Raw genomic sequence first — 133,967 nt, 5'->3', positions numbered from 1 at the left:
AACCAAATAACCACAGGCCTGGGTGGGATCATCCTTCGGTCATTTGGGCCCCAACAGCGCCTGGACGCCTACTGTGCGCCCAGGGGGTCAGCACACCAGGTCCAGTGGGCACGCTGGGAATGCCTGTTGGAGGGAGGGGTGTGTGCCCAGTGCTGGGGGCCGGGGCTCACACCATCCCTGCCCTGGGAGGAGATGGCCGGCAGGTGACAAGGCCCAGTGAGTGCGGTGGGTGCTCAGGCTGGAGAAGGGCCCCCGCCGTCCACCCAGCAGAGACAGGACAAGGGGTGGGCCGCGGTGCTCCCGATAAAGCCCGTTCTGAGTCAGGAGGCCAGGACCGAGACACGGGGAGGGAGGGAGGTGATGCGCCCCCCCCCACCGCATTTTTTCAAATTCTTTTCATTTTTTTCTTAAATTATGAATGCAACGATGCATCTTGTTAAAAACAAATTGAAACAGTACCAGACTGAATCTCCCCACCTCCACCCCCGCCCCGGCAACTATGAGCCAACCATTGTTAACACCATTAGCATCCTTCCAGAACGGTCCTCGGCCTGTTAGAACACCAAGGGAGTCCCTGTTCCTCTGGTCTGCTGCTGGGGGTTTTGGGTCGGTTTATTTTCACTGAGTAAACCGTACGTGCCCCTTTTTGAGTCCATACACACAGATCTGCCCCTTTCTTTCCCAGCGGCTGCGTTCTACTCAGAGCTGAACAACGACTTGTTCCCCAGGGACTGGCTGAGGGGCGGGCGTCTTCCATCTGCTGGGATCACAGTCGGACGCTCTGCAATCGTCCCGGGTGGGTCCACATCCGGCAGTGGCACCTCCGGGACAAGGGGAAGAGCATCCCAACTGGTGACAGGCCTGCCACCTCGTCCTCCGTGGAGGCTGTGCTGGTGCCAATTCACCAAGGCCTGGCCCCTGCCCGGCCCCCGCCGCCCACTCTGCCCAACAGCAGGGACGCAGCCCTTCTAGGGCCTTGTGGGAGGGGTGGGTGGCATCTTCATCTCTGGGTCCCCGTGCCAGGCTCAGAATCTGCCACACAGCAGAGCGGAGCGCGTCACTGAAGACAGGCTGACGTCAATTACAACAACAGCGACTCTACCAACAGCACCAGGCGTTAGGTCAGACCCCTCACATGTGTTTTCTTATTTAACCCCCATTTAAAGATGGGGAAACTGAGGCACAGAGCAGTTCAATCACACCCAAGGCCGCACGTGGCTTCTAGGTGGAAGGGCTGGGATGAACATACAGCTCGGAAACAAAGAGACACCCCACTGCTCAAGCAGGGCAGGGTTGCTGAGGGTCCAAGAGGGGCAGGGAAGCTACAGGGGCCTCAGAGTAGGGCAGGTGCGGAGCAGGCAGGGCTGAGCGCACAGCCACGCCCTGTTTGGCGGTGGGTTGTTCACTGTCTCTGTCTTCCCATCCGGCTAAGGAGGTGAAGATACTGTCCAGGTAGGCAGGAGGAAGTGAGAATTCAAGAAACAGACTCTTAAAAGAGGAGACAGGCAGGTCAAGATCTGCAGCGCCCCCCACCCCCCCGCGCCCAGGCTGGAGTGAAGGCACGGGGTGCAGTGGGGCTGGGGTGCAGGGCTCAGGACTCACAAAATTCAGAAGGTGACAGGCAGCCCAGGGTGGGCCACAGCCAGACACGGGCTGGCCCAGGGTCCTGGGGCTGCTGGGGGCCAGACCCCGGGGTCCCCGAACGGCCCTGGGGGTCCGGCTCCTGTCCTGAGGGGGATGGGGACGAAGGAGAGTGACCACTCTGTCTGCTTTTGGGGGGGCACACGAGGGTGAGTGGGGAAACAGCTGTGCTTGCCTGGGTGTAGGGGACGGGAAATGCCCGGGACTCAGGGCCTCGTGGCCCGAGGAAGGCGTTGGGGATGGTGGGGCCGCCAAAGCCCACGGAAGATCCAGGGAGGGGTCCACTCCAGGGCTGGGGACAGAGTCCAGGGCAGTCGACGCCGAGGCAGCTACAGCGGGTGGGTTGCCCAGGAGGGGGCCGGGGCCCGCTGGGCAGCAGCACCAACGGCCTGGGCAGCAGAGGGCCGTGCGGGAGGTGGGGAGATGGCCACGAAGACGGGCGGTGGGGGGGGAGGGGAGGGCCCAGAAGTTGAGGTGGGAGGGCTGAGGGGGGCTGCAAGGCGGTGGGGGTGCTGGCAGGCAGAGGACCAGCACCGGGGCGGGGGTGCAGCAGGCATCCTCATCCCCACAGAGGGCAGTGCAGCCCCCAGCCACCGGCAGCTGTCCCCAGACTCCTAAGGAGCTTCTGTAGAGCAGGTGGGTAGGCACTCCTGCCCGGACGGGGAGGGGAAGGGAGGGGAGGGGACACGCCAAGCGCAGAGGTCGCCAGCGGCAGGGGCACAGCGATGCTCAGAGCTCCCTGGCTGACGCGTGTGCCGGCCTTCTGGGCAGCCGGGTCCTTCCTTCCATAGGCCCCTCCCCTCGACAGCATTCTCGCAGCGCCTGCTGTATGCAGAGCCCTTAGCAGCTTGACCCGTCTAAGTAGGGGAGAAGACGGGGAGCCCCAGGCTGTGCCAGCACCCCTGGCCTGAGACCCGGGTTTAGGATGAATTAGCCCCAGCCCCGGCACGGGGGTGGGGAGAGTGGGCGCTGCCTTCCAGCCCTTCCCTGGACGCGCTGTGCTCGGGGGCTGAGCAGCCACTAGGTTCCGGGGTGGCGCTGGGCGAGAATGGGGCAGGGCAGGAACCAGGCCAGAACCCTCCTGGGGCCTCGCAGGGCTGCAGAGGCATCCCTCCGCCTGCGCCCACCCTCCTCCCCGTGCCTGCTGAGCCAGACCCAGAGGGGACCCCCGTGGGTCTTCCCAGGAGCGGGGTGGCTGGGGATTTGGGGTCAGCCCTCCACTGGGGGCTGAGGAAGCAGGCACCCCCCAGAAGGGTGGAGATGGCACGAAGATGGTGGCGAAAATGAGCGACGGGGACACGCCTGGCCACGAGGACCAGCTTCCTGGTGTGGCTTGGGACAGTTCCTGTTTTAAAGCCCTCACCCAGTGCAGCTCCTGAGCCTCTGCCCTCAGCCTCCGGCCCCACCCCCAACAAAAAGGATCTTTTTTTTTTTTCTTCTTCACCAAGAGAAACACAGAAAAACCCAAAGGAAAGGGGACCCTTGGTATAGCAGGGCCACTCAGGAGCTTTGCGTGTGCTTAACAGACACAGGTATGGAGGCCCCTCCCCACCCTAAAGCCAGGGGGCAGCAGGGACAGGCCCCTGGGACCAGGAAGGTTTCTCCATCTGAGAGCGGCACCGGCCCTGGAGACCCCCTGGGAAGACAGGGTCTCAGGGTTGTCCCCAGAGGTGACATGTGGGGTGGGGTGTCTGTGGGGGCAGGGCGCTATGGGTTGTTTAGTGGGTTTGGGGACATTTAAAAATATTTTTTGCTTGGTGTCCCTAAGAGAACCAGCATCTTGCAGGAGGAGGAGGGTGGAGCATCTCTCGGGCTTGGAGCGAGGCTGCCAGGACGTGGCTTCCCAAAGGCAGTGAGCACGGGCGGCCTGGCTGGGGCAGGGGCGGGAGCCGCAGGGAAAGGTCCCAGATGCAGTCTGGGGAGCCCGCAGCAGCAGCAACATCCAGCCGTGGATCTGCAGTTCACACACAAATCAGCACAACTCAAACTCACTGATAGGGACTCCCCTGCTGGCACAGTGGTTAAGAACCTGCCCGCCAATGCAGGGGACACGGGCTCGAGCCCTGGTCCAGGAAGATCCCACATGCCGCAGAGCAACTAAGCCCGTGCACCACAACTACTGAGCCTGCGCTCTAGAGCCCACAGGCCACAACTACTGAGCCTGTGCTCTAGAGCCTACGAGCCACAACTACTGAGCCCACGAGCCACAACTACTGAGCCCGTGTGCCACAACTACTGAGCCTGTGCTCTAGAGCCCACGAGCTACAACTACTGAGCCCATGTGCCACAACTACTTAGCCTTGCTCTAGAGCCCACGGGCCACAACTACTGAGCCTGTGCTCTACAGCCCACGAGCCACAACTACTGAGCCCGTGTGCCACAACTACTGAAGCCCGTGCGCCTAGAGCCCGTGCTCTGCAACAAGAGAAGCCACCGTAGTGAGAAGCCCGCGCACTGCAACAAAAAGTAGCCCCCGCTCGCTGCAACTAGAGAAAGCCCGCGCGCAGGAACGAAGATCCAACGCAGCCAAAAATAAAATAAATAACTAAATTTTTAAAACTCACTTATAAAGAACTCTTACAAGCCAACGGGAAGAGGATCTGCACAGAGCCTTCTCCAAGGAAGACGCACAGACGGCCAGTGTGCACGTGACGCCGCTCAGCACCACGCGTGGTCAGGGAGACGAGACACGGCCGCACACACGCTGGGACGGGGGCAGTTCAGCCAGAGACTCGCCAGTGCTGACACTTAAACACACTCACCACGCAACCCAGCAGTGCCACTCCGAGGTACACACGCAAGACAGAAAACACACGTTCACTCAGAAACACGCACGTGCAGCGTTACTCACAGGAGCCAAAGGGGAAAGACCCACGTCCATCAGCAGATGAATAGATACACACAACGTGGTCCCTCCCTGCAGTGGTACAGGACTCGGCCACAGGAAAGGAAGGAGTGCTGACACAGCTAGAACCTGGACAAACCTTGAACACGCGATGCTCGGTGAGAGAACCCAGTCACGAAACGGCAGGGTGCGTTTCTACTCATGTGAGTCCTCGGATCTGAAGAGTATTTCCACGTGACAGTCCCAGCCCCTGTGCTGAGCCCACCGGGTCCACTGAACGGAGGGGTCCTTCATTCCGCCCCTCAGCAGCCCTTAGTGACGGGGAGGCCCTGGGTCACCTGCCTCCTGAGGCTTGTCTCCAGGATCAGACCACAGGCCTGAGGACTGAGCACAAGGGACCCCCCACACCCCCAGAGGGAGGCGGCGGGGAAGCCCGCAGCCCCTTTGGACGCATCTCACAGCTCACCAGGCTCTGCAGACTGCAGACAGAGCCGGGCCGGGCTCTGACCCAACCTGTCAGGACAGGCCTCGGACAGGGGGATGGGGCGGGGCGTGAGGGGTCCTGGATTTCCCAGAGAGGGGTCCTCTGTCTGTGCCCCACCCTGTCCATCCATCTCCCCTCCCCCAGGATCTCGCACCACGTCACTGACATCCCCCCCAGCTCCCACTGAGAGGTGGGACCTACCTGCTCGCCCCCACCTGGGGCGGGAGCCAGGAGTACTCCCACCCGCGGAGTGGGACGGTGCTTCCGGGGCTGCCGGGAAAGGATGCAGCTTCCACCGGGCGCACTCTGTCTCTCCCTCTCTGCGTGTCTCTCCTTCTCTCTGTGTCTCTCCCTCTAGCTCTCTGCCTCGGTCTCTGTCTTGCTCTCCTGCCGAGGCCCCGTGGAGGCCACTCTGCCTGAGTCCCCTCCGCTCAGGTGCTGGCCACGCGGAACGGCCTCAGGGAGCCTCAGCCACCACCTCACCGGGGGTGAGAACCCCCGGCTGACCGCAGCCCATCCCAGGGCCGTGAGGGTGGCAACCATCGAATGCTGGGGTCAGAAGCCAAGTATGGGGCGCTGCCACCCAGCGAGGGCACGGGGGTCTCTGGAAAGCCGGCCCCACAGCCATCACGCCCAAGACTCTCTGGTCAGAGTGAGGCCGGGAACGGAGGCCCGGCACAAGCCCTCCTCCAGTTCCCTGTGCCCCAGGGTGGTCTCCTCTGGACGGGGCTCCACCGCCCTCTGGCACACAGCCCGTGGGTGTGGACGGCGAGGCCCCTGCCGCTGTCACTGAGCCCGTGCTGGGCAGGGCGCTGGCCCAGGCGCTGGGGGGCAGGGGGAGTTGATGAGCCTCAGCTGGGGCCCCCACTGCACTCAGGGCCCCCCAGCTGGGCCGTCGTGTCAGCAGGACCTGGGGCCTCAGGCATGCAAAGCCCTGGTCCAATCTTTAGGTCCTGGAGTGTGGAGGCCACTGCACATAACACTGTCCCCTCGGGGGGGCCCCCGGGGACAGCCCTCCCACAGGTGTCTCTCAGGTGCTGCAGTGCCGCCACCGTCCAGCAGGGGCCGCCACGCCACCACATTCTGTCCCCCAGGCACCAGGGCCACGGTCTCCAGAAGGGGAAGGCCCCCAGGCTTCTGTCCTTCAGTAGCAAGGCCAGCCCACCCCTGGCCTAACCAACCCTAACTGCCCCCACCCCTGCCCTGACGTGGTAACGCGGCTCAGCACCCTCAGAAAGCTCTGTCCCCCCAGCGCCGAGGTGCCGGAGACCCTCCCCGTCCGGGAGGGTCTGCCTGTTCCCCCAACACAGTCTGCAGCCCCCAGCGCCCATCATGGGGCCTCACTCTGTCCCCAGTGCCCAAGAGATCTGCTTCCCTTCACACTCAGAAAGCGGCCATCAGAGACACCGCTGGGCCCCCGGAAGCTGAGTCCTCATCTGCCATCGCACGTAGCTCTGTAAATCCCACGCAAGCGCAGCTGGCAGAATCCTGCAGATGGAGGCTCCCGGAAGGTGCTGGAAGTCGCGGGTTTATCGCTGGGCCCTGCAGGGAACACGGCAGGAAGCCCGCTGCTCTGAGATTCCCCGACGCCCGCTTCCCCCCGGGGCTCTGCAAGAGCACCCTTGGCCCTGTTCCCGGGGTGAGGGACCCCCACTCCACAAGCACAGCTGAGACTTGATTCCATCCCTCCAGGAGAGACTTTATTCACAGTGTTAAGACAAGGTCACTTGCTGCACGGGTTAACAGAACGTTCCTCATGCCTCCTGCAACGATAAAGCCCCATTTTATCTAGTCCATAAATACCTAATTTCACTAAAAGACTGACTTCAAGCACCAGGCAGGTAGAATGACAGACACCAAAGACAGGAGCCCTTTCTTCCCCAGTAAAGGCTGGGGAAGCGGCACCGCAGACGGGAAGACATGCTCGTGGGGGCCAGCCTGTCCCCCGCCCCGGGGTCACTGCCGGAGCTCCCACTTCCCACGGGGAACCAACGCGGCCCCTCCCTTAAGAGCTGACAGGGTCCACGCCCTGGTGGCGGCCAGCCTGCCCTCAACCAGCAAGGCCACACGGCACCCGACACACAAACTAGCACAGTCTCTGCTCACGGGCCGCAGCAAGTTACAACCACGGGCACGCAACTTGTAGAGAATATAAAATACAACTAAACACGATGAGTTTTAAACTAATGATTTTATTGTTTCTATCAAAATGATATGTGCATGTTATAAAATACAGCCATAAAGAAACGTTCCCTGCCGCTCAGCCTGAGGCGGCGGACTGGTCCGAAGGTGTGCAGGTGCCCTCTGTGCCTGTTCAGCGGTTCCCCGCTGCTCAGGCCACTGAGTGGGTAGGAACCGCCACCGAGCGGTCTTAAGCTGTTCTTCCACAAACTCTTAAAATGGAAATAGGTTGACGGAAAATAAAGTTTCTAAAAGAAAAATACCAGGAAACCACCCGGACTGGCAGGCGTCCTGAACATCTGCTGTTCAGGGTTCCAAACCCGCTCACACCTGCAGAGAACCAGGGGACGTCCAGACAGACACCTGACAAGAAGGGGGGCCCCGTCCCACACGCCACGCTGGCAGTGACTTTCCGATCCCGGTTATTAAGTACGTACCCATTCTCCGCCGTCTGCCAGCAACAAGCCCAGCAAAGCCAGTGCCAAAGATTCCGAAAAACACAGGGATTTAAACTCAGCCCTGAGAAAATTCGACCCACACCCGGGCTGCTGCGCATCATGAGGACAGGCGCTCGGCCGTCCTGGAGTCCGAGCAAGCCGCCCGCCGCTCGGCCCCGTGCCGCGCCCCAGCGTCCTCCCAAAGCGCCGGCAGGTGCTGCCGCCGGCAGAGGACCAGCCTCAAGTGCACACGTCCTGGTCCCGGAACCCGAGACTCTGCGGCCCCACGTGGCAAAGCGGACTGTGCAGCTGTGGTTAAGGGGCTTGAGAAGGGAGGCGGGATTATGCCAGGGCGGTGGGGGGGGGGGGCAATGTCATCACGAGGGCCCTAACAGGAGAGAGGTGGGAGGGCCAGGGCCAGAGGGAGGTGTGGGGAGGAGGCCGACGGGGGTGAGAGAAGCCACTGGCTCAGTGGAGGACGGCCTCGGGCCACGAACCGCGGTGCCTCTAGGGGCTGGAAGGAGGAGACGGACCCTCCCCTCTGGGCGTGTGGCCTCCGGGCTGGGGCAGGAATGTGTTTAAGCCACCAAGTCTGTGCTGACCTGTTAGTGGGGAAGAAAGCTGACTTGCCTTTTTTAAAAAATAAAAACACTGCCTTCCTAACAGTAGACGTATTCCAGCCACCCTGTGTGCTGCCTGAGGTTTTCACAGAGTTGCTAAAAGGACCTGGGGCCCAGCCAGCAGAGTGGAGGCCTGCGCGAGGCTGTGGACGGAGGGTGGCCTGGCCCTGCGCCCCGAGCTTCCGCCCCAGGGGCTGGAGTGAGAGCCAGGTCAAGGGGCTCCGTTGGCCTCACTTGCCGGGAAGGCAGCTGTGGGCCCAGGTCTGACCTGATTGCTCCGGCTTACCTCCTGCCTAAGGAGGACACTTGGAAAACATTCTGGAAATTGTCTTCTAATAATGTCGCTGGCTCATCGTGACGAGTATGTATGAGAAATAAAAGGCATTCTTTACATGACAAATGACGGGCAACTAAAAATATCTCACAGGAGCTTTGGCAGGACCAGACAGGACGTCTGGACCCCTGAGCCTGGCATTTTTAGCAACTGAGACCCAGGAGACAGCAGGCAGCGCGGGAAGCTGCTGCCCTTTGTCAAGAGCCCGACCGTCCCCTCCTGACGCAGAAACCACTACGTCTGCATTCTATCCGAGATGCATGAATGTGCTTCAAAGTGAGTATTTGCCCAATCACGTATATAGAAAGTTCAACTACAAAGAGCTTAGCACAAAACATTTTTTTAAATGATTCCAAAATAATTTCAGACTTCCAGAAAGTTGCAGAAACAGGCCAGTTCTGTCTGCCTGCTTCTCCCGACGACACCCGCTGCGAGCACAGGACAAGAAGTGCTGTGACTGACGTGCGGGCCCTCGGGCTCCCCGGTGGCCCTAGCCTCCCTGGACCCTTGGCCCGGGGCAGCCCCTCCATCTGTTGTCCAGGACGCGGCCCTTCTGGGGAGCGCTGTTCCTCACTCTGCAGCCCGTCCCGCATGTCAGGTGTGTCTGCGTGTGCTCATTAGACTGAGGTGAGGCACTCCGGGGAAGACAACGGCAGAAGCAATGCCGCCTTCTCAGGGCATCGGTTGGGGCAGGCGCTGTGGGGAGCGGGCAGTCAGGCAGCCACGCTGAGAAGCCTCAGCTGCTTGCCAAGTGCCTCGCGAGGCGCCCTCCAGACCAGGCAAACCTGTTCCACGTCACGCTGCCCACCAGCCTCAGGACCACCGACGCCCCTTCCTTCCATGTGGGTTGGGACCCGGAGGAGGGGTGTCCCTTCCTGCACTGATACGTTTACCCCATTCATTATTTCCATCAACGGGGGCTCCTGGGTAGGAACTGATTCTGCAGCCAAAGCCCACAACAGTCCTTCCTTCTTCTGCTCCACTGGTCCCCGATCGGGCCACTGGGAGCTCCATCGCATGTCCTCTCGACAAGCCCATCATGGTTCCAGCAATTCCTTACTTTCTGACACAAGAGGGTCCAGGCTCACCTGGACCTTCCTGCCCCTGGGTCCTCCTGCTGGAGAGAGGCTCAGATCCGTGCTGCCAGGGGTCACTGCCCCTGGTCCCTTGGTGCCCAGAGCGAGGGGACGTCCGTACGAACACGCGCGCACGCATACACACTTACACGTCTGCTTCTCTACCCGCTGCCCTGGCAGATGTCCGAGAGCCAGGATCCCACAGCCCCGGCTCTCATCACCCACAGCACAGCTCCAGCTTTTTCCACCTTAAAATTCACAGCCTCAGAACCACTGTCCACATGAAGAACAAACATACTAACCAGGGTACAAATCTCGTCTTTTTGTTTCTAGCTTTAATCAAAACACTATTTTCCAAAGCTACCTGGACAAGTCCCGTCCCACCGGCCCCTCTGCCGTGGGCAGAGTCAGCGTTTGCGACACGGCTGGGCTCGGGGTCACTGCCGCTGTCCCACGTGGCCCCCCCACGTCCCGGTTTATCTTTTGAGCACAGAAAATAAGAACATGGCTCCGAGTCAGAAGCACTCAGAGAGCTGCCCCCCACTCCACACCTGTCGGCAACCATCCTCACTGGTTTCCAGTTTGCCTTCCGTAGTTTCTTGCTGCTCAGGCACGCGGGTGTTGTGCTGGTTCCTTCTCTCTCTCTCACCACGACGTTCTCTGGGCCCTGGTTCCCTCTCAGAGCCCGCTCACGGTGAGCCACCCTGGGGCAGCGCGGGGCGCTCTGTTCTCTCTCCCCCAGTCCTTCCTGTGGCCGCCCAGGGCCCCGTCTCTAAATGCTTTCCAACTGCAGACAATGCTGCGATAAATAACCTTGTGTGTGTGTGACGCTGCACTGTTGGAAAACACAAAATATTTTCGTGCCTCACTTTGCTGATAGAAACCACGGCTTTTCATAAACTAGCTAAAAATATGGAAACCACCTGCAGAACAATTAGAAGCACAGACAGAGAGCCGATGCTGAACAGTGACAAACCACAGATGAAGCCCTTGGTGCTGGGGAGCCCCGTGGAGATGGGACCAGCCTCAGAGGGACCATCAGGGAGGGCCTGACCTAGTATGGCCATCACCGTAGGACCGAGGCAGAGGGACGTCAACACAGAGAACTGGACACGGCCGAGGAGCAGACCACGAGGGTTTCCCGGAGCCTGGCCTGGGTTGCCAGGCAGAAGAAGGGGGGGATCAGGGCCGGCTGTCCCCACCAGCGGGGACACACCTGGATCCTCCCAGCACTGGCCACACTGGGACAAAAGCCAGCTGACTGGGGGGGTCGGGGAAGGCAGTCCACAGGGCAAGTCCGGGGGCTCTGCTGTGGTTCTGAGCCCACACGACAAGGCGCCCTAGAAACGCCATCGCGGGGTCTGCACCCCCAGGAGGTCTGTCCTGACAGCGCCCTGGGCAGCTCTCAGCGGGAACGCGCTGCCCCGACCACGTTTGGCCGGGAAGCAGGGATGGCTGCCGTCTCGGGGGCTTCCTCGGAGTAAAAGCACTGGAGGCTACTGTGCACATCGATCGACGGGGGGACGTTCTGTTTCTCAGTTACAGCAAATGAGTTCTTAAAATTAAACCATCTAGTTTAACAAGTATCGTCTGATCCAAATCAGAAAATGCCCCTGGACTAGAAAGATACGTGGTGTTTGTGCATCAGCAAAAAAAAATCAAGAAGTCAGAAAAATCAAAAGCCAGGCTGCTTCCCACTTCCAAGTTTATCCTCAAAAAGAAAGAAAAAAAGAAAGAAAAGGCACGTATATTTATGAGTACAAAGAGAAACGCATTTGCTAGGAAACGTTTTCCTGATAATCTCTGTCTACATGACAGACCACAATTCGTGAACATTTATCACTTTTGCACCGAAAAGACACGCAGAACCCGTGATGTGAATCCAGCGTCTCACAGGAACCTGCGGTGTCCACTCACTAGGCGGACGTCATCCGGCACCTCACCTTCCCGGGAGCCCCATCGCACACCTGAACTTAAAGATAAAACCTAACACTCCTGGGGGAAAATGGGATCTAAAAGGGACAACGGTTTTCCAGAATCCCTTTGGGAGTTTCAGAAGACGAGCCATCTCCCAGCCACGAGGCGCATCGATCAGGGAGGGGTGTATGTCTTTATTTCGAGTGGCACCTCGCGGGCGTCACCAAAGCCCCTTCCTGAGCCACGGTACCTACAAGCAAGCTGCTGGGGCGGCAGGTCATCGGACAACCCACACAGCCCTGCGGGCTTCTTCCCATCACGGTTCCGATTTTGTCTCTGACTTTCCATCTATCAAATCTCCAAATCCCAGTTTTTCCAGGGGTTCTGGTACCATCAGCTGCCTGAAAGGAAAAGTGAGAGCTGTCAGGGTGGCCGGGAGGACAAGCCCTGTCCACGCGGGGCCGAGGTAGGCCCTGGGCACCCGCCACCATCTCACCCCCAACCACTCCGTCCTGGGAACAGACCCCGAGCGGTACCCTTAGCCCTGCACCCCCGAGGGGCAGGAAGCAGCCGAGGCCGGGACAGAGGAGCCCCGCCGTGCTCCCGGCCACACCTCCCTCGTCATGTGGCCCCGGAACTCGCGGGGCCGGCCGCCTAGACAGCCAGCAGGAGACCAGAGGCAGAGCGCGTTGAGGTGCAGGGGTGAAGGAGAGCCTGGCAGCTCCGGGGTGCAGTCCCTCCATTCCTGCCCCCTTTACCTGCCCCCGATTGCCATGCGCACGAAACCCAGTGGCCCAGCAACAGTCCTTAAGACGATGTCCCCAGAATCGCAAACCCCAGGTGGCACAATCTAACCTGGCAGCAGATTAAACCAACTGTACAGTGATGGGATGCACAAGACACTCCTTAAACCCAAAACAGGCAAATAATGATAAACCTTCCCACACCTTTGCCAAAAGAGTACAACTGGCCGACAGCTCTTACAACTGACTGTCAGCTCCACTGCGGTCGGCAGGACCACGACTCCCAAAGGACACCCTATTCCCTAGAGCTTGTGAGTGCGACCTTACACGGGAGGGGGGTTAAGGCTGAAGATGAAAATAACGTCAATCAGCCAGTCTGGAGATGAGACCACCGTGGATTATCCAGGTGGACCCAACCTAATCCCATGAATCCTTAAAATTAGAGAAACTTTGCTGGCTCTGGTCAGAGAGAAAAAATGTAAAGAGGAGAGAGGAGGGACCGGATGCAGCTCTGTGGAACGTGAGGGTGGAGAAAGGGGCCTCAGGCTGAGGACATGGCGTCGCTGGGAGCTGGAACAGGCCAGGAGACGGCGCCTCCAGAGGGAACCTGCCCGCACCTGGGTCGGGCAGAGGGCTTTCCCAGGACCATGTGCTCTACCCTCTGGCACCCGGTCAGGAGGCCCGGCCTCAGGCGGGAACCGGACCTGAGGTCGGGGATCACACGTGTGTTTGCTGGGTCTCTGCCGACAGTGCAACCTCAATTTTAACAGTTGCTGCTGTGAGAAAACGTGCCCCCACCTAAGTCGCAGACACGTCCACTTCAGGCTGACGCCCTGTCCTCACGAGTCCTCGTGAGGCGACTTGCAAACCCTACCACGGTCTGGTTTTTAAAACGACACACGTGAAGTAGGTAGGGGCAAAATAAGGTTTGGAATGTCGGCAGAAAGGAAAAAAGAGGAGGAGAAAAGAGGCTTTAAAAAGGGTGATGGATGAGGGCAAAATGGGAAAAACCTTGATCCTGAATCTGGGTGATGGTTATGGAGATCTAGACGATCCTCTGCTTCTGTACGTTTGAGGATTTTCATTGAAAACAAACTGAAAGTCTCCAGTCAAAATAAATGACCAAGTCAGAAACACATACATCCCCGTACATTCATCCAAACGTCGCCTGACCAACCAGTGAAGCCACTTGAATCGTGGGACCCACAGAGCGGCCGGCCGCGTCCCTGTCTCCCCACGTCCTCAGCGGCCCAGAGAGGATGGTGCCCAAAAGCTGCGCTGGGTGAGGGGCCACCACATGGAGGCGCGGGCAGCTCCCTCCCAAGGGCAAATGGGGAAAAGAGGGCGCTTCTGCTGGCCCTGCCTGGAAGCCCTGGTCAGGCAGCAGGAGCTGCTCTGGGACCCAACCAGCCAAACCCTCCGAGCAACCTCACGCAGGAGCTGCTGGGCCGCGTGCTGGCCCAGGGATGACTGACCCAGGGACGGTGACCCGAGCTTCGGGGAGGCGGGCGACCTGCTCACACCCTCACACAGGGCGGAGACCAGCTCCAAACTCAGTCTCGGAGGCGTGGCCACACCAAGAAGAAACTCAAGGAGTTCAGGTGTTTTGAAGACGCATCAATTTGAAAGAGAGTGACTGGAACGTGCAGATCCGACTGATGCGCTACTCGCTACTCGGGGCCGGGGCCGGCCCGTCGTCAGATGCCAGCGCCGCGAGCCTGCGCGACTCAGGAAGCCACCTGAGGGTCCGTCCCCCTCAAAGGCCCCAGTGTCCCCGACAGCCCTCAACACACCGGGGCCTGAGAAGCACAGCAGATCTTGCCTGGGGCGGAATGTCTGAGTTTGTTAAGGGAAAATGAAAATGAGGCTCAGCTTTATGTCAACCTGTCTTCAGACAAGGCCTCTGATGACTCGACTCCTTAGTGAACTAACGAAGGGTTCAAAAGACAGAAATAAAAGTTCCCACCCAAGGACGTAATTGTACGTTACACACTTTCCCCGTGAAGGTTTACAATAGTACTTATTATAAGGAAAATCTCAACAGATCAGTTAAGAGCGTTCTTGTTTTCTTCAAAGGTGACATCCAGTAAATTCTGATTAAGGCAGGAAGAATCACTCGTCGCTCATCGTTTCTTACGGGGCCCACTGTCTCGCCTGTCACGCTGCAAACAGCTCTGAGCCGACGTGCAACAAAATAACAGAGCACATACTTTTATGTTCCAAGAAAAATATTTAAAGGAATAAGCTGTGTACCCACAAATCTTCAAATCTTTCGACTCAGTCAGCATTTTTATGATGTGCGATTCTGAAAGCTGAATGACATGTCAGTAGCCCCCAAATTTGGGAAGAAAATACTCGGAGGAGGGCAATCATGTCCAATGCTATCACGGGAGAAAAGGTTCCCGTGATTTTGCTAAACGACTTGGAGTACAACTGAATCTCTGAAAAGCCTCAACTTCGCGGGCAAGCAGCCCTACAGTTCCGAAACACAAGCTGAACTGAGGCCTCTGGGAATCAACATTTTAGCCAGAGACGCGGGAGGGGGGAGAAGCCATAAATAACCGTTGGCATGTACTTGCCTCTCCATCCTGCACTCCAGATACTCTTTTGACTCGTTTCTGCACACAGCATTTTCGAAATTGTTGTCCCGGAGACACTTCATGAATCTCTCTTTAAAGCTTTTACATTCCCCTGTAACAAACAGAAAAGCGTTTCCTTCTTAAAGTGAAAACATCACAGGCCCGCCCCGCAGCCTTACTGGCAGAACCCCTCCTCCCCTTTTGAAAACTGGTTTCCTCCCGAAACACGCTGGAAACAGACTGGAAAAAGCAAATGTACCAAGTGGGAAAGCAAGTACAGGAGAAGGAGGGCATCCAGGCGGCGGCGCCGGGCAGCACCCCTCCTCCCCCTTTGAAAACTGGTTTCCTCCCAAACACGCTGGAAACAGACTGGAAAAAGCAAATGTACCAAGTGGGAAAGCAAGTACAGGAGAAGGAGGGCATCCAGGCGCCGGCGCCGGGCAGCTCACGCGGGATTCTCCCGACGTTGCCGCGTGTGTCTAACATTTCTCAGTAAAATGCTGGCACACGAAAAATCCATCCATAAACCTATCTCCGAAGCCTTGGTTTCCACGTAGTTTGCGACGATCAGGAGCGTCCTTCGCTCTCGCGCGAGACACCTGTTTAACCCCGCGGGCCTCACACCCGCGAAGGACCCTGTCAACGCAACGTCGGCCCCAGACTGGAGGCCGGGACTCCGCGTCCCCTCCCCGGTTCCGAGGGCCCAGCCCTGTCCGGCGCCCACCCTCGGGCCGCGGCGGGAGGCCCTGAGCCGGGACCGGACGCGGCCGGGCCGAACCCAGCCTCAGCGGCCCCGCCCGCACCGCGAGCAGACGCCAGTGCCTCCCCGGCCGCGCGGCTCCAACGAGCCGGCCCACAGCTGCGCCGGTCCGGCCGGGGAGCCCCGACCGGCCCCGCTCACCGAAGTGATCCAGCGGGAAGCTGCCCTTGTCCGGGGGCCGCGGCTGGAAGCTCTTGGACCCGAAGTTCATGGCCGTCGACATGATGGCGGCGGCCGGAGTCTCCAAGAGCGACGCGCGCTGTACGCAGGACGGCCGGCCGAGCGCCGAGCAGGCCCCCGCAGGAGCGCCGATCACGTCGAGCGGCGAGCCACCCCTGGTCGCTTGGCCCCGCCCCTCGCCCTATAGGGCCCGCCCTCACCACCAGGGCCCCACCCCCGGGCTCTAAAAGGCCCGGACCCTCCGCCAATTGCTCTGCGGGACCCTATGACCCTAAGGGCAACCCAGCGGCAGAGGGTCCAGCCGTCACCCCCTCACGATGAGGAAATGGAAGTTCAGAGACGTTCAGCAACTTGCCCAAGGACACACAGCAGACTTGCACGGTCCTGCAGGCTGTGCCTATGGGTCTCTGTATCCCCGAGAGTCTGCAGGGGCTTCTCCCCACTGGGCACCAGGGCCTAATCCTGGTGCTTGCCTGGTGAGAAGGAAGGAGCGTTAGCTTCCTGCGGCTGCCGTAACAAAGTGCACACTCTGGGCGGCTTAGAACAACAGAAATTCTCTCACAGTTCTGGGGGCCAGTCGTCTGAGATTGGAGCGTCCACTCCTGGCCTCTCCCATCCCTGCTGGTGGGTTGCTGGCTTGTGGATGCATCACCCTATCTCTGCCTCATCACGTGGCAGCTCCCTGTGTGTCACTGTCCAAATCTCCTCCTTTTATGAGGACGCACTTGTATTGGGTTAGGGCCCACCCCGATGACCTCACCTTAACTAATTACATCAGCAAGGACCCTGTTCCCGGAAAGTTCACATTCTAAGGTAGGGGGAGCTAGGACTTCAACATATGAATTTGGGGACACAATTCAACAGATAAGAGAGTAAAAATGCATCATAAACAGGAAAGCCCCTGGTGGTCATTTATTATTGTTGTTATGACAACAGTAACAACAGGGAAAGCGCCCAGTGGGGACCCCAGCTCTCCCCAGCCGAGCCCCTCCCAGCCCTGCACCCTGGGCAGAGCCTCTGGCTTTCATCTGGGTGACGGGGAAAGTGGGCGGCTGCCCGCCCAGCACATCCTGTTGTCTGTGATTCTGCCCTGAGCTCCAATCCCCACCTGCATAACAGTCACTGGCACCCACCGTGTGCCAGGCCCCAGACGTAAGCACAGAGGGGCCTTAGCATCACAGAGTCACCACTGGCCCCTCTGGACAAGCTTTCCTCCCCCCAGGCCCTGCCCCTTGTAATGTCAGGAGCTTGCCAGCCAGTCCCAGCAGCCCCTCCCCCACAGGCCTGCCCCCTTCCAGGGCTGACTTGGGTGCCCCCTCCTCCAGAAGGCATCTGCTTGCCTCCACCCACTTGAAGCCCGCCCCCCCCCACCCGTGGTGCCCTCCACCGGATCTCTGTGCCTGAGGCTGGATTCTCTGTCCAGAGCCAGCACAGAGCTCCACCAAACGTTTGTGGGCCGACAACAGGGGTCTGCAGGGAGAGCCCATCCCGTTGTCTGGGCCTTGGTCGACCTGGGGCTCTGGGCCCACTTAAAACTACAAAAGGAAGATTGTACCTGTTCCTGCCGTATTAACAACCAACCGTTCACACCGCTGGGGCCAGGGGCCGCACACTGGGTTATTCATTAATATGTTTCCAGGGCTGGTGAACAATGGAAGCTTTTATTACCCAGCAAGTAGCACTTTTCCACTTGACTAGATCGTACCACTTAGCAGTAAAAGGAACAGCCCATCCCCACCAGGACTGCCCGTACCTCTCTGTCTGGCAGCCCTGAGGGACCACTGAAGCACCAGAGGCCCAGTGACCTGGAGGTGACGGCCAGCTTTTGACTGACATGTCTGTACCTGACAAGCGGTTATTGCTTTGTAGGAGATGTTTAGCAGTGCACAGATTTGAAAATTGGGGAAGGAGCTAATGTTTTTGGAACCCCTCTTACGCGCCGGGCTGTTTCGTGTGGGGTCACGGGGCCGGGAACAGTGCCCAGAACACAGTAGGTGTTCTGTTAATATTTTTTGAAGAGGGAATCCGCTGGCGGTCCAGTGGTTAAGACTCCGCGCTTCCACTGCAGGGGGCGCAGTTTCGATCCCCGGCAGGGAAACTCAGATCCCACACGCTATGTGGTGCGGCCAATCAATCAATCAATCTATAAAAATAAAAAAATATTTTTGTAGAATGAGCATAGTTGGGCTGGTATTATTACCCTCATGTCACACGTAGAGACGCAGAGAAGCCAAGCCCCTTGGCTTGAGGTCAAGAGACGCCACCGAAATGAGAAGCCCGTGCACCGCAACGAAGAGTAGCCCCTGCTCGCCACAACTAGAGAAAGCCTGTGCGCACAGCAAGGAAGACCCAACGCAGCCTAAATAAATAAATAAATAAAATTAATTTATTTAAAAAAAAATGTTACACAGCATTGCCTCCGCCGTGGTCACAAGCTCCCACCCAAATTCAAGGGCAGGGCCCCTGCTCTCCACGGGCGGAGGGCAAGTTATATGAAGAACTTATGGGCTGGGTGCTGTCATTGCAACATGCCGTCTGCCTCAGCTAACAAGTGGATGGAAGCGCTGAGTGTGGAGCCAGGTGTGTGCAACTCCAGACCCCTCTAGGGAACACCCTGAACCTCGGGTGTCAAGGCCAGGTGTGACCTAAGCCCCAGTAGGAGCCTGGCGACCCCTGGCGAGCGGGGGGCCTGGCCAATCAGGTCTGACCAGAACAATCCCCAGGCTTCTGCCTGAGCACCAGGACAGAGCCAGTGGAACTGCACACTGGACTGCGGCTAGGAGGACGCGAGCCTGGGCGGCCGGCTGTCGTCTGGCCACCGTGACTCGCCCCAGAGTGCAGCCAGCAGACCCAAGAGCAAGGAGAATTCATCCAAATCCTAATAACATCATCTGGTCCCTGGATCTACCCTTGCCTGAAACGAAGAGCTGATCTTCCCACTTTAACACATTCTGCTGTCAAAGTGTCATTTTCAAAAGGCTTTCAGCCAAACATATACCGAGCACGTGTCAGAATTTTATCTCACCCGTTAACAAGGTGAACGAGTCTAGATGGCAAGGCTGGTTCAAAGAAGAATGTCAAACCCTGACGGATCCACGTGCAGTCAGAGAAGGAGCTCCGGAACGAGGCTGCTGAGCTGGGCTCAGGAGGTAACGTCTACCATTGATGTCAGGTTAATGTCTTAACAGGACAATAAAGCCACAACCTTGCTTATCTTCTCCGCCAGACAGAAGTCACCTGCATGTTTATGGGGGAAAATAACCTGCACATTTCCTATTTTCCGCAAGGTAACCTCCAGCTTCGTGGCACCTGGGCCTGGTCGATAATAAATGGCAAGTCAGAGAAAGCAACCCTCCCGGGCCGAGCGACACCCGGCAGGCTGGTTAGACAGTGACCCCGTGAAGGGACACACGTCACCCATTTGCCTCGTTTCTGCGAGTGGGGTAATTTTCTGAACTCTGCTTCCACGGTCTCCTGGGGCTGCCCTAACAGGACCACAGCCTAGGGGGCTGCAAACACCATCAACTCACACCCTGTCAGCTCTGGAGGCTGGTGTCGCAGGGTCATCTCCCAACGGCGGCTCCAGCGGAGGGGGGGTCCTTCCTGCCCCTTTCAGCTTCTGGGGCTCCCACGCTCCTTGGCTTGTGGCTGTGGCCCGCACCTCTGCCTCCGTCACTGCGCGAGGGGCAGGATGACCTCTCTAAAGACCCTCCCTCCAAACAAGGTCCTATTCTGAGGCTCTGGGTTGGTGTGAATGTCGGGGGGATGCCCTTCGACCCAGTGCCCTGCTCCAGCCGCTTCGGGGTTTCTTCCCTATGAAGAGTCCCAGCAGGCACAGAACCCTTGGGTTCAGGTGATGCAATGCAGAGGCAGGGGGCCCTTCTGGACTCCAGGGTGTGGGCGCCACCTCAAAGTTCAGGGGTCACGAGCTTGAAAAATCACTCTTGTTGCCGAGAAAAGGGACCGGCTGGCCTGGAGCAGAGCTCAGGAGACCCCCCCAGCATTTGGTGTCAGATATCGGGGGGCAGGAAATGAAGGCGCGGCGGTGACCAGGGACACCCGGAGGAGGCGGCTCCTCCTGAGGCCCTGCAGACGCGGGGGCAGGAGGGGCCTCACCTGGGGTGTGGGGCATCGCGGGTGCAGCTGCTTCCCCGGGTGGGAACGTTGCCAGATCTGACGAGAAGCAGCCCTTGGCTCGGGTAGCGCTGCCAGGAAGTTATCTTACAGCAGCCGGGCAGTTGTGCACAGGGACGGGCACACAGGTCTTTTTACTTTATTTTTTATAAATTTATTTACTTTTGGCTGCGTTGGATCTTCGTTGCTGTGTGTGGGCTTTTCTCTAGTTGCGGCGAGCAGGGCCTGCTCTTCGTTGTGGCGCGCGGGCTTCTCATTGCAGTGGCTTCTCCCGTTGAAGAGCATGGGCTCCAGGCGCGCGGGCTTCAGTAGTTGTAGCACGCGGGCTCAGTAGCTGTGGCACATGGGCTTAGTTGCTCCGCAGCATGTGGGATCTTCCTGGCCCAGGGTTCGAACCCGTGCCCCCTGCATTGGCAGGTGGATTCTTAACCACTGCGCCACCACGGAAGCCCCACACAGGCATTTTTAGCAGGAGGTTCGTAAGGGCCTGAGACGGACTGACGGACAGGCAGGCCCAGCCCGACGAGGCAGCAGTTACACAGTGGGAAGGAGGCCCCCGCTCAGTCCTGGCTACATCGTTACCATAAAAATAAAATGCAGAGACTTTGGCTGATGGAGATGTTCACTGTCCTGAATGTGGCGAAGGGTCCCGGGGTGTCTACGCATCTCAGCTCATTCAATCGTATATTTTTACATGCGCCGTTTACCGTACGTGAATAAACCTGTAAAAAAACAAAGCGTGTACACGACAGGGTGCATCTCTGAAGGATGCACGAGGAAGTGGTACATCGGGGAGGGTGCTCACCTTGCTGAGGGACTTGCTGGACTTCCGGATTCTTTGCTGGTGTGTGTCTATCACCTACTGGAATAGACAAATATCCCAACTAATACCTACATTCATCAGAGTCTGTGTGGGAGGTTGTAGTGGCTTCACTGGTGGCCCCACAAGAGATGTACCCGCCTGGCCTAGGCCGGTGTCACAAAGGGAAGGGTCTCCAGATGAGGCCATCCTGGATCAGGGCCGGCCGAGGGGCGCCAGCAGTCCTCTGGACCTGGGAGACGAGCACCCCGCCTCTCCCCGAGGAACCAGCCCTGCCCACACCCACCGCGCAGCTGAGGACACTTTCCTGCTGTCCAAACGCCCAGTTTGCTGCGGCCCCTGGACCTCATGCAGGCGGAGCCTGTGACACGGGTCGCTGGGAGGCTGGCAGGACCCTTTCCGAGGGCTGGGCGGGGGCGAGGGGGGCGAGGGGGGCGGGTGGGCGCAGCAGCTCTCTCTAGGAGTTTGTCTGCGAAAGGAGTGGAGCGTGAGGGAGGGATTTTATTATTGTCATTGTTGTTATTTCAGGGTGTGGGGCGGGGAGAAGGCGCTAGGTGAGCTGAGGAAAGGCGGCAGGGGGCTGGCGGTGCCGGAGAGGTGCCCGCAGGCCCTGCCGGCGCCACCCCCCGCCTGTGGGGACTGCCAGGCTCGGGGCCCCGGGACGCTGCAGACAGAGCAGCGCGGGCGCCCCAGGGGACGGGCCCCGGAAAGCTCGGACTGGACCCTTTGAGAACCGTCCACCTCCCCTGTCCCAGACTCTTCTAGAACCTTGCTCCTCCCCCATCCATTCCCCCTTACCTTGGCTCCCCTCCTCCAAGAGTGACCCCAAGGCTAGGTCACAGGTCATAGATATCGGCTGTGGTCTCTGTCTGTCGGATACTCACTCTTGAAGCCTAAAAACACAAGTCCTCCCCCAGCCCCCCACCGGGTTCCAGAGGCTCGAGCCAGCTCCCCGCCCCGCCGGCCTCCCTCCTCCCCGGGGCCCCTGTGGTTCCCCCAGGATAATCTCCTGCCCTGTAGTTGGAGGACGACACCAGCAGCCCCAGTCCATCTTCCACCGAATCACTTCCCTGGGACCCGACGCACTCACATCCTGGGGCCTCACTGCCGACCCCCCTGCTCCGCCCCGCCCGTGACCTTCCCCCGCTGCGCACCCCGTGCTGGATGGGATGCCTCCCAGCTGAGCCTGCTTCTGGGTGACCCCGCCAGCCTGTCGGGGGCTGGACACGTCCTCCCCAGCGGCACCGTCCGACTGTGGGGGCCGCCTGCTCCTCGAGGCCCCCCACAGGGACCCTGCGTCCATCTCCAGCGCCTCGGCCACACTGCCCTCCCACCACGAGCGTCCTTCCCGCTCGGTCACCCGGGCGGGGCTCCCGTGGCCATGACCCGGGCCTTCCCAGCGCCCCTTCCAGCTCAGACCTCCAGGCTCTGCACAGGCTGTTCTTCTGCGAGAATGCCCTTCCTCCTGTGACCCACCTCTCCAGCTCCGACACCCAAGGCACTTCCCGTGGCAAAGTCGCTGCCACACGGGGAGGGCCCTTTTAGGATCCCTGCGCCACCCGTTTCTGTAGCCCTAGCTCCCGGCCGAGCCTGGTACGCGCAGGCACTCAGTAAATGCACACAGGACTAATTAAGTGAACTGTCCTGGGCGTACAGGAGCCCCAGCCTATGCACCCAGTAGGGGCCTTGGTACCAGCCGCTCAGCCCAAATGATCCGGAGACCTAGCAGTCAGAGAGGGGTCCTCCCTCACTGCAGCTCCACGGCTGTGTATCTGGACGGTCTGCCTGTGAGGTAGTGAGCACCCGGTCACGGGAGGTGTGCAAATCGGGGCTCAGAGCGGGTAAGGGCCCTCAGGCTGCCTTGGCTCTGGGGTTTGTGTAGGGGTACGCATGGTGCCCCAGGAGACAGGCCCCGGGGTGAGGGGCCCAGGGGCGTGGATGTGGTTCCCGCAGCCTCGTGTTGGGGGAGGCCCAGAGCAGGCCCAGCCATTTCAGGTGCCAACAGCCCTCCCACCCCTCAGAGCTCGTTTCCCAAACAGCACCTCCTCCCCTCCCAGCTGGGCCACCAGGGTTTAGCAGGCCACAGTGCAGCCCAGACGGGCGGGGGCTCGCCCAGCCCTGCCTGAGGGGTGGGCCCCTCTGAGCGACCCACCGCCTCGTCCCGGCGCGGCCAGGGCCTCCTGCCTGGGTGACAGTGCTCGAAAAGCCACCAAGGAGCAGACCGCCACTCGGGCGAGCTCTCCGCCGGGGCCTCTGAAGTCCCAGGATTCGAGGCGTTTGCTGCGCAGACCTCGTGGGCCGCTCCACTCCTGGTGTCCCCCCCGGCTCCAGGCAGAGAGGAGCTGGGCGAACACAGGTGGTGGTGGGTTTGGAAGAGGCCAAGGAGCCCTTCAGGGGGAGGCTCAGAGCCTGGGGAGGACGGGGCCCAAGGCCCCTGAGCCCTGGTTCTGACGGGGAGACCGGGCAGGGGCCGAGACCTGTGGGGAGCAGACTGGCCGCCATGCTGTGCGCTCCCCAGCAAGGCGGAGCCCCCAGACGGCCCCGGCCCCACCAGCCCCCGCCACAGACTCGACCTAACATACCACGCACGCCTGTGGCTTTAAGCCGCCTGGCTGTCCCCTGCAAACTGCTCATTCCACATTCTTGGGGTGGTGGGGTGGTGGGGTGGGTGGGGCTCCCAGGGTGGGTGGGGCTCCCGGGACGCATATAAGGCACAGGGCGGCCGGGAGGGGAGCTGGGGCCTCGCCACCGCCGTCCTCATGGCCCTGCTGCTCCTGGGGCTCTGGGGGCTCCTCCGCACCTGCACCCACACCCCCTCCCCGGCCCCCCGCTGGCCCCCGGGGCCGTGCCCGCTGCCCCTCGTCAGGCCTACATTTGCTGCGTGTGGCACAGCAGGACCAGTCGCTGATGGAGGCGGGTCAGGGCAGGCACGTGCTCGGCTGGGCTCTGCGCCTGGGCCCCTGCCGGCCCTGAAGGCACCCCAGCCCCAATTTCCAGGACCCCCGTGGGGTGGGAGGTCCGTGCCCAGGGGACACAGGAGGCCCAAGTGCCCGCGTCGCCTCGGGGAAGAGAAAGACATTCCACCCCACAGGGAAACGGATGGGCGGACCAAGGAGCAGGGGGCCAGAAGTGGCAGGCCCGGAGGGCTCATTGGAGAAGGCAGCTTCTGATGAGTGCCTGCAGGAGGACCAGGTTTGGGGGGGCCTCGTGGGACGCCTGCTGGGTGTGGCTCCTCCCACTGGGGCTGGAGGCTGAACACCCTCGCCCACCTCGAGCTGGCTGACCCGCTGAAGCAGAGGCACAGGCCTGGCCCCGCCCTCGGGGATCACCCAGCCCACTGCCCCCTCCACTGAGCTCCAGCTCCCATGATCACTTGGCTGGGGTGCCTCCAGGACCCAACCACGAGGCTGCCTCGTGGCCCCCAGGCCCTGCAGGCGGGTGGGGAGCCGCGATGACCCGTGAAGTCAGCCTGCAGGCACCAGGGTTCTCAGGCCCTGTGCCCAGTGCCGGGCCCTGGAGGCCACTGTCTGCACGGCGGTGGCAGAGCGGGCAGTGGCCAGGAGTGGCGGGCCCTGCTGCCTCCGTGTGATCCACGGCAACTCACTTCCCACCCCCAGGCCTGTTTCCCCATCTGTAAAGTGGGGAGACAACAGCCCTCCCGTCCCAGGCAGGGGTGCCGGGAGGACAGAAGGGAGGGGCCCACACAGAGGCCCAGGGGCCTCCCTGAGTCCTCCACATATGGTGGGCGGGGCCTGAGGGGCTCCCAGGGGAGCTGGGGGTGGGGCCGCAGGCTGATCCCTGCCTGTCCCCACAGCTCGCGGAACAGTACGGGCCGGTGTTCGCTGTCCATCTGGGGCGCCAGAAGACGACGGTGCTGACCGGCTACGAGGCGGTGAGGGAGGCCCTGGTGGGCACCGGACAGGAGCTGGCCGGCCGGCCCCCCATCGCCATCTTCCAGCTCATCCAGGGAGGTGGGGGTAGGTGTGTGGCGGGGTGAGGGGGCTTCCGCCAGGCAGAGAGGGGCCAAGGAGAAGGGTCGGTCCCCCTACCTGCGGCAGCTGGCAGAGCGCTCCCAGTGTGGCCCAGGGGGAGCGCCAGGGTGTCCACGCGGCAAGCTGGGCCCCCCGGGGACCAGGGAACACCAGAAAGGGCTGGGCCAGCCGAGGCCAGCTCCAGGGGCCAGACTTGGGGGAGGGAGTGAGGCCCCAGCCAGGCCCCCACCCCGTCGGTCAGCCCCCCGTTGCTCCCTCCTGCATCACCCGGGCCGCTCACGGGGGTGTCCGGCCCGCAGGCGTCTTCTTCTCCTCCGGGGAGTGCTGGAGGGCCACCCGCCAGCTCACCGTGCGCACCCTCCGCGGCCTGGGCGTGGGGAGGGCGCCCATGGCCGACAAGGTCCTGCAGGAGCTGAGGTGCCTCACGGCGCAGCTAGACAGCTACGGAGGTGAGTGGGGGCCAGCATGCCCCCTTCCCGGGGGCCCCTCAGCTCTAAGGCCTCTCTCCGCCCCCAGGCCGGCCCTTCCTGCTGGCCCTGCTCGGCTGGGCTCCCTCCAACATCACCTTCATGCTCCTCTTTGGCCAGCGGTTCGACTACCGGGATCCCGTGTTCGTGTCCCTGCTGGGCCTCATCGACGAGGTCATGGTCCTCTTGGGGACGCCCGGCCTGCAGGTGAGAGGTCGCTGCTCCCCGCTTGCTGGGTGGGGGCAGGGAGAGCCGAGCTGCCGCCTCAGGAAGCAGCACAGCAGGCCCCAGGCGCGCTTCCACCAGCCACGCGACCCCAGGCCAGTCCCCCGTGCTCCTGGGAAACGAGGGGCAGGGGTCCTCGCCGCCTCCTCCACACCTTCCGTCAGCAATAGAGGCATCTGCTCAGAGGTGCAGGTGGGACCCGGGCATTTCTTCCCCGGATATGGGGCTCGATGTCCCCCAGGCCCCCAGCCCTTGAACCGGGGGTCCTCCCTCAGCCTCAGGAATCACAGGGATCCATCCTGGCTCTCAGAACCCCCAAGACTACGCCATTTCACTTTCCAGAAGGTAACTGTTGTCATCTGTAGCCCCCGTTACCAGTTTTAACCATAACGTGCTCAGGCACGCACGTTGAGGCAGGGTACGCACGTATGCTGGCACGTGGCTCACGTGTACTTTTCAGCCCCGTCTCTCCAGGACCCGAGCCCGTGAGCGTGGGGCGGGCACTCATGGCTTGGGTCCTGATTCTAAGTCATCCCTTGCGGCTGGAGGAGGCTCGGACGGGCAGGAAGATGTGGCCTCCGCCCGAGAGTAGCCTGGCCGAGTCCCGCCAGGGAGCCCCAGGAGGATGGAGGCCAGAGGGTCGGGGGCTCCAGGGAGACAGAATGTTCCGTGGCCTCCTGTGCCTGTGCCCCGTGTGATGGCTCGCATTCTGGGGGACACGGCGGTGCGAGTGTAGTCAGAGGGCGGCTGACAACCATGTCAGACAGGCTGTGCCGTGAGCCCCGTTTCACGACGTCGTGAGCTGAAACTCTGAAGTTTGCAAGTCCCCGTTTTTCTAATGACCCAGCACATTCAAAGTTACTTCCACAGCGGCAGCCCTCGCCCTTCTCCGTCTTCCCCGCTTTGGTGGGTGGGGGAACGGGGGGGCCATGATGGCAGGCTCCTGCTGTGACTTGCACGGACCCCCAGTGGTGTTACCTGTCAAGCGGCCCCTCCTTCCTGCACTCAGGTAGACTTCATCAGAGCCCCTGCGGCTGCTGGTCCCACTGGGAGGGTGAGAGAGGGGCCCCGTGAGCAGGGAGCAGGTGCCCCCTTGTGGCACCTCTACCTGGGGTCTGGGGCTGCGCCAGGGGACCCCGGACAGGTGAGCACAGCTGCTGGAGCACGGATCCGCCCCTCACCAGGTGGGGCTGTGGCGCCTGTGCCCTCACCCCCCAACCACGCCGTCTTGCCCCCTGCCCCCAGGTGTTCAACATCTACCCTTGGCTCGGGGCCCTCCTCCAGCTGCACCGGCCCGTCCTGCGGAAGGTGGAGGCGGTGCGGGCCATCCTGAGGAACCTCCTGGAGGCACGGCGGCCCCCCGCGCCTGGGCGAGGGCCCGTGCGGAGCTACCTGGACGCCCTGATCCAGCAGGGCCAGGTGTGGGCAAAACCCACCCCACCACCCAGGAGACCTGGGGGGCCTGCCGGGGCCCCACCCAGGAGGAGAGGGGCTGGGGAGGCAGCCATGCTGGCCCCACGCCATACTGCTCCACCTCCTGGTGGGGGGCCTGCTGGGGCCCCCCCCAGGAGGAGAGGGGCTGGGGAGGGAGCCATGCTGGCCCCACGCCATACTGTTCCACCTCCTGGTGCGGAGCCTCTCTAAGCCTCAGTCTCCCCATCTGTGAAATGGGGCGGTTGTAAGGCCGCGGGGAACCCAGAATGCCGTAGGTGCTCGGTGGATCCTGGCGCTATCCTTCCCGCCAGGCCTCTGTCTTCTATGCCTTTTTTGAGCCTGGGGCTGGGGGGGGGGGTCCATGGAGCCAGCCTCCAGCTGAGCCCAGCCCCACCCACCTCTGCAGGGGAAAGACCCCGAGGGCCTGTTTGCCGAGGCCAACGGGGTGGCCCGTGCCCTGGACATGGTCATGGCTGGCACGGAGACCACGTCCGCCACGCTGCAGTGGGCCGCCCTCCTGATGGGCAAGCACCCGGCGTGCAGGGTGAGCCCGTGAGCCCGTTCCCGCAGGGCCCAGGACCGAGGGGCAGAGGCTCCCCGGGACGCTGGCGCCCACCCTCTTGCCCGCAGGCCGGGTGCAGGAGGATCCGGACCGAGTGCTGGGGCCCGGGCGGCCCCCCCGGCTGGAGGACCAGCGCTCCCTGCCCTACACCAACGCCGTGCTGCATGAGGTCCAGTGCTTCATCACCCTCCTGCCCCACGTGCCGCGGTGCACAGCCTCCGACACCCAGCTGGGCGGCTACCTGCTCCCCAAGGTGGGAGGGCCAGGCCCCCCACCCCGGACCTGTTCCTCTCGTTCACGGCAGATGGGGCTGGGGGTCTCAGGGACTCAGGTGCCTGATGCCAGGGCTCCCCATAGGAGGCAGGAGACGGGTGGTTCATCGGGGGGCAGCCCTCGGCCGCACAGCCCCTCACAGCAGACCCAGGGCCACACCACAGGGGTCCCCTGGGGCTAAGCACGAACCCCCAGCAGATCCCTGCCAGGCCCCGCCCCGCCTTCCCACCCCCCTCAGGGCCCCCTCCCTGTGCTCCCCGCCTGGGGCCGCCTGGGTGGACGGGGCGTCCATCTGCCCACCTGCCGCCCCTCACAGGGAACGCCTGTGGTGCCCCTCCTGAGCTCCGTGCTCCTGGACAAGACGCAGTGGGAGACCCCCCCGCCAGTTCAACCCGGGCCACTTCCTGGACGCCGACGGGCGCTTCGTGAAGCGGGCGGCTTTCCTGCCTTTTTCTGCAGGTACCACAGCCCCGCGGGCGGCGGCCTGGTCCCCGGGGCCTCGAGAGCTCAGGGTCCCAAGCCCGCAGGGCTCCCCCCACCCCGCCACGGCCTCCAGCACCCACCCTGCACCCTGCGTCCCCCGCAGGCTGCCGCATCTGCGTCGGGGAGAGCCTAGCCAGGTCGCAGCTGTTCCTGCTGTTCTCAGGTCTCCTGCAGAGGTACCGCCTGCTGTCCCCACCAGGCCTCAGCACCGCCACCCTGGGCACCATGCCCGCCCTGGCCTTTACCACGCGGCCGCAGGCCCAGGCCCTGTGTGCGGTGCCCAGGCTGCAGGGGCGCTGACCACGAGAGGCCTGGCCTGACTATGGGACAAAGTCCCAGGGCCGGGGAGGGTCTGAGTCACTCCCAGCTTGGGGTGCTCGGCAGGTGATGGAGACAGGACGGAAGGACGGATGGCTCCCCCCACTGGGCTCTCTGCCGTGGCCACCACAGGCTGCGTATCCCAACCCCGGCCTGAGAGCCCCACCCAGGCCTGACCCCGTTCTGCCTCTCCCAGGCCCTACACCACAGGGCAGAGCTGGGTTCCCTCCTCCCTCCATCCCTACACCCTAGGACATCGCTGCTGCCTGTCTGCACCTGGGCCCCCTGCAGACCCTCCAGGGCGCCCCCCCACGGGTGCAGCAGATCCTCACAGGCCTCCCCGCAGCTCCCCGCTGCTCCCTCCTGCATCCCCCTCCACACTGTCCCCATCTGGTTCCCCAGCAGGGCCAGTGTCGCCAGATAACACCTGCCAGGCACAGAGGTGCCACCCACCTGCAGCTGGGGATGCAGGCAGATGGCAGGGGCTGCTGGGCCCCGGGATGACGTCCACCCAGAGGCCAGCCTCAGACCAGCGTTCCCGCTTGCTCTGTGCCGTGCCCGGCCCTGCCCCGGGTCCAGCGGGTTGCCTGCAGACCCCACCCCGTTCTCAGGGGTCCTGGGCACCGTGCTCAGGCAGCACTCTGCCCCTGGAGCCAGGCCCCTGAGCCCTGGGGCCACCACAGAGACGCCCTTAGCAGAAGACAAGCTAGTTGAGGGGCAGCAGCCACCCAGAGGGCGACGGCGGGACTCAGGTGGGAAGGATGAGTAGGAGTTTGCAGGGAGGCCGCCTCCACAAGCCTCTTCTCTGGTCCACCCTGACCCCCCACTCCTCTTCCACATCTGCCCCCAGACCCTCCCCATGAACCGGCTCCTTGTGTCTGCGTGGAGGTCACCTCTCCGAGGAAGAGCACAGAGGGGCCAGCTGGCGGTGGGTGGAGGGCCGGGCCCGGGACGTGGCAGGAGGCTAGCGATGCTGGCGGATTCTGCACAAGGTGCTGAGATCACACCGATGCCTTCCCAACACCTTGTCCGTGAGCTGGACGGGGGCAAACAAGCCGTGGCTTCCACCCTCCTGGAGCTCGGAGCTTGCCGCCTGGACCAGAGGGAGGCACAGGGCTCGGGGCACACAGGAAAAGCCTCTGTTCCCAGCTGGGCACCAGAGGGCCTTCCTGGAGAGCGGACACTGGGGAGTGTCAGATGAGTGCAAATTGAAAAGCCTGGGACCGCGCTAAGTCGCAGTGACCACGTGGGGAGGCTACCCTTGGGATGTGAACTGGTGAGCAGGGTGGGCTGGGAGAGCGAGGCCCAGGGCTTCCAGTGCCAGCCACCCTGTGACCCTCCAGGGGCTTCACATGGAACGACCCAGGACGCACCAGTCAGCACGCAGATCTTGGGGCAGGGGGTGGGGTGTGGGGAGGGGAAGCTTCCTAATAGTGAAGGGCAGGGCTGTGGCCACGATACGTCACAGTGGGCCCGGGAAGGGGAGGGTGGTCCCCACATCCCTGGAGGGGGCTGGGGGCAGGGCAGCGAGGGTTCACTGTCCTTCTCTTCTTGTCGGTTTGGAACACCTGGCGTTGAACGCGGGGCGCAGGGAGCCCGCCTCACCCAGGGCACAGCCGAGGTACCAAGCTTCGTTCCGGAGGCCACAGAACTGGCCCAAAGCTGCTGTGGGAAGAGACTCAGCTTTCTGGCAGCGGGCCCTGGCGGGATGAGGTGGGTACGGCTGTAAGGAGGGAAAATGCTAGCATCGCCATCGCAAGACCCCTGCTCCCTGCCGTGGACCCAGAGCAGGAACCGTGGCCGCGGCACCTCCCGGGACATCCCACTGGGCCCAGGTGCAGGACCCAGAAGCTAAGGCGCTTATTTTCTAACTTACAAGAATAGGTGACAAGACGAACCACTTTCAAAGGTGATGTTAAGTTTTCTCAAAAGAACCTGGTTGGTTGGTTGACGGTTTACGGCAGTTATTTTAATTTGCCAAAAACAAATTTGAAAAGCCGTCCTGCTGGGTTGGAAGGGGTAGATCCTGGCAGAAAAGGATTTAAAGATGTGCTGCTCCGACTTCCCTGCTGGCGCAGTGGTTGAGAATCCGCCTGCCAAGGCAGGGCACACGGGTTCGAGCCCTGGTCTGGGAGGATCCCACACGCCAGAGAGCAACTAGGTCCATGCGCCACAGCTACTGAGCCTGCGCCCTAGAGCCCGTGCTCCCCAACAAGAGAGGCCACCCAATGAGAAGCCCGCGCACCGCAACGAAGAGTAGCCCCCGCTCGCCGCAACTAGAGACAGCCTGTGCGCAGCAACGGAGACCCAACGCAGCCAAAAATAAATAAAATAAACTTTTAAAAAATAAATAAATAAAAATACAAACGCGCTGCTGCTCGGGGCAGCCCGGCCCCACAGGTGGCCTCGGCGGCTCAAACGCAGCTGAGGGGGCGGGGCGCCGGCGGGCAGAGACACAGCTGCGAACAACGGTGACCCCGGGGTGTCCGTGCATGGCGTTGGGAGTTGGGGAACCCTGTTTCTGGGCCGAGGCTCTGGCGAGGATGGGGCTTCACTGGGGGACGCGCCTGGGACGTCAGGCGGGGGCTCGGCGCCCTCAGGCGGTGGGCTGCTCGTCACCTGCCCCAGAGCATCTCCGCCTCCCACCCCAGGGGGCAGTCAATCCAGTCCAGATGCACATCTGTGGGGCACTGGGCAGAGGGCTGGTGTGAGCGAGACCCTCGTCCCCCCCAGTCCAGGGCTTGGGCCCCACCCTCTCTCGGCAGGGGACCCAGGCCTCCATTCTCAGGCTCCCCTTGCCCCCGCCTTGAAATGGCCAGAGCCGGACCAGCTGGCTGGGGCCCAGGAGAGCCGAGAGCACCTGGCCTCTGGGGAAACCGATCCCTTCCCCCTGCTTTATGTCGACACGAACGCAGCACATTTTGCCAAGTTTGACGTCTGTCGTCTGACCCACGAAACCAACCCCTGGACCCGCCTGCCGGACTCAGACAGTCTGAAAGCTTCTTCAGCTCCTCAGCGAGGGAGGTGGGACTAGGAACTGGGGACAGTGGACATCTGCCTGGCCCCTGGGGCTGCCCCCGACCCCTGCCGAAAGGCAGAAGCCCTCCCCCCTACCCAGTGTGCAGATCGACCCCTGGGTGGGAGCTGACAGGTCAGTCATCTCACATTCTAGTTGGTTTTGTTGGTTTTGTTTCTTTCTTTTTTTTTGCGGTACGCGGGCCTCTCACCGTTGCGGCCTCTCCCGCTGCGGAGCACAGGCTCCGGACGCGCAGGCTCAGCGGCCATGGCTCACGGGCCCAGCCGCTCCGCGGAATGTGGGATCTTCCCGGACCGGGGCACGAACCCGCGTCCCCTGCATCGGCAGGCGGACTCTCAACCACGGTGCCACCAGGGAAGCCCTGTTTCATTTTTTAAAGTATTTTTCTTACTGTGGTAAAACAGAGAGAACACACAATGTACCGTCCTACCCGCTCCTCACTGTCCAGCTCAGGAACATCTCGCTCGTTCACGCTGTTGAGCAACCATCACCACCATGCACACACAGAACATTCTCGTCTTTCCAAACTGAGACTCTGTCCCATTAAACACCAGCTCCCCTCCCCCTCCCGCAGCCCTGGGCCCCACCGCCTACTTTCTGTCTCTCCAGGGACCCGCAGAAGTGGAATCACACAGTGTTTGTCCTTCTGTAAGGGTTTGTCTCACTGAGCATCATGTCCTCAAGGCCCATCGCGATGCGTCCGTTCCCTCCCCCTAAGGGCTCAGCCACGGCCCATCCTACGGATGAAGCGCCTTGTGACTGCTCACCCTTCGTCGGACACGCCAAGCTTTAGATCCTGCTTCTCGCTGGCTGTGCGGCTTTTGGGAGAAGCGTCCGCGGGCAGACGTCCATCAAGGGCCCCCGGGCATCGTGGGTCAGGAGGGGGCAGGTGGGCTGGACGTGAGGACTGGGCTCACGTGGGTTGGTCAGTCCCTGGACAGTCTGTTCCCAAGGCTGCAGTGCCCCAGCCTCTTGAGGGGGAACCTCTGGGGGCCGGCGGGTGGCTCTTGGTCCAGATCTGCCTTTGGTTCCAGGGCTGGCCCCTGCCACACCGCATCAGCCCTAAAGTACAAGCGAACCCTCCAGAACAGACATACAGGCTGCGGTCTCAGCTCCCGGGCCTGCGGGGGCTTTGACTGGAGACGTTCTTCTGTGAGTCCAGAACCCAACAGTGTTGCGTGGCCGCCACCCACCTCGCAGGGCAAACCCGTGGTGGGGGAGAGCACACTGGGGGCAGGGGTCCCGGCTCGGGCGTCTAACTTCCCGAGGCCCCTCCGTTCCAGCTTCCTTCCCGCCGTGCAGGGACACTCTGGCTGGTCACTGTATCCTTACAGGACCGACGGGACACACTCAACACCAGTTTACCCAAAGTGGACGCGAACCTCCTGGGGGTGCAGAAGCAGCTGAGTCCCCACATCCCACAGGCGAGGCCAACAGGAAACACCTGCTTCTCAGCCATAACCTTACAACTACTGGCTCCGTGGCGGTGGCTTCCTCGGAAGGCCAGGGTGCGGGGGGCTGAGGCTTTGACAGGCCAGTGAGCCTGGCCGCACCTCAGAAAAAGCCCCGCCAGCTCCATCCTGATCCCTCGGGGTGCCGTGGCCGCTGACCTGACGGACGCCCGGGACGCCCCCCACAACAGGTGGGGGAGCTCCACCTGCCCCCTCAGGGAGATGCTCCTCAGCCCACGGACGGACAAGGCGGCCGGCGAGCCTACTACCCTTGTGCAGCCACCAGGCTCAGTCCCTCCACATCAATTGACCCCTGGGGCCATCAGAGTGCCACCTATGACCACACAGGGACCCCAGGAACCGCCTGCACCCTGAGCTTGGTCCCACACCAAGCGATGCATCACCTCCCCTGTGCCTTCTGCCGGGGGGACGCCGCAGAGGACGGCACTGCACACCCTACGGGAGCCGCCTAAGTCGGTGTCCAAGAGCCTCTGTGCACAAGGGGAGCGCCTGGCTCTCCTGGGCCGTTTCCCATTAACAGCAGATGAGGACCTGGTACCACCACGTTTCCCTTTTCGATTTGGCTGCCAGGAAACCCAGAGCTATGTTCTTGATCAGTCAACCCGGATCCCTTAAGGAGAACCTGCCCTTTCCCTGTGTCCTGTGGACCTTCCTTTACTGTACGTCTATTTCTCAGCCCGGATCTCTTAAAGAGAACCTGCCCCTTCCCTGTGTCCTGTGGACCTTCCTTTACTGTACGTCTATGTCTCAGCCCGGATTCCTTAAAAAGAACCTGCCCCTTCCCTGTGTCCTGTGGACCTTCCTTTATTGTACGTCTATTTCTCGTGTTTTTAAAATGCCTCAAAGCTTAGGGACAGTGAGGCTGGCACCCGGGCGGCGGCATCATCCACAGATTACCTGCAGAACCGCGATGGCTCGTCGTCACAGGGTGCTTTCCCGTCGGGGACCTCACCTCACCTGAGGGCCTCCTCACTCCGTCTCCAAGGTCTGCAAGGCCAAAGGAGGTGCCTGGCCAGTGGCTCCCACCCAGAACTGGACGTGTGTGCGTGTGTGCCCAGCGGGCGGGGGCAGGCCAGAGGCCCCTCAGGGAGCAGCACAGCAGCCCCTCATGGCGGGGAGCAGATGAGACATCGGTGTGGACGAGACTCGCCACGTGGGGTGGCGTGACCCTGAGTCCGGGGTCACAGGTGAGAAGAGGGAAAGGCCCCAAGTGGTCAGCGAGGGACCTGCCCGGGCCCTCGAGACGTGTGGCCCTCCTGGGCTCGGGTCACCCCCCCTCGGGCCACCACCCCCACCTCCGCCATTCAGACACTGAATTGAACTGAACTGAACTGGGGATGCTGCTCTGAGGCGAGATCCCCGAGGGCCACGGTCGGGGCCCAGCCAAGCCAGGAGTGGCCACAGGAAGGCCCGGGACCTCATTCTGGAATAAAGGGCCCCCGTTACTCACGGGCTGTCAGCATGGAATTCACGACAGAGCTGCCCACGTGACGCAATCTCTCGGACTCTGCTTTCCTACTGCCCCCTGGTTACGTGGCTCACAAACCCGCAACCGGAGCAGGACTCCGGGCTCGGGCCCCTCTGCTTCACTCGGGGTCACCTGGGGCGGCTCCCCCCACCCCATCACGGGAGCCTCGAAGCCACGTGGTGCCCATGTGTCTCCCAGGCTGGAAGCTGACCACGCCCGAGGGGCAGAGCATCACAGACTCGGTGGAGAGTTTCAAAACTGCACAGTCACCCGCCACCACGTCTGACTGTCTGTGGAGACGGCCTGGCTGCACGCGCTTCTCCGGGGATGGGGGACAGAGCAGGTGCTTCCCGGCTGGGCAGGTGCGGGAGGGCAGCGCGTGTCCCCTGCCGACACCTGGAAACATGGCCTGAAGAGCAGGGGTCAGCCTGCAGCCAGAAGACTACACGAGGGGCTCGCCGGGACGCCGTCCCGGGAGGCCACGGAGCCCACGCCCCACAGGCAGGGAACGAGTCACGCGACAAGAGCCACAGCCTCCAGAGGCCGGTTTTTATTGAAAATACACCCGGGTTTTCCCTGGAAGTGGCCAGCGGAGCCGTGGCTGCCTGAGGGGGGAGGCGACACGGATGAGCCACAGCGCGGGCCCCTAGGTGAGCGCAGGCAGGTGGCCAGGCGGCCGGCGCCGAGGGGCCGCCAGACCCGTGGGGGCCAAGCCCCCACACGGATGGACCACAGCGGGCGTCTAAGACACCCCTGGGACAAAAACGGGCATTTCCCTGAATAAGCAACTTCCTTGGGGGCCTGAGGGCCACTGGGAGGGCAGCTTATTTCAGAGTGACTGCGTTCTGCTGTGAAGGGGTTAAAACTGTCATCCCCTATAAACAATTTCTGGCCAAGGAATCAGGAGAGAGCAGTGGTCCCTGCAAGGGTCAGGGGCCAGGAGGGCCAGGGACCCCACCCTCGCACCCCCGCGCCGCCCGCTAGGAGAGCAGCTGCAGCACCTGCCGGACGCGCTGGGTTCTCCCCGGCAGTGGGGCGTCGGCGCTTGCACCCGCTTCGTCCAGCTCCCGCATCAGCACCTCTGCCTTCCGCACCGTAAGCTCGCGGGCCTGGCCCCTGAGCCCCTCCAGGTAGGCCAGCAAGGTGGAGAAGTGCTCGTCGGGGACCTGGACGGGGCAGAGAACACTCGTCAGGGCTGGGCGGGTGGCGCGTGGAGATGCAGGATGTCCACACTGCGGGCCCCGGGCCTGCGAGGGGACCGTCCAGCCCTCAGCACCCTCAGGCCGGGCCCCGAGGAGTTGCTCCAGGACGACGGGCTGGGGGAGGTGGAAAGGGCGGCCAGCCCGCTGTCCTCTGCTGGCCCCCGCTCTTCTCCCCACACACTCCGGCTTGCGTTCCAGAGGCTGGCAGACGTCAGTTTTCACGCCCTCCTGAAATGCCACTAAATCAACAGTAAGCAGATACATTTTTAAAGAGATAAATCAGGCTTCCCTGGTGGTGCAGTGGTTAAGAATCCGCCTGCCAATGCAGGGGACATGGGTTCAAGCCCTGGTCCGGGAAGATCCCACATGCCGTGGAGCAACTAAGCCCATGCACCACAACTACTGAGCCTGCGCTCTAGAGCCTGTGGGCCACAACTCCTGAGCCCGTGAGCCACAACTACTGAGCCCGTGTGCCACAACTACTGAAGCCCACGTGCCTAGAGCCTGTGCTCCACAACAAGAGAAGCCACCGCAATGAGAAGCCCTCGCACCGCAACGAACGGTAGCCCCCGCTTGCCACAACTAGAGAAAGCCCGTGTGCAGCAACAAAGACCCAATGCAGCCAAAAATAAAAAAATATAAATAAATTTATTTAAAAAATAATAAAAAATAACAGATAAATCTCTTAGAACAGAGAGAGCAGAGGAAAGATAAGAGTGACAACGTTCTGGGGCTGGAGATGAATGACGGTGACTCAGCAGATCTGACGAAGGTGAAGCTCAAGCTGAGAAACGCCAATCGCGCTGCAGACCATCCCCGCCCCCAAGCCCGGGACTCCACAACTGGCTGTGTGGGTGCTGCTGGAAGCGAGAGTTAAAGGATGGGGCTAAAAACAGGGGCGACTGCAAGTCCACTTCGAAAGCAGCAAGTGACTCACACTGACTTCAAAAGCTGAGGGCCACAGGGAGGAGGGGCAGGTGCCCTGAGCTGGCCCAGTGGGGAGTGGGCGTGGGGCTGTGCAGGAGTGGGGGGTGGTCCTGGGGAAGGAGGCCCAGGCAGCATCCCCCAGCCTGGGGCTCCGATTCCTCCGGCATCGCTGGCTTGGCCCGGCCCAGGCTTTGCACCCCGCTGTCCCCCACCCGCCCAACAGCCACGGCCTGACTTCAGAACTCAGCTCACAGGTGCCTCCTCCACGGAGGGTCCCCCACCCCCCATCAAGTGCACACAGGGCCGAGTCCGCCCTCAACTTCCCCGCCGGGGAGCCACTTAACCATCATAATGAAAGCTACACAATCGTCACAGATGGTGACAGCGGCCCCAGATAAATGGATTACAAGCCACTGAATAAAACAGCACAGTCCACGCTGAAGCGGGAAGCCACAGTCCACTGGAGCGGGGTGGCGAAGCTCCTCCTTATCGGAGACGGGATGAAGGGAACAGAAGAGCCCCAGACAGGGCCACAGCGGGCTAGTGAGAGTGACGAGAGACGGGCAGCCCCCAAAGACACGTGCCTGTTACTGAAAGAATCAGTAACTCTGTGGGAACAAACCCGACAGCCACCACCTGCGTCACGTGATCAACATCGACACCAAGCCACCACGGACCAGCTACGAGGAGGACGAACACATACGTTTATTTCCCCGAGTCCGGGTGGGGACCTAACCAACCACGCCGGCCACGCCCTGCCACACGACTGCCCTTGCAAGCACGTCAGGGTCACGAGGGTAAGATGAGGGACGTGCCAGACACCGGGTGAGCGCGGTTCTCGACAGGCCCCCGCCCAAGGATGCCACCAAGAACGTGTAGTAGTGACGTGACGTGGAGCCCTGACTCAGGCTGGGATGTTGTCCCGTAGGACGCCCTGACGTGTAGCAGGCGCACACTGGAGTGTCTGGGGGTGACGGCAGCTCCCAGCCTCAGCCTGATAGCCACACCCCACGAGGATCCACAGGGGAGGGTGGAACTTCCAAGCACGCGGACGGTGGCCCTCCTGGAACCGCAGCCGCCTCCTGCAGCTGGGAGCCTGGAGCTCCACGATGAGTCCGGCCGCTGGGCAAACCTGGCAGGGGTTCTGGCTCCCTGACACTGAGCGGGTCCCTCCCTGAGCCCGGGTTTCATCTCTGTAAAACGAAGGGCTGGACGGGTGCTCCCACAGGGCACCCCCCCCGCACCGAGTGTGCACCCACCTGGTCACGGTCGTACATATGCAGCAGCAGCCAGGTCTGCCTCGTCTTCTGAAACCTCCAGTTCTCGTGCTGCTGGGCCCAGCTGGGGAGGCAAGGACACGACGTCTCAGGTACTGCACAGGAGGAGCCGGAAGGCCTGCACCCACTGGCCTGGGTGGCCTTTCCTTGGCTGGGGGGGCGGGACATCTGCAGAGGACCCTCCCAGCGCGAGGGCGGGAGGGGGCTCTCAGGGTTCTGCACCAGGAGGACCGTCGCCCCCGCACGCCTGCGGGGGGCCCTCGGCCAGGACGGCAGGACCAGGGGGCACAAGGACACTTTCTTTCAGCCCTGCACGGCCATCGTTCCACGACCCTAACGTGAACACTCTGAATTTCACAAACTCAGTCCTTCTTCCAGAAACGTTTATCGTGCAGGACGGCAGGACCGCCGACTGGAGCAGGCGTGGCCTTCACGCCATGAGCTGGGCATCAGGGAGGAGCCAGGAGCCCTGACCCCAAGGGCCACGCAGGGGTCCCATTGGCCCAGCCTGCGCGTCACCACCCAAGGGCCTCAGACGCACCGGGCCCCCAGATGATGAGGACGCTGCGGCAAAGCGCGGCTGGTCCCGTGAAGCCCAGGCCGAAGGGGCCCGAGGTGGAGGAAGCAGGCCACGTTGGGAGCTAGTGCCCAGGGGAGACCCGAACGCTGGGGCAGAGGCCCCGAGACGGACAGAGGTCTGTGTCTGGGACCCGGGCGCTGGCGGCGTGGAGTGGGCAGAGTGCGGGCTCTGGGGCTGCAGGACGGCAGGAGGGTCGGCCTCCCTAATCGCCCAGCCGGTTCACTCTCTCAGGACAAGCAGCCCCGTGGCTGGCGGGGCTGAGGCAGAAGCACACGCTTCACGCCTGTGGAGTTTCCCACATGCCGTGTCACGTGATGGCACGACCACCCAGGCCCCGCCCCACATCTGCCCGGGGACCATGGGCACTTCGCGTGGCAGCCACCGATGAGCCGGACCTGGCCACAGCTCCTGGGGGACCAACACCCTGCCTGTGCCTGGAGTCCCGCCTCCAGCGCTTAGTGGCAAGGCCGGGGCAATGTGTGTGCCCACGACAGGGCCCAGCTCAGTCTTCTGCACCCGCAGGGGCGCCCCACCAAGAGGAGGGAGAAGGGAGGGAGGTGGGCGACTCGAGGGAGGGGAGGAAGAAAGGGAGAGAGGAAGGGCCACCAGGCTGGGGAGTCAGCGGCCCCTGGCCATCTCCTCAGGCTCCTCTGCTGGCCCGACTGGGAGGGCACGCTCTGTGTGGGCCGCCGCCACCAGTGGGACCGCTCCCTGCTGCCAGTAATGACGTAACTGTCTCTCGGCTCCAAACCCACCGCTCATCCTCTGCCTGCGAAAGTGGAGATGGGCCCTTCAAGATGCTTCCTTCCCAGACGGAACGAAGTTACACAGAAGATGCTGGACACACGCGGTGGGGAGGAGGGAGCTTCCTTCCGAGCGTGGGCAAGCAGCCCTCTCTGGTGTCCACGTCCACGGGGCCCCCCGTGGTTCTGCAGTGCACCGCTTCCCCGCAAGTGTGCTGGCGCAGCTCCTGTGACCTCCCCGCTGCCCGTGAGCCCCTACGCTCCCTGGGCTCGGCCCGGCCCCTCACATCTGCTCCTCTGCAGTCTCCACAGGGCTCTCGCTCTCGCTCCAGTTAAGCAGTCTTTATAATAAAGAATGCCCCCGCACTGGCCCCAGTTCAGCTACTGTGTCGTTCCACCTGCACCGCGCCCTGGCCAACTCATCTGCCCTGGAAGACCTCGCTCTTCCCAGGGTCTCAAGGTCCCTCCTGAGCTGCCAGAGGGTTTGGGAGGGAAGGACCACCTCAGGCCTGGCTCCCTCACTGCTGCATTGGTGACGCAGAGGAGCTGGGCATCGGCCTGAAGCACTCCCTCCTCCCTGACCCCAGGGCTCTGACCAGGGTCACCTCAACCCTGTGGTCCGCCGGGCCCCAGAAGCGGCTCGGGTGTCTGGAGCATCGGACTGGCTTCAGATGGGCTGTCCGGGCCCACGGGGAGCAAAGGGCACCCGGCTGGAGGCCTGGGGGTGGTGCGGCCCCACGGAAATCCACAACGGACAGAGGAGGCTCCCAGACACACCAGGACCATGTGAATGATGACCGAGTGACCACGGGGGCCCCCAGCCCCGCCCAAAAATACCTCCCCAGAAGGCAGGGACCCACAGATGGAGCATCTGCGTGACTTTGGTGAGCAGGGGAAGTGAGAGGTCAGAGGTCAGCAGGGAGGGAGCACGGGCCCCGGGGGTGAGGGCCGAGCCCGACCCTCTCAAGGGGGTGCTGCGCCGCGAGCAGCTCCCATGAGGACGCGGCTCTCAGCACCGTGAGGTCAGGGCCGAAGGATGTTCTTACGACCCAGAGGGGTGAGAGGCAGGTATGTGCGCTGCCTGCGGTGCAGGACCAGATGTGACGGCTGCTCTGAAGCCACAGCACCCCACAGCTTCTGGTCCCCTGGGGAGCGCTGGGCAGGGCCGTCTGAGCTGCTGAGTGGGTCCGCTGTCCCCTCCCCAGGACCACCGTCTTCAGAGCAGTCCCCCGAGTGACAGCGGAGCCTGCAGGTGCCTCTCTTGGCTGCCTTGTACGGCCGTGCTCACCACGGAAAATATCACCTAAGCTGCAGGTGAAAGGTGCCGGGACGGGACCAGGTGTCAACGAGGGGCCTGCTGGCCATCCCCGTACCCCCCACCCCCTGAACACAGCCCAGGGTCAGGCCCAGGGTCAGGGGAGGCTGCCGGGCAGCTCCCTCCGCCGGTGCGCAGGCTGGGCCTCCCCTCCCGCTGGGCTCCACGTGGCCCCTGCAGTGCGAGGAAGGCACCCGGACTTCCCTGGGCGGGGCGGGAGGCACTGAATCGAAGGCGTGTTTCCTACAGGGAGGCGGGCAGACCTTAACGGGAGCAGGCCCCCACGAGGAAGGGACAGCGCGCGCGGAGATTCCAGCAGAGCCGAAGAAGGGCTGCTCCCGGGGGCTCAAGCAGGCCCAGCACAAGGCCCGAGGCTCCCCAGAGCACCCGTCCCGGTTACGGCCTGTGCCCCCTTTGCGCCAGAGCAGGCTCCGGCTGGGGGAATGGCAAGCCCCAGTCCATCCAGCAGGTGGGCGCCCTGCCCGGGCCCAGCGGGGGCCCAGGCTTGGGAGAGACGCGGGGTAGCGTCTACTGCTCTGCCGCAACCTCCCGGGCTTCAGAGACGGCAGGGGGAGCGGGGGGGGGACGGGGGCACGGAGGAGGCGGAGGCCTGGACCCTGGGCTGCCTGTGCAGCTGACTCACCGGTGCTCAGCCCGGTCCAGGAATCGGGAAGATTCCGCTTCATACAGAGCCAGGGCGGCCGGGCAGCTCCTCCTTCTTGGAAGACAGGGCTCTGAAACGCCCCCTCCCAGCCTCGCTGGGTTCACACACGTCCTCAGGCCCCCCTGCCCTCCCAGAATCCTCTGCAGGGCCCCCAGGAACTCTGTTCTTGAACCGGCTCCAAGCCACCAACCCCAACCCTTGGCTGGGTCTCGAGGACTCCACGAAAGAACACAGGTTCCTGGAGGGAGATGTGGGGTGTGTGCGACCTGTGACGAGAGTGATGGTGGAGACAGCAACAATGCTGATGGCGGCAATGACGATGGGGTGGTGACGTGGATGGTGATGGTGGGGGGGTGACGTGACTGGTGGTGGTGGTGACGTGAATGGTGACAGTGGTGACGTGGGTGTGGGTGGTGATGTAGGTGGGGTGACAAGGTTGACAGTGGCGGTGCGATGCCATCCTCAGCACAGGGCCCGTGAGTCTTCCATGGTGGCTCCGAGACCATTATTTTGTCAGGTTGTCACAACACTATGAGGGGCAGGTGAGTGAGACTCTTCACCTGCATTTTGTTGATCTGAGGTGGAGGCTGAGGGGTAGCCTTGCCCAAGCGCCCGCAACTACTGACCTGTCACCGCTGACCCCGACGGCTGAAGCTGCGCTTCCGGGCGCCAGACGCCCAGGCGGGGAGCAGGCGGCTCCCCTGGCCCCAGACACAGCCGCGGAGGCTGCGACCACCCGCCCCCCCCGGGGGCCCTGAGCCCCCAGCCCGTGTCGGTCTGCCTGCATCCCTCCGGGGCCGCGCACCTGCACAGGTAGTCCAAGGCCAGCGCGGCCCCCGAGCGCCTGGCTGCTGGGCTCTGGGCCACGGAGATGCCCGCTTCCTGCAGCCGCCTCCGGGCTTCTTTCTTCCTCTCCTTCTTCAGCTTCCTCTCCAGGACCCTCTGCTCCTCCGGGGACGCGGCTCCCTGGAAGCAAGGGCACCACCATCAGGGCTTCGGGAGCAGGTGCCACCGCGGCTCCCTGGACCCCGTGGCCCACGCTGGGCCGCTCGTCCCGGGATCCCGGGGGCAGTCCTGCAGGGTGGGGCAGGTGCTGCACGCACCCGCCGAGGACCCCCCCCAGGCTCCAAGGGCGGCAGGAGGTGCCTGGGAGAGTCTCTCGGGGGCTGAGCAGGAAGGAGGCGCTGGGACCTGTGATGCGATCCCCTACCCCACAAACCAAACGAGAGCGGAGTCCAAGGTCTCCTGACCACCCCGGAGGCCAGACCCAGCGAGTTCACTGTGATGCAGGCCGGAAGCCCTGGGGACCCGGCCACGGCTCCAGCACTTCCAGGGAGGCCTCTGGCGCTGGCCCCGCACACCCAGCGTCCACAGCCCCCATCCCGGAGAGCAAGGCCCAGCGGGGACCCTCTCATGCCCCGGCAGGCAGGCCGTCACAAATGCCAATCCCTGACCACCTTTGTGTTCCCACTCCACTCCCACTCCTTCCGGAATCTTCTCAAACAAAAGAGCTGCTTTCCCCAGCTCCTCCTCCTCTGTGAACCATCTGGGATTTACCTGCCGTGGAGCTTCAGGGCTGCACCGGGTGACTCCTGGCAGCCCTGACACGGGATGCACAGCCCACCTGCCCAGGAGGCACCTCCGTATGGGGCTCAGGGCTCCTCTCCCGGGGAGGAGTGGCGACCCGCCGCCTCGCATGGATGCTCCACGCAGACCCGACCCACACTGCACTGCAGCCGGGCGGAGGGAGGGGGAGGGGAGGGGAGGGGGAGGGGAGGGGGAGGGGGAGGGGAGGGGGAGGGGGAGGGGGAGGGGAGGGGGAGGGGGAGGGGAGGGGGGAGGGGGGAGGGGGAGGGGAGGGGGGAGGGGAGGGGAGGGGAGGGGGGAGGGGAGGGGAGGGGGGAGGGGAGGGGAGGGGGAGGGGAGGGGAGGGGAGGGGAGGGGAGGGGAGGGGAGGGGAGGTGAGGGGGAGGGGAGGGGGAGGGGGAGGGGAGGGGGAGGGGGAGGGGAGGGGGAGAGGCAGGGGGAGAGGCAGGAGGCTGGAACACCCTGGAGGACAGGGCAGCAGGGGCTCTGACCACACAGCTGCCCGAAGGGTGTGTGTTTGCTTTAAAAATCACAACCATGCCTGAAACACCAACGCCAGTATCAGCCAGACTTCCGCTGACAGGGAATAAAATCAGATTTTTAAAACAAGGTATTCTTCACTGGAGTAACACTGGCTCATAACGTTATATAAATTTCTGCTTCTGCGGAGGCAACAGTGTGCTCACAACCAAACCTTTAGTTTCCATCTGTCACCCTGGGGTTGAGCCTCTAACTTGCCCCGCCCTCCCCCGTCCCTCCCCCGTCCCTCCCCTCTGGTAGCCACCACACTGATCTCTGCATCTTTGGTTTGCCTCCTTGTGTTTTAGATTCCACGTGAGTGAAATCACACTTATTCCAGCACTACTACACCCTCCAGGCCCTTCCACGTTGTCACAAATCCGAAGTGGGGTGCACTGGGGTCTAGGAGACACACCCGCTGGCTCACAGGGAAGCTGGCACTAAAAGCAGCAGGCCAGCCCTGCCCCTCTGAGCCACACAGGGGGGCACTGCACCGGCCAAGAGGCCCTAAGTCCCAGGGAAGGGTCAGGGCTGGGGATTGGCCAACACTGACTCCCGAGGGAGGCCAGCAGGTTGGGCAGGTCTGGGAAGGGAATGGAAGGGTCAGAGGCATCTGCCCCCAGGGTGGATGCAACTCCCCCCATGGCTCCCACTTGTCACTAGGACACGGTGGTGTCCTCCAAATCCAGGTCCAGGCCCCTGCTGCCCAAGCCCCTCTGACCCTATGGGATGCTGGCTGCTTCCCCGAGGCTAAGCCTGGTCACACAAGAGACGGGAGCCAGGTCCCACTCCCTGAGGGCTCTTGGGGTACTCTGCAGGCCTAGTGATGGCCCGAGGTGCCACTGTCCCCACGGAAGGGCACAGGAGGGAGGCTGGAGGGGAACATGGCCAGGGCTCTAGTGTGGGCCTGGGAGGGAGGGGACGTGGACCCCGGCAGTCCCATGGAGGGGGGCACCTGAAGGGTCCAACTGCCTCTCCTGGGGCTGCTGGCACGTCCAGCGTTAAGGATCTAGGTCTTGTGTTAGGCACGGACTCTGGAAACTACGAAAAGAGCTTCTTTCAATCACTCTCGCTTTGGCCGGTGGTGCCCCTGACGTGGCAGTGGGGGGAGCCCACACTCCGTGGCCCCCGAGAGGAGCTGTTCAGAGCCATGAGGCCCAGGGGCCAGGCAAGACACAGGGGCGCAGCAGCCAGGGGAGCTGGGGGCCCGGGGCAAACGTTGAGCTAACTGGACTCTCAAGAAAAGCTAGAAACACATGTTTACAGGTGAATCTCCTAAACTTTAAATGCTGGCTATTCCAAGTAAACAACGTAGGCTACCGGGCCAAACCCTGGTGTGGACCACGTGAGGAAGCCAGCACCTCTGAGCCCCTGGGCTCTGCACACCTGCCCAAGCCCCAGGGACGGTTCCCCTGTGGGACCTGTGTCCTTTTCCTAAACCCACTCAGGCCTGGGGGCCCCCGCCCCTCCCGCTGGTACTGCTGGCGGGGGGACAGCCCACGAAAACACCAAGACCATCTGGAAGGAACGCAGGAGTCCACAACCGCAGCCTGGGAGGGCCCTTCTGGGGACCAAGTTTCAGGGAAAGGAGAAGCCTCACCCCCAGAAAGCCCTGCGGACCACAGCCACCCCGGGACTCCCCACAGGCCAGGCCCACTCCTGGGGAAGGCCTGGGGGCAGCAGGGTCAGTGCTGTTAACACGACTGCTCTCTGGAACACAGACCCCATCTCCCCAACTTAGCACAACCATGGGGGACTGACCGCTGGGGTCTCCTCGGAAGCACCACGCCGCGCTGCTGCTCCAGACGAAACACAGGCCCCCCACGAAGCGCGGTGAGAGCTTAAGCTTCAGCACGTAGTCCCCTCTCCAATTAGAGCTCTTCAGGCTATGTCTCAAAGGGCACAAAAACAAGCCAACCCGCGTGCAAGGCCTCTGGCAGATGTGCACCCAAGCTGGTGAGCCACGGCCACCCTGGAGGGCCCCGAGGGACCCTGGAGGACCGCGGTGGAGCCTGGAGGGCCCTGGAGTCCAGGCACAAATTGCATCCACGCTGAACGTCTGCACGCGCCGTATTAAGTAACGCAGCACACGGGTGATCAGAGGTGCATTTAGCACTTAAATCCTCACCGGCCTCCGGGCAACACAGGCACTGAGTACGTCCAGGAAATGCACTAAATAAACAACAGAACAAAAGGAAACGTGCTGACTTCTTACGGGAATAGCGACACAGAGAAAACACAACTACATGAAGGAAGCATCCAGCCCCGTGACTCTGGGCAAGAGACACAGAGCAGAAACGGCATGACCTCGATCTGGAAGGTTTCCACGGGCTCACTTCAGGCAGAGAGCCCTCTGCTTTGAAGAAGGACAGGCTCGGGTCCTTCAGGCCAGGAGGCCCATCAGCCCTTGTCCACAAGCAGGGCGCCTGGACCCCTGGCGGGCCTCGTGCTCTGGCCACCGGCCCTGCCCTGCCCCCGAGACAGGCAGTGTCGCCGGTCACACCCCAGCCAGAACCAGAAAGTGAAAACCCACAACCCTGCCCCTATAGGAGGACCCCGGGGAGCCCAGGGGGTCCTGCAACTTCAAGGCACTGGAAGCACCAGCAGAATGTGCAGGGTGAACCCCTCTCCCTCCGTGATCCCTTGAAGCGAGGCTGGCACCGACCACTGGCGCCACAGACTGGACTTCAGTCTCCAGTTCCTTCGTTGAGGACTGGCCAGGAATGCAGATGAAAACGGGACACTCTGGAAGGACGGTCACCGTGGGACCGCTGCCACCACGGGAGGACCCCTTGCCTCGCACCTCCCCAGCCACTTCCGTGATGGGGACAGGCCTGCCCTGCCCCTGCCGGTGACACTACGGGGGTGGGGGGCTGGGGCCAAGATTCAGGGAGTAGCACCACAGCCTCGGTCTCTGGCCTGTGGGCGCGGGTCCATCAGGAGACACTGACAGGGCAGGCGTCCTGCAACGCTCCATCGACCGGGCACAAGTGGCCCCCCGTCCCCACTGCCTTGTGAGGGTGTCCCAGGTTACAAACGGGCCTCTCTTCCAGCCACCTTTTTCCTTCCCTCCAGTCTCAGGGAGCAAAGTCTTCCTCTATGAACCAAGGCTGACCCGGGAGGGTGGGGCAGGCCCGGCACAGGCCCGGGAGGGCACAGAGGGGCCCGTCTACTAGATGGGTCGGTTCTCCTTCTCTGGGGTCCTCCTGCACCCCGACCACGTGTCAGGCTTTCTCGAGTTGTGTGTGCATTTGGAGGCGGGCGGTCCTGGGGACCCTTCTGTCCCACTGTGGTTCCCCCCAGGGCCTTTCAGGCCCCACTCTGGGAGGGGCGCCTAGACCACCACGACCTCCCCGACCTCCCGCGTGGGCTCCCACTGGCCTGGCTCGGACCCTCTAATCAGCTCCTGCCCAGGGTTCTGAACTGGATTCTCCCGGAGGCCCCAACACACAGGAAGGGGTGGGGGTCTGGCTCTCCACACTGGGGGTCACGGGTCTGTGGGGGAGCCAAGGAAGGAAAGGTCAGCTGGGGTGGCCTGAGACGGGCCATGTTTGGGGGGCCCCTGCTGCCTCGTGCTCACAGGTTACACTACACAGCTGCGGGGGACAGTGTAGCCCGGGAGAGGGTCTCCTGCCTGCAGACCCTCTGGTCCCCCACCAGCTCAGGAGGAGAAGCGCGGGGAGCCAGGCAGTTCTGAGCCCCGTGCTGCCGGGGCTCCGTGCAGGGGCCGTTCTCTCCGCCTCCGAGCTCAGGCCCAGAGCCAGGTCCTGCTCAGCTGGGAGGCAGGGGGGGGGGAAGGGGACGACTGACAACGGGATCTCTGATCCTGATGCCAGCAGAGCTGGGGGAGCCCCAGGGGCGTGGGCTCAGAGGGGCCAACACGGTGGGGAGAAGGCAGTGCCCGTCACCCACGTGTTCCTCAGAAGCCTCCTACTTCAAAGAGCATCAGACTCAGCGTCGGGGCCCAGCTTCCCTTCTATAACCCGGCAAGTACCACTGGGCAGTGGTGGCCGCGGACGTGCTTGAGGAGGAGGCTGCACTTGGCTGGAGCCAGCAGTGCAGGGACCACCCCCCGGTGGGACTTCCCGGCCGGGGTCGGGGGGGGCTGCTCCTTGCTGACCACTGACACACGGGGACAGGGTCATCGGCCAGCCTGCTGACAGCAGAGGCCGGGGTGGGGCCCCTAACCCACCCACTCCGTCCAGGCGAAACCCATCAACCACAGAATTAGGGGACTAGAAAGGTGTGCGTTAAAAATCCTTGCCAATGAAACATAAGCCTGAACCAGGGATGAGCTGTAAGGCGTGACCTGACCCCAGTGTGAGGGCAGGGTTTAGGTTCAAAGTGACCCTGAGGTGGCAGGGGCAGGGGCCCGGGCAGCACAAGCAGTCCAGCCACTCGGCTCAGCTGTCTGTCCACAGGCCAGACAGCGTCCCCAAGGGCACGGCGACTCTCCAGAGGTGGTCAGAGCGCAGGTCCCCGCCAGGCGCCCCCCCCAGAGTGATCCTTAACCACAGGTCTCCGTCCAAACACCGCTGAGGCCAGAAGCACCGGCTTCTCTCCCGGAAGTCCCATGGAGCCGGCTGAACCTTGAAGCGACGGGAGCTCAGGGGTGGAAGGGAGGGCACCTAAGAGGAAACTGGTCCCAGACTTGGCGCCTCCCCAGTCCACACAGCCCCCTCTTCCTTCCGCTTCTGAAGCCAGGCATCCGCGGGCAGGACGCCCAGTCCCCGCCTGCAGCTCCTTTGAGACACCGCTTCAGCTTGAAAACTGAACCTTAATCAGGAGCATTACTGCAATTATTAAAAGTCAAAAGGGAAACTCATGGTAGCCAATCAATTCCTTTTTCCTTTCCTGAAAACGATGAAGAACAAAAGAGAGAGTGTTTCCTATAATATTTAAGTAAAACTTTGTGTTTTGAAATAATTAGACGCAACTTGAAGGGCAACACAGACGCCATGAGCCTTCCCCCCCACAGCTTCCCTGCAGAACAAGAGCAGAAACACACAGGAGACACTAAGATTTCAGTTACAAATTGTTAGATTCTTTAAACGCTCATTCCCCCAACCTGTAAGCGATGCTGAGTTTCCTCTGCTGATTCAGAAATAGAAACAGTGATATGTACCCTCTTCATTTTATTTGCAGTACTCTGATTAAAACTAGACCAATTCCAGGGAGTTCCCTGGTGGCCTAGCGGTTAGGATTCCGGGCTTTCACTGCTGCGGCCCGGGTTCAATCCCCGGTCAGGGGACTGAGATCCCACAAGCCTCGCAGCTCCGCCAAAAAAACCAACCCAATTCCAAACAACTTCAGAAAGCATGCACACAACGCAGGACGCTGCTCTGATCAACCCAGCGAGCGGCTGGGCCGGGCAAGCAGGGACGCTGCGAGCGCTGTGGGCCGTGGGTGACGGGCCCGGTGCCCTGCAGAGCTGCCGCTGCTGCTGCCGGTGCCGGTGCTGAGGCAGACACGGGCTCTGGCCTCAAGGAGCGCACGGCCGGAGGTAAGTGAGCTCCTGGAGGACAGGGACAGCGGCTGCCCCGGGCTGAGCGGCCGTTCAGAGCAGGGCACAGCTCCTCCATCCAGATGCTGCAGACACCAGATGTTTCCAAATGCCTGAACCAGGATACACAAGCACAGGGGCCCACGCTGAAACAGATACCAGATCACAAAATACAGCCTCCGCGCTTCATTACCGCCCCCAGGGCAGATCCACGTGAGGTGACGCTGTGAGAGGTCCCCGTACAGTACATGAGAGCCAGGCCCCGCCCCCGCCCGCCAGGGCCACCGTGGTCTGCTGTCAACACGCACAGCACAAGGAAACGCTCAACCCCAGTGGGTCCCAGAATCAGTGAGATGGAGCCCCCAAGAATCCTGCCCAGCGCCGCCCCGCCTGCAGCCCTGGGCTCTACCACCACACAGCACCTGGGAGGAAGGGCGTCCTTTCCCTGGCCCACGTCTCTCCCCTTCCCAGCCCATCACCCCCTGGTCCCCTTCCACGTGGGTCTTGGACATTATGACGAAACCGTCAGACGCTCTTGGCCAGAAACACACGCGGACCCCGCTGGAGCCCAGCTCCTGGGTTACAGAGGAAGAGGTGAGGGTTTCGAGGGGTGGGGGGGTCGCCACGGCCACGGCCCAGGCGGGGGGCTGTGCCACCGAGGGATGGTGGCCCTTGCGGACAGGCCAGGGCTCTGGGAAAGGTCTTCCACATCAACCGTTTCAAAGCCTGTGGCCTTGGCTGCCGGCAGGACCTGCTCCCCACCTGGGCTGGAGACACTGGCCCTTGTCAGAGACCAGCTTCAGAACAAAAAACTCTGAGCACGGCTGCACGCTCAGCGGGCCGGGGGCATCGGTGACCAGAAGACTTAACTTCTATTCTGCTCCTCTCGTAACCCAAGGATTCAAATGAACGTGTGTTACGTGCCACCGTGCACTTGAAAAGCCAAAAGACACACGAAACACAGATTGGGGTGCCAAAGCCAGGGAGCAGATGACCACCCAGCGCTTCAGCCTGGATGACGGCAGGACTCCTGGCTCTCCCGAGGCCGTGCTGTGATGACCAGCCTATAAAACCCTCTCAAGGTCCCCCAGAACCTCAGCCTGGATGACGGCAGGACTCCTGGCTCTCCCGAGGCCGTGCTGTGATCAGCTTCTCATCTCCTCTGGACGGGGGTCACGGCCAGCAAGGACAGCCTCTCTGCAAGGCCCACACCTGCAAGAGGAGGGGGGGCGGGCAGGACCCCCTCTGGCCTGTAGACAGCAGGAGGCCTGGTTTAACTGCCCTGCGACAGGAACCGTGTTTACAGAGATCAAATTCGTTTCTGGAAGCAGAAAGTCCTGAGATATTTACTCATTTTACCTTTTCACAGGCTGTCCATCCGTTCCTGCCTTTGGATGGACAATGGAGCAAAGCCAGGCTACAGCTTCAGGGGAGAGCCAGGATGGGGGAGATCCCTCGGCTCCCTTCAGAGGCTGCGGTCTAGGGAGGAGCCGGGGGGAGAGGCCGCAGGGACACGTGGTCAAAGGAGAGCCAAAGCCAGTAGGTGCATGGGCAGGTCAGCACCAGCACGCGAGGCCCAGGGCCTGGACGCGGGAACCTGGTGCACCCAGCACCTCCCCCACCAGGCACCGCATCCGACAAGCCCGGGCCTGGGGCCTCGGGGGACACAGGCTGAGCTGTGGCCGAGCTGCCGCAGGCCTGTGGGGGAAGGGTGAGGAGCACCCTGCTCAGGTGTAACATGGGCACCACAGGCTGGGGTCGGGGTGGTCACGTGCTGCTGAGGTGCAGCACGGGGACCTCAGGGCCACTGAGGTCTTAGCTGAGACCCCAGACCCCACGGCAGAGGGGGCAGGAGAACAGAGAAGATGCAGCACATTCCATCAGGGAGAGCTCCAGCCCAGCAGGAACGAAGCTGGTAGGAGGGCCACACGACCTACCCCTCCCCTGGCAGCACTTCCATTTCCAGAGCAGCTACCCTGCTTCCCCATGAGCCCCGGGGCGGGGGTGGGCTGAGGAGGTCCACCGACTCTTCTTACCAGGCATTTATGGGGGGTGGCTTTCGTTGGCTGACTTTTAGCAGGAATCTGGCTCCTACACACCCAGTCTTTAAGGCCTCCTGAGGACAGGAAGAGACTGTCACCCACCCCCACTGCCCACTGGAGACCTTCATTCACAGCCCCAAGGTCTCCCACCAGCAGGCCCAGGACCCCACACCCCCTCCTAGCTGCAGACGGCACAGGCCTTCGTGGCCCCCAGATCCCAAGGGCCACCTGCTCTCACTGCTTCCCAGAATCTCGGCTAAGCTTTTGGGTTGATCTCGCCCATATGCAGGGAGCAAACAGGCCCTGGCTGGTTGGCCTCTGCAGGAGCTCTGATGTCCACGCGCAGCAGGACCAGCCCATGGGCCCTCCTTGGTTCTAGGCAGGAGGATGATGTACAACCCTCCCCATCGCTTTCGCTGCTGAGAGGCCAACACAGGCTTGGGGCCCAGCTGCGCTCTGCACGGTCAACAGCCTAATGTGGACTGTCCCGTTATCGGAAGGCAAAGATCACACAGGGTCTGCTTCGTGTATTCAGAGAAGCTGCCCCCGGCTCTGCAGGCCCCGGCCACGCCCACCTCCTCCCTGCAAGAAGCTGCTTTCCTTCCATCTTTGGAAACGTGTGACTGACCAGGAGTTCAGGCTGCATTTTGTGTGTAACCTGGAAATGCAGTTCCGGAAGATGGACAGCCAGCGTGGGCAGAGCGGAGCGGAACATCAAGTGAACGAGCTGCAAGTCTAGACATAACATTTAACACACAGAGAGCGTAACTTCTACCAACTTCTGAAAGACTAGCAGACAGTCGTTCCTAATCTGACAGTACTGATCTTGCCATTTTAATGAAAAGCATACCACAAGACCACAAAGACCTCTCTCTCCCCCATACTCGAGGTGGGCCTGGGGCGCCAGGCTTCCCACAGCGTCCGACGCTGCTTCCCTCAAAGCAAAAACAATCCCACTTTTGCTCAAGATTTTCAATTACGTTTTCACCCCGTGTCAACCCAGCAGACTCTGGACTGCCTTCCCCAGCGGCTTCTGCGCCTTGCGTCCTTGGGAGAGAAAACTGCACGGCCGGGCACAGAGTGGATATACCCGTTTGGGGCCGCGTCCTAACCCACCTCCACCGCGGGCCTTACAGGGGCCCAGCTGCCCTCCAGCCCCACAGGCACCAGGCTGCAGGCTCTTCAAGCAACAAAACAAAACGAAACATGTTAGTGGCTCCAAAAGAAGGAAACAGGAAAATCCAAAGGCTTCGTTAAACGTGCATGTAGCACCGCACGATGTCAGCTCCATCCGCTGTTAAGTGTAACTTCCAAAGTCATTTCATCACACTAGGAAAATACCCCCCACACTTTGTAAGAATTCCTGAGCGTAACAATGAATTAAAAAACTAAACACTCACATTGCCAAGCAAAGAGCTACGCATACCCAGGTAACTTCACCAGCAAAATGGTAGATGCCCTGGTGGGTTCCGCCCCCAAGCCCTGACACTCAATGCGCTCTGTGGCGGAGGACCTTGCAGGGCTAAGGCCTCCGGCTATAAAGGCCCCGAAGGCGGGTCGCCAACGGTGATGACAGCCCAGCCTGGGGGAGGGGGCAGCGACGTGGTCCAGACCGCTCCCCGTTCTTACAGAGAGAAGGTGGGGCCGGCAGAGTCCAGGGAACTGGCGTGGGTCCCGGGATGGAAGAAGCAGCCCACGGTCGGCGGGCACCCAAGGCCTCGACCGGGGAGAGGGAGGCGCGTCGAGTCGCGTCTCAGAGCCCCGGCCCCACGCAGCCTGTCCGCGGTTCAGGACCCCGGGCCCGGAAGGCGGGGCGCTCCGGACCCTCTCGTCTGGAAGCGGGACTAGGCGGGCCGGGCCCCTCCTCCTCCCCGCCCCCACCCCGGTTTCGGGTCTCCAGGGCGCCGCCGAGACCCCGCCCCGCCCTGCAGCACGGACCCCCGCGCCCCCCAGCCCCCACGGCCCGCTCCCGGCCCGGCGCACTGACCTCCGCGTCCCAGGCCGCCAGGTGTGCCCAGGAGCGCGGCACCTCCCGGCCGCCGCAGCCCCCGCGCACTGCGCATGTCAGGCCGGCTAGGCTCGGCTGGAACCAGATCCAGCCGGCTGGGCGGTGACGCAAGCACGCGGCTGGGCGTGTGGGCGGGACTCCTGGCGGGGCGGGGTCAGGAGGTGGGCGGGGTCGGCCCTGCACGGGGGTTGGGGGGCGAGGACCACCCCTCCCCTCCAGGCCGAGTGGGCGGCGGCTGCTGCGCGGCCCCGGGCGGGGGAGGGGGAGGGGAGGAGGAGGGCCCTCCGGGCCAGGGGAAGGCCCAGCCCAGGGCTCCGGGCACTTCCCGGCCCACAGCTCGGCCGCCGAGTGGCAGACGCTGAGCCCCCGCCCAGGGGTCTGCCTGTGGCTCTCCTCACGGCGCGGCTCCCTGGCAGGTCCCCACAGGGGAGGCAGGAAAACCACGCGGTGCAGTTAACACGGACGCGTCTGCCGACCACAGGCTCGGTCCCCACCCCCCATCTCCACCCCCTGCAGCCGGGTAACCTGGCCTGCTGTCGCCTCCCAGGGCGTCTGCGCATGCGCTTCCCCTGACTGGAGCGCTCACTTCCAGCGCCTGTCAACCCTCAGCTTCGGGGAAGCCTTCTCTGCCTCACCCGCTGAACCCGCTGTGTAAAGCCCCTAGAGCTCCACGCCCCCAAACTGAGCTCCACAAGCGTAAGGCCGGGTCTGCCCACCGCAGACCCACCCAGCAAAAAGCAGGTGCTCAGTAAAGGCTCACGGAGCAAATGAATGAAGGTGTCCTTCTCCTAAGACAATACTGCAAATCAATTTTTATAGTCCGAGGAAAACCACGCTCCCGCAGCCGGAGCCTGCTGAACCCGCCCAAGGCCTGCAGCAGGCTCTGGAGGCGGGGCTGGTTTCGGGGGGCTGCTCCGGCACCCTGGCGTGAGGACACGCTGTCCCCTGGGTGCTGAGGCCGTGCGCTGGCTGGCGGGTGTGGGTGTCCCAGCTTCCCAGCCCGATGAGGACCTCCCAAGGTCCCAGAGTCATAGAGGATCTGCGTGCTGATTTCCCAGTGCATTTCCTGTGTCAGCCCTGCAACCCAAGAACCCCCAATCTGGTTTCTTCACGGTACTATTCTGGTGACTCTAATGGGCCACCGTGGGAGGCTGGACAAAGGAGAGAGCCGGAGGGGAAGAGCTGGCCTGGGGCAGGGTGAGGGGCGGACACCGCACACAGGGACACGCAGCGCAGAGGGAGCTTCGTGCCCGCTCGTCTCACACTCCCAGCTGCCCTGTTACCTACGCTGTGCAGACGACGTAAAGGGTGTGAAACGGGCCGGGTCTGCCGCTCCCGACCCAGCTCCTTCCCAGGCCCTTCTCTGCCCAGGGACCTGCCTGCAGGACACACTCTGTCCCCGCAAGCCCTCACACAGAGGCAGGTGGGGCTCACCCCCAGAAGGTGCTGCTGGGCTGTGCTACCCCCTGGTTGTCTGTTTCTGGCCTGTGTCAGACAGCAGCAGGCACAGGGCCACTCCGTGCACCCTGGGGCTACCTGTAGGGACCCCAAGAGAAAGGGCGCTCGGTCCAGCCCCGAGGGCCTTCGTGGCCAGAGTCCAGCTGGTGGAGCGGGACAGTGTGGCTGAGAGGCCTGCCTGCCGTGTGGCCCCGGCAGCAGCACACTGGGTCTACCTCTGAGGGGCCACCGAGGCCCTAGAACCCCATGCAACTTGGCCCAGCAGCTCCCGGCCAGGAAGCATGGGTACATAACAGACCTGGCTGCATTCCACATACATTCGTTAAGCAACACCTTCACATGAGATGTTCTTCTAAGTGCTAAGCTTACTGTGGGGAACGCCTGCTACCACAAACCATGTTCCAGTGCCCCCACAACTCCTATATCATAATGCTACCGCCCACCCCGCGATGGCACTAGGAGGTGGGGCCTTTGGGAGGTAAGTAGATCCCGAGGATGGGGGCCTCGTGAAGGGGATCAGTACCTTCATAAGGGAGGGCACTGGCTGTCACTAAGAGAGCTAGCTCCTCACCCCTCCACCACGTGAGGACACAGCAAGGAGATCAGGGAAGAGAACCCACCGGACACCAAAACGGCCAGTGCCTTGGTCTTGGGCTTCCAGCCTCCAGAACCGTGAGAAAGGCATCGGTTTCTTATAAGCCACCCAGCCTACGGCATTTTGTGATAGCAGCCTGAACTAAGACCCCCCGGCCATAGTTAGACTGCCCTGAAAGGCTATAATACTAAGGAGGAAATAGGGACAACAGACAGAGAGTCGGTTGACTTACATTTTGTCATTTTAAATGGCTGGAGGAGGACGGAGGTCAAGGAGACAGTGTCAGGACAGTGACACCTGAGACCCAGAGGTGAGGGCACGGCCGTGGATATTTGGGAGAGAGGTGGTCCAGGCAAAGGGAGCAGGCAGCCACATCCCGGGGAGGGGGCACAGAGGCCCACGTGAAGCAGAGGAGAAGCCAGGATGGCTGGAGGTGTGGGGGGCAGAGTGGAACACCTCTGCTGAGCTGGTGCTCCAGAAGCATGAAGTTGCCACCAAAGCCTCCCCCAAGGCAGGAAGAACAAGCTCTCGAAACCAGCACCCCAAGATCACGGGGATCATTCGGAGTCATTCAGCAAAGAACAAATATGTCCCACGCAGACATTATCAGCCAGAACGTCCGGCCCATCAGCAAGCACAGTGTTCCCGGGCTTGGCACCTCCCGAGAACCAACCACTGGTGAAATCACAGGAGATGCTGCAGGGGGTTTGGAACACCCGCCTGGATGCCCGCATCTGCTCGCAGCCCCCAGAGCTCCCGCACACACCCCTTCCCTCACACGTGGCCCCGCCAGCGGGTCAGGCCCTGCTTGGAAGCATTTGGCGGGTGGAAATCGTGAGTGCGCGTGTGAGTATGGGGGGAGCCCCCGCCCCAGGGGAGCAGGGTCCGCCGTCGGCCACAACAAGAGGAAGCAAAGTGCTGCTCAAGGTCTTGGTGCAGCCGGCCCGCCAGCCCCTCCAGGGACGGCCATCGCAGGGCCTGGCTGTCACTAAAGCTATCGCAGGCCTGACTCCAGAACCTTGTGTCCAAGCCCAGATGGTTTCGCTGGAATTCTATCAAACACTTAAAGAGGAATTAACACCAATTTTATATAAGCTCTTCCAGAAAACGGAAGCAAAGGAACCATTTCCCAGTTTGCTCTGGGAGGCCAGTGTTACCTTGCCACCAAAGCCAGACAAAAATAGTACCAAAGGAAAAAGAATGAAAGAGAAAGTGAAATATAGACCAAAATCTCTCATAGATGTAAATGCAAAAATCCTACTCCGCAACACATTAAAAAAACTACACACCATGACCAAGCAGAGTTTATTCCACAGACGCAGTTTTCAAGAATCAATCTAATAAACCCATCATATCAACGGGCTGAAGAACAAATATCACATGATCATATTAACTGATGCAGAAAAAGCGTGTGGCAAAATTCAAAACTCATTTATGATGTACATTCTCAGAAAACTAATCATAGAGGAGAGCTTCCTCAACTCGGTATGTAACATGTAAAACTGCCCCTCCCCCCACCAGCTTGGGAACAAGGTGAGGAGACCCACCCTCACCACTGCCATTCAACACAGCACTACATGTTCCAGCCAGGGCAAGAAAGCAAGAAAGTGCAAGCGAAGGCACTCGGATTGGAAAGGAAGAAATACAGCTGTCTATATTTACAGATGGCATGACGGTCAACATAGAAGAGCCCAAGGAATCAACACACTTTTCCCCTGTGTATGTCTTATTACTGCAGCACGGTTTGTTGAAAAGACTCGCCACTGAATTACTTTTACACCTCTGCCGAAAATCAAGGTGCGGATGTGGGACAGTTTCTGGGGTCTCTATTCAGATCCGTGTCTCTCCCTCCATTAATACCACACTGTCTGTTTTTGCTTACCATTAATAAACAGAGATTTATTTGGAAATTTCTAAACCTGCCGTAAGTGGCGCTTGCCAAGCCCTAGGCCCACCCTCCTTACCAAGCTCCGAGGAGCAACAGTCCTTCCCCCCTCTCCCCTTCACCTCCCCCTGCCTTCCACCAAGCACGCCCACCCACACCTCAGGCCACGGCAGAGAACTAGAGTGCGGTCTCCCTCTAGGAGGCATTACCCCTGGGCCCAAGAGCCTGGGTGGCAGCCCTCCGGCATCCCAGGAGATGATGGCGGCCAGAGGTGCCTGCATAGGGTTAGGAAAGAGAATAAGGAAAGAGGCACCTGAAAAACCCCAACTTACCCCTGAACAAAAGCTCCTGCGTGGAAAAACCTGCTCCACGAAGAGTGCAAATGCCCAAAGGGTACGGAAAACCAGCAGCAAGGCTGGGCTGGTAGGAATGGTACCACACTGCCATGTTAAATTCAGTTTCAGCATTCATAGCGAACGCACAGAAATACGGTTGGCTTCTGTATGTTGATCTTGCGTCCTGAAATCTACTGCACGTCTCAGTGATGGCCATCCATCCAAGGCAGAGGGAGCAAGGCCATGGGAGGGGAACCAGCCTGCACGAATGTCCAGCGTCTAGCCTCGGCCCTGAGCCCACGCTTTTCTGTATAGGGGAGCCTGCCAGACCCAGCCCCCATCATTTCCACAGGTCACGTGGGGTAAAACCCCCGACCCCCACCCGCCCTCCTCTGAGTCCTCGGGCAGGATCCTGGCACGGGGCAGACTGCCTTCCCCACATGGCTCGGCCAGACCTGGGCCTGGGACCCTTCACTGTAGTGGGGATGGTGCCCTGGCTTCTGGGGCCACGCCTGAATGGCAGGTGGCCAGCAGACTCCGGGATGCCCCCGGCGCGGGCTGCTGAGAGGAAACCCCGGGCCACGCACCCCTCCAGCGACCCTGCTCCTGCTCTCCAGGAAACACTGTGTCACGTGCACTATTTTTTTAAATTAAGTAATTAATTAGTTTAACTAATTTATTTTTGGCTGTGTTGTGTCTTCATTGCTGCACGTGGGCTTTCTCTAGTTGCCGCGAGCAGGGGCTACTCTTCGTTGCGGCGCGCGTGCTTCTCATTGCGGTGGCTTCTCTTGTTGCAGAGCACGGGCTCTAGACGCGTGGGCATCAGTAGTTGTGGCGCCCGGGCTTAGCTGCTCCGCGGCATGTGGGATCTTCCCGGACCAGGGCTCGAACCCGTGTCCCCTGCATCAGCAGGCGGATTCTTAACCACTGTGCCACCAGGGAAGCCCCACGGGCACTATTTTTAATGTCGATTAAAGGTTTGCGAAGAGAAAAAATAAACTCCCAGAATAAAAACTCTGGTTCTTTCCCCTCCTAACCCCAGATTCGAGGTGCGTGCCTGCGAGGTCCTACCCGGCAGCAGCAGCAGCAGTGCTCAGTCTGGCAGCGATCGACGGGCTCCCTCGAGGGACAGGGCATGACAGAGGCTCCCCGCCAACCGTCAGCAAGACAGCGAGTCCTGCTTTGTGAACCCCCTCCTGCAGGAGGAGTGGAGGGGTGAGCGCACATGGGGCAGGACGCAGGTCCCAGCAGGCGGCCCCGGGACGTGCTCAGGCCCACCACCCTCCCTCTTTTCTCCTCTTTCTGTTATTAAGGGAAGTGTGGTGACCCCCTTTGTCCAACGGTGTGGCCCATCTCCCCGTCCGCCCCTCACTCCCAGACATCTCATCATTTCTTCACACGCACCTGGAACACTTCAGTGTACGGCTCTGATGTGATCCGTGTGTTTTATACCACACGCACACACACACACACGCAGTTCACACAAATAAAAGCACACATGACTACAGCGGAGCAGCTTTTTCTAAGTAACGGAATATCGTCATTGATTGCGTTATTTGGAAGCCGGACCGTGAGCTCTTCTTGGCTAAAAGTGTGGCAGAAAAGTTTCGTCAGCAGAGCTGGGTGACGTGCTCCCCGACTCTGGGGAGCGCTGACTTGACTCCTTGGGAAGGAGCCTCTGAGGCTGCACCGCGGAGGCCGGCCTCCCAAAGTCAGACGACGACTGGGCGTCGCACGGGCTCCCACCATCAACTTCCTCCACGTCCTTGGCTCCGAGGGAAGATCCAGCTTCGAGAAAACCACCGAGCGGACGTGGCCCTGTAGCCACGCTGGCTCTTCCCCTCCAGGACCGCTCAGACGGCCCCGGGGAAACCCGCCCTATCCAAGCGGGGGAGCAGCCTGGGGCCCACGGGCGGGGCTGCACAAAGGCTGAGGCGCTGCGCCCACCGCAGACGACGGACACGGAGCACGAGGGGCCACCAAAGCCCACCGACCTGGTACTGACCTGGGCTCCAGCCCACGAGCGTGGCAGGACCCTGTGTAGGTCAGTTCCTCTCGGGGCCTTGGTCTTCCCACCTGCAAAGCGGAGCTGCCGAAGCATCCCCGGGAGCTGGGAGGCGCTCTGACGAGGCTGCCGGGCCGCACGGAGCCCCAGCTGTCTGCTCTGGCCAGGGGTCTGTTATCCCCTGGACCCCGGCCTCTCTAAACCGGGCCTGGTGGCCACCGGGAATCCCACTCAAGTGCAGGAAATCACTCCGTAAAGACTGTGGCACAAGGCCAGCCATCGGGGCCCCTTCCCAGGTCCCGCGGGCACCGCGGGCGACCTCGCCCACGACTACCCGCTCGCCCTGCACCCTCGTGTGGTGCAGATAATAAGCAGGCTCAGCGCCTGTTTCTCTTGGACACAAGAGCCGACGTGGCTGAACAGCCGGGGCCGCGACGAACCTCAGTTAAGCACATCGTGGGTTAACCTACAATCCCCGCAACGGATCCGCGCTGCTGCTGCTGCTGGGGGAGGGGCGCCCAGGTGCGGAGCCCTCACGTGCCCGTGCTCCCCCTGCATGCGCGTGCCCCGTAGCGGGGGGTGGGGACGTGCCCTCGTCTCCCCACCCGCGGCTGGAGCGGCCGTGCGAGAGCCGGGGCAGCTGAGCTGGCGAGGGCTGCAGAGCAGCGGCAGCGCGGGGCAGTGCGGCGCCGGAATCGGAGTGGGCAGCGGGGCCCGTGCGGCGCGTCCGTAGGGCGGCGTCCTCGCCACAGCCGCCGGCTCGGACACGGAAGAGACGTAAGAGAGCCAGGCTCGTGGCCCACCACCGTGGGTCGGTGGTCCCTCGCACATGGAGGCCAGGATGAGAAGACGGCCACGGGGCAGGGGAGGGCAGGCCGCTGTCGGGCGAGCGTCGGGACACCTGAGAGCCGGAGGGGCCGCCCTATTGCCTAGCCAGCTGCCGTCAGGCAGCCGCCCAGGGTCTCTCGGGAGGGGCCACATTTTCCAGACCTAAGAAGCACCACGAAGGCCGTGCCAGGGCTGCTAGGTGTGCGGGGCGCTCGTCGGCCTCAGGCTAGACGGAGCACCGGGACCAGGCCTCAGCCTCGGTGGCCCTCCTCCAGGCTGGCCCAGCCGCACCCCTGCCGACTGCTGGCGTCCCTGGTGCTCGCCGTCGGGGACCAGAGCCCCGGCTCACGGCCTGCCTCGCGCCGGCCTGGGGCTCCTGGAGGGCGGGCCCCGTCAGCGTGCTGACCTCTCAGAGCCACTGGTCTCCCCCAGGCCAGGAAAGGCGCAGCTCGGGCAGGGCTGACACCGGGTGCCGCTCCACTGCCCTCCTGGAGTCTGGGTGGTCCCCGCGCCAGGCCCTGCACGCTGAGGGCAGGGACCCTGTCACACACCCACCCCGGGCACCTCTCACATTAATAATGGGGAGGATCTGCTTCCACGGAGGACAGAAGAGGTCCCGCAGAGGCCGAGTAGGGTGGGATTTAGAAAGGAGGGGGAGGCAGCGAGGCAACTACGCTGACAAGGGTGACGACCCAGGACGACCACACAGAAACCACGGGCCCAGCTGTCAACTGACGTCCACCCCCGGCCCCTCCAGGGTGGGACTCAGGTTCTCACCAGACCCTCACGCTTCCTTACCAAAGTCAACTATCGGGGCCTGAGCAACACGACTTATAGTAACAGAGCCACAGAGACATCAAAACACATAACCTCACTACAAGAACTAATAAGGGAACTTTAAACGTTCCTTGCCCTTGACCCACGTTTCACATAGAATCACATTTCCTCGTAGGTGTGAAACTCCTAAAAAGGTGCATCTCCTAAACGTGCAGAACTCCTGAAAAGAAGGGCCCACCTGCCTTGTCGGTGAGGGCAGCCGTCACCCTCCCCGCCCCTGAGGGAAGGACCAAGTGCGGCCCCCGCAGCAGGTGACCCTCGAGTCCCTGACCAGCAGTCCAGAGTCCCCGGCGTGGGATCGACTGCCGCTCGAGGACAACCGGGGAAGACGAGTCTCAAGACTGGTGAGCAGTCTCCATCCACGGAGAGTCATGTCCGTGACCCCAGCAGAGCACGGGCCGGAGTCTCTGCTGCACAGTGTGGCGCACAGTTAGGGCACCAGCCTTGTGAACACGGCGTGTGCAGCTACAAAGGTAGAGGCCTGGGGCCTGGGAGCACCTGACTGCTCCTTGGGGGCCTCAACCAGAGAGCAGGGGAGGCCGACTCCTCGCGGTTTTCAAGTCAACACCAGACGATGCAGTTGGAAACCCAGGAACCAGGACCAGCTTCCCACACCTCCCACCCCCAGGACGGTACAGCTGTCCCTGCAGACACCTGGGTCTTGCCCAGGAGTTGGCCTGAACTCTGGGAGCAGCTAGCAGCAGGCCACAGAGCTGGGGCCCCACGGAGCGTGTTTACATTCCCCAGCTAGGGAACGCTGATCTGGGCTCAGCTGGAGGGTGGGTCCTCTTTGAAGATCCCCCGACACACACAGACTCTGCCATTCTCCCTGGCCGGGGCCTGCTTGGTGGAGGAAGTCTTTCTCTGCAGATAAGGCAATGGGGTGACCCGAGGGCTGAGGGGCTGGGACGGGGCTGAACGCCTGCTTTTCCCAGTTACGATCAGCAGCTCACCAGGCGTGGGCACCCGTGGGCAGACCTTGTTGAGCCTGGCATTCCAGGGACTCTGACCAGGAATTCTGGGGTCCTAGGGCTTTCAAAAAAGTAGACGACAACACGTCTTACGCAGATCGCTAGGACGACGCAAAGTCCCAAGCCCTGATCAAGAAAGCAGAGACCACCTGAGGGCAAATTCCGGCTCCACTCTGCTGCATGACCCCAGCGCGCTGCTCAAGTTTTCTGAACCTCAGTACAATTTAAAATGAGCAGGGCGCCGCACTCCGTTGATGGTAAGGCGCGTTTCCTCACTTTGACGACCCTAAGAGCAGCACGCTTCTCACAGCAGACAGCGTCCGACTGTTTTCTTGTAGCGGTCCATAACATTTTGGCGTGCGCAGCGCGCACGGAGTCTCCGACTTGATGAAACATGGCGCATATACCTTGAAAGGCTGCTCTGAGGGCCCAGAACAGAAGCTGGCACACAGCCCGTAGTCCCTCGCTGCTGGATGTCAGTGCCGGCTGACGGGACTAGCCTTCCCACGGCTGGATGCCTGCCTGCTGCCACAAAGACCTGGTGTTGGCATGGCGAGCAAGTTACGGTAATGACAACGGGGCCAAGGGGAGGGTGGGGGCCCCAGGGGTCTGTACATGACCCTGACAGAGAGCGAGAGGCAGTCTGGTCCCCCAGCTGACCCCCAACTTCCCTCTCCGATCCCTTGGTCAGGAAGCTGTCCTGTCAAGCAGGATGGCCCAAGGTGGAGCCCTGAGCCCAGCCGGCAGGACCATGACACCCAGGGCCAGCCTTGGTTACTATTCCCATCATTCCTGTTCCGTCCACCCCTGGTCACACAGCACACGTGGATTTTCAGAAATGTTCTTAGCTCTGGAGCCAGATCGCGTTGCCAGGAGCACTATTACAGCACAAGCCTTAGAGCAGAGAAAACGACCTTGTTCTGTAACTTTCCCAACACCCAATTAGAACAGCAGCTACGGAATTAATGAGGCTGCAAACGGTGCACTGTCTCTTTAAATGGTTTTCCTGCGGCCAGTTGTTTATAAAGAAATTCCTCAGGCCAGGAAGTAGGAGGTGAACCTGGAGCCAGCAACCACACTTGGGGAAGAGGAGCAGGTGCGCCTGGCAGGCCCCGATTACAACCTCCGAGGGCGGGGTGTCTGTCCCCTGCGGATTAGAGCGCGTTCTGACTCAGCAATCTGGCCCGCCCAGGACCTCGGCCGGCCACCGGCGCGCCCCCGGGGGCGGGGCGGACTCCCGGGGCGGGGCGGGGCGGGGCGGGAGCGGCGCGGTCACGTGTGTACACAGGCCCGCGCGGCGTGCGCGCCGTCAGCCCCGCCGCCTCTCTCGGAGCCCCGAGCTGCCCCCCTCGCGGCGACTGCGCGGTCCGCGGCCCAGCGAGCCGGTGAGTGGGCGCCGAACGCGGGGCGGGGGCGGATGGGCACACTCGGGGTCTCGGCCCGCGCGGCAGTAGCACGGGACGCAGCGGCCCGGGGCCGGTGCTCCGCTCTGAGCTCTGACTTTCGGGTCCCCTCGGCCCCGCCCGGGCACTGTCCCCCGGCGGGTGGGAGCGCTGTCCCCGCCCGTGGCTGCCCTCCAGCCGTGCAGAGCCCAGCCGGCCGGGGCCGCTGCCCTGCGGTCATTCACCTGTCCGGGGCAGCTGAGAGCTGCTGGCCGCGTAGGAGGCTCAGCAACACCGCCGGCTCCTCACATGTCCTGCCGGGGACCGACCGCCTGCTCCCGGGTCACCGTGGTTGTAACTTTCGTCCCCTTTTATGATTACAAAATCTTAGGAACTTCTGGAGCAACGTCTAAATGGAAATATCAAGTGTCGTTAATGGTCTAGGACACTTGATAAAAAGATAAAAACCCCTGGGCATAAGGCTCCTTCAAAACTTGAGAAGAAGGCAGTGCCCCAAGCCTCTGAGCGCCCATCTACCCAGGACCAGAAACCCAACACCAAGTTAATGACATGAACACGGTAGCCGGGTTCATGGTCTCCGTGGGGCCCTGGTCTCAGTGTCGCAGTCTGTCCGGGCTTTGGGGAGACAGAGGGTGCGTCTGGACCTGACAGACTGTTCCCCCATCGCTGGATGTGCGCTCACTTGGCAGCCCCAGGCCACCTGCCGACAACCAGCTCCGTGCCTCCGCGAGCAGCGGCCCCCTCCTCCCCGCTCTGTTTGCAGCATCTAGCGGGGCTGGCCTCCAGTCACCCGGGGGCGAGCAGCCTGCTTTCCAGGCCTCTGCAGACGCGAGAGTGTGAACACGAAGACTCTGACCATGCTCCAGGCCGCCCACGCGTAAGGGGGACCAGACACTAACACTACCGTTGCAACTGGCTCCCCACCAGGGCGCCACTGAGAGGGAAAAGAGGCCCTATTGAAAATTATGCTGAGGGGACGGCCACACACTCCATGACCCGCTGCAGGGTCCAGCTCCCCACACTGGAACCCCTAGTATCTTCCTAAATGAAGAAGTCCTCTCTAAGATAACAGGCTTTGAAAAACCATAGCTTCATCTGGTGAGTGCGTACTGTGCCGAGTCACGGAGAGGAAGCTGGGGGGGCCCTGCCCTTGACCACTGCTGTCCTGCCTCCCTGGGGGGTAGGGAAACACCCTGAGACGAGCACAGCATTAGTTCTGCACTGACTTGGGGTCCCTGGAACTCAGAAGCCCCTGGCAGGCAGGTGACGGGAGAAAGGCACGCAGAGCCGCCGGATGTGGGCGTGTGGGGTTTTAGGTTAGAACGGAGAGCTGCTTATACCTATTATATAACGAAAAAGTGACATGCTTGCAAAGATCCCTGCCAGGAAGCACGCGTGCATGATTGCCGGTGGGAAGACGGACCGGCCGCTTTCCGGGGCGGGGAGGGGAAGGTGCTCCTTGGGCAAGCTGCATCCATCCTCCAGGCCCTAGCATGTCATCTGGACCCTGGAAATACAACCTGCCGCCGGCAGGTTGCACCCCAGGGCTTGTCTGGGGTGAGGGCTGCTGTGCTCTGCGCAGGACACACCCAGGCTGCTCCCTCCTTCGGCAGAGCGCCCAGCTACCTCCCCCTGCTCGCCGCCGGCTCCTCAGCGCTCTATGGCTCAAGCCTCTTGCACGACTGGGCCACACCAGGCTGCGTCTGTCCACGGGGTCTCACAGGCCCGGGACCCCAGAACACCAGCCAGGCATCAAAGAGCAGAAGGGACTCAGTGTAGGGAGGAAAAGCAAACTTTCTAATTTGAGAAGCTAGAACGTGATGCTGCCAAGGGGCCGAGTTCGGCCCCCAAGACCTGCCAACAGAACACCCCTTGAGTAGCGGAGGAACAGGGGGGCACGGGCCGCCTGTCCCATGCGACCCCGCGGGTCCCCTTCCTCCCACACACGTGGTGGGAGGGCGGAGCGCACCTAGGAGGTTCCCAGTTTTAATGAGAACCGAGGAAGGCTATTACACCAAGTGTAATGGGCGTTCCTCCCTTGGAAAGAACCACGGGCAGCGATAAGATCTGTGGCTCCGAGCACCCCCCAGGTAAGAGCACACCAGGGAGAGGCAGGGCGGGGTGGGGGAGCCCAGCAGGGTGCCGGGCTACGGAGCCTGAGCGGAGGCCCGGTCTGTTCTCCGTGTGGCCATTGAATTTCTGAGCGAGTCTTCCTGGTTCTGTTTTCCCCTGGTTGAGATTACCTGGAAGGAGCACTAGCCTCAAACCAAGGTAGTCAGTGGACAAGAAAAAGGCAAGAAACCAGAGCTCCACAAACAAGAGAACACGTGTCCCATATTCTCCCAGGGTGAAGAGCCTGGGAGCCCGGGCGGGCGTCCCGGGCCGTTGGTCCCCGTTCCTGCAGCCCTTCCCGAGCGGCGGACGTGCCGTTCTCTCCCACGGAGAGCCAGAGGCAGCTCGGTTTATGCCTGAGGCAGGCTGCCTGGTTCACACTCACCACTCTTCGGTTCAGAACCTTAAAAAGCAACAGGCTACAAAACTCAGGACACCCCATCTACATAATGGACCGTTTCTTATCACAGCCAGGAAGGCGCAGCGTCTGTGACAGGAATCAGAGGCGTAAGCTCTCTACATTGAAGACCTATGAAAACATCAGCCTTTCCGGAGCGTCTGGCTCCTACCAGCTGCATGTTAATTGTAGCTGGAGCCTCTATCCACTGTTACAAAAGGAAATAAACATTCAGGAGTCGTTTTCAAAGCATTTTGAGGGCTCCAGAGCATTCAGCTGAAGTCCAGGTATTACCGTGCGCGCGGGTCTCCAGGACTAAAGCCAGGCCGAGCCGCACTGCCCAGGCACTTTGGGGAAAAGCCTGTGACACCATCTCAGGCCTCCTCTTCCCGGACACAGCCAGCCAGGCTGCAGGGCACGGATCAAGGAATGCTCCCCCTTCAGGGAGCTCTCGGCAGGTGGGAACAGACGAGTGCAGTGGGACAAGTTCAGCGACCTCGGACGGGAGTTAGCTGGTTCTGCGGGCTGTGTGCGTGCACACGCTCACACTCGTGCATGCGCACACGCTCACTCAGGACCCCCTGCCCACCACAGCCGCCCGCTCCCCGCCCCCTGCCAGGTTGCTGCTCTGACGTGCTCCTGGCATCCTCCAATTTCCACAGAGATCACAGTGCACTGTAGCCCTGAATTTGAGCAAGGTTTTTAGTTACCTGTGGACATTCACTTTTCAAGGGTTGGTTTATACCGTTCTGGGTTCTTTTTTAAAAAAAAAAAAATCATGGAAGAAAGACGCCGACATCGGGCCTCAAAACACTTCCAGCAGCTAGCCCAACTAACGTGCAGTCCTTGCCAGCAGAGAATGAAAGAAGGGACGGCGGAGCATCTGTAGGCAGGGGTGCCACTGGGGTGGAGACTAGCCCCATGGGGCTGGGACCCCAGCTCAGCGAGCGCAGCCCCAGAGACTCGCCGCCTGTGTTGTTCCCGAGGCCCTAGTGGGGTCCCAGGGACTCTGAGCTGTGATGTGGGGTCTGATGGGGCCCGCAGCCTCCCCCCGTGAGAACTCACGCTCAGCCTGTGCCCGCGCTCAAGCCCTCTGTCCTCTCTCCTCCAGCTTCCTCTCCCCACGTGTCAGTTGGCAGAGAGTCTGAGCGAGAGTTCACGCAGCAGCTTCCTCTGCAGTAACGGACCGTGGGGGAGGATGAGGAACTGCAGCCCGCTGCGCACGCCGGGGGCTGGCCAGGCTCATCCGCTGACCGCACGTACTCCACCCTCGCGACAACCTCCTGACCCAGGGACCAAAGCCAGGCAGCTGTGAGCAGGGAGCCCGGTCCTCAGCCATGTGGAGTCCCGGTCTCGGCCCCTCGGCCCAGTTCACAGGCCACTGCTTGGTTCCCTCGCAGCCGTCGGGCAAGAGCTCTCAGCAGGCAGTGTGGGTCCCTCCGAGGGGAGGACTGAGTCAGGCAGGGGGCGCACCCGAGCTGCCTTCTCTAAGTATAAAAGCAGGGCCCTCGGTGCAGCAGGGCTTGGACGTGCGCCCCGTGGCCCCAGGTCCCCAGGTGGGCACCGCTTCGCAGCTGCCCCGGCTGTTCCGCTCCATTGACCAGGCCTGTGGCCAGTCCCCCGCCAGGGCCCCGCAGTCACCGATCATTGGGAGGGAGCTGCTGCCTCACTGCGCTGCCCCCACGCCCTGGACACCGCGGCCCCTCCTGGGCTTCAGGGCTTCCTGGGCCGCTGAGCAGAGGCTGGCCTGTCAGCTCACTTTCCCTGAGGCCCAGCCACGCCCACCTAGAGCGGGCCTCCACACTAAGCCCGCAAGACCCTCTCGGCCCACATGTGACTCCAGTACCCACCCAGGCCACAGGGCCATCCGACGGCCTCCTGGGTGCCAGAGAGAGCGGCAGACATCCTGGAAGTGCCTGCTCAGGGCCCAGAGCAGAGCAGGGACCATCTTCTCCAGAACTGAAGACAGCAGGAGAGCTGCCCTGGGGTGCTCGGCCAGCGCCGCACACTCTGCGCTCATGCCAGCATGCACCTTGGAGCCCGGCGACCGTGGGTTTTCCTCTCGTGGTGTCTCCGCTCCTCCCCGCCCGAGCCTGGAGCAGACAGCTCTTCAGTGCCATGCCGACGACCCCGCCGAAGAGCCTCCCGCCCAGCACAGCCGGGGGAGCTCCCACCCGAGGGGCACACAGCGTGACCACGGGGTGGCTGAGCCTTCCCGGGGCTGGAAGTTGGAGGGTCTGGGAGAACGTCGTCTTGAAAGATAATTATTGGAACCCAGAGAGGGTCTTGGAAGAAAACTATCAGTACTTCTGTGCACGGGAACATCTGTGATGAATGACACTCACTCCAGTTGAGGGTCAAGGAAGAGAGGGGGCTCTAGAGACAGCTGAGTCCTCAGAAACGGGTGCGGTGGGACAGAACCCCGAAACGGCTCCGTGCCCTGGGCCTCCCGTGGAGACAAAACCACTACTTCCACGTCCGGCAGCCCCGAGCAGGGCTCGCCCTGCCCGCCCCGTTGGAGGTGGCCGCCCTATCGCCATGCCCTTCCGATGGGCTAGCTTGAGGTCAGTGGCAGTGCCGCTGCCCAGGTACCACAGGCGGATGCCAGCTTGTCTGACCGTGAACCTCTGGCCTTGGGGCCTCAGCCTGGTTCCCTCCAGAGGGCAAGGCCACTGGGGCCCGAGAGGGGACCCTCTGTGCTGTGGCAGTGGTGACCTCGGCTGTGTTCCCTTGAAGGCTTCCCTCAGCCCCCGGTGCCGCACACGCAGCAGGTGGGCAGGGAGGCCTGAGAGCGTCCCCATCACACTCAGAAAGCAGCAGCCCCAGCAGGCCACGCGTAGGCCAGCTCGTTGATCGGGCCCAACGCCGCCCGACTTCCTGGTCCTCTCAGATTCTCTGAAAAAAGCATGATTTTTGAGCTCCAGCCTCTCCCGAGGCTACCCTCCTGTGCCATGCGTGCAGCCAAGCCTGCAGAGAAAGACCCTGAGCAGGTGCTTCAGTGTCAGGGGCAACGTTCTGAGCCAGCTGAGCCCCCCGCCCACAGAGATGACCTCCACCCTGGAGTCTCAGGCCGGCGGTGCCCTCCCGCGGGCGAGGTACTCTCTGCTCTGCCAGGCTGGCCACCCTCCTCTCTCCTCTCCACTGCTGGCCCCAAGCCTGGAACCACCCTGGCCCGAAGCTAAGGACCTCTCCATCCCCTCGAACAAGACTGGCCAGACGCCCGCCGCACAGCAGCCACGCCGGGACCAGGCAGGGGAGCGGACGCGGTGAAAGCCGCCGTGCTGGCAGGGCCGAGGCTGCTGCTTCAGGAGCATAATCAGAAACAAGACAGCGGGGATGCAAGTCACCTTTAGATCAGTGATCAATCCCCTTATAGGAGGAACAGGATAAAGCTGTAACGGGACCACCGCGGACAGCCCGAGGCGCATGCCAGGCCCAGCCTGCGGAGCTGCTTCCCGCTTCTCTGCCGGGCCAGGACACTGGTGCCGACCAGCCCGCTCCCCCGGCCCAGGGCCACACGCCGGCCGAGCAGATGATCAGGGCTCGGCGGTCCTCCCACTGGCATCGCTGTGATCCCCGAGGCAACACGCCTGCACGCGTCAGGCGCAGCCCTGCTCTGTGGACCGAGGCTGGTTGCAGCCCTGGCTCGGCACGCCTGCCGCAGAAGAGAGGCGACCGCGCACACACCTGTATGTTCCCTGGGCCCAGCGGAGGGAAGTCAGGCAGGGTCCCTGGGAGGAGGCCAGGATCCCAACCAGGCAGAAGAGAGGTTCGGGCATGGAACCGGGACCCAGCTGGGCTGGCGGGAGTGGGACTCCACGGAGGGCCCCTGGGTGCAGTCCCGTGGGAGGACAGGAGGTCGGGGCCACTCCTTGTGTCTCGTCTGACGAAGGGGCTGTGGACGAGACCTGGTGTGGGCGCTGCAACTGGGTGCTGGTGCCGGAGGAGGCATGGGGGAGATTTGGAGAGTGGAGACACAGCGAAAGCATGAGAGGAAGGTGGCCACCCCGGCCAGCGAGTCTGGAGGCGGGCCCGGAGGAGGCGAGGCGGGAGGGCAGCCGGACAGGACAGAGCCGGGAGGACAGGACAGCCGGGAGGACAGGACAGAGCTGGGAGGACGGGGCAGAGCCGGGAGGACAGGGCAGAGCTGGCGGGGGCGGGGGCGGGGGGGGGAGGGGGGAGGGAGTGAGGGCACAGAAGAGGGCAGGCCCGGGAGCATCGAGGGGCCCAGCGGGCAGCAGCGCGGGCAGCTCTGACCAGGAGGTGTCAGGTAGGCCCCAAGGACAGGGAGACAGGACCAGCCTGTTCCTAAGGCCAGCCTGGACAAGAGGCCACTGGGGTCCTTGCTTGCGCTGACCCCTGGAGCTGAGAGGACTGCAGCAGGTGACGGGGCCGTCAGAAGTTGGATTATTAATCCTGCCACTTGGGGAGAATGTGGCAGCTTTCAGAATGAAAAGCGCCAAACGCTCCACATTCGGCACCACCAGGGACAGCCCACCGAGGCACCGGGGAGAAGGAGCCCAGCCACTCGGGGCCTACCTGGCCTCTTCTCTCCTGCCTCTGGGAGGGGCAGGACCACAGAGAGGGCCCTTCCTGGAATCCTGGTCTCTGCGCTGGCAGCCGTTCCAGTTCCTCTTTCTCGGGAAGGAAGTGAACAGAGCTGGTAACTGGAAAGACAGCCCAGCCCAGCCCAGCCCTGTGGAGGGGGTGAGCCAAGCCATTGTTCTCAGGCCCCCTCCTCACAGGGCCTGGGGGTGCGGGGGTGGGGAGGAGGGTCTTGTTCCCAGATTCCTGCACTTGCAAAACCAGAGCACAAAGGGAAGTGGGGGGACCGCAGGCGGCGAGGGGAGGAGGCAGGGCCAGTCTGCGGCCAGCAGGGCAGGGCACCCTGCAGGAGTAGCACCGGGACCTGGACAGGGCAGGACGGCCGCCCCCACCACCGTCCTCGGGATACCCGGCTGGGCTTCGAGCGGGCCTGACCGGCTGCCCTGCCGCCGGGGCGGGCAGTCACTTCCCGACACGACCGCTGCTCTCCCGCCAGGCTCACTGCCGCTCGGCAGGTCTGGGGGTGTCACAGTGCCACGTGCCAAGCGTCCCCAAATGAGATCCCCCAGCTCCCCTGCAAGCCCACAGGCACCGCCCGCGCAGTCTTGAGCCAGGTGGCCCCCCACCCACGGCCTGCAAGTGTCCCAGTGACACGTCCCCTCGGTGCCAGCGGTGTCACCCATCTGCTTCCTTCCCTTCTTCTCACTCTGCGTGCCCACGCAGGTGAGGATGGGCCTCCCCACTTCAGAAAACGCCAGGCACCTTCCTCTGTGCATGAGGCGGCCCCCCCAGCAGGTGTCCCTGCCCTGGGCCCTCTGAATGACACCTGGAGACCAGGGGCCTCCAGGAAGAACGTAGGAACAAGAAGCAAAAATGGACGGAAAGCAAGTGCAAACTGGTACTTTGAGCTCGCGATCTGCACCTGAAATCAGAAGTGTCCTCACGGTTCATAACTAAGAGGACGCACGCAGAGCTGCTTGTAGCTCATGGGGCAGGGTTTCTAAGTTCTGTGTTTATGAACTGCCGGAACACAAACTCGGGCAGGTTCTTAATCTAAAACCCGGCACTGACTCCTGAGACACTCACAGCCCCTCTCGGGCCGAGAGAGCCGGCCGTACGAGCACATGAGTGTGTGAAGGAAATTCTCAGTAGGCTGACTCCACGTGACCACCTCCCAAGAACGGAGCCATTTTTCAGCCAGGGCAGGGCCCCTGGCAGCAGCTCTGCCCCTCCTCCGACAGCGCTCCCCCTGCCCTCCTTGGCCGTGGCCCACGAGCCCACAGGGCCCCCCTTCTGTCCTTGGTTTCCGAGAACCTCTGCTCAGTTGACTTCCCCTGGCTGAGCCCGCCCTCCACATGGATGGGGACCCCCAGGAGGGGCGGGGGCGCCAGCGGACCCGCCGTGGGGCCATGGGGGGAGCCAGAGGGCAGGGCTGCCCATCCCACACGCTGGTCCTTCCAGACACAACCCTCGCGCCTCAAACTGGCTGGAAACAAGAGAGGGAAGAGCCGTTGCACCCGCCCCGGGAGGAGGGGCGTCACGAGAACCCACAGATGGACGCCCACGCGTGCAGAGATGTGGCCCCGGCACCAGGAGACGTGGGGCCCGGAGTGAGGCAGGGCAGGCATGGCAGGAGAGTGAGAGTGTGTGGACGGCAGGAGGGTAGGGACTGAGGCCCAGGGGCCGCTGGACGCCCTGCGAGCCATGTGAGGCCAGAGTGGAGGGGGACCAGGCCGCAGGCTGGTCACAGCATGCACAGGCCGCTCTGGTGGACAGGCTCCCCGGCCCCCAGCCACTTTCCAGGCCGTGGCTCAGCAGGCAGGAGCCTGCAGGCATTTGGGACAGAGATGGGAGAGAGCGAGCCAGCACTGAGTCGGCAAGAAGAGGACGCAGAGGGCTCCGAGGACCCCACGAGGGCGTGTCACCTGCCTGGAGCGCCCGCCGGCTCCCCTGACCCCAGGACTCTGGAGGGAGGACCCGTGTCCCTGCAGCGGCCGTGCCCCTCCCAGATGTGACGGAGCCGGCAGGAGGGCAGCAGCTCGGGACCCGCGTCACCCCGACCCGGCACGCCTCGGCCCAGACACAGGACGGCGGGGAGGGTGGAGCAGGGTGATCGCAGGATTCCGCGACTGATGTGGGAAACCAGGGATGCGCCGGCAGGGCTGCAGCTCCCACCGAGGGGGCTGACGGGGCCGCGGGAGGCCAGGCCTCGGGTCCACCCCCTCCTCTCCAGGCTTTTGTCACCATGGCCCACCCAGTCACCCCCCATCACCAAAAGGTGACAGCAGGCACGTTATGGCTCCAAGAGCTGTACGTTTCCCTGGCAAACGGGGCCAGGGAGGCTCCCGCGGCCAGTAGGGTCCTCACAGCTTCCAGCCACGCCACCTTGCGACCACAGAAAACACGCATGCGGCAGTTTCTGGCCGTCCCAGCTGGTTCAGGGGGCAGGGAGGGGCCCAGGTCCGGTGGAGGGCAGGACTCACGCGCTGCTCTCCCCACAGCCCGCCATGTGGAGCTGCCCACTCAACGGCACGGGCGGCGAGGACCAGCTCCCCTGCCAGCACGTCCAGCGGGCCCTGTCCGCCCTCTCGCTGCTCTACCTGCTTGTCGGCGTCCCCCTCGGCCTCGGCTACAATGCCCTGCTGCTGCTGGTCAACCTGCACGACCCGGGCGGTATGACCATGCCCGACGTCTACTTCGCCAACATGGCCGCGGCCGGCCTGGTCCTCGGCGCCCTGGCGCCTGCGCACCTGCTGGGCCCCGGCGCCGCCGGCTGGGCCGTGTGGGACGCGGGCAGCGAGGTCCACGTCACGCTGCTGGTGCTGTTCAACGTGGCGGCGCTGGTGACCCTGTACTCCACGGCGCTGCTGGCCCTCGACTGCTACATCGAGCGGGCGCTGCCGCGCACCTACATGTCGAGTGTCTACAACACCAGGCACGTGTGCGGCTTCGTGTGGGGCGGTGCCCTGCTCACCGGCTTCTCCTCCCTGCTCTTCTACATCTGCGGCCACGTGGCTGCCAGGCTGGCCGAGTGCTCCCAGGTGCGGCACACGGAGGCGGCCGACGCCATCATGCTGCTCAGCGGGTACCTGGTGCCCGTCCTGGCCGTGCTGTACGCGCTCGTGCTCCTCACGCGGATCCGGAAGGAGGACACGCCACTCGACCGGGACGCGGGCCAGCCGGACCCCTCGGCGCACAGGCTGCTGGTGGCCACCGTGTGTGTGCAGTTCGGGCTCTGGACGCCCCACTACCTGACGCTCCTGGGGCGCACGGTCCTGGCTGCGCGGGGGAGGCCAGCGGACGGGCACCACCTGGGGGCGCTGCTCCTCGCCAAGGACCTGTCCAGGTTCCTGGCCTTCGCCAGCAGCGCTGTGGTGCCGCTTCTTTACCGCCACATGGACAGAAACTTCCCCGGCAAACTCCGGCGGCTGATGAAGAAGCTGCAACGTGGGCCCCAGAGCTGCTCCTTGGACGAAGCGGGGGCACAGCCGGCGATGGCGTAGACGCTGCTCCACGGGCCTCGGCCAACCGAGGGGCAGACGGCGCGTGGCAGAAGGCACAGCCCGCAGGGACCGGGTCCCCCGCGCCCGCTGCTTGCTCCCCCCCCCCCCCCCGCGTCCAGGAGACTTGCTGGCCCTGCATCACCCGCTCCCTCCCTCCCTCTCCCCAGGAGACCAGGCAGAGCCAGGCGAGTCCCCCACAAGAAGCCACCCTCAGGCCGAGGCCGTGATGTCCGAGCAGCAGGTGCCAGGCGTGAGGATGAGCTGGGCCATCGGGGTACCTGGCCGCCCGCAGGGTGTGTGCTTGTCTCCTACGGGCGCCTTTCTGGTCCACGCCTGCAGCAGCCTGCTTCCCTCAGCCTCACGTCTGGCTTTCAAATGAGTGATGAAAATCTAACGCCACTATTTATACTTTGTATTGTTAAAATACTCCATCCCCCCTCCCTCTTGTTTTGTTGTGTATGAAGAGACGTTTGGTAGGAAAGTCAGAAGGTATTAAAATGAAGGAGACACACACGGAAGCGCACTCGGGGGATGGGTGGGTGGTAGGCTCGCGGGGCCGGAGCTGCTGGCGACTTGCGTGCATGTGGACGTGGTGGGCGAAGAGTCCGGACGGGGCCTCTCCTGACCCTAGGTGTGCCCCCGGGTCACGTCTGCTGTCGCTGGGCCTGCGTGGGTCTGTCCTAAACAAGTCCCCAAAGCGCACAAAAGTAAATAAACTGAAGGAAGAAAAGTGCTGTTAGGATTTCTAACCTAACCCGAAAGCCGATGGGACTGCCGATGGGAAAGAGGGATTTGGACAGGCGGGCGTCACTGGGGCCACAAGGGTGCTGCCTGCTCCCGGGACAGACAGACGAGACGGTACAGACCAGATGACCTGACCAGACGGGGCGGGGCGCAGAGGAGCCTCCCTTCCCCCACCCCAAGTCTTCACGAAGAAATTACTGCCCCATAACCCTCTGACCCTCAGTTCTGAAACCCCCAAACTCCCTAGAAACAAAGATTCATTTTTCAAGTTCGCAGCAAAGGTACGAGGGTACCTTTCTGAGGAAAGATGAATGTGATGGTGGGCGCTGCCCCAGCCCCTGGGCTTCTGCCACATAAATACATGCATGTTCACTTCTGACCACCCAGCTGCCCCGAGGAGGAGGCTGGCTCTTTTCTGTGGCATCTACCGGGGAAATCGCCCCATTTGGTCCCAGTCTCTTGGGAAATTGAGCCCTGAGTGAGCTGCAGTGCTTTTCTACGTGCAGACTGTTTCCCCTCCCGGCTGAAGAGCCTGTGCAGAAAAGCACAGACACACACTGGATGCCGGGGATGGTCCCCGCCCTGCCCGACGTGGCCCTGGGGATGGTTCTGGACAGTAAACCTCGGGGATGGGGAGGGAGGGACTGAAGAGGTGTCTGGGTGGCTCCGGTCCGTGACAAGAGCACAGCCGCCTCCAGGGCCCCGGGCTGTGGTGGGATTTGTCTTCAAATTCCCCATCCCCTCGGCTCCTCCAGCAGCTGCCCCAGCAGTGGGCTGTGCTGAGGGCGCCCCACAGGGTCCCGGCAGGTACGGCAGCCCCATGGGAGCTGAGAATACAAGCCCCACCCCCCACCCCCCGCTTCCCTTTCTGCTCTTTGCTCCCACGGCTCCTGGGAAAAGGTAAACCCCCAGCGCCCAGATCTCTGCCTGCAGTCCTGCACCGCTCAGCCCAGCTGGTCTTCCCCAAACAGGACGGGGGGCCTGAAATCACTTTATTTCTGATCAATTTCTCAGTGGCTTTGGTCGCAAGCTGTCTAGTCTCTGGGGGCCTCCTGGGTGGGGAGGTGTCAGACAGCAGCAGCCACGCGTTTCTGTCCCTCCCCCGTCCCGGCGTCCACCTCTACTGGTGACAGAGGGACATAGTGGGGTCTCAGCTGCAGGCCCCTCTGCTGCATCTCAGATCCCCCCCCAGGGCCCCCGCACCTCAGGGCACAAGCCCACCTTTGCCTCGGCCGCTGGTGCCACAACACAGAACCTACTTTCTGTGGACATTTGCTTGACGATCTCATGCTGAATTCACCTCGGTCACTTCCTGCCGTCCCAGTATGTTTGGTTTGATTCCCAGTACTCCTGCCACGTTGCCAAACACTGCAGTGAACTTTTGAGCCCTTCTGATTTGGGGGCTCGGGGTGGTGTGGCCGTGGACTCGAGCCACTTAGAAGAGAAGGAGGAGCTACTTGGAAAAAGCCAAGGTGAAGGGTACACTCAGTCCTTTTTTTTTAATCTCTCTGTGTGTTTTAATTAATTTATTTATTTTGGCCGCACGGCATGTGGGATCTTAGTGCCCTGACCAGGGATTGAACCCATGCCCCCTGCAGTGGAAGCAGAATCCTAACCACTGGACCACCAGGGAAGTCCCCTCAATCCTGTTTTCTTAACTTACCAGTCCTATATTCTTCAAATGCATTTGCAAGATACCAGAAGTTTTCCAGCTTATGTTCTAAGGTCTGCTGACACTTCCTGACTATGATTTTAAAGTTAACGATCTTATTTTTGTCAGTAGACAAAAGGTCACCTACCTTGCTTGCCATGCTCCATTATTTAAGATCCCAAAGGTGAGTTTAACCTTGAATTTATTTCATGAAGGTTATAAAATTTAGTGTAGGAAACTGGATCTTTTGCTAATTGTAGCAGATACATCAAGACATCAAACGTTTGTTCCATTATAAAAAGCACCTGAGGGGCTTCCCTGGTGGCGCAGTGGTTAAGAATCCGCCTGCCAATGCAGGGGACATGGGTTTGAGACCTGGTCCGGGAAGATCCCACATGCCGTGGAGCAACTAAGCCCGTGAGCCACAGCCAGTGAGCCTGTGAGCCACAACTACTGAGGCTGCATGCCCTCAACTACTGAAGCCCGCGCGCCTAGAGCACGTGCTCTGCAACAAGAGAAGCCGCTGCAATGAGAAGGCCGCGCACAGCAACGAAGACCCAACGCAGCCAAAAATAAATAAATAAATAAATTTTTTTTTAAAAGGCACTTGACAAAGGATAAACCAGGAATAAGAAGTTAAACTACACATCAAGCTATTGAATTTAAAGTCAGTTGGGAAATTTGGGGGCTTTGTCATTTCTAACGTGTTACGTCCGCCCAGATGGCCTGTGCCTGAGAAAGAGGAAACTGCTGAAGACGACTCACAGGCTTGAAGATCAAATTATTTGCTCGTTATCAGCCAACTTCTGAATTCTTCTGTGTGTATTTCCAGGGGTGTGTGACATGTCGGCAAACAGCAGAAAGTATCACAGAAACAGGTTTTTCCTGTCGTGACTTAAACCCCAGCCTCTTCAGTTACCCCGTGGCTCCTCCGTCCTCCTCCCAGCTGACCCTGCACCACGTGGGTCTGGACGCCCGCAGCCGTGGGGCCCGTAAGTCCTACGCGGGTCAGCTGCCGAGCCGTCCAAGGGCCCACGGTGCGTCCACGGGGCCAACGGAGGTCGGATCCCACATGCCTGCGTCACTGCGGGGCCAAAGCCGCGGTACAGACGGTGACAGAGCATCTCACTCCCGCTCTGCACGTCACGCACACAAGCCTCCAAAGGGGACAGACACCCACTGGCTCGCTCAGGGCTCCCGCGAGGCCAGGGCTCCTCGGAGGGCTGCTCACACGGCTGTGCCATCTGTCAGCACTCTTTGCCCTGGACACTGAGAACCCAGCGCTTCCTTCATGCCTGTGGGTTTCTCAGCTGTTCCATGGGGAGAGGGGGCAGGGCCACTGCAAAACCGCCCGCCCTCACCACCACGTGAGCCCACGAGGCAGGTCGCCGATGGACTGATGGACTGCGCTTTTAGGTTCTAAGCAGGACAACAGGCGGCTGGGTGACCGACTGCCAGCCTCCAAGCAGGCGTGTTCGCGGGGCGCCCTCCAGTGGCCGCCGCGGCCCTTCACTCTCTGCGCAGGCGGGCCTGCGGGACTGGCCCCGGGCAGCTCCTAACAGCGTGAAGCGCTGACCCCAGACGAGGAGGCCCCATCCGCGTCCCGGAGTTTCCTTCAGAAGTCGGGCTGTGCAGATGCTCTGGCCCAGGAGCCTTGGGGCTCTCAGGACTCACAGCAAATCCTGCTTTTACAAGACACGCCCTCACAGCAGTGGAGGTGAGCTCAGTCCATGGGGTGCCGCTCCGCGTGCGCACGCACAGGCACACACACAGCCCCCGGCGGCACTGAGCCCATGGGGCCCGGCTTTCACAGGGGCAGCCCGACACTGGACTTCGTGCCGAATCTCTGACCTCCAGCAGTCGGGTCTCTAAGGCAGAGCACTGCACGCAGGGGCTGAGCCACGGCAGGAAGGTAAAGAGCGAGCAAAGCAGTCAGGGGACGTGGACGTGTAAGAAGTGCTGGAGCTTTTGTAGAAAAACTTTTTATCGAGAAAGAGGCAACAGCGACTGGTGCAACGGGAAGGGGCCTGCTTACGCTGGCCAGCTGCCAGCCCCGCGGGGACTGCCCGTCACCTGTGCACACAGGAAGTTTCCAGATCTACAGAGGGTCACACGAAGGGTCAGGGTTCCTTAGAGATTTGGCCTCGGGCATCTCTCTTCACCGGAAAGCAAGAAAGAGCTAGAAGACGAATGGGTCGTGTCAACAGGACCGGGAGCTCTCCCCTCAGCCTCGCTTGGGACTATCTGAGCGTAAAAACAACAGCGAGCGTGGAATTAAAAGTCTATGCAGGGCTTCCCCAGTGGCGCAGTGGTTGAGAGTCCGTCTGCCGATGCAGGGGACATGGGTTCGTGCCCCGGTCCGGGAAGATCCCACGTGCCGCGGAGCGGCTGGGCCCGTGAGCCGTGGCCGCTGAGCCTGCGCGTCCGGAGCCTGTGCTCCGCGACAGGAGAGGCCACAACAGTGAGAGGCCCGCGTACTGCAAAAAAAAAAAAAAAGAAAAAAAAAAAGTCTATGCAGACACTCAGAGGGAAGGAGGGAGGAAGAAGCAGCAGCAGGAAGTCGCCACCTTGTGACCCAGGGCCACCAACCCAGGCGGGACCCGTGAGAGACCCGGGGTCCGCGTGCATCCCATCAACCACGCTGGCGCACCTGGCCTCTCGGCCCCCGGTCTGTGTGGCACAGGGGACTTGAGCGGACATGTACGCAGCCAGGAAGGCCCTAAAAGGCCGAGTCCTGCCGGTGGGCACGGGGCAGGCAGCGACTGGCCGAGTGGAAAGGGCTAGAGAGCCATGTGGCCCGCCCGCCCCCTCCCACCAGCAGGCTGACACGAAGGGTGTGGGGGTGGTCACCACGTCTCATGCACCTTCAGGGTTACAAGTCAGCGTGCTGAGACCCTTCAGAAGACGCAGCCCAAGACAGTTCCCAAGAGGTCAGCATGCGAGTCAGATGGGACCACAGGGCAGCGTGGTGACAAGTGCTCGCAGGAGAGCCTGGCAGAGGCCGTGCCCTGTCCTGGCCAGCTGAGGACGCACAGAACCACTGGGGCGACCCTGACTGCACAGGTTCACACTCAGGACCCAAAAGCACCCATGACGGCAAATATTCAGAAGCACGCGTCCACAGAGGCCGTGGTTAGTAAGTGACGGTCACCGCGCTACCGGAGCTACGTACCCACTGAGATGTCTGCAGAACTGCGTAGGAGCACACAAAGCACCGAGGGGCTTGGCCGCACTCCCGCCGGACGTGGAGCCTGCTCCGTGTAGACACAGGACCACCCAAACCCCACACAGAACCCCCACCACTGGGACGGGCTCGTCTCCCCACCCTCTGACCCAGGCAATCCTGGTGAGCGAGGCCCGCTTTGTAGACCCTCTCAGGACTGTGTCGGGAGCGGCGGCCAAGAGCTGCCACGGAGGGCACAGCATCCTCTGGGCTCGGGCCGCGGGCACTCCCGGGGAACCCGGGGCTGGACCTTGGTGACCCTTTTGCAAGGCTGAGGGAAGGGCCCCAGAAGCCCTGGCCCTTGGTCTGAAATTGGCACCAGAACAAGCCGGGGGTCCGTCTTCCTGGGAAATTCCAAGCCTCACATAAGAGCCTCCAAGGGAGGCTCCCGGCAGGAGGGCGGGTGGCTGGCCACGTGGGAGAATGCTGGCTGCTTCACGTGCCTCAAACGCTTCCCCTGTGAACCCACGAGCACACCCTCAGGCGCTCACCGGGGAAAGGAAACTTACGCTCAGGTGAAAACCCACCCACAAATTCTGATGGTACCTCTGCTCATAGAGCCCAAACCCAGAAACGACCCAACGTCAGGGCGAATCCTGCTCGGGCCGCATCGCGCGGCTGCCGAGAACAGGCCCCACCTGGCCAGGCCAGACGCCGACCGTCGAGGACCGGCGCCAGGATGCCAGGCGCCTGGCGTGGGTTGCGCTCACAGGCCAGATGCCCCCCGATGACAGACCTCACGTGGGCACATGCTGACACACCCTCCGGCTCCTGGGTCCGGCAGTCCAGGCGCAGGGCTGGACGCCACCAGCGACCCCCGCGTCATCGCTCTGACTCACAGCTCAGCTGTAAGGTGGGATCACGCCTGCACCGCCTCGTGTGGACCACCGTCAGCTCGGAGCAAATCCGTGCAGAAAGTGCTACCACCGTGTCTGCCCGTGGTGGGTGCCCCGACTCCTGAGAGCTCATCCACCCCTCTCTGTGCCCTGTCCCCCCGCTTCTCGTTGGGGGTGAAGGGGAGGGGAGACCCTCAAGGCTACAGTGGATCCCAGGCTACAGAGGGGTGGGAACGGGGGGGTGGGACGGGATCGTGGACGATTTCCGGAGAAAACGTCTCCAGCGTTTCACGCTATCTTCCCAAATACACCCAGGAATGGAGCTGAGGACAGCTGGTCAGCCCGGCTGGTGAGGAGGCTGTCACTCGGTCAGGTGTGTGGCCGGGGCCCCGCTGGGAGGAGGGCTCGGAGCCCCTAGACCCACCATGCTGCGCCAGGCGGGCCCTCCAAGACCAGGGACTCAGGGAGCCAGGTCCCAGGTCCCACCCGCCAGGACACCTGGCCCCCGGGCTGGATTCTGAAAGCAAAGGAAGGCGTGGGCATCCATGTGGGTCTGCAAGGTACTTGAAGCCACGAACTCTACCCTCTGCTCGCGTGCCTGGGGAGGAGAGGGAACGGAGCCCTGCCGGGTGGGCTGGCCGGATGGGGAAACCAGCGCCCCAGTGCCCACCCCTGGCAAGGGGCTCTGCAGGGTCTTCCTGTCCGCGAAGCTTACCAAGCCTAGGAAGAGGCTGTTCTGGTGTCCGCCGTGCAGATGGGGAGGCCAGGACCCGAGAGTTCAGGTGGCCCAGGCGCAACAAGCCGTGGCCACGCCAGGACACCAACTCCCATCTGTGGACCCCACGTCCACGGCCCCCCGCCAGAAAGCCCACGGCGTGGGGGAAGAAAGATGATGCTGTAAAGCTGGGGTTCGCTCTTCTTAAGTTAGCGGTGGAACGTGGAAGAGCTGCGTCCTCCAAAGCGGTAAACCAGCACCTCTGTTTGTTTGCTTTGCCTTAGCTCCACCACTCCAAACCCACCCACCAGAACTCTGAATCTGTCCACCCCGGGCGAAGCGAGACCTTCCGGCTGGGTCCCCCGGATTTGGGCCGACTTTGCCCCTCCAAACAACCTTAGCACGATGTCTTATCTTAAGCAACCGCCTTACGCAGTCAGTGGGCTGAGTCTGACCACGTCGGGCATGGACTTGCTGCACCCCTTGATGGGCTACCCGGCCACCCCTTGGGAACAGCGGCGGGAGAGGACGACGTTCACCCGGGCGCAGCTAGATGTGCTGGAAGCGTTGTTGGCTAAGACCCGATACCCAGATGTCTTCATGTGGGAGGAGGTGGCACTGAAAATCAACTTGCCCGAGTCCAGGGTACAGGTGTGGTTGAAGAACTGAAGCGCTAAGTGCCGCCGCCAGCAGCAGCAGCAGCAGCAGCAGCAGAATGGAGGTCAAAACAGTGAGGCCTGCCAGAGAGAGGACGTCTCCTCTCGGGAAGTGAGCTCAGAGGGTGGAACAAGTGGCCAGTTCACTGCCCCCTCTAGCACCTCAGGCCCAGCCGTTTCCAGCAGCAGTGCTCCTGTGTCTATCTGGAGCCCAGCTTCCGTCCCCCCACTGTCAGATCCCTCGTCCACCTCCTCTTCCCGCATGCAGAGGTCCTGTCCCACGACCTATACTCAGGCTTCAGGTTACAGTCGAGGATGTGCGGGCTCAACTTCCTGCTTTGGGGGCGTGGACTGTGGATCTCATGTGACCCCTATGCATCACCAGCTTCCCGTGGAGGGACCACACTCAGTCCCACGGGCACCAGTGCAGTCTACCAGCCATCTCAATCCGTCCCCAGCTTCTCTTTCCACCCAGGGATATGGGGCTTCAAGCTTGGGTTTTAACTGAACCACCGACTGCTTGGATTATAAGGACCAAACTGCCTCCTGGAAGCTTAACTTCAATGCTGACTGCTTGGATTATAAAGATAGACATCTTCGTGGGAATTCCAGGTTTTGTGGGGACCTGCGGAACCTCTTTTTGTGGGTGATTTTTAAATGTGCTGAGCTAGGCATTCCAGTTTCAGCCGGTTTTACCAGGCACTGGTTAGGCACGTTAGATGGTGCGATGCTCAGACTCATCTTCTGATCGATGTCCCGGGAGGCAGAGAAGGAAAAATGAAAGGCCTTAGGGGGCCTGCCAACCAGCTACCTGAAATGGACCAACCATTCGATACTTAAGATCCTACCATAGTTATAGTTCATTGGTTTTGCTGATTCGCAAAGTGATCGAAAGCATTCTAGCCACGTGCAACCAAATACCACCAAAGGTAAACAAACAAAACGAAATTGTGAGGGGAAGGCGGGAAGGACATAGCCTTCTCAAGCAGAGGTTCCAACGTCTCAGCCAATCCTTGGGTGGATCTTAGGAACGGACAGGGTCTCAAGCTCACTCGCGCTCCACGACCAACTGGTAGTTGGCACTGAAAACTTTCCAGGCTGTGCGAGTTGTGCGACCGACTGTCCTAGACGCTCTGCTTTCAATGTTCACGAGGAGTCAGCATGTGCTTACGAGACAGTCAGTGCGCGTCTCACACACACGGTGCGCCTGCGGTTTCTAGTCTGTGCTAGGCTTCAAAACGGGGATCTCCTGTTATCGTGGAGCAACCTTGAGCTCCGCCTCTGCAGGGGTTCTTCTGTGCTTAAACGGGTTATGATTACAAGCAAATTCAGAGCAACTGAGTACTTATCTAGAAAGATTACCTTTGGCCGGAGGTGAGCCGCACTGAAACTTTACAACTAAATGTCTCTGGACAAGGAGAGTGAGAGAAGAGAAACAAAAGGACACTAACTCATCTGTACGTTGCTGCTGGTAAGCCCAGCAGTAAAGAGACGTTGGTCAATTGCTCTGACCCTGATGAATTTACCAGCTGAGATCCTCGCTGTTTATGCTTGCAGGTGTTAACTGGAAAAGTTATACACGAGTGAACCTTTCTTTCTGGATTTCGCAGGTGTGTATAATCATATTAAAGTGGTTCTAGCACGCACACACACGCGCGCGCGCACACACACACACAAACTGGGGTTCTCCTCACCCAAGGAAGGCCCTGGCCTTGGAGGGAAGGCCGGGAGGCACTCTGGGGCCAGGTTCGGACACACACCCTCCCCCTGCCCGGCCACCAGGTGACAGCTGACAGCCACAGCTGCGTGGCCCTGACCCCACACCACCGGCAGGGACCAAGGCGCATGCCCGAAGGGGCCTGAAACGCCGGCCGCCGTGGAGATCAGACACCAGGACAGCCTGATGCCGTCTTCCGACCTGGGGTCGACGTTCACGAGATCTTTTTTCCAATTTGCCTTAATTAAAGAGACAGGCCAACTCATTTCCTCTCAGTCTGGTCACCAATCTTAATTCTGACGTCACCCAGCATCCTGGCAGTCGCTCACGGCCTTAAGCACTGGCACATGGAAAACATCACTATGCACTGTGTCTCTCGGACGGAGAAAGCCAGGCACATACCTGGGAACGAGCGGCTCCAGGGTCCAGACACCCCTGCCCGCGCGTGGGGTGGAGAGCAGGGTGAGGACGTGGGCAGTGCTCTCTGCGGGTCAAAGCAAAGCCAGCACACCAAGCAGCACTCAGGCAGGGCATCGGCGTTGCACACACGTGTACAGGCATGTGTGTACAAGCACACGCGTGTGCCAGAGACAGCAAGGAGGAGGGCCACAGCAAACCCGTGGATGCAGAGACCGCAGTCAGGCAGCCAGTGTGCCCGAGGACACCGTCGCAAACGCAGGGCCTGTGCCGAGTCACGCAGCACCGGCAGCGCGGCCGCGGCCCTTCCGTGGGTGGAGCCGGCCCCCCTTCGGCGTCTGTGGAAATGGTTTCCAGCTTACTGCCTTCAGTTTCCTCTGAGCAACAGCAGCGCCCTCCCTCCTCATCAATTTAGGTGAAGTTTGCGGAGGGGAGACATTTACGTGGAAACAAGATGATTTCCAAGCCGGGAAGGCTGAGCCCGCGGGCACTGTCACTTCAAGGCCTCCCTCTCCAGGACTCAGGCCTGAGCAGAGCCCCCATCCCCAGGGAGAGGCCAGAACTGGTCAGAACTTCTCTGGCTCCAAAGGCGGCGACACCCCGCCTTCAAGCAGCGTGGACTCTGGCTGCTCGTTCCCGTCACGAGGGCAGAGGCCCCACAAGACCCGCAGGACGCGCCGACGGGCTGGAAATGGAGATCCTTGAACCCCATCCTGGAAACCTTGCACTGAACCCTTCTGCGGCGCACACGCTATAGTGATTCTCAGAATGCGCTCCATCAGCACCGAGGGAGGTGGAGGGGGGTCCTTGTATCCCACCCTGCTCCAGTGCGACCCAGCTTGAACCTGCCCGGGATCCACCACTTCCCATGGCCGCCCACCCTCCTCGGGAATCGGGGTGGGACCCAGAAAACTTTTCAATGAGGTCACAGGGCGTCCCTAACTTAGGGCAGCCCAGGTCCCCCTGGTGAGAGCTGGCTCCCATGACGTGTGTCCACAGCCAGCGAGGACGTCGTGGCCGTGCAAGGTGTCGCGTTGGCTACGCGGCTACGTGGCTCTGTCCCTGTGGGCTCTTTAACCCCGACCACCTTCCTCCGGGGCCTCGCCAGGCTGGGGGGCAGAAGCCTGCCTGCTGGACCTCACAGCCCCGGCCTGCTAGTGACGATGCTGTCACTCGCGGCCGTCGGCCGACCAGACTTCCTGGCCACGGCCGACCTGGGCTGTGCCGTCCTCTCCTTTCTGTCCAACATCTGCTACCTCAACACGCAGGACGTGCAGCTGGCGATGCCATTCGCATTCCTGCCGTGGCGCCCTCTGTCCTGTCCGCGGGGGCTGGCCTGGTGGCCGTCGGGGGCAGCGGCCCTGCCTGGGCACGTCTGGGGAGCTTTGCGAAACCAGGCTGTGTCAGGCAGACCAGCTGACAGCCTGGCCTTCGTCCCGCTGCCGGCGTTCGGCGTCCTGCTCGGCGTCCAGCGGGCCAGGCAGGCAGCTCCTACCCAGGGGGCGCGGCCTCCGCTCGGCTGGTGGTTCCTGGTCGCCCTAACCACCATCGCCCTCCACCTCCCCTACCACAAGGCTCTCCTCCAGCAGGCCAGGCTCGAGCTGCAGAGAGACGGAGGCTCCCCCAGGGACGAGCCGCTTGGGAACCTCGCGGAGCTGGCCCTGCCTGGGGAGAGCTGTGCAGGCTCCCGGCCACCCTCCTCCCCACAGCCGTGTGGCTGGGCCCTGCTGAGTGTCGGAGCATCTCTGGCAGAGGTGCAAGCCGGGCAGGCCAGCAACAGCTTCCCCCTGAAGGGGCTCTAGTAGGAGCCCCTGCCCGTGGACATAAGCCACACAGGCCAGCGGGGGACTCTCCCAACCCTGCAGAAACCCAGAGCGGCGCGCTGAGAGCCAACAGGGATGCGGCTGTCCGGAAGGTGCTTACTGAAAACGAGCTTTATGGCTTTCAACTCCGTTTATACAAAAGCATGACACCTTAGCCCAAACCAATACTCACACCTGAGGCTGGTGTGGGGCGTGAGTGCGGGCTGACACCTGACCAGGTGGAAGGTTCTAGCCTGTCTGCTGGCCAGCATCTCTCCCCTACCCCAACCAAAGGGCAAGGAAGGAATCTTGAAGATAAAAACATTACTCAAGTAACTTTATGGGCTTGTCATACCCTGGCCCTGAACGGTCATGGCTGGTTGACCTCCAGCTCTGCCAGGAAGCAGGGGCCGCACAGATCTCAGCAAGAACAAACATTGGTTTTGTCTTTTTAATGCAGCATCACTGGGGGTCTGAGGACATCACCCACAGGCACAGGTGTCCAGCACTAAGACGACGGGTGTGAGCCCGTGGTGACCGTCGCACACCTGTCATGCTGTCCGTGACCCGGCGGACAGCGGGGGCCCGTCACCAGGAGCTCTGGATAGACCGGCAAAAAGCCGTTTCAAAAGCCTCATCTGTTCTATTCGACAGTACGTGCAGAAAGGCTAGTAACACAGGAAACATAAAAATCCAAGGGAGGTAATTAGTCTCATTCCAAGGCTACATCCATCAGTCTCACTGCGTTTACATCATGGTTTTCTTGGTTGAGCAGAGAACAGGGACACGCCAAGGAAAGGCATCTTTCTGGCTTTATGAAACCTCTACCTTTGACAGCTTCGGTTTTTAAATTTTTTATTAAGGCCTTGCTTTTTTAGTTTTTAGATTCACAACAAAACTATGAGGAATTTTAAAATTTTGCATTTATCTCCTGCCCCCAAACAGGCACAGCCGTCCCTCTCCAGGTGTCACGACTGATGAAGCGGCACTGGCACACCTCCACGGCCCCGGTACAGCCTCTACACTGGGGCGCACTGGGTGTGTAATGACATCTACTACCTCTCTGTCACTTACTCACATATTCGTGAAACCTCTACCATGGACCCCATGCAGCACGCCCACAAGGGACAGAGCTGGGGGCCAGGGGTGAGCCGCCCCCCGACCCAGACCATCAGCAGGACACGCAGCGTCGGCGCCGACGTGGAAAGCCTGCTTCTTCGTGTGACACACTTACCACCAGATGCTGGATGTGACGTTTTCCTTGCTGAGCCGTCCTTCCAGAGCACTGGCTCTGTCTGCCTGGGCGGGCAGGGCTCTCTGGAGAGCTGTGCTCGGGCTGTTAGTCGGGGCGCAGAGCAGCCTCATACGCGGGTCCATCCTAGGGTCTCCGCGCACTGTCATGACTGCTCACAGACGGTGCGGGGCTAGAACAGGCCGCCTCTGGGGGCTGGGGCGGCAGGGGAGGCTTCAGCCTGTGGCTCCAAGGACGCTCGTGCCCCGCAGGCAGATTCAGCCAGAGTCCAGGGGCTGCTACCCAGACCCGGCCCCTCCCCGCCAGGACCGTGCTCAGCCTCCCAGAAGCCCAGCCCTGTGCCCCCAGCGCCCGGGAACAGCCCCTCCTGGCCCAGGGGCAGGCACACAGACTCCCCAGCCCACCTCCCTTCAGGTCCACCCGCTGCTCGGCCTGTGGTGCCAACACCTGAGAAGAGCCCTTTCCTAGAGTCCATCCAGTTTTCTACGGTGTGTGGCAGGAGTGCAGGCCAGAAGGGAAAGGACCTCAATCAATCAGTTCCCAGTAACAGACGCCAACGGCTTGCCAGTCTTAGAACCAGACGAGGCGACGGCAAGTCCACGAGTGCGCAGGGCTCCCTGAAGAAGCGGCGGCCAAGCCTGGAGGAGCTGCTCACGCTGCCTTTCTAAGTATGTCGGCTAAAGGAACCATCTTAGGACCCGCCACAAGAATGTAAGCTGGTGGCTCCCAAACTTTCTTTTTAGCAGCAGGAGCCTTTCTTTAAACAAAGCCGGAGACGACAAAGGGCTGCTCTGGCTGGAGGGGGGGCGGGGCTGACCGCTGGAAGGTCGAGGCCCCCAGCCCCCCCACCCTGTCCCCGCCCCCGCGGCTCTGCCCCACTCAGCCCGCATCCTGCACCCCGTGAGGACACACAGAGCCGGAGAGAGAGCTCCAGAGCCAACCGAGAGCTAAGCAAACACACAGGCTCTCTGGCGGCGGGGGGCACCTGACTCCAGGAGAGGGTGTGTGGGATAAAGCGGGGCTGACGGGGTGGGAAGCCACCTCCTGGGGCTCCTCGCCCCTCCCAGGACACTGCTGGGGCCACTAGCATGGGGCTGGGACAAGGACCTGGGCCTGCAGCCTGGCTTTCTAGAGCATTCCACCCAGAGCCCCCAGGGACGGGACAGCCCCTCCCTGGGCAGACCCCTGTTCCCATGCCACCGGCAGGTCCTTCTCAAAGGCCAAAAGGAAACGTCCAGGAGGCTCCTGGCAACGGCACAGAGGAGCCAGCTGCCTGAGAGTCAACACCAGCCGGGCCCCGGGGCCGCTGCCTCGAGTCGTAAATACCGTAAATACCGTGGGGCCATGCACGCAATGGGCGCCTGTGCTGGGGCTGGGGAGCAGCAAACCCTTCCCACGGGGCTGCCCTCCGGGAAACGGCCGGGCCGCAGATACGCCGGCAGCTGTCGGGCACACGCACTTGCGCACGTGCAGGACCGGGACTCGCGACACCAACAGGGGCATGACGGCTGTGTCGAGAGGCGAGGAGCCCGGTGAGGGGAGCGCCAGCCGCGGCTCCGGCCGCCCCGCCCCGCAGCCCCACACAGAGCAGAGAGCTGTGTGAGGCGGGGCAGGGGCGGCGAGGGGCACCACCCAGCTGCTGACCCAGTTCGGGGATGGACAGGAAGATCCCAAGAACTGCAGTTCTGCCCCAAGACGAGCACCCTTCAGGCCAACGGTCAATGTGGGAGGCTCCCGGCGAGGAGAGGAGACCTCGGGCTCGGAGGCCCTCAGATGGGCCGAGCCCCAGCTCCGAGGCCCCGGTACCGTTCCTTCTGAGCTCGGTTTTCCCATCAGTACACAGGGATACCGCCTCACCTGACAGGGAGCTCACGGAGGGTTCCGAGACGGTGGGCGCCACGCTGCCCAGTGCGGAGTAAGCGCTCTTTCAAGGCTGGATGTTAAAACGTACAGACGGGCTTCTCGCCTCACGAAAACGTCTACGAGGCCTCTTGGGCCCTGCCCGTGCGAACATCAACTGGGGTTCAGTGGCCTGACGCCCCCCCCAACACCGTGGGCTGGCCCTCACGCTGACCAGCTGCAGGAGGGTTGACCATTACTTACCCACCCGGGGCCACGAGAAAAGGGGGCCCGCGGCCTAGCGGCCCCAGGTGAGTTCGGGAACACACGGACGAGAGGCGGGGCTGCAGGGCGTGTGTCCCGCCAGGAGGGAGCGGCTGTGCTTCAGTGACGTGACTCGGCTATTTCAGGGTCTGAATTTGTGTTTTAGTCGTTTATTTAACTCAAGGGGAAACTGTACTTTCTCATGACTCACTGCTCTCAAAATGGTGTCTCCAGCATTTCTAGTGTTGAAGCCATCTTGCGTGTGTAGCTGGCCAGAAACAGGTCTAAAATCAAATCAGCCCCATTTATGTGATCGCGCCATTCTTTAAAAAGCGAACCTATTAGAAGCACAGCTGGAAAGAACCCTGAACACTAGTACTTTTCCATAAAAAATTCAACACTGTCTTCTGTGGAAACGTGTACATTTCCCAAAGGATGTTAAGTCAGGATCGCTCAAAAAACACCTTCAAGCTCACACGCACTCAGCTGGGAACAGAGCAGAAGGTTCGCAGCGCGCTGACCCCGGGGCTCAGGGACCCCGCCCTCGCCCCACACTCCGTCCCACCAGGCGGGGGCTCACACTGCAGCGGTGTGCTTCGTTCCTCCACTCGGAGTTCAGTCTCACAGCTTCAAAAACCAACGAGGTGAAAACAGGGACACCCAAGAGGAAGGTAGGAGCTGGATTAAAATGCAGTGCTCATGACAACCACGCAACTCTCCCGGCGGGCCTGCAGCGCTCTCAGCCCCGAGCTGAGCGTGTCCGGGGACGCTTGGGGCGGTTTTGCCAGCCTCTCCAGGCCGATGGTGACATCCATCCGCCGGCAGGTGGGGTGCATGGTCAGTCGGCACTGGAAGTGGGGTCAGGCCGGTCCTGCCGGCACCAGGGCAGGCGCACAGTGGGAGGGCGGGAGGCCTGGCGAAAAGAGGGGTCTTAGGCAACACCTGCAGGACAGGCATCTCCAGGGACTTCGGGAGCAAAGGGAAGGGGAGCGGAGGCTACTCATCTACCCGACTCTGAGCTCACCTGCCGAAAATACCTGCTACTTGCTGGGTTTACATTTCTTTCTCCAAGTGTCTTGTGAAACTCCTAGGTGAAATTCTCTATGTATAATTCACATACTACTCTCCGAACTTAGGAAATCTAGTTTTAGTTTTAAAGGCAGTCCATTGCTAAAACAAGCAACAATATGTAAGCTTCACCAAAGGATGATAGATTTTTACCTAAAAGATAAGACCCATTTACAATCCCTTCAAACTTAAAAAGAGGTTTGTATCAGTGGGTAAAAAAAAGCTGTTCAACTGGAAACTTCCCTGAAGACTCTTTGGTGGGACTGAGCTCAGTGCCAGAGGGGGAGAAAAAGGCCCAGCAAAAAAGGGGTTACATCCGGACCTGTGGGAGGTGCCCGCCCGCCAGCCGCGGGCCTATAAAGCCTGCCTGCGGCCGCCAGGGGCCAACCATCCGACAACCGCCCGGGCTGCCTGCCGAGGACAACGGGCTGGCCTCCGGAGCCTCCACGCTCCTCTCTGGCGTCCCGCGAAGGTCCCGATTCCACTCCCAAGTCCAGAATCGCTGCCGCCCCCAGCCGTGAGCGCATCCCGGAGGCTGGCTGAGCTGCCCTCCCAGGGACGGGGGACGGGTCTGCTCAGAGGACACACGCAGGTGGCCAGCAGCAGCCGCGCAGGTAAGCGTGACTGACCCAGGCTCTGGGTCTGTGTTCGGGTCGGCACCGGGACGGAGACGGGCCGGGCAGACAGGGCTGGATGTCTCGGCTGGGCGCAGCACAAGACGGCGCACAGCCAGAGCAGATGTGCACAGACCGGGCACGTTCAGTGAGGGCGGCTCAGCAGGAAGGGTCTTCATGACGCTGGCTGAAAACAACGCTAGCTGCTTTCCGTCCTGTTTTGTTCAAACGAGCATCTTCTCCAAGAAGATCGCCAGGGCTCTGACGGTGGCGCGTCACTTACTCCCTCAATGAGGATGCCCGCCAACCCGAGATTAATTTAATACACAAAAGATACCTCGTAGATCTGACCAAAATGTGGTTCATTCTTCTAGCTCTGGACAAGCAGTGGCAATCTGAAACAAAATGATACCTGACTGCTTTATACTCAACTTTCTATTTGTAAATTCGTGGCCAACTTTCATGAGGAAAGTGTGTCAGCAGTAAGATTCATGCTTATCTTTTCATCAAACCACCATGAAAACAGCATTGGTCAAGGATCAAAGACCCATTTACCCGGGAAAGAAGTGACGGCCAACACCTAACGAGCACAGGGGAGGGCAGGTGTGTCTCAAGGGCTCTGCTCGCCTTGGAGTTTCCTGAGAATCAGTCCAAAACTTGCCAAAATTCCCACGTTTAAAAAGCAAAACAAATACTCTAAGCGGTTTTTACAGAGAAATTTAAAAACAGGGGCTTTAAACATTACAGATGGAATCTGAGAACAATGGCATTTATGTGGTTCAAATTGGGGATACCTACCAAAGATGAATAAAGAACACAACACAACTAGTAAAATCCAGTGGATCAACCCCAGTGAAGCAGAGGTTATTGAACCCTTTTAAAATAACTGACACCAAGGTCCCGATCCATCTCTTTCCTCCTTTTTTTTTAGAAACTCTATTTTCAAGCAATAGGTCAGTAAGCACCTGCTGCTCTGGCAACTTTGAAAACGCTCCCTGGCCCCCTCCCAGGAGAGGCAGAAACTCTCCAAGGTGGTCACTAAGGCTCCTCCGCCCCGGCCCTGCCGACGGGGCTGCCCCACAAAGCTGGGGCCACCTGGCCGCTCCCCAGCCGTGATGCCCGAGACCGCAGATCCTGCCCAGGGTGGCCCGTCAACGCCGCAGAGCCTCTGGGGAGCGCGCTGAGCAGAGCCTGTGTCAGGCCGAGCGCGTGAGCGGCCACCAGGGCGAGACGGTCAGAAGCAGAGGTCTTGGAGGGTTGCTCTCCCCAGCCTCCAAGTCACAGCGTTTCCAGGTTGCAAACAGCAGTGGAGAAATACATTCGGTTTTACAATAATTTGTCAAAACAGTTAAAAAAATTCAAATCTTATTTCCTAAAACAATGACCACCTTTATTTCTCATGTTCTCTCATTCCATGTTCTGAAAACAGTTCCGTGTTCGGCACCCAAACTTAGGGTTAGCCGAAAACGCTAGACTTCTTTGATCTGTATTATTGCAAGAAAAAAACCTCTGCTCCACCTCTCACCAAGCGTGCTGGGCCCGCTCCCTTCCAGAAAAGGCCGCTTTTCCCCTTCCCGTCTTGGTTCTCTTCCAGCAGCCGCCGAAATAAAACCATTTCGTCTCCTGACCACAACCCTCCTAAGGCTTCCACGTGAACATCCAGCCGTGCGCCCTCCTGAGCTGCGTGCGGGGGCCTGAGCACGAGTCACCGCCAGCTGCACTCAGACCCACTGGCCCTGGGAGCCCTGGGGAGAGGACACGGGCCGTGTTCTGCGCTTGACTCCCCTGCTCCAGCACAGGGCCGGCCGGCCCTCCAAGCGGAGGGGACACGTCCAGGCCTGCCCCGCGCGCTCGTGTGCTGCACCCGTCCCGCATCATCAGCAAGCCCTGGAGCCGCCGGGCTTGAATCCTCTGCTCTTGCTTCCCCAGGTGCCCGGGAGTGAGGGGCTCAGGTGTGGCGTGGACACAGCCGCAGACCCAGAGGCCAGGCAGAAGCACAGGCCAGAGCGCAGGCGCCGACCTCCACCTCCGGTTGCACAAGTGCCCCTGGGGCCTGCTCCGCTTTTCCAGATGCCTGGCTCGCTTCCAAGAGCATCCCCTTTCCTTCTCAAGAGGGATTTCCTGTTAAAAAACGGTTTCTGGGAGGCTTGCGGCAAATCCTGAGAGGCCGGCTGTCCCTCCGGGCGCCCGGCCCAGCATGGAGACGCCGCCGGGCGCCTCCAACGGCTCCTCCAGCGGCCTCGGCCTGCCCCGCGCGCTGGCCAACAGCTCGGCCGTGCTCTCGGAGCAGCAGCAGCGCGCCGTCGGGCTCTTCCTGTCCTGCCTCTACACCATCTTCCTCTTCCCCATCGGCTTCGCGGGCAACCTCCTGATCCTGGTGGTGAACATCCGCTTCCGGGAGAAGATGACCATCCCCGACCTGTACTTCACCAACCTGGCGGCCGCGGACCTCGTCCTGGTGGCAGACTCGCTGATCGAGGTGTTCAACCTGGACGAGCAGTACTACGACATCACCGCGCTCTGCACCTTCATGTCGCTCTTCCTGCAGGTCAACATGTACAGCAGCGTCTTCTTCCTCACCTGGATGAGCTTCGACCGCTACCTGGCTCTGGCCAAGGCCACGCGCTGCGGCCCGTTCCGCACCAAGCCCCGCGCACGGCTGAGCTGCGGCCTCATCTGGATGGCCTCCGTGTCTGCCACCCTGGTGCCCTTCACCGCCGTGCACCTGCAGCACAGCGAGGACGTCTGCTTCTGCTTCGCGGACGTCAGGGAGGTGCAGTGGCTGGAGGTCACGCTGGGCTTCGTGGTCCCCTTCGCCATCATCGGCCTCTGCTACTCGCTCATCGTCAGGGTCCTGGTGACGGCGCACCGGCACCATGGGCTTCGCCCGCGGAGGCAGAAGGCTCTGCGCATGATCCTGGCCGTGGTCCTGGTCTTCTTTGTGTGCTGGCTGCCCGAGAACGTCTTCATCAGCGTGCACCTGCTGCAGCGTGCGCCGCCCGGGGCCGGACCCTGCCAGAGGTCCCCCCGCCACGCGCACCCGCTGGCCGGCCACGTGGTCAACCTGGCCGCCTTCTCCAACAGCTGCCTCAACCCCCTGGTCTACAGCTTCCTCGGGGAGACCTTCCGAGACAAGCTGCGGCTCTACCTGGAGCAGAAGACCAGCCTGTCCGCCCTGAACCGCTTCTGCCACGCGGCCCTCAAGGCGGCAGTCCCGGACAGCACCGAGCAGGCCGAGGTGAAGTCCAGCAGTGCCGTGTAGGGGGGTGGGGTGGGGTGGGGTGGGGTGGGCGGGAAGGGCCGGACACTGTGCCCCGCGCGGCCCTAAGGCACCCTCCCGCTGGCCACTCACACACAGAGCTGTCCATCCATCTGGGTCATGAGCACGGGGCACGGACCCCCGCACACACTGGATCATGTGGCAGACGTTTCTGACACCGCCAACGAGAGCGAAAAGGAGGGGGACACTGGGACGTGCCATAAATTTGCCATTTTAGAGGAACAGAACTCACGCAGCTAGCGTGAACTGGAGGTGGCGGAACACTTTCCGCGCCTGCGTGTGTGTGTGTGCGTGTGTGCTAAGTGGGAGGACGCCGGGTGCCCTGCACCTCCTGCCAGCCTGGGGAGGGACGCTGCTGTGCGCCTCCTGAAGGGCAGAGTGAACGCAGCGGTAACAACAACGACAACGCAGACCCCTCTCGTCAAAACGTAAAAAAGAAAACCAACTGAGTCTGGGAATGTCCAGTCTTTGTCAATAAAGTACAGCCATGCTGCTTCTTCCGAATTCTCCACCTGAGCAGCTCCCTAAGGGGCCGGGGGGGGGGCACTCAGAGCCCCAGCAGCAGGACCACCCCTTCCTCACCAAGAAAAAGCTCCCCAGCGTCTGGAGGCGCCCTCACTGCCCGGAGGACTCCGGGGACTCCAGCCCACGCCCCGGATGCTCCTGGCACCTGGACGGTGCCTGACACGGGTGCCGCACGCTCTCTGGGCGCCAGGATAATCTCTACTGCGAACGCATCACACAGCCTCGCTCTTCTAGCAGTTCTGCAGGGCTGGGCCCCCTCCTCCCCAGAAGCACCACCAAGACGGGGCGCGGCTGGCCTCGCCGGGAGGACGGTGAGCAATGTTTAAGTGACAGGAAGCGAGCCATTTTTAGTTTTAACAGTTCTCGATGAGTGCAAACCTCCGACAGAGTATCTGTCCCAAGGAAATATCTGCGTTCGCCAAGCGCCGTCTCCAGCGGCTCAAGCCCCACCGAAGCCTCGCTTTCCACACAGACTCGCATCTTCCGAGGTGAGAGCTGTTATTAAGTTCCCTGACCCCTGCAAGTCCCCATCGCAGGAGCCCCAGCACTGAGGGCTCCATCAAGTGCACACTTGCTCTCATCTCCGCTGGGAGGGTGGTGATGGCCAGGACAGGGACAGACAATGTGTTAGTGAATGGGGCCTGTCCCCGACCCTCCAGCAAACCCAGGAGGTGCACACGCGGCCCCAAGAGTCTGACTTGACCGCCGGAAACCTTAAGCAGTAACGACACAGCCGGGAACCAGGCCCCCTCCCTGTGTGCTCAGCTTCCCCTGGTCTCCAACAGGTAGGAGCAAACCACGCGGAAGCCATGCAAAGCCACCCGAGGTCATAGTCCCCGTCCTTCCCCAGAGGTGCCCGACATCAGGATATCTGGGTGGGAACTGCGTCCGATCGAGGGCCCAAAGTGTTGATCAGGGATGGGGCAGCCCTCACTCCGTGGCTGGCTGGGTGTTCACAGAACCACCCCCCACCCCCGCTGGCTAATCAGAGGCAGCTTCCATCCCGCAGTCCCTGGTTCACCTGAGATCACAGAGCAAACCTGTCCTCCTCACACCTGACACACACCCAAGCAAGCACCGAGGCCTCGAGAGCTCTGTGGGCAGAGACGTGAGTCACACAGGCCCCCGCACAGCACCTGCCACTCAGCTCTGGAAGCCCATTTCCTGACCTGCAGAACCAGCGGCACAACGGCTCCGAGGGCCCAGCGGGGGGAAGGCAGGTACAAGGCAGAGGCCCCGACTTAACCAAAAGGGGTTCTTACTGAACCAGAGGCTGGACCCGGTGCTCCCGGAGTCCCTTCTCACCCGAGACCCTAGAGCCCTGGCTCCGGGGGCAGAGCCACGATCAGCGCCCCCAGCGGGCTCCGAGCACGCACAGCCGCCCGCCGGCGCGCACACATCCTTCCCGGGCGTTTATCTGAGAGCGGAGGCTGGTTTCACGATTTTCGCTGGAGCAGCACAAGGTAAAGTCAAGGCGTCCGACAGCTTTGCTGTTTCCTGGTAACCCCGCTCTCCTGGGCAGCAACGCTCTCCGAACCCCACCAAGAGCACAGAAGTGGAGAGCAGCCAGCACGGAAGGCACGGTGTCAGCGCCGAACGCGACTTCCTAACGTCCTCTGTGCTTAGTAACTCACTCCCCCGAGCCTGGGAGGGCCCTGGCGGGAGGGCTGTGTACCCACCCCGTCGGAAGGAAGGCTGGGCCCTAACCTCCCTCTTGGCCGGGGTGTTGGGGCACCTCTGAGACGACCCTAAACCACCATGACCGAGCACATTAGCGAGGGCGCTGCCCTGACGGACGCGGAGACGGGAGGGGGAAGGGCAGGCGGCGAGCACCCGTGGGCGCGGGTGGGAACTGGAGTTTGGGCTTCAGCCCCAGTGTCTGTGGCGGGAACGTGCACGGGGGCGTGTGGTGTGCGTGTGCCTGCTGGGCGTGAGCACCTCAGACGCGGACGGGGTGTGTGCGGACACACTGCCACGGGCACCTGTACCTTCTCCAGCCCACCCTGCCCAGGCCTGGGCCTCCAGCACCCATACCCTCACAGGAGGCAGGCGCCTCGGGGTCCTGGACAGGGTGTCCTGCCAGGAGGCGAGAGGCATCAGGACAATGACAGGGTCACATCACCAGGACACAGGGACCCAGCTCAAGGGTTCCCACTGGACGACCTGGGCAGTTTGAGCATCGAGATCATTAGACGGGTAAGTAACCCTCAACTATTGAAAAATGAGAATCCCCGAGTCCATCCGGTAACAAACATAAATATCACCTACATAAACTAAGCAATGAAGTAAATACAAGAACCCACAGGAACGAAGGAAGGACTGAAGGGAGGAGCGAGTGACTAGACGGGAAGGACCCTGCTCAGAGCAGAGGCCGGCTGACTGGTCCGGCAGAGGGTCCTGGAGGGCTCGTCACACACGACTGTCGCGCAGCCTGGGACAGGCGAGACCCCTGACGTGGCTAAAGCAGGGGCACTCGCTGGACCAGGAGCAGGAGGCCCGACCGCTTTACCGCGGGGAACAGTGACCAACAGCACAGAGATGGGACGGCCCGCAACTCGCGGCTTCCGAGGAGCCCACCCGACGGGAGTCCAGACGCAGACCCCAGAGCAGGGAGTGCATCCCCACGTCCGAATCTGGGATCACAGCCAGAATCTAATGGGGGGGAAGCACCACCCGGTCCGAAACAGGGACAGGAGGCAGCCTCCACCCACAACACCACGTCACGAGAGACAAAGGAGGCGGAGGGCTGCTCCAAATTAAGGGACGGTCGGGAGACGAGCATCAACCAGAACGTGGTCCTGGGGAGGACGGTCCCAGGAAGAAAAAGTGCTACAAGCAGGGGGTCAGCTGGTGGAAGTGGACCCCCCAGTAGACTAAAGTATCACCTCGACGCTTGACTCCCCGAGACCGAGGGCCACGCTGCCACTGGGGGAAGTGAGGTGATGCCCTCACGCTAAGGGGACACACACAGAGCGAGAACGCATGAGCACTTTAGGCGGCAAAGCAACTGGGACAAGTGTGTGCAGTGTCAATTCCATGCTGGGGTGCACACTCAAAGGGGTCGGAACAGACGCTCCAACAAGTACTGTGCACGAGTGTCCACGGCAGCTCCCATCACAGTAGCTGGCGGTAGAAACAACCCAGCTGTTCATCCACAGGTGAACACAACTTGGTCCGTCCACACGGCTCCTTGGCCCCAGGAGGGCATGAAGCACTGACACCTGCTGCAACACGGGGGAGCCCTGAACACACAGTGCTCCGTGAGAACCAGTCAGGAAAAGGACCGCACCGGGTGAGTCCGCTGACGTGAAACGCCAGAGCTGGCAAATCCGCAGACAGGAAGCAGGAAGTGGGTGCCCGGCGCTGGGGGACGGGTGGGCAGGGGCTGCAAACGGGCACAGGGTGAAGCAGGCGTCTCTCGTTAGTGACCCTGACGGCCACACCGCTGGGAGCCCCTGAGAATCACCGTCGCACCCAAGTGCAAAGGGTGCGGGGACCGCAGGCAAGCTGCACCTCAGGGAAGCTGCTCCTGGAAAGAACCGGGCGCAGTACTGGGTCCCCTCCCACGCTGCCTGACCCGCTGGACGTTCAGCCCTGCAACACGCCTCGATGCCACCGTCCGCTTCTGCCCACAGAGGGGAGACAGCCTGAAAACGTTAAGGTTTAAGCCGTCTGGAATCTGAGAAGCTTCCGCTAACGTGTACTGCAAGTGTTCTCAATAAAGTTCTCTCTTCTTCCTTACTGCCTAGTAATTCAAGTTTTCTTTTCTTTTCCACAGTGGGAAACTAAGCATCTGGGGTGTCTTTTGATATGTTTTTAAATCAAAAATAAAGGGAAAAAAGTCTTCAGTAAAAACTACAGCTGAATTTACTAGGTCACGCTCCGGCGCTTCATCAAGCCACGAAGGCCGGTTTTGTCCCTGTGACGACTCTCTATGGGGCACCCAGGGACCTGCGGGCTGGCAGTGCGGCCAGCACCCGGGCAGGGCCAGGGGGGCATCCCTCACCCACCGCCTCCCCAGGCACCCCCAGCTCTCTGCGGCACGAAGGAAGGGCGCGAGGGCAGAAGGGTGCGGATCGACCGCCGTCTCGCCGGGGCGCTGGCACCGGGGCAGCCTGCTCAGAGCCCCGGGAAATAGGCACGTCCCAGCTACTCCTGTGCCACTTCCTCGCCAGCGACTTCCTATCTGTGATAGAGCGCGTCCTGAGCCGGGGCGCGGCGGCCGCACAGAGCGCCTCCTCTCCGGCCAGGTGCGGTGTCTGTCTGAACACCTCCTGCATCAGTCGTTATCACGGAGGCCTGCCTGCCACGCACCCTTCTGGGGCATCACCGAGGCCTGTCTGAAGATGATGTTGGCACCTAGCCTCGCAGCTGGGGGGACTCCAGGGACAGTGGAAAGGGGGAGGAGGAGGGCAGAGTCACCTGCGCCAACCCCGCTCCCCACTGAGTGCCCACCAGCCTCCTGGTCAAAGGTGTCTGAGCCTCTGAGCCCACCTTGCCTGCTGGCACAGCCTGCATCAACCAGCAGGCCCTCAGGGAACGGCTGTGGGTCCCCAGGAAGTGGGGACAGTGGCCATCAGAGCAGGACCCGCCCAGGCTCCTCAACAGCAGGCGCTGGGGCCGACACAGCACCACGAGGCCTGGAGAGCCTGGGAAAGGCTCTTCCGTCCAAGGACGCTCCACGCGCCCCACGGGCACCTGCTGGAGCCTTTGCCTTCAACGCCCAGTTCAGTGTCATCAGAAAAGGTCAGTTGCTCTGAGTTCATCTGATTTTTGCCAATGTCCAGTGGGTGGGGATCTCATCCGGGAACAAGGGTTTTAAAGGCCAAAGGAACAGAGAACAAAAGTGGATGAAAACCTGACTGTAATTCTAAGCCTTTATAAGTGGGTGGAATCGATCTAAAACTTATCACAAGAAATCAGCTGTAGGGAGTCCTGGAGAGTCCAGTTATTAGAAAGAGCGCCGTCCCCGTCTGTCCAGGGGGCTGGCCCCGAGTACAGTGGACATCAGATACGAGGTCTCTGAAGAGGGAACAGACCCTTCACGCAGAGTCCCTGTTCCCGCACTGCTCCCTCTGCCTGGACCCCACTACTGCACTCTCCCACCTCCTGCCGCCTGGGCTCCGGGAGAGGGTGGGCCATACCCTGGTCTGGACAGGGCTCTGCACGACTCGGGCCTCCTGTACGGGCTGGGCCCCTACATGGAGGGAGCCTCGGTCCCATGCTGGGCCGCCCCCCCCCCCGGACACATGTGGGTCCCCCGCCCCCAGGAGACTCGGGCTCTTCCAGGGAGGTCACAACAAACTCCCACAGCCAACCAGACAGGAGGTGGGCCCCACGCCCTGCTCAGAACATTCAGTCTTCAGCAGATAGGACAGTTTTCTTTGCCGACTCAACAATGTAAACCACCCAGAAATGAGGAAAATCACAGCAGCCACGGTTTCAGGTCGCTAGTCTCACCCTTCACAGAGTCAACAGCACGGTTTTGTCCCTGAAGCCACAGCGCAGAACTCTCCCCAGGGCGGCTGCCGTACCTTCCCTGGGCGTGAAGAGTGGCTTGCAGGGCACGTCCCGCTGAGCAAGTCCAGTGAGGTCCCCCGGAAGTCCCATCATCCCACCCTGACAACCGTGGTAACCTCTGCACTGGGCAACATGTGTAAAAGTCAGCCCCTTAAAGACATGGAAAATCGGAAAGGCCAGGGTCTCCCAGACCAATTTCTGGAAGAAAGCTTTAAACAGGGGATGTGAGTGATGGAGTGTGAAGCCACCACAGGCCTAGCTGGGAAACACCATTAACAGTTTTTCGAAAGCAGCGGCTGCGGGTGGGCGTGGGGGAGGGGGAACTGGATGAATGCGTCCAGCGGGTCCAAGGAGAGGCCGCTGCGGCGAGTGGGGCGGGGCTTGGACCAGGAGGGGGGCACTTGGCGTGGTGAGGGCGGCTGGACTCTGGGTACATTCTGAAGTCAGCAGGGCTCGGCAGGACGCCCGGATGGAAGAGACGTGGAACATGAGAGACAGAAGGACAGACTGTGTGGTTCTACTCACGAGGCTCCGGGGGAGTCAGGGTCACAGAGGCACAAAGCAGAGGGTGGGGGCCAGGGCTGGGGGAGGGGAGGGGGTGTCCGTGTTTCATGGGGGCAGAGTCTCAGTTCGGGAAGATGAGAAAGTTCTGGAGACGGACAGTGGTGACAGCTGCACAGCAGTGAGAGTGTACTTAATGCCCCCGAACTGGACTCTGAGAAATGGCTAAAGTGGTTGATTTGATTACGTTATGCATATTTTACCAGAATAAAATCAAAAAGAATAGAGACAAGGGTGTTTGCCTGAGCAGTGATGTTGCCGTTATTTCTCTGGGGAAGGTGGTGGATGGAACGCTCGGGGAGATGGAGACCTGGATTTTGGGCAGCTAAGTCTGAGGTCACGGTTAGGCACCCAGGCGTCCGCCGAGGGGCGAGGCTACAGGTGTGGCGCACGCGGAAAGTCTGCGGGAGCCATACACGCCGGGCATGTGGCAGCAGCCCCGGGAGCCAAGATGCCAAGGCGAGCGCGGGGCGGCGTGGGGGGAGAAGAGGGCTCCTCATGTGGAGGGAGCAGGCGCCATGGAGCGCGCACCCCTCGGGGAGGAGCGGAGGGCAGCCTGTGGCTGACAGTGGGCGAGGCCCTTGGTCCACGGCAGGCGAGGAGCTGATGGGGAGCGAGGGTGGGGTGTGGAAGCAGATGGTCCCCGCCCATCCCTCAGGCGAGGCTGCAGCCCAAGGGCTGAACCAGACAGTGTAGAGAGGCCCCACCCAGACCGCCACGCCCAGCTCTTTGAAGCCCCAGAATTGTGCAGTAATTTGTTACACAGCAAGAGGTGACTAACATATAGGGCTTATCCGGCAGAAGCGAAGACCTGCAAATCCCAAGACCTTGCAATTCCACCCCAGGCCAACACCCCGGAGAAGCTGTGTCTACCTGTGAGGGCGTCACCCATAACTGCCAACAACTCAGAGGACCTAATGGATGAACTGTGTTCCTGCGCCAGTAAAAAGTAACAATCTAGAGCTGTAACAACAGCATAGAGAACGCTTACAATAAACGCCAGCCAGAAAAGCAAAATACAGGGGCTTCCCTGGGGGCGCAGTGGTTAGGAATCCTCCTGCCAACGCAGGGGTCACGGGTTCGAGCCCTGGTCGGGAAGATCCCACAAGCCGCGGATCCCACTAGCCTGCGCTCTAGAGCCCGTGAGCCACAACTACTGAGCCCGCGCGCCTAGAGCCCGTGCTCCACAACAAGAGAAGCCACCACAGTGAGAACCCTGCGCACTTCAACGAAGACCCAACGCAGCCTAAATAAATGAATACATTTATTAAAAAAAAAAAAAGCAAAATACAGGAAAGCGGGGATGGTGGTGGTGGTGGGATGAACTGGGAGGTTGGGATTGACATGTATACACTAACATGTATAAAACAGACAACTAATAAGAACCTGTGGTATAAAAAAATAATGATAAAATAAAATTTTTTTAAAAAGCAGCAAAATACAAAAGTAGAATGCAATTCCAACCACGTAAAGTTCAACTACAAGCAAAACCAAACTATTATTTAGGGCCGCATCACAGGAAATACTGATACAAGCCTAAAGAAAAGCAGGGGGATGAAAGGGGCGCTGAGTTTCGTTTCTCGACCCAGCTGTGGTTTCCTTTAAGCTGTATGGACCTCCTATTTGCTTACTTTACAATAAAAAAGGAAGGAAAGAAATCCACCATACAAAGTATGCCTGTCTGCGGCCATAAATGAAATTCTTCCATGTAAATCACAGCTGCTCAGTTTAAAACTCCAGGCTCAGATCAGAATTTAATACCGAAAGTCACTATCATTTCCCAGGTAAAGTGGTCACCTTCACTAACCCACACTCCCTGCACCTGGTTCTGAAAGTTAGGTCAAGTAAAGGCTAGAAATTAGATACGACGCTGGTAACACCAGACCCAGAATTAGAAACTTCAATGAGAAAAGGACAGCGATTCTTTTTTGCCTCAAAATACAGTCTGAAGGAAAGCATTTCCCCTAAATGGGTAAGCTTGAGAAGAAAGAGCTGCACATGAATAGAGGAGCGACAGGGCAGGAAGATGGACTGGGGTGCGGGGGTAGCAGCCCACCACACTGACTTAACCCAAGCCCCACCCAAGTCCCCGGGGGCCCCCCAGGGCTCCAGCCAGGGGAGAACACGGGGCAGCAAGACACACAGAAAATGGCACATGGGTGAGTGTCTTTCTTACAAACTACAGGGAAATGCAGTTTACCTGCACGGGAATCTTGGAACCTCCCCGCCAGTTACAAATTCCCACTCCCTCTTCAGACACACGGGGCACCTGGGCGACCAGAGAGAAGGGGACGAGCGTGCCAGCAGCCCGGCTGCTCAGAAAACCCGCCTCCACCCCGGGGACCCCGATGGTTGGCAGGGCTCTGGCACCAGCTACACAGCCCAGGCTCCAGGGCCAGGAGCCCTGCTCGGCCAGATGGGGCGGAACGCACGTCCATGCCCAGGGAACACAGACTCTGCCAGGGCCGGAGCCCAGCCCACGCTCGCCAGTGTGCCTGCACACACGTGCACACGGACACAGCCACACACACATGCCCTCATGACAAAGACCCGCAAGCACACGCTCGTGCAGACGCGCACACACGCACACGCTCCCCGTGCGCTGTCCACATTTTGGCTGGCAGGGTCCCTGAGCCTGCCCTGGGGGACCCTCCGCGCCATCAGGAGGCACATTTCGAAACCCCCCTCTGGTCCCCCAGGCGTGGTGCTCCACTAACCTCTCCCGAACAGAGCCCACCGCGGAGGGCCCCGTGCTGACCACACGGCAGACATTCAGGGCGAGGCCAGCGGCCGGCCTGGCTGGAGGGCTCGGGGTGCAGCCTTCTTTCGGGCGAAGGAAGAGCAAGAGCTGCCCGTGTGGAGAAGCACCGTCTGCCGCACGCGGGCCAACAGAACTCACTGCGCTTTACCTAAGCAGGAGGCCCCAGCCTCCAGGGTCGCCAGCGGCCACCAGGCTGCCACGGCGGCAGACGAGCTGAGGTCCCCTGGAGGCTCCGTGCCCGAAAGGTCACTGTCACACAAGTCACCCTTCATCTGTCCGCTGGCTTCCAGCACTCAGCTGTATCGTCAGGCATTTACTGATGAGACTCTTGCCCAAGGCTGACTTCCTGGTATGAAGTCCAGGACGCACACTTTCATTCATTACTTATGTTAAAACACAAACCGCCCTCCCCTGCCCTCCCTCCCGTGAACTCCTGGCACCGACACAGGCTGTGACTCCTCTGCAGCACAGGGCCGAGGAGGGGGCCGGGGGCTCCTGGGGGGTCTGACCCCGCAGCCAGAACTCAGTGTAAACAGAGGACTAGTTCATAAAACTGCTAAATCCCAACAAATGTAGAAATTTGCTCCAATCAGTTTCTATGCCCCCTACACAAACATTAGTTCCACCCTCCAGAAAGGATATACGCTAACACGTCTCCCGCTCTCATCACCACAGAACACACACAGCTGCTGCATACAAGCGTGTCCTCCAGGCACCGTGTCAGCTATTTAGCACGTTACCTCGTGGCAGCCTAGGCGACCCCGCTGATCAGGCCGTACTGTCTCCACTTGACGGTGTCAGAGAGAAGCGTGGTGCCCAAGGTCACGACCACCCGGCGCCCTGTGTAAGCCTCTGTCTACCTGAGCCAAGTGGTACCACGTCCTACCCCACAGCCCTGCTCTGACCTTGGAAGTGGGGCGCGAGCCCGGCACCCCCTGTCTTTCCGGTAGCGGGTGCCTGTTCTGACCGGGCTCCTTGCTGCCCAGCTGGAGGTCACAGGCCCAGGCGGCCCGCAGCTTCCCGGTCGGCTCCGGGAGATGAGGCCGCTGGCCCTCACTGTCTGCCTCCGCCCGGCACTAACCGCACACGTGGGGGGGGCTCCCACTGGCCGCACACCAGGGCAGCAGGCCAGGGGCGTCAGGACGGCGAGGCCAGAGGAGCCGGGTCCCTGGACGACCCCAGGAACCAGCCGCGCCAGCCCGGGCCGCTTGCCTCCGCGCTGTGGAATTTCCATCCTGTGTACGGCACTGGATGTTGGGGTCTCCGCGTCACGGCAGTTGGCCTGTGCCCTGACACGTGTCTGTCCGTAAGCCTCCATCTGCGTCCAGTTCTTGGTCCTTCCTGCATGCTGAGCCCTGTGCTGGCACCCGCCCCATTCCCGGTCATGGAACCACTACACACACCCCAGACCCAGGCCGCTCAGTCACACACTTCCGCCCCTGCCCCGTGCCAGGTGGGGCCTGGTGCCGGCCGTCCCGCACCTCCAGGCCAGGCAGCTGCTGCGCGGAGGCGCCCGGCTTTGGCGGCCACCATGCTAAGCCCTCAAGCACGGGCAGGGCTCTGTCAGGCCAGCAGAGGCTCAGGACGCAAAGACAGCATCATCGGGCCAAGCCTGGCGCTGGTGGTGGGCAAGGACCTCAACCGCCGCTTTCCTCTGCCCTTTAAGACATCACCTCTGAGCACACACTCAGAGCTGATCCATACCTAGAGGCCAGGGCCTCCGGTACATGCAGGTGTGTCCTGACACCCACACCTGCACAGCCGCGCTCAGGTGTGCATCTGGGCAAACGTCCGTCAGTGTATGTTCCTGGGGTCGGCCCACCTTAGACCAGCCATCCTCGGCCAGCAGAAGCCCCCCAGGGGCCATACGTTTGCACCAGACGCCACTTCTGCCCCTCACAGCGGGAGACATGAGCGCTGTGCCTGGGAAAACCATCTTCAAAGCAGCAACTGTTTTCCCAGCTGTGAACACCCCATCCTGGGAAAGCTTTTCATTCCACTGCAAAAATACTTTTGAAAAGACTGAACAAATATTCGGCTTCATCTGTCCATTCTGGTATTTTAGACCCCAAACTGGAGAACTTTCTTGAGTACGTGGTCTGATGAACCAGTGACTAACATTCCTTGTAATCATGAGTGAACCTTCTAACGAAATAAGCTTCCTGAACTAAATGTGGTGTCAACTCACTTAACCGAGGACGATAAACCAAGTGGCTTCCTGTCAACGGCGGGAAGTGGAGGTGATCTCAGCAGAGACAGAACCCCAGGCCAGGGGGTCACAGTGACGTATAAGTTCAGGGAGTGACTGCGGCCCCCTCCCAACGCCAGGACACAGAAGACCTCCCAGCAGAGCCCCCCGGGAGACCAGGCTCCGGGCAGCCCTGCCATCGCCGCATGAGGGCCCTCCTCGCACAGAAGGGGGTGGTCCCAGCCCCGGCTTCCCTCGGGGATGAGGGGGGGCAACGCTGGGCTTCAAGGGATGCGGCAGAAGGATGGGGCTGCCTGACCCCAGGTCAGAGTGTGGTTCCGACCCCAAAATGGCCAAAGGACCACACAGCAGTGAGAGTTTAATCGTTACTCACGTCACGGACCGTCTGGGCTAAAGAGGGGTGGGGAGGCCTGCAAGCCAGGCGGGAGGAAGGCCCCGGCTCAGTCAGTGGGCCGGCCCCGCTCTGTGCTCCTTCACGTTCCCTGTGTTTCCCACAGTGGGGGTGTTCTGCTTGTATAAGGTGGTTTTGAAAATTCAATTAAGGACGATGCTGGAAATGATGCTATAAACCGAGCCTGCACCAAGAGGCCCCTGTGGCAGGTGCGCTTCACAGAGGGACCTTCACAGAGGGACCTTCACAGAGGGGCCTTCACAGAGGGACCAGAGAGGGACCTTCACAGAGGGACCAGAGAGGGAGAGAGCGGGGCTTTCAGGGCGGAACTGGGGGGCAGGAGGGGGAGCGTCCCTTTTTCAACTTTCCTTTATGATTTCGACGCTCTTTATTCAGAAAGTAGGCACAGCGGCGCAGGGCACGCAGCACGAAGTCCTCACTGGGATGAGGGGCTTTCATTCCCACAATCTTAGATGCCGGGGTAGTGGCCCGTGGGGACGTTACAGGACCTCCCGGACTCCAGGGCGCATGTGGGCACCAGCGGGAGACCCGCACCAGCCAGAACGAGGACCTGCCTCCTCGTCCCAGGTCTGCACTGGGGGAGGGGACAGCAGAGGCCATCTGTCCTGGCTGCCCATGGCCAGAGGGGAAAGCCGACAGGCAGGCGGAGGCTGGAGGCCTCTGCTCACGTGGGAGGGAGCGTGGGCCAGGGCGCGCGGAGGGAGCGTGGGCCAGGCTGCGTGGAGGGAGTGTGGGCCAGGGCGTGGAGGGAGCGTGGGCCAGGGCGCGTGGAGGGAGCGTGGGCCAGGCTGCGTGGAGGGAGAAGAGTTGGGAGGAGCGCAGTCTGAGTGGAAGGGCTTGAGGGGAAGCGGTCAGATCTAGGACGTCCTTTACCATAGAGAAGACAGTGCAAAAGCGGCCAGAGAACATGCTACCCGGGGGACAGGGACCCTGAGACCTAGCTGCTCGCTCAGACACGCGCCCCGTGAGCACCTCCAGGCAGCCCCCCATGCTGGTCTTTGGGCAGCTGGACCAAGTGAGAGACCGGTGGAGAGGAGCCAGACCACAGTGCACCCAGGCAGCAGAGAGAGGTCACTGGCGGGGACGAACAGGCCACGTTCTGACAGGGGGCGGGGGGGGGGGGGGGCGTTCCTCCAGACCTTACAGAAAACAGAGCAGCTGGCGCTCCTGGGAGCCCCCCACCTTCCTACACTGACCAGGGAACCAAAGGGCCGGCACAGGCACCAACCTGGCGGCCGGCAGCGGGGCCCTGCAGCCTGGGAGTGGCCAAGGGGCTGTCTGTCTAGGGCAAAAGCCATAAAAATAACTTGGCTGGAAAAATATCTGAACCATTAGGACAGAGCTCTCAGCACAAGGGTTTTCTCAAATCTATACAGAAAAGGTGAACTTTGTGACAGAACTGGTAAAAACACACAGGCAGCTCACAAGAGAAAAACAAGTGACGGTTCACGGTAGCAATCAAAGAAACCGAAGTTACAACAACCACGAGTGACCTTTTTCTCTCTGTCACACTAGGAAACGTGAAAGACGTTATGACACCCAGATCTGGTGTGGGCACCCTCACGCACGGAGAAGACACTGTATCCACTGGAGGACACAGCCCAGAGTATAAACCAGAGCTCTCTCGGGGTGGCAGGATTCATCTGTCTGGTTTCTTCTGTATGTTTCTATTTCTTTTTTCCATTTGGCCATGTATATATAACTCAGGAAAAATAATAAACATTCCTTTTTTAAAAGTACATTTTGCTGAGCTATTTTCTGCTGACCACGAGGAAGCAAAGCTCACAAACACAGCCCTGGCTGACCAAGCGGCAATTAAAGCATTAGAAACCGACGTGTGGACAGCTGGACTTGGGGGCGGGGAGGGGACAAAGGCGATGGGTCTCCACGGCAGCAGGATGCTGAGCAGTTTCCAACTCTTCCCTAACGGTTCAGAGTCAACAAATGAGCCGACAAAACCCATTTGAGAGACAGAGGTACACAAGCTCGCAGCCAGCCTCCTAACAGAACATGGGCCCTGGGGCCGCAGCCGCGAGGAGCTCCTGGAAAAGGGGACAAGGACGTCACACAGCAGGGATGACAAGGGCCACATCGAGCACGGACGCAGCAGCACGGCGCCGCCAGCAGGCCGGGAAGGCTCTCCCGTACGGCCCACCCAGCAGCACCCAGAATTGATAAGGCCAACAGCGCACATATCACCAAACTCTGGAAAAAAGAGAGTTTAATTCTGCTCCTGCCAGTTCCCAGGACAACTCCAGCCGTCCTCATCAATGTGAGCGCCGCGATCAGAAAGACTGAAATATTAAAGCAGCGAAACGCCAAACACCAGTGGAGATGCAGAGAAGCCGGATCCCTCGCACGACAGGGGCACGTACGGGGCGACCGCCCCGAAGGTGGGTAGCTGCCGAGCACCGACACAGCACGGACCACACGACCAGCCGTTATGCTCCCGGGCGACTTCCCCAGAGAGAGGAACACACGTTCATGGACGTTCACAGCACTTTGGTGGGAAAGCCAAGACGGGAAACCACCCGAGTGTCCTTCACTGAACAGCGAAGGGCTGCAGAGCAGTGGCCCAGGAGCCAGTGGTGACAGCAGCTCTGTGTCACGACACCTGCGGTAAAACTGCGCAGAAACACACGCGCGCCCGCAAAACTAATGGCATGTGAGCGAGCTCTGTGGGCGGCATCGATGTCCCTCCTGGCTGAAACACCACAGTCTGTTACCAATGGGGCAAACCGGGCACAGGGCACACGGGCCTCCCTATAGCTTCTGCAACTTGCTACGTAACCTACAGTTATTTCAAAAATAAATTCTCTTTAACAAAAGCGAGAGCCCCAGGCCCTCGACATGAACGCTGAGCCCCTCGGCCACCCGTCCAGGACCCTCCAGGCAGGCCTGGGGCTCAGCCCGGCGTTCAGAACGCGGCTCCTGTCACAGCGAGAAGAGTCCGCACCAACACCACCCGACACCGTGATGCAGCGCTACGCTCCAGGGCACACGTGGTGGAGTAAGATCTGGAAGGACCACGGCAGCCCCCTGCCCACCGGGCGTCTCACCTCAGTGCTCCCCGGTGCCGCGGTCCTCCTGTCATCAGCCCCGTTGGGGTGGTGCCCGCGGCAACCTTCAAACGGCAGCCAAGAGCCCAGAGGCCCCCGACCTTCCCGGGGAGGCGGCAGGTCGGTGAAGCCACGGGCCCAAGGAAGGGCTTCCTGCCATCGGAGACCAGGAGAGCCCGGAACTCGGGGCAGAAAGATCTAGTGCCTGAGCAACCTCGGCTGGGGAGGGGCTGCTCTGCAGCCGGGGAGCAGCTCAGACTCGGGGTGCCCGGGAGGGGGTGTCCTCCCGGCTGTGGGGGGTACTCCGGCCAGACCAGGGCCCCTCCACCGCCAATCTGGGGGCGTCAACGTCGTCCCCACGCCTGGCACCGCCAGCCTGCCCCTGGGGGCTCCTGCCCCGGAGGCAGCGCTTGGCTGCGACAGAGACCCCGGGCCACCGAGCCCCAGATGCCCCCCAGGAGGGGCTCCCCAGATCCTGAGCTGACTTAGACTGACTCTGACGAGGGGGGAGAGGGGACGGCAACCAAAACCATCGACAGAAGTACAAAACCAACCATTTCTGGGAAGCGAAGAGCCGGCAGGAGGGGCGGCTTCTGGAGCCCAGGAACCACGGGCCGCCACGGGGCTGCTCCAGCCTGAGCGATTCGCAGGGCCGGGAGTTTGCCCTTGGGCTCAGGTGGCCTCCGGCAGCGGTGAGGGGCCGGAAGTGCAGCTCAGGGCCCCCAGGTGGAGGGTCAGAGGGCGGGACTGATCCACCTCATGCCTCCCGACCGGCTGCAAGCACCCAGCCCCCAGCTATGCCTTCTGGCCAAGGGACCGGGGCTCCTGTGTCACCCCTGTGTCACTGTGCGCACGTGTAAGACATGTGTCTCACACTGGGCTGCGGTCAACGGTCAGCGTTTCAGAGTGAATGATCTGGCGGAATCACATTGAAGTCTCTGGTTTCTTGAGAAATGCTCACCTTTTGAGATAAAAAAGATTCGAAAAGATGTATCTGACTTTATAAGCCGTAACTGGTTCTTTGGGGAGAGGTTTTTATTGAGGGGAGGGGTTGTGTGTTTTCCATCGCATTGGTAGCTTGAATCTTACCCCGTGCTCTCCAGGCGTGTGTGGGGACAGAAAAGCCTGCCACCATCCTCGCGGACACGTCCGACCTAAGGGCTACCGGTGGCCAGGCTCAGCTTCCCAAAGCCACCCACCCGCTGTCGGCTACTTAGTGCAAATCAGAGGCAACTGGCGAGAAACAGCCACTACTTCCGCGGTCGGAAGCCGCTCGCTGTCAGATTTTCTGTGTTGCGTGAGATTTTCCCACCCAAACAGGAACCAACGTGCTTGTAAACCCGACATTAAGCGACGTGGTAAGTTAACCACAGCTCCATCTAAAAACAAGTAGAATCTGACATACCTGCTATTTTTTGGCTTACAAGTATAGGCTGAAAAAGCCACTGCAAATCACTATCACTAGGAGGACACCCTGAAGCTCCCTAACCTCTACCCCACTCCCCACCTCACCTTATTCCCTGCCTTTAGAAAACTCTCAGCAGGTTATCAGAATTCGTTGAAAAAAAGATGTAATAATTAACACTCCCACAACCTATTACATTTATATTACATATAAATTAATGCAACATTAAATAAAATCTGTTTTTAGCAGCACAAAAATCCCAATTTTTAATATGTATTTGCTGAACACGTGTCCCAATTTGATCTCAGGGAGCTGCTGCTAAGTTTTATCGGTTAAAGAAAACTTACGTTAAGGGTCAACATGGAGAATGTGAGAAGACGGAGAAGAAGAAAAATCAGAAGGTTGGCCAGGCCAAGAGGATCAATTCCAGAAAGGAACTGGGGCAGAGGGAATGTGCCGGAAGGTGGAGGAGCACAGCACGTGGCTGAGTCAGGACTGACGGGAAGAAGGGGGGGTACCGAGAACCCCAGGACATCTTCCACCCTGGATCACAACAGGCGTGCAGTCCTGCACAGACCCGCCTTCACCACAATGGTGCATTTTAATGGTATGTTACACAGAAAACAGACAAACAAAGTCAACGCCAGGTGTGCTACAGGGACACTGTCCAGGTCACGTGCTCACTGAGAAACAAGTTAGATCTCTCCAGAGAAAACCATAAAACTTTCCTGAATGACATAAAAAAACCACCTCAATAAAGCATGAAAGATTTCTCAGGAAATCTGAAAGTGGATTGCAGAATTCAAACCAAAAAGAAAATATGACAAAGGCCCAGAACCCTGTCCCAAAAAACAGTAAGTACTTAGTGTATTAGATATTAAAACGTATTTTTAAGAACTAAAGTATTAAACAGTGTGGCAAGGAGCAAGTTAAATTATGGTACAACAAGATAACAGAATATTATACAACTTTTTAAGAGGATACAGGCTATTCCAACAAGAATTCTAAGACAATTCAATAAGAATAGTATTTTCAACAAATGGTGTTGGGACAACCGGACACCCGTATGCAAAAGAATGAAGCTGGACCCTTACTTCACACGATACACAAAAGTTAACTCAAAATGCATCAAAGACTAAAATGTAAGAGCTAAAACTATAAAACACAGAAGAAGGTACATCTTCTCCTATAAATCTCCACGATCCTGGATTTGGCAATGGTTTCTTAGATATACATGACACCAAAAGCACAGGCAACAAAAGAAAAAACAGATTAATTAGACTCATCGAAATTTAAAATGTCTGTGTTTCGAAGGACAAGAAAGTAAAACAGATGGGAATTCCCTGGGGGGTCCAGTGGTTAGGACTTGGCGATTTCACCGCCAGGGGCCTGGGTTCGATCCCTGGTCGGGGAACTAAGATCTCCCAAGACGTGCAGCCAAAAAAAAAAAAAAAACAAACAACAACAAAAAAACAAAACAGAGAGAAAGTAAAAAGGCAACGGACAGAAGAAAATGTCTGCAACCCACATATCTGATAAAAGAATTGTACCTAGCAATCATAAAGAACTCTTACAACTCAATAAATGAGACAGGTTTTTTTTTTTTTTGCGATACGCGGGCCTCTCACTGTTGTGGCCTCTCCCGTTGCAGAGCACAGGCTTTGGACGCGCAGGCTCAGCGGCCATGGCTCACGGGCCCAGCCGCTCCGCGGCACGTGGGATCCTCCCGGACCAGGGCACGAACCCGTGTCCCCTGCATCGGCAGGCAGACTCTCAACCACTGAGCCACCAGGGAAGCCCCAAAATGTGACAATTTTTTAAATGGAGAAATGTCTATTCAAACCCTTTGCCCCAAGAAAATATACAAATGGCCAAGCAGCACATGAAAAGATGCCCAACGCTATTAACCACTGAGGAAATGCAAGTCAAAACCACAAGAAGACACCACTTCACACCCAGCAGGATGGTGAGAATCAGATAGAGAACAGTGCTGGCAAGGACGTGGAGAAAGTGGAATTCTTACACGAGGCTGGTAGTGGAACGAGATGTAAAACAGGGCAGATGCTGCAGAGAAGTCTGGTGGTTAGGAGTTAAGTACAGAACTACCATACGGTCCAGCAATTTCACTCCTGGGTCTAGAGCCCAGGAATTGAAAACAGGTATTTAAACAACAATGGGCACATGAATGTTCCCAGAAGCACTGTTCACAGCAGCCACAGGTGGACACAGCCTGACCAGTAACGAAACAGAATGCAGCATATTCACATAAAGGAATGTTATCCAGCCACGAAAATTCAAGAGTGAAGCTCTGACACACACGACCACATGGATGAACCTCGAAAACCTGATGCTAAGTGCGGGGACTCAGACACGACGTGTGACACAGGTCACATACTGTACGCTCCCTGTACAGGAATAGGTAACCCAGGGAGACAGAACGTGGGGGAACCGGGGCTGGGCGCAGGGTCGGGAGGGAGCGCCCCGCAAGTTCAGGGTCTCCCTCCAGGTGCGGACGATGTTGTGTGGCTAGACAGAGGGACGGTCACACAACACGTTCGTGTACTGAAGTGCTGCTGTAAAATGGTTAGCTTTATATCCGGCCTGTCAGCGCCCATCACAATCCTGGGCGTTTAATTCCGTCACCACACCCTCCTGAGCTCCGCCTATGTTAGTGCTGCTGTGTCCGTCTCTGTGCACCAACAATCCCCATTTCAATTCTTAAATATATGCATTGAATATCCTGGCAACCAGCACTTTATAAAACAGAACTGCCCTAAAAAGGACGCGTGACTGTCTGCTTAGAAAAAGCCTCCACAGGGTCAGTCTGGATAAACAGACGGATGAGAGATTCAAAAGAAACTAAGACACTTCTGATCTTACAAATCAGCAGTAAAAAGACAAAGGACCCAGTTCAAAAATGGACAACGGGTCTGAACAGACGTTGCTCCAGAGAGAGATGACAGCCAATGAGCAGCTTAAAAGATGCCCAACATCAGTCACAAGGGAAACGCCAATCAAAGCCCAGGGACACGCCCCACGCCCAGCAGAGGGACCATAGCCAAAATCAACCATGGACAGCAGGGCTTGGCAGAGAGGTGGGGAAAATGCGACACAAAAACTGTACTCCTGGAAATATAAATATGAAAATACATGTCTCATATAGAGAACAGACTTGAGGACACAGGGTGGAAAGGGGAAGCTGGGATGAAGTGAGAGAGTGGCACTGACATATGTACACTACCAAATGTAAAATAGCTAGCTAGTGGGAAGCAGCCGCATAGCACAGGGAGATCAGCTCGGTGCTCTGTGACCACCTAGAGGGGTGGGAGGGAGGCTCAAGAGGGAGGAGATATGGGGATATATGTATACATATGGCTGATTCACTTTGTTATACAGCAGAAACTAACACACCATTGTAAAGCAGTTATACTCCAATAAAGATGTTAAAAAAAAAAGAAAGAAAGAAAGAAAATATACGTCTCACAAAAACATGTGTTCATAGCAGCATCACCCATAACATATAAAGTGAGAAAGAGGACGGGACAGACAACATGCTACCATTTGTGTAAACATGTGCACAGACATGGCTGTGCACAAAAAAATGTCTGGAAAGAGACTAACACCCATAAAAGTGCGAGGAAACAGAAGAAACTGATGCAAGTCTGGCCTAGTGGGAGAATGTTTTGAATTTTGTATCATGTCCTGCATTACCTAATAAAAACATAAATATTGTTTTTAAAGCACTATAGAAAAAAACAAGAAAAGAAAAACAGATTAGTAGAACACAATGTAGACCCTAGAAAATTTGGAGGGTCGAACATGTTCTATCAAAAGGACAGAATATTCAGTAAATGATACGGGACAACTGAATCTTTCTTTAAGAAAAAAAATGTCAGATCCCTGCCTCACATAACACAAATTTCAATTCATTTAAAAAACTACAGGGCTTCCCTGGTGGCACAGTGGTTGAGAGTCTGCCTGCCAATGCAGGGGACAAGGGTTCGTGCCCCGGTCCGGGAAAATCCCACATGCCAGCAGAGCGGCTGGGCCCGTGAGCCATGGCCGCTGGGCCTGCGCGTCCGGAGCCTGTGCTCCGCAATGGGAGAGGCCACAACAGTGAGAGGCCCGCGTACCGCAAAAAAAAAAAAAAAAAAAAAAAAAAAACAAACTACAAAAAGTGGAGAAAAATATAAGAAAACGTTTGTAACTGTGCAAGAGAGGGCTTTTTAAGGGAACAAAAACAGACACCACAAAGCAAAACTGACAGACACTCGCCTGCACTACTGAAAGCCCCACGGAAACATCAAATTCAGGAGACAAAAGACACATGGGGAGAAAGTCCATGTATTAGACACACAAAAAGTCCTTTTTTACAAAAGGTGATCAATTCAACAGAAAAAAAAGCAAAAGATGTGATGAGGAAATTCATAGAAGACAAATGATTAATAACTAATCAAAAAATGTCCATCTCACCAAGGATCAGGAAAATATAAATTAAGAACAGATTCTACTCTTCACCCACCAGATTGGTAAGAATAAAAGATGGAAGGTACCCAGGGCACGCTATAATGCCAGGACATGAATTCTGGGGCCCTGAGGCATCATGTATCAGATTTCAAATGCTGCGTCTCCAAGAGAAGCGTCACACAGGCAAACAGACCTAAGTGGGCCTCTCTCCAAGAAGACACACAGACGGCCGACAGGCACGTGAAAAGGTGCTCAACACCACTACTATTAGAGAAACGCAAATCAAAACCACAACGAGGTACCACCTCACACCGGTCAGAATGCCCATCATTAAAAAGTCTACAAACAATAAATGCTGGAGAGGGTGTGGAGAACAGAGAACCCTCCTACACTGTTGGTGGGAATGTAAATTGGTGCAGCCACTATGGAAAACAGTATGGAGGTTCCTCAAAAAACTAAAAATAGAGTTGCCCTATGATCCAGCAATCCCAGTCCTGGGCATATATCTGGAAAAACACTAATTCGAAAAGATACATGCACCCCTATGTTCACAGCAGCACTATTCACAATAGCCAAGACACGGAAACAACCTAAATGTCCATCGACAGATGAATGGATAAAAATGTGGTGCATATATACAGTGGAATACTACTCAGCCATAAAAAAGAATGAAATAATGCCATTTGCAGCAACATGAAGACCTAGAGATTATCATCCTAAGTGAAGTAAGTCAGACAGAGAAAGACAAATACCATATGATATCACTTCTATGTGGAATCTGAAATATGACACAAATGTACTTATCTACAAAACAGAAACAGACTCACAGACATAGAGAACAGACTTGTGGTTGCCAAGGGGGAGGGGAGGTGGGGGAGGGATAGAGTGGGAGTTTGGGATGAGCAGATGCAAACTATTATAAATAGAATGGATAAACAACAAGGTCCTACTGTAGAGCACAGGGAACTATATTCAATATCCTGGGATAAACCAGCACGGAAAAGTATATGAAAAAGAACGTATATGTATAACTGAATCACTTTGCTATACAGCAGAAACTAATACAACATCGTAAATCAACTATACTCAATAAAACTGAAAAATAAATAAATATATACAGTCTACTCTCTGTCAATTACACCTCAATCAAGCTGTTTTGAAAAACCACACACACAGTAAGACACAACTACACCCACAAGAGAGGCCGACAACACCAAGTGGTGGCAAACGTGCGCAGCACCGAGAACCCTCCACGTGGCTGGCGGGGTGCACAGTGGCGCAGCCTCCTTAGAGGACAGCTTAGCAGTTTTGTAAGGTAAACACACACTTCCATACGATCCCTCCCAGTCCTCGGAATCTACCCAAGAAAAATGAAAACAGAGGCCCTTGTACACAGCACACTCAAAACGGCCCCACGCTGGCAACAACCCAAATGTCTAGACCAGGTGATGGAGAGAGCAGTGTAATGAGTCCAAAGGAAAGGGGGACACGGGGAGCGGGGCAGGAGGGGGCGGGCTAGCGGGCTGGCTCCCCCAGGCAGGAACAGGGCCTCGGGGCATCACAGAGCCTCTCTGGTCTCAGGGTCCCAGTCTCGGAACCCCTCTTAGCCCCGCAAGCCCACAGCTTACAGCTCCCACGGGCTGACCACGAGCACTCAGTGCTCACAAAGTAGGAAAGGAAAACAGTGGAACAAGGGAATTTCTGCTAAAGGAAAACAAGTCAGGCTCCCAGGGGGCTGTCTGTAAAGATCACACCCCCTCTCCCGGCTAGTTTAACGACCGGGAGTCTGCCGCCAGACCAGAAACGTTTCTTGAGGCAAAATACCATCGGTATGCAGTCATCTTGCTGAGCAAATTCTCAAGGCCATGAAGTTCACAACCTCCGCCGATGGTTTTGAAGCACTTGTGGGCTTAATGCCCATGTAACTCCTCTGATTTTTCCAGGTTGAAAAGGAAGGAGAAAAGATGCCCCATGTTGAGCTTTGCTTCCTTTCCACACGAAGGACACGGCGTGGCCTCCTACAGCCCAGCTGCCCCTGTCACGTGTCAGCAGGACCCACGAGGACACGAAAGACACACATGGCTGCGCTGGGCCCTCGGGAGCCCGGGGCTTGGGGGTGGCACACATCGTGTTCCAAAGGCACAAAGTGGCCCCCATTCCTCCAAAAGTACGCGTCACTCCCCACTCCAGAGGGTCACTCCAACCAACGGAGGGCCATCTGGTCAACACGTGCGAGCTCTTCCTCCCTGGACGTCAGCGCTTACAGCCAAGGGCGAGCCGGACGCACTCCCCACACGGTCTGGGCCAGGCGGCCGGGGAGGGCAGTGACACCTCAGCCCGTGTCCTTATACGACCACAGTCAGGAAACCCAAGCAAGGGCCTCTCCTCTCCACCAGCTGCCCAGGGACCATGCCCGTGACCCGGCCTCTGGGGCCAACTCCCCTGTGAAGCGGCAGCGCACCCACACCTCCGCCCCTAGCATCTCAGGGCTGCCAGAACCCAAGGTCAAAGTGCTTCTGTGAACGGAAGCGTGCTTTGCAGACATGAGAGGTTCTTCTTAGCGAGACCCGGAGCCAAGAGCTGAGCTAACCAGCCCCTGGCTCCCCCCACTCCCCCCCCCGCTCCCCCCCAGCTCCCCCCACTCCCCCCAGCTCCCCCACTCCCCCTACTCCCCCCAGCTCCCACACACACCCCCAGCTCCCCACTCCCCCAGCTCCCCCCACACCCCCAAATCCCCCCACTCCCCCCAGCTCCCCACACACACACCCAGCTCCCCCACTCCCCCCCACTCCCCCCAAGCTCCCTTCACACCCCCCAAGATCCCCCCACTCCGCCCCCCCCAATCTGCAGACAGCCTGAGTGTATTTACAGCAGCAGGAGGCAGCCAGCTCAGCCTAGGTGCCCGTCCAAGGCGGCAGTCACTGGCTCCAAGGGTGACCGCTGCTCTGGTGCGTCTCCCCACCCCCTAGGACCGGCTCAGCATCTGGGGCGGTACCTCCCCAGGGAGGGCAGGGTGGGGGGGCTGAGGCCTGCAGACCCCTCACCACCACACAGCCGTGCTCGCTAGACCAGTCCGCCCGACCCTGTCAAGCCGGAGCCTCCTCTGGAAGGGGTCCAGGGACGTGAAGACAGAACCGGACCCCATCTGCCCAGCCCTAAGCCCAGCTCACGGGGAGGGTTAAGAAGCTACCAGACGGGCAGACATGGGCCAACTCCGAGAACCCTGTGCTCGAGCACCACCCTGGGAAGAGGGAAGACCCTCGAACCCCGCACCTCGCAAGCCCCTCCAGCAGGACAGGGAAGAGGACAGGCGCGGGGCAGGGCCTCCCGGGAGCAGCAGCCGGCACCACAGAACCAGCGCCGGGAGGACTTGTCCCCGCCTCGGCGGCACCACAGGCCACCCCTCCTCCACCGTCCCAGCCCACGCGCCTCGGGTCAACGGCAGGGGCAAGAGGTGGACGGGGGGCTCAGCCACACAGATGTCACACGCTGTGGACAAGGGCACCAGGGCAGCGGGGACTGGACAGGACAGGAGAGGGATGGGGCCCCCCCGCCGAGCCCCCCCACCCCCGTGGGGCTCCCAGTGCGTGAAGCATCCCCCCTGGGGGATCCTTCAGCCCTCCTGGCGCAGGCTCAGGGCCTGGGCTGTGGGAAGTGACTGCACAGGGACCTGAGGGTCCCTGGACGGGCATTTCCGGGAGGACAGCACCATGGCCCAAGAGGGGGCAGAGGCTCCTTGGGGCTCCTTGCGGGGGTTGGCGCAGGAGCTGGGGCGGGGACGGTGCAGTACTTTTCCATGGGCTCCCGGCGACGGGAACGCTCTCTCCAGGCTCTGGCCACCCACCCTCTGCAGACGGAAGGGTCCCTCCTTTAAAAAGGCCTAACACAGCAGCTCCCCAGCTTCCCACGAGAACCGAGAACCGGAGAGAGAGCGGGTGAAGAGGATTTTGATGAGCAGAGACCAGGATGTGGTCTCGAGGAAGCACAGTCTCCATTTCCTCAGGACACCAGCCCCGAGTCCAGCACTGACCGCGCAGGGACCCACCCGAGCTCCCCCAGCACCCCTGGGGGCCAAGGCGAAGCGGCAGAGCACAGATCCCATGGGGACCATGTGCACAAGTTGCTAACCAACCAACCAGAAACCGAGGCAGCAAGAGACACTGGAAGGAAACATACCCAAATTCTTCTTCCTGCTTTTGTTTTCCAAATTTCTTTTAATCAACATGTACTCAAATAACAAAAAAAAAAATCACTTTTTAAACAATTGCCTGAATTTAAGAGTCATTACCCGTCTCAGGCAGAACCTCTAAGCTCTGCCATTACTTATCATAAACCCACACAGCCTGGGGGGGTCCCGCCAGTGACCAGCAGCCGGCAAGCAGAGACCACTCAGAAGCCTAGAGATTCATAACAAAATTACAGGCCACCAGGACTTGTCACTTGGAGTCACTTAGAGTTCGTTTTAAAGAAATTGGAGGAGTCTAGAAAAAGTAGGAAACTGTCCAGGAAAGGCCCAAGAAATTCACATGTACTGGAGGTTCTGCAGGGATTGGGGGCCAGACCACCGAATGGGAACTGGAATAGCTCTAAAAAAACAGTTTCCCTCTAGGGTCTAGAAACCAAAAAGGCCTGACAAAACTGGGGCTCCAGTGGCACAGAAGGCGAGGACGACGAGAAGGGGCCCAGGGGACATGGGATTGGCTACGAGCCCGGGTGAGAGCAGGACGTGGGGGCCAGCGATGCGGCCCGGCTGGCTGACCTGGGTCCTGTAAGCGCGGGCCTTCTGTGCAGGGAGAGGCGCCCGGGCTCGGGTGGCGCCAGACCTGCGGTTCTCAGCCGGAGAGAAGGCAGAGAAAGGGGCACCCAGGACGGGCCTGAGTGCTGGCCTGGCTTCCTCCCCGACATCCAGAGGTGGCAGCTGGGAGACGACCCCGGACCCAGTGGAGCCGCTCTCTGTCGGCACAGGCCCTGCACCTGCCCACCCACCACAGAGGAAAAGTGCCGTCACGCGTCCCCCTGGCACAGAACTGCCCAGCCAGCCGGTGTCCTGGGGGTCGGACCAGCAGTCCTGCACGGAGCCCGCAGCACAGTGGCCTGGGATCCACCCCAGGGCCCGGCTGGGCCTGCAGTCGAGGAGGTGCTGGCCAACGGGCAGGCCCTCCTGCCCCAGCCCCTCTGCTATATGAAGGGGGTACATGCGCCCCGAGTCTCAGCAGCGTGCACGGCCCAGGCTTGAAACAAAGGCAGAGCTGGAAACACTAGGGCGTAGGAGTGACCAAACCGGGACTTCCCTGATGGTGCAGTGGTTAAGAATCCACCTGCCAGTGCAGGGGACATGGGTTCGAGCCTTGGTCTGGGAAGATCCCACATGCTGAGGAGCAACTAAGCCCGTGAGCCACAGCTACTGAGCCTGTGAGCCACATCTACTGAAGCCCGTGAACCTAGAGCCCATGAGCCACAACTACTGAAGCCCGCGCACCTACAGCCCGTGAGCCACAACTACTGAAGCCCGTGCACCTAGAGCCCGTGAGCCACAACTACTGAAACCCGCGCGCCTAGAGCCCGTGAGCCACAACTACTGAAGCCCACGTGCCTAGAGCCCGTGCTCCATAGCAAGAGAAGCCACCGACCGCCATGAGAAGCCCGCGCACCACAACAGAGCAGCCCCCGCTCGCCGCAACTAGAGAAAGCCCGCGTGCAGCAACAGAGACCAAACGCAGCCAAAAAACAAAAAAAGAGTGATGAAACCCACCAGCCACACACCACCCATCCTGTCAGGGGATTTCCATCGCTTCCTTTCAGAAAGACCCAAACGAGGACCTGATCTAGTCGCCGATTAATGGTAGATACTCACAGGCAAGTCTGACAAGGGCCCCAAGTCACTCGACAAGCTACGCGGCGCGGCTCCGACGACACTTCCCTCCCCGTGGACCAAGGATGAGCACAGGGTCACCGGGTGCTCACGTGGGATGTGGGCTCGAGGCCACATCAGGCAAGCCTAATGCACGGTCGGCACCTTCACCCACCGCTCAGGGCCCAGCAAAGCCGCCCCTCATGACATGAGTCGCCCACCAACTTTTACTTCATGTTGAATAACTTGTCAAGATTTGTAACATCTTATGCCGTTTTGATCAACTACACACTAGGAATTGCAGAGTCAGCTCAATACAGAAGAAAAACATGAACACTCAGAACCTGAGAGGTAACAGCCAACAAATTCAAACGTAGACACGTGTTTCTGTGGTGGAGCCTGACCACTTTTAGCTGTGATCTCGTAAATACAGACCCCAGGCCACGGCCCATGCAGCGCCATGTGAAGGGCCCTCCCTTGTCTGACAGGCTCAAAGGCCCGGCTGCGGCCAGGCCAACAGAGGCCTCCACCGGGCCACCATGCCATCGAAACCCTGTCACACCTGGGACACCAACAGCAACCTGAGGTCTGGTAGCTGAAGAATGGCCGTTGTGCGGTTCCAACCTACAGTTTACTGCAAGTCTTATTTGCCCTACAACTGCCTCTAAAAGGCACTGGGCATGTCCATGGGGGCCTGTCCACCCCCTGACGCCTGCCACGTGACCACTGAGTCCCCCTCCAGGTCCAGAAACAAGGCGAGGCCAGCGCGCCCACGTCACCTACCTCGGCTGGGGCCCCCTCAGTGCCCGGCGGGGCCGCAGGTGCCAGAGGCATCTCTCTTGCTACCGCCTTCTTCAGTTTTTTGTTCTTTTTCTTTGTCACTTGGCTATCTTTTCTCTTCTGTTTTGCCATCCTGCAACAGAGAAAGTCAACTATAAAGACACAGGAAATAAAAATTCTCAATTAACAGAGAGGGGAGGGCATTATAAAAGATACAAAGCTATTTCAGAAAGTGTGGGAAACATACAGTCACTGTTACAAATTCCAGCTCTCGTTTCATCACCTGTGGACAACTTAACCATTGTGGTGGATTTCCTGTCTTTCTTCTGAGTGTTTTATTTAACACAGCTGCCATCACACACAGATTATATACTCTGTTTCTAACTCAACGTGAACATAAGCTTTTAAGAGTAAAAGAAGGGACTTCCATAGCGGTCCAGTGGTTGGGACTCCACGCTTCCACTGCAGGGGGTACGGGTTTGATCCCTGGTCGGGGAACTAAGACCCTGCATGCCACGCAGTGCAGGCCCCCTCACCAAAAAAAAGAGGAAAAGGAATAGCATTTTTAGTGACAGTATCCAAATTTTCCAAAAGTGAAAACTGCGAGCATTTGTCTATTCCCTAATTGATGACTATCTGGGATTATTTTCATTTTCTACTATTACGGAGTAACTCACTTCCCCATCAACTAGGGATGCTGCAGCCCCACACGGGCTGGCAGTGACCACCATGCAGTCACTAGGCCCTCGGTCACCTGTGGCTGGAGGTGGCCATGATGAGTCTGGGGTGGCCTCCTTGGACTGTGGAAGCAGCCCCAAGCGGGGCCGCATTGAAGGAGTGACACAGGTCCAAGAGGCTCTGATTACATCTCCCTCCTCAAGCACAGCAGTATCTAGAACTCCACGCACAAGGACAGAAGAACGCCCGTGAACATGAACTGCAAACCCAGCTTCCCCTGTGGGGCCGGATGATGGGAGCCAAGGGAAACGGTCACGGCACCAGAAACTAGGCAGGGGTCGGGGGAGAGGCCTCCACCCGAGGGTCACTGGCTGCGGGGACCTCCGAGGGGCGTCATGAGGGCTGGGGATGGGGGGAGGCCGCCCGCAGGGCCCCAGGCCCACCCCGAGGGGGACGTGGGAACTGACCGGATCCTCCCCACCCCGCCCCTTTGGATGGAGCCCAAAAGGAGCTGAAAACAGGAAAGTTTCGGAGTCCCAGCAGCTACAGCGTGAGCACCCTGAGGTGCAGGGTAGAAGGCGCTTTGGCACAGAGGCCATGGCCAGCTCGTACAAGCCACACACACACACACACACACACACATACGCGCGCGCACGCGCTTCTCATCACACGTCAATCAAGCTGGGGGTGAGTAAGTCAGCATAAACCTGGAAAAGGAATATCACTCAATAACTGAGATCAATGAGGCAGCGCTACATGTACAGGATGGAACAGAACACGACGAGCAGTATCACACTTTTGTATTTGTTTAAGAAAATAACAACAGAGAAAGCTATGCACGTACTTACAGGCAAATGTCTGAAGGACATAAGCCAAAGCTCTCCTTTTCTGTCTCGGGACGGGACTGCGAGGGACTCCCCCACACCCACAGCTCAGTCTCATTTTTTTAATACTAGTCCTTTAAAACTCTATCTACAAGGGCTGCTAGTATCAGCTTTTATTCTAACAAGTTGCAAGAATGTATTTTGCTTTATTTATCCTAAAGTCACTCCACTGGCTTCATCTGCATGTATGTGTACTGTATGTATTATACAGACACAAGCATGTAACATGGATGTTACACGCACCCACAACATTCACGCTCATGTCGCTATAACACAGGTGTTTTCACTTCGGACACGCTGTCCCAGGCTGTCTGCACGGGAATGGACACACAAACCCAATACCTTCTTCCTCTGACACCAGAGTTCATCGTGGACTCCATCCACAGATGCTCGAAAATGCAGCTCATTCACCCCACAAGTGTTTACCGAGAGCCAGTTCCGTGCCAGGCACTGCTGCACGCTGGGCACAGAGCCAACAGCAAGGGGAGGAAGAGCCTTGGTCTCGGGAAGCCTCCTTCTGGCGTGAGATCCAGACCTATTTCAGTGAACGAGCCAGCGCTTTCACACAGAGATAAACACTGCCGAGAAAGGAGAGCTGGGTTGAGTGAGCAGGCGCCCCCGAGGCTGGCAGCCAGGGAGCGGCGGCTCAGGGGCCTCTGAGGGGCCAGAGGCAGACAGAGGAGGCAGCGTGTGAAGAGCTGGAGGGGGCCCCGGGCCAGGTAGCGTCCCGAGGAGCAAGGTCCGCAGGTGGAGGAGGGGCGTCCGGAGCAGAGCTGCCTGCCCTCAGGTCTCTCACCCAGGCATCAGTCTCACTGAACCACTTACTGAGACCTTAACTTCCCCCAAAGCAAAACTTTCCACAGGGACAGACGGACAAATGACATCAACATGGGGGGGGAGGGGAAGCGCGCTCAAGTCACCAGCAGCCCCACCCCACAGGCCCCTGCACTTCGTCACTTGTCGGTCACCGTCTCCACCGCAGAGTGCTGGCCACGTGCAGGAGCGGCTCCAGGCTGGACCACGCGGTCCAGAGTGCCCACCCACATGCAGCTCACATTCTGATGGGGGAGACAAACATGTCAGAAAATGAGAATGATGCTAGGCCAAAAAAAAAGGAATGAAGGAAAGGGCTATGGGAAACGGTGATTATGAAAAGGGTGATCATAGCGGAAAGGGCCCAGAACCCAGATTTGAGTTCTAAATACCACTCTCTATAAAAAAGAGCCAGACTGCCTTAAGATTCCCGTCTGGAGCAAGGAACGTGTAAGGTGAACCAGCGTATCAAGCCGCACCACAAACCAAGCCAGGCAATCACAGGGCCACGGCGGAAAGGACACGGAGCCAGGGTGAAGGGCCCCTCTGCCCCCTTTGGGGCCATGACTGATTACGGCACACCGAAGGAATATCACTACTGTGCAATCAGAAAACTGCCAGGCGCCCAAGGTCTTCAATTAAGCCTTATCTTAAGAAAGCATCCCAAGCCAGAGGCTGCAAGCTTCAATTAGCAGTGTAATAAGAAATCTTGAAAGAATTAGACTGTTGACACAGGGTTTTGAAAAGACAAAGGGCTCTGCCAGCCAATTACCTTGTTGGAGAGTAAGAAAAGTTTAGCAAATACTTACACACCGGTTACCATCAAAGTTAAATCTACATTCATTCTGAGAGTTATCGTTAAAAAGTTTAATCGGGGGCTTCCCTGGTGGCGCAGTACTTAAGAATCCACCCGCCAATGCAGGGGACACGGGTTCGAGCCCTGGTCTGGGAAGATCCCACATGCCGCGGAGCAGCTAAGCCCATGCACCACAACTGCTGAGCCTGCGCTCTAGAACCGCGAGCCACAACTACTGAGCCCATGTGCCACAACTGCTGAAGCCCGCGCAACTAGAGCCCGTGCTCCACAGCAAGAGAAGCCACCGCAGTGAGAAGCCCGTGCACCGCAACGAAGAGTAGCCCCCGCTCGCTGCAACTAGAGAAAGCCCACGCGCAGCAACGAAGACCCAACGCGGCCATAAATAAATAAATAAATAAATAAAGTTTAATCACTAAGTCTATTTGCTAAAAAGGGGGAGAAACTTTTCCATATTATAAAAAGTTTTTGGGCTTCCCTGGTGGCGCAGTGGTTGACAGTCCGCCTGCTGATGCAGGGGACACGGGTTCGTGCCCTGGTCCGGGAAGATCCCACATGCCGCGGAACGGCTGGGCCCGTGAGCCACGGCCGCTGAGCCTGTGCATCTGGAGCCTGTACCCTGCAACGGGAGAGGCCACAGCAGTGAGAGGCCCACATACTTAAAAAAAAAAAAAAAAAAAAAAAAAAAAAGCTTTCTTTTTTAGTCCCAAGAGACAGTGATTCATACCTTTGAGACAAGGAGTGTTTGTTGCAGGAAAGACATTTCCTTACATTTACGGTCAGCTGGTCTTCAACAAGGGGGCCACAACAATTCAATGGGGAAGAAGAGTCTTTTTAACAGGTGGTGCTAGGACAATTGGATATCCACATGCAGAAGAATGAAACTGGACCCCCTACCTCACACTACACAGAAGAATTATTCAAAATGGAGCAAAAACCTAAATGTAGAGCTAAAGCTATAAAACTCTTAGAAAACATAGGAGTAAATCTTTATGACCTTGGATTAGGCAACAGTTTCTTCATTACGACACCAAAAACATAAGGAGAAGAAAAAAAGATAAATTGGATTTATGAAAATTGAAAATTTTGTGCTATCAGTGATGCCAGCAAGAAAGTAAAAAGACAACCAACAGGAGTGGAGAAAATGTTTGCAAGTCGCATCTGACGTGAGACTTGTATCTAGAATGTATGAGGAACCCATAACTCAACAAAAAAGGCCAACAACTCACTTTAAAAATGGACAGGGACTTCCCTGGTGGCCCAGTGGCAAAAAATCTGCCTTACGACACAGGAGACGTGGGTTCAAGCCCTGGTCAGGGAACTAAGATCCCACATGCTGTGGGGCAACTAAGCCCGCGTGCCACAACTACTGAGCTCCCGTGCCCCAACTAGAGAGCCTGCGTGCCACAAAGTACAGAGCCCATGCGCTCTGGAACCCGCGTGCCACAGCTACAGAGCCCACGCGCCCTAGAGCCTGCGCGCCACAACTAGAGAGAGAAAATCCGCATGCCACAACTAGAGAGAAGCCAGAGCACCACAACTAGAGAGAAGCCCATGCACCGCAGTGAAGAGCCCACATACTGCAAGAAAAGATCCCGCATGCCTCAAGGAAGATCCCATGTGCCCGGACTAAAGACCCGACACAGCCAAAAATAAATAAATAAAAACAAATAAATCTTTAAAAATAAATTAAAAATTTACAAAAAATGGACAAAGGACTTGAACAGACAATTCCGCAAAGAAGAGATACAAATGGCCAGGAAGCCATGAAGGAGCTCAACATTGGTCCTCATTAGGGAAACGCAAGTCAAATGACACACTTCACACACACGAGGATGGCTGAAATCAGACACATAATAGGGAACGTTGGTGAAAATGTGGAGGAATTGGAGCGCTCATCACTGCGGGTGGGACAGAATACGGTGCGGCCACTTTGCAGAACAGTCTGGCAGTTCCTCAAAAGGTCAAACAGTTGGGACTTCCCTGGTGGCGCCGTGGATAACATTCCACGCTCCCAATGCAGGGGGCCTGGGTTCAATCCCCGGTCAGAGAACTAGATCCCACGTGCATGATGCAACTAAGAGTTTGCATGCCACAACTAAGGAGCCCACCTGCCACAACTAAGACCCAGCACAACCAAATAAATAAATAAATAGTTTTTTAAAAAAGAAGTCAAACAGTTATGTGACGCAGTACTACCTACAGATGTAAATAATCAGTGAAATGAACAGATCCACATAAACTCTGAACTTGGTTGTTCCCAGCAGTGTAAGTCATAACACCCATAAGGGGGAAACAATCTAAATGTCTATCAACTGATGAACAACGGAATTCTATCCACACAACAGATTATTCAGCCAAAAAGGAAGGAAGCACTGACACCTGCTACAACATGGATGAACCGTTTTGAAAACACGCTAAGAGAGAGAAGCCAGTCACAAAATATTACAGACTGTATAATTTCATTTATATGAAATGTTCAGAATAAGCAAATTACAGAGGCAGAAGCAGATTAGTGTTTGCTTAGGGCTGGGCAAGGGGAGGAGTGGCAGTGACTGGTTGGTACCAGGTTTCTTCTGGGAAAAGAAACATGTTCTAAAATTACCTTGTGGTAATGGTTGCACACCCTGTGAATATACTTTTAAAAAACCCCTCTAGGGCTTCCCTGGTGGCGCAGTGGTTGGGAGTCCGCCTGCCGATGCAGGGGACGCGGGTTCGTGCCCCGGTCCGGGAAGATCCCACATGCCGCGGGGCGGCTGGGCCCGTGAGCCATGGCCGCTGAGCCTGCGCGTCCGGAGCCTGTGCTCCACAATGGGAGAGGCCCCGACAGAGAGAGGCCCGCGTACCGCTAAAAAAAAAAACAAAAAAAAAAAACCTCTAATCCCAAATTATTTGCTGTAAATTAACACACATAATGCCCCAATACTGTTTGTAAAAATAAACAGCGAAAAATACAGTTTCCTACCACCACCACTTCAGCGAATGTACATACGCCGTCAAAGGCGTTCCTTGCGTCCCCCGGCCTGTTGGGACCTCGCCGCCCTCACTCTGTCCACTGGCCGTCATGGGTGGCCTGGCGTTGCTGTGTCACAGCATCGAGACCTTTATTGTGTTTTCTTTCCTTACCGGCCTTTCTGCAAAAATCCCAGTGACTCAGGTTAACTTCTATGAGCAACACCAACTTAAGATTTCCCTGTACCTGGTGGTCAGGAGGACCTGGGGGGCAGGAATTAGAGCTGGTCGGCATCATAACCATCACTAAAACTGGCCTTGACTGAGAGCTTCCCGTGTGCCAGGCCCTGTTCCTGGTGCTTTCCACGTGTTAGCTCGTGTACTTCTTGTGACTGACGAGGCGGGCACACAGGTGAGGTCACGGAGGCACACGTCTCAGGGGAAATCAACAGATTGGGCCTAAAATTGGTAAATCAAAAAAAGTCACCCAATTTCCCTATTATTCAGAAATATGGAAGTAATTCCAGTAGAAACAGTGGAAAGATGAAACTGTGCTCGCCTCTGAGGAGCAGTCTGCCTGCTGGTTTGTGGTAAGTTCCAGGACCACTGAGTTTCTTAGCCATATGCACACATCACTTAGTTAATTTGACAGATCAAATGTCTTTTACAAAGATTTTTAAAAATTACATTATTCAGCGTTAGCCAGAGGATGATGAAAAGGACATGATCATGCCCTGCTGATGGAGAATAAATCGGTACAGCCGTTCTCAAGGTAATTTGATAACATTTAATCAAGTGCTTTGGCCCAGTGGTTCCATGTCAAGGAACTTACCCTAATGAAATAATCACAGAGATTTATGTAAGGATGATAATGACATGATATAAAGGATGATACTACCTCTAATATTAAAAAGTGGAAAACACTGTAATTGTCCAGCAGCAGGCTGAGGAACGGCTGACTCCTTCGTGACAGGGGACGGGCCCATACACCCATCAACAACTGTGATCTCAACTGTTCCATCACTCGAGTGGGCGCTCACGACACAACGTAAAGTGGAAGGATGGACTATAAACCTGTGTACGTGCAACACGACCCTCGTCTTTAAGAACAATTATATGCAGATATGCACAAAGGAGAAAACTAGAAGGTAATACATTAAACATCAACATTTTAGGGGGTAGAATTATAAGTATTCTTTTTTTCCTTTATACTTTCCAGCAATTTCTACAATAAAAGAAAAGACATTTTGGGGAATTCCTTGGTGGTCCAGTGGTTAGGACTCCGCGCTCTTACTGCCAAGAGCGCAGGTTCAATCCCTGGTCAGGGAACTAAGATCCCGCAAGCCATGTGGCACAGCCAAAAAAAAGAAAGAAAGAAAAGCCATTTTAAGATATCAGCTCAGAGGTGTTCAGTGAAGCAAAATAAGCTCACCAGCAGAAAGGTGCTAACCCAGGTCAGACCGACAGGAGGAAGACAGCAAAGCGCCGGGCTGGGCTGGAGTCACTGATCAGGACAAGTGAGCACCCACAGGCTGAGGCTGCCCGGGCTCCACAGGACCTAAAACAGAAATCAGCCTCAGGGAAAACATCTTTTTTAAAATCTGAAAGTATCACTCGTAGCCCCTAACATCCCCTCTCACCCGGTGCATCTAAGTCACCTCTGATGTGAGCCGGCAGGTCCAGGGAAGGCCCCCTGAAGGAATCCACAGGAATCAGTGCCTGGAGCCCCAGCTTGGGCGCCCAGGACACGGCCATGCTCCTGTCCACCCTGACCCAAGACTATTCAAAGTTCCCACTCGGATGAACGGCCTCCAGCTTCTGCTCTTCTGCTACCTGACCCCACACCCTCCCTCCTGTGGCCTAAACCCCGTAACACCAAGCATCCCACCCACTGAGCCCACCTCCCATCTTGCCAGCTGGCCCCCCTCGGTGCCCTGGGGCTCAGCGATCCTCCAGCCTCACCAGGACCCGCAGTCCACTGACCCTACACATTTCAATGCCCCTCACCTCTCATGTTCCCGTTCCCACAACTTCATTTCCACGGCCCATCATTACAATCGTGCCTTTACAAACACTCTCAGCCCCTCACCTGGCAAAGCCCCAACTCTAGCTCTGGTTCCGGCCTGGCCGGGAAGTCCCCAGGGCCATGCGGTCGGTCTCACTGTACATGGCACAGCCCCAGCCTCGAGGGGTGCCCAGCAAGCCCCGCGGCCCGACTCCGGCCACTCGCCCGGACGACCAGCTCTTCCTCTTGCCTCTCAAGCTCTCCGACCTACAACACATCCTCGCCTCCTCCGTTCATTCCTGATCACTGAGCTTCCAGAAGCTCCCCTCAGACCCTCCCACCGTTCCCTCGTGCGACAGTGCAGAACCGTGCCTGCTCCGAGCAGGGCTGAGCCTCTGCCGCGCTCTGGTCCCAGGGGCATGCATGGCTCTAAGCAATTCCCCTTCCCCATCAGCTGTCCTTCTACAGAGTCAACTACAAGGTCCCACAACTAAAAACCCTGATTCCACGTGCTCTCCACCCCGTTTCTGGTGCTTTCTGCACGAAAACCCTCAGGAGCTGTCCACTGGCACGGTCCCTACCTCCTTTCCAGCCACTCTCCCATTAGGCTGCCATCTGACTTGGCCAGATGGTTCTTACTGAAACCACCAACGACCACCAAGGACACCCGTCTGCTAACGACAGACTCTCTGATCACAGCCTGGTCGGGGCCCCTCTAAGCCCTCCTTCAACAGGCCTCAACCTGGGCCTGTACAGACTTGAAAAGTTTCTAGCAGCTCAAGGCCACATCTTTACAGTGACTCTAGCCCCCCTAAAAAGCTCCTGCCTGAGAAAACTCAAGGCTACCAAGAGGATCCAGCCCACACCTGAAGACAGAGCCCCATCCTCACCCCACCCCTGTGGGAGGGCAGGAGCCTAACTTCCCGAAGCACCGCCCCCCCAGGTCAGCAAGCCCCGAAGGGTTTCACACCACCGACCCCCTTCTGCTCACTGTAATTATCCAGTTCCCAACTCTACAGAGTGCCACCCCCGCCCCCCGCCACTCCCTCACCCTCCCTTTAAAACGCCCTCTCCCCTGCACAAGTCCAAGGCCCCTGCTGCAGTAGTTACCCCTGATTAAAATGCGACCTCACCACTTACACCACCTCCAGTCTGGCTCTGCTCATCTCTGTTCATCACTGACTGGACATAACTGACCTCCCAGCAGCATCTGCCACAGCTGGTCCCTCCTCTTGACTCTGCCCTTTCCGCTCCGCTTCCCAGACACACCACGCTCTCCCGCTTGCCTCCCACCTCTTCACCTCCCCGCCCCCTGGACACAGAAGGGCCCTGAGCTCAGCACTCCCCCGAGATCTCACCTAGTCGTGTGGCTTTAAACACCAACCATAGGCTGATGACGTCCCCATTTCTCCCTGAACTGCACAACTACACTGTCAACTCATGTGTATCACCTACACACACATCGTCTCAAACTAAAACGTGTCAAGTCCACACTCCCCATCATCCTCCACAAACCTGATCTTCCTGCAGGGTCTGTCCCCTCAATAAAAGACCAGCTGGTGAAATGCGTATTTCAGCTCAAGTTAAAAACCGTAGTGTCACCCACAACTCCTCTTTCTCAAACACCCGTCCATCCCACAGTAAACCCCGGTGGCCCCACCCCCAAAGTACATCCAGACGTGGACCTTCACTGCCCCTACCGCGAGCCTCCTGGTCCAACCACGTCTCCCACCTGGATCATTCGAAAGTCTCCAACGGGTCTCTGGCCTCCGCCCCGCCCCTAGCCCCTCCAGGCCATTTTCCGACTCAGCATCCTGAAGGGGTTGTGAAATACCTAAGCCGGGTTAGGTCCCACCAGTTCTGGGACCCTCCCCCAGGGCTCTCCTCCCCTCCCCTGGTCGGAGCCCCGCCCCGCTTCACTTCTCTCCGCCATGCTCAGCAACGTCTCCTTTCCTCATCAGGACCACTCCCCCCAACCCCAGGCGAGCTCACTGGCTCGGGGCTGCCGGTCGCGCGGACGCGCGGGAGGCACCCATGGGGCTGTGGGGAGGTCCGGCGCGGCCGGCGCTCGGGGCCCTGCGTCCTCCTCAGGCCGCCGACGGGAGGACAGCCAAGCCCCCCGCGCGCCCCCGGTTGCCCGGCAGGCCTCGTACCCAAGCAGGACACCGCAGACCCGCCGCCCTCGCCTACCTGCGCGTGGCTGCCGACGCCGGCTTCCGGCAGACGCGGCGCCCAGGTAACGCGGTCCCGCCCACCGGAGCGGCACCGCCTATTGGCCGGGGCCCGCCTCCGTCTCCCCGCCGACCAATGGCGAGCGGCAGCCACGAGGGGGGTGAGGCGGGGCCGGGCGCGGGCCTGCGGCGTCATCGCTGGGCGCCGCTGGGCGCCGGGAGCCGCCGGTTGCCAGGCAACCCTCTGGTCGCGGGCTAAGCGGGTTTTTCCCCAAGGTTCCCGGGACTCAAAGCGGACGACGCCTGTCCGTCCACGGGGATTGGTCTCAAACAGGATGTAGATTATAACTGCTGTCACTTAAAAAGTGGGCGCAGTGTTGCGAGGTCGCCAGCGTTACACCTGCGCGCAAGTTTGCCAGTGCAGCGGTGTGTCTGCAGACACCTGTAGACCCAGGTTAGGTCACCTGGGGAGGGGATGAAGGCAGACGCGGGCCCAACCGCGGAGGGTGTCTGGGGTCGGAGGCTACGCCACGCCGGTGAAAGTAACCACGAGTTAAATCGTTGTTCGGTTCTTAGAAATATTTTATAGTCTCGACACCGAAAACGGGAGAGAAGGGAGAGCGGGTGCGGCGGACTTTTAATCTGGGGACAGCTGGACGGGGTTGTACCATCAAGGGGAGGCTCTGGGGGTGGGAGATACGACAGCAAGCCAGGATTCTCTAGTTCCACTCTCTACGGACAACTAACTTGTTTCTAATCGAGTAACAGACACCCTGCTTTTCTCTTGTGCACAGACGTGAGAGTCTCTGAAAGGCACATGGAGACTGGGCCACAGGTATAAGCATGTCCAACTTCACCAACTCCAGGAAAAACCATTCCGTTTTCAAACTGCTCCAACTGGCTTCATGACCACTGAAATAGAAAGTTCTCATCCGTACCTAAGCTTAACTAATATAGAATATAAAAATGTTTACCGTCTATTGTTTACTTTTTCTCTTATTTTCAGCTCTGGTAACAGGGATGTAACCAAGCAGAACTCTATGGAGCCTTCCTGGAAGGGAACAGACCCCACTCACCCAATGTCCTCTGCCTGCCTCTTGTCTGTAGAAAAGCTTTAGTCGAAGAATAAGTTTAATCTGAGAAGTGAGAAAAGGCAGAAAGGAAAACAGTCAAGCAAGACAAAATAATAATAGTTTAGCCATTAAAGTCAAGGACCTTTGGTTCCTCCTCAAGGGCTATGGATAATATTCTGAGCCACGTCCTTTGAGCTGTTTTGCCGATACTGAAACCCCACCAGGTGGAAGAAGGTAACTGCATGCTGCCCGCGAGCACGTAGAGCCCAGACCCGTTGGAACCAGAAGGCTGATGATGTTGACTCCCGATGACCTCACCACCAACCAATCAGAAGAATGTCCACGAGCTGGTCATGCACCCCACAACCCTCTCCCTCACCCTGTTTTTAAAAACCTTTCCCTGATTTGTAGTGAGGTGGATGGGCCTAGAGTCTGTCATACAGAGTGAAGTAAGTCAGAAAGAGAAAAACAAATACCGTATGCTGACACATATATATGGAATCTCAGGGAAAAAAAATAAAGTCAGGAAGAACCTAGGGGCAGGATGGGAATAAAGACACAGACCTACTACAGAATGGACTTGAGGACACGGGGAGGGGGAAGGGTAAGCTGGAACGAAGTGAGAGAGTGGCATGGACATATATACACTACCGAATGTAAAATAGATAGCTAGTGGGAAGCAGCCGCACAGCACAGGGAGATCAGCTCGGTGCCCTGTGACCGCCTGGAGGGGTGGGATAGGGAGGGTAGGAGGGAGGGAGACGCAATGGGAAGAGATAGGGGAACATATGTATATGTATAACTGATTCACTTTGTTATACAGCAGAAACTAACACACCATTGTAAAGCAATTATATGCCAATAAAGATGTTAAAGAAAAAACAAGAAAAACCTTTCCCTGAAAGAACTTGGAGAATTCAGGTCTTTTAAACACTAGCTCCCAGGCCCCTTGCTTGGTGCAACGAGTCCTGCTTCTTCCTTCACCACGACCCGGTGTCAGTAGCCTGGCTTTGCTGCCCCCCCCCCCACCCCGGGGCAAGAGGACCCAAGTTTGGTTCAGTAAAAGGGAGAGGTGACTCAGGTCAGCCTTCCATTGAGAACAGCTTACAAAAATGTTCAAAACTCTATGTAACAGGGCTTCCCTGGTGGCGCAGTGGTTGAGAGTCCGCCTGCCGATGCAGGGGACGCGGGTTCGTGCCCCGGTCTGGGAGGATCCCACATGCCGC

General features: G+C 59.7%; 5 protein-coding genes, 1 long non-coding RNA gene and 1 pseudogene across 11 annotated transcripts; 4 read left to right on the top strand and 3 right to left on the bottom strand.

The window, feature by feature from the left end:
* Positions 1–11,714: 11,714 nt before the first annotated feature.
* Positions 11,715–15,899, bottom strand: COX19 (cytochrome c oxidase assembly factor COX19). Its single transcript, XM_060032583.1, has 3 exons — positions 15,759–15,899; positions 14,854–14,969; positions 11,715–11,932 (listed from the first exon to the last, which is right to left on the bottom strand). The coding sequence occupies exons 1-3, from the start codon at positions 15,838–15,840 to the stop codon at positions 11,852–11,854; spliced, it is 279 nt and encodes a 92-aa protein (XP_059888566.1). The 5' UTR covers positions 15,841–15,899; the 3' UTR covers positions 11,715–11,851.
* Positions 15,900–18,220: 2,321 nt separating this feature from the next.
* LOC132438916 (uncharacterized) lies at positions 18,221–21,009 on the bottom strand. 2 transcript variants are annotated; one of them, XR_011246733.1, is made up of 5 exons: positions 20,893–21,009; positions 20,737–20,793; positions 20,514–20,653; positions 19,914–20,336; positions 18,221–19,034 (listed from the first exon to the last, which is right to left on the bottom strand). It is a non-coding gene; the product is annotated as an uncharacterized lncRNA (long non-coding RNA). The 2 variants fall into 2 exon arrangements; XR_009522243.2 differs by having other exon boundaries at positions 19,914–20,653.
* Positions 21,010–22,641: 1,632 nt separating this feature from the next.
* CYP2W1 (cytochrome P450 family 2 subfamily W member 1) lies at positions 22,642–28,487 on the top strand. Its single transcript, XM_060031029.1, is given in 12 exon segments — positions 22,642–22,668; positions 23,469–23,614; positions 23,616–23,664; positions 24,566–24,728; positions 25,043–25,192; positions 25,260–25,417; positions 26,681–26,854; positions 27,276–27,412; positions 27,498–27,684; positions 28,021–28,080; positions 28,082–28,163; positions 28,291–28,487. Coding segments are annotated over 12 exon segments (1,530 nt in total).
* A 6,515-nt stretch (positions 28,488–35,002) lies between these two features.
* Positions 35,003–131,712, bottom strand: C15H7orf50 (chromosome 15 C7orf50 homolog). 5 transcript variants are annotated; one of them, XM_060032577.1, is made up of 6 exons: positions 131,688–131,705; positions 128,925–129,050; positions 121,355–121,484; positions 41,996–42,156; positions 37,871–37,952; positions 35,003–35,648 (listed from the first exon to the last, which is right to left on the bottom strand). In XM_060032577.1, the coding sequence occupies exons 3-6, from the start codon at positions 121,481–121,483 to the stop codon at positions 35,463–35,465; spliced, it is 558 nt and encodes a 185-aa protein (XP_059888560.1). In that variant the 5' UTR covers position 121,484; positions 128,925–129,050; positions 131,688–131,705; the 3' UTR covers positions 35,003–35,462. The 5 variants fall into 5 exon arrangements, with proteins under 5 accessions (XP_059888560.1, XP_059888561.1, XP_059888562.1 ...); XM_060032578.1 differs by lacking the exon at positions 128,925–129,050 and having other exon boundaries at positions 131,688–131,712; XM_060032579.1 differs by lacking the exons at positions 128,925–129,050; positions 131,688–131,705 and adding an exon at positions 131,651–131,678.
* GPR146 (G protein-coupled receptor 146) lies at positions 63,055–74,453 on the top strand. Its single transcript, XM_060032576.1, has 2 exons — positions 63,055–63,148; positions 72,722–74,453. Exon 2 carries the CDS (start codon positions 72,728–72,730, stop codon positions 73,721–73,723), a length of 996 nt encoding a protein of 331 aa, XP_059888559.1. The 5' UTR covers positions 63,055–63,148; positions 72,722–72,727; the 3' UTR covers positions 73,724–74,453.
* LOC132438571 (homeobox protein OTX2 pseudogene) lies at positions 81,298–85,484 on the top strand (annotated as a pseudogene).
* Positions 92,376–93,853, top strand: GPER1 (G protein-coupled estrogen receptor 1). The gene has a single exon (XM_060032575.1). The coding sequence runs from the start codon at positions 92,719–92,721 to the stop codon at positions 93,781–93,783; it is 1,065 nt and encodes a 354-aa protein (XP_059888558.1). The 5' UTR covers positions 92,376–92,718; the 3' UTR covers positions 93,784–93,853.
* Positions 131,713–133,967: the final 2,255 nt, after the last annotated feature.

This window comes from Delphinus delphis, chromosome 15 (assembly GCF_949987515.2).
Source record: "Delphinus delphis chromosome 15, mDelDel1.2, whole genome shotgun sequence".
NCBI classification, from domain to species: domain Eukaryota; kingdom Metazoa; phylum Chordata; class Mammalia; order Artiodactyla; family Delphinidae; genus Delphinus; species Delphinus delphis.
This window is presented reverse-complemented; position numbering and strand designations above follow the sequence as displayed.

Bases quoted from the DNA above. Each gene is read 5' to 3' on its own strand.
- COX19 (XM_060032583.1), bottom strand. From the start codon at position 15,840: ATGTCGACGGCCATGAACTTCGGGTCCAAGAGCTTCCAGCCGCGGCCC. The intron at 14,970-15,758 runs GTGAGCGGGGCC...TGTTTGTTACAG, and splicing joins CTTCCCGCTGGATCACTTCG to GGGAATGTAAAAGCTTTAAA. The intron at 11,933-14,853 runs GTACATGCCAAC...CCTTTCAGGCAG, and splicing joins AGTGCAGGATGGAGAGGCAA to CTGATGGTACCAGAACCCCT.
- GPR146 (XM_060032576.1), top strand. From the start codon at position 72,728: ATGTGGAGCTGCCCACTCAACGGCACGGGCGGCGAGGACCAGCTCCCC.
- GPER1 (XM_060032575.1), top strand. From the start codon at position 92,719: ATGGAGACGCCGCCGGGCGCCTCCAACGGCTCCTCCAGCGGCCTCGGC.
- C15H7orf50 (XM_060032578.1), bottom strand. From the start codon at position 121,483: ATGGCAAAACAGAAGAGAAAAGATAGCCAAGTGACAAAGAAAAAGAAC. The intron at 42,157-121,354 runs GTAGGTGACGTG...CCTTGCTTCCAG, and splicing joins CTGAGGGGGCCCCAGCCGAG to GGAGCCGCGTCCCCGGAGGA. The intron at 37,953-41,995 runs GTGCGCGGCCCC...TTGCCTCCCCAG, and splicing joins GCCTTGGACTACCTGTGCAG to CTGGGCCCAGCAGCACGAGA.